General features: G+C 35.2%; 3 protein-coding genes and 1 non-coding gene across 5 annotated transcripts; 2 read left to right on the forward strand and 2 right to left on the reverse strand.

The window, feature by feature from the left end:
* The first annotated feature begins 669 nt into the window (after nt 1-669).
* CSTA (cystatin A) lies at nt 670-18,006 on the forward strand. Its single transcript, XM_051985393.1, has 3 exons — nt 670-802; nt 15,877-15,978; nt 17,714-18,006. Exons 1-3 carry the CDS (start codon nt 725-727, stop codon nt 17,840-17,842), a joined length of 309 nt encoding a protein of 102 aa, XP_051841353.1. The 5' UTR covers nt 670-724; the 3' UTR covers nt 17,843-18,006.
* A 12,623-nt stretch (nt 18,007-30,629) lies between these two features.
* On the reverse strand, nt 30,630-59,346 carry MIX23 (mitochondrial matrix import factor 23). Its single transcript, XM_051985394.1, has 5 exons — nt 59,240-59,346; nt 47,626-47,751; nt 42,924-43,070; nt 34,201-34,260; nt 30,630-30,915 (listed from the first exon to the last, which is right to left on the reverse strand). The coding sequence occupies exons 1-5, from the start codon at nt 59,288-59,290 to the stop codon at nt 30,865-30,867; spliced, it is 435 nt and encodes a 144-aa protein (XP_051841354.1). The 5' UTR covers nt 59,291-59,346; the 3' UTR covers nt 30,630-30,864.
* A 4,047-nt stretch (nt 59,347-63,393) lies between these two features.
* On the forward strand, nt 63,394-101,198 carry FAM162A (family with sequence similarity 162 member A). 2 transcript variants are annotated; one of them, XM_051985395.1, is made up of 5 exons: nt 63,394-63,525; nt 88,018-88,143; nt 90,871-90,979; nt 97,232-97,340; nt 100,036-101,198. In XM_051985395.1, exons 1-5 carry the CDS (start codon nt 63,492-63,494, stop codon nt 100,132-100,134), a joined length of 477 nt encoding a protein of 158 aa, XP_051841355.1. In that variant the 5' UTR covers nt 63,394-63,491; the 3' UTR covers nt 100,135-101,198. The 2 variants fall into 2 exon arrangements, with proteins under 2 accessions (XP_051841355.1, XP_051841356.1); XM_051985396.1 differs by lacking the exon at nt 63,394-63,525 and adding an exon at nt 68,601-68,640.
* On the reverse strand, nt 86,980-87,086 carry LOC127558436 (U6 spliceosomal RNA). Its single transcript, XR_007952827.1, has one exon. It is a non-coding gene; the product is annotated as a U6 spliceosomal RNA (small nuclear RNA).
* Nucleotides 101,199-132,914: the final 31,716 nt, after the last annotated feature.

Genomic DNA, 132,914 nt, shown 5'->3' on the forward strand with positions numbered 1-132,914 from the left:
GCTAGACACTATGTTGGATACTAGAGGAGAGATCCAAAAGTCTGAACCACAGCTCCTGCCCTAGAGAAGTTTCCACATACTTCGCGGTAGGTTGAAAGACCAGCTCTGCTTGATTTCAAGCAAATGAGAAATACTAGGTAATAAAACCTATCAAAAAAAAAAAAAAAAACCTGTAGAATAAAGGCTTTTCCTCTGTACAGTAATAGAATATCAGGGTTTTAGAAGAATATTCAAGACCCAATTATCATCTATTTCTTGGGGAAGTGAGTGAGGGAGAAGAACATTTATCATTACTAAAAATGAACAAGTATAATTTGGAAAAAAAAAAGTATTTGCAAATTTGGGGCTATTACTTTCAACATAAAGTAGACACTCCCCTTTTGTTTAATTAGTACTTTTGAGAAGTCCTCCCTGGACTGAACCATTCATTCAGAGAATAGAGGGTTACTTTTCCTTGACCATTTTAAAAAGGGGGTTGGTAGGTAATTAAATATTAAATAAATATTACATGACAAGACTTTATATGTGTTTTCACAAAGTAACAAATGATAACAGGTGAGTAATAAGTCATTTATTTCTACACCCAAGAAGGCGGTGTTTTACTACATACCCTTGCTCTTCTTATTGGCTGTGAGGAGAGCCTCTTTTCCTTTAAAAGTGGGAGTCAGAACGACTTACCTTATCATTTCATTGTTTCAGTTCCAGCATCTCTTTCAGCAAAGTGATGACCTCCAAAATGATGACCGGAGGCTTAAGCGAAGCTAGAAGTGCAACTCCAGAAATCCAGGAATTGGTTGATGAGGTAAGGTGATGCATTCTATGGAAGGAAGATCTAATTGAAAATAATTGATTCTGGTAACTTCATAGCTTGTCTCTGTCTCTCTGTGTCTTTTTTTTTTTTTTTTCAATTTAATGTTAGTTTTTTTTTCAAAGAATTAATTTTTAGGTTTAATGTTTTCATTTACTAGTTTATCCATTGCAACATTTTCTGTGTTCAGAATTCTTCAGAGTTCTTCAATAAAGAATTAGAAATAGATAGTCATTGACTTAGGGAATGGCTAAAAACATGTGAGAATGAATGAAATTAATGAATGAAATTAAACACTCATGCCTTAAGACATGATTATGAAGAATCTAGAAAAGCATGGGAAGATTTATATGAGATTATGCAAAGTAGGAAGAAACTGAAAAGAAAATGTATATATAATGTCAACAATAATGTAAATCTGATAGTGACAAAAGCACTAAATTAGAAGTCAGAGAAAATGGATTCAAATCCTATTCTCTGACTCTTACTACCAGTATGAACTTTAGTAATTTACTTAATTCCATTGGATCTCAGTTTATGTAAATTAGAGTTGGTATTCCCTGATGTCTTTTCAGCTCTAGATTTATGATTGATTCTATGAGGCAAAAAAAGAAAGGACCAAACAAAACCCTGAATACTGTGTGATTATAATGACTAAATTTGGCCCCATAGAAAAGATATGAGAAGGCACTTTTCTCTCTTTGCAGAGGTGAGAGACTATGGGTTTGGAATGTTTCCTATATCCCAGCTTCTTAAACTGTGGTTTGCGACCCCATATTGTATCTCATAACTGAATGTGGGGGTTACGAAATTATGATGCATTATCAGTAAGTGTATACCTATTTTACATACCTATATACTTGGGACCACATAAAAATTTCTCAGACAAAAAGGGATCATGAGCAGAAAAATTAAAGAAATCCTGCTCTAGACAGCCCTCTCCCCTCCCCCTCTCCCTTCTTCTGTCCCTCCCCCTCTCCTTTACCTTCTTTCTTTCTCTGTCTTTGGTAGGCAGAAATTGGGAAATTCCACTGTAAATAGAAAATGAATTTTCATAAAGTTTCCTGTGTCATATGAAATCAGAAGAAATAGATAAATTAGTTTAGTTAATGGACAAGAAGCTAACCGACAAACTGAGAACTTGTTTTTTTTTTTTTTTAACTCTTTATCAATCCTTTTTGTTGTCAATTAATTTAAATCATTTACAAGATCTAGGTGTACTTATGATAATACTAAACAATTATTGATTTATCAGACTAAAAATATACTGTCAAAGAACAAAAAAGAAAATAACAGTTTTATGATGGGGGAAGACAAATACTATAAAATGAAATAAATTGTTGCTTCTATTCATATCTTTTAAATTATATAATGTTTAATATTTTGGAGCCAGAATCTAATCCCAGTTCTGTTGTTTAATCTGTAAAATGGAGAGGTTAGAATAGGGATCTCTAAAGGCCCTTTCAATGCTAACATTCTTTGGCTCTATCATCCTTAACTAAGTATCTGAGGACACTTTTCTAATTTTATTGGGTGGAATCAATCTATAACTGAAGTGTAGGGTCATTAACAATTGGATGATTATTACTTCAAAACCACTAGAATAACCTTGTTTGTTTTGTTTTGTTTGTTTTTAAAGCCATATTGCAAAAGCAACCCTAATGGTCTCTGATTAATAATACAGACAATTTCCAAGCAATAAAACAAATTCTGGTGATGATAATTCTACCCTTTCTGACCAAAATGATAAACTATTTGTGTTTCTGTCTCACTTATCACCTACAGATAAAAGTTTAGCATAGATGTAGGCAGAAGGAAAGAATACACAAAGAGAGTATTTTCATTTCATTACATGTGGCTAAATAACTAAGCAGACGGTACAGTTATTCTATGTGTAAAGTCTACTTATTAATTTTCTCCACCTGTGACCACAAAGCAATGCACTTAAGTGCTCCGGGTCTCAAGTTTCCTCATTTTTAAAATGAGATGGTTGAATTACATGACTTAATGTCCTTTCTCCTTTCTAATGTTGAATTTTGACTGAAAGAGTGTGAGGAAATGTCTATCACAACAATTTGTATGAAGTGGGCTTGTGGCTTCCAGATGAGCATAGAAATGCCTTTGGTTCTTGTAACAGCCGACATATGTGGTATAAGAGAAAGAAGCTTTAAACTGAGTGTCAGATGACATGGGTTCTAGACTCAGTTTGGCCACCTAGTATTTTTGAGCTCAGTTGATCCTTACTTTTCTCATATGTCCACATGGGATATCTAGATCCATCTCCTGAACTAGCATAAATCCATAGGATCTGAGGCCTGGCTTCTTCTGTGGAGAGCCAAGTACCTATAGGCAAACTTGGAGAAAGAACTAAACAGGCCCTGAATACCACCATGTTGATCTCCCCAAGAGAGATACCAGCCTAGAATTATTTCTATCTGCCTGTGTCTGCTAAATATCTGTGGTTTACAGACAAGAATATGGGTTTAAAAGGTTTAGAAGGAGAGTCACTTCCCTGGTCACTCTTAAGGGCTTACACTCACCAACTTAGTGATGTTCCAACAAATCTTGGCTATACAAGACTATCACAATCAAACTATTTATCTAAGCAAGACAGCAAGTGAACATTTGAAAAGTTTGATAGATCAGCATATACTTAAAATACACATATAAATGAATTTTATCTGAGAGCAAAGATATTTCAGCTCAAACCAAGAAAGAGAGAGAATGTTTTCATCCAGGGGGAAGGCCTCTTCCCACTAGGAAGCCGGGCTAGACAGCAGGGATGAGTGGAGGACATGGCTTTCCTTATGTGTCTGCAGCTTCCAAAGTCATATCACACGGCCTTCTCTCCATCAATGAGGAGTCATCTTCCTCCACATAAAAAAAAAACACACACACACACACACACATACACACAAATTTCCCCAAGGTTGAATAGAAACCCAATTACAGGAAAATGAGAACAATAATACATATGCAACATACCTCAGGGAGTCAAATGAGATAATGCCTGAAAAGGGTTTTTTTTTTTTGGTGACTATAAATGATGGTTCAAATGTAATTCATCATTATTATCATTACAATTTACTGAACACAATGAATGAAATTTTCCAGGCAGCATACAACAAAACAATTTGCATGGAGACCTTGCATACAGACTATGTGCTTCAATATATGAACCAGTTCCATGCTGGAAGGATGTTTTTTTGAGAGGGAATAGATGTAATGGGTAGAATTCTGAATTTAGAAATAAGTCTTCTGTTTGAATCTTACCTCTGATACTTAGTAGTTTGTAAACTTTAGACAAGTAACTTCCCTTTCCCAAGTCTAACTTTATCTACATAATAGGGAAAATAACCTGTGCTTGGCCCCTTGCTATTTAATATTTTTATCATTGACCAGGATAAAAACACAGGGGACATGTTCATCAAATATTCAGATGTCCCAAAGCTGGGAAAGATAACTATATTACAATACACAGTATGGCAGAGTCAAGATATAAAAAAAGTCTCGACAGGCAAGAACACTGGGCTCAGTTCAAGATGTAAAATCATTTTTGCAGTTGTACCATCAGCACCTAGCATATGCTAAGAATTTACGAAATAGTTGTTTATTAGTTTGAGGTGCAACAATCTCACAGGTACAGGTTGTAAGGATTCTGCCTTCCAGGAGCATATATTCTGAATGAAGCAGCAAAAGATAATAGGAAATGTGACAAGGCAATGAAGGAAAAAGAACTGCTGTCATATGCTACCTTCTCAATTGTTAGAATTCTGACTGTCTTTGAGATGCACCTATTAAAAAAACAGCCTCCAGCTTTCAGGAGTTTCATTTACTAAGTTTCCATGGTGACTTACACTTATCTCCCACCTTCTCCTGACTGCCCATCCACTGCGAATCCAAATACACATGGAAACTTTATTATGATGAAAAGAAGGAAAGCCAAAAAAAAAAAAAAAAGCACAGACAGACCATATAGCTTTGAAAGTTCTATACTGAATTTATTACATATTTTAAGGAGAAATCAAGCTGTATGTAGTAGAGACTCCTGTTCTAATATACACATATGGAAGGTAGTTAGGTGTTCAGTACATAAAATGCCAGACATGGAGTTGGGAAGATCTAAATCCAAATTTAACCTCAGATACTTATTAGCAGTGTGACTCTGGGCAAATCACCCAACCTAATTTGTCTCAGTTTCCTCATCATCTGGAATAGGAAATAGCAAACTAGTCTTTGCAAAAAACCCCAAAAAACAAAAAATACCCCTCCAAACAGGATCATGAAGAATATGATACAGATATATATTTTTGTATGTATATATGTGTGTGTGTGTATATATATATATATATATATATATATATATATACACACACACACACACACACACAAAGATACATAGATACATATATATGTGTATGTGTATATGTATACATATATATATATATATAATTCATTTGATCCTCATGATAACCCTTTTAAGAAAGGCACTATTTTCCCCATTTTATAGAGGCAGAAAGAGGAACTTGAGTGACTAATTCAGATTCACAGTGCTAATAAGAGTCTGAAGCAGCATTTGAAGTCAGTTCTTCCTGAATTCAAATCCTGAGCACTGTCTACTGTACCAGCTTATTTTTCAAGGTCTTTGATAGGGACTGCTGAAGGTATTTCTCAATATTTTGAGTTTGAAATTATGATGAAATTCAAGCAGAAACGTCCCTAGATGCCACTGTCAGAAATGAATTCCTGGCCTAGAGGGCCTTGAGTCCAGTTCGCTGTAATAAATCTTACATTCTTTTCTTGGAATGGATCTGAATGTTTCTAATATCCACACAGTAATAGCCTAAGCAATTGCAGATTCACAACAGTAAAAGAGATTCTCAGTATTTAGTAAATGCTCCCCATAGGCAAAATGTTATACTAAATATTGAGAAAGATGAAAAAGTGAATAGCACATAGTACTTGCTCTCACAGAAAGTAAAAAGACAATTTTAGTTATTGGAAATTGGCCTGAAAAAAATTTTAAACGCTAACTATAAGTAGATGAAGTACTTGCCCAAAGGTCTCTATGATAGCTCCTAAATTTGTCTTCATGGCCACTTGAAACAGAGTTAAATTATGAAACATCAAAAGACCTTGCATGTTTTAATTCTCCAATGTGACTTTTATGCAAAAAAAGAGCTTTAATTGAGTTAATTAATAGTTGCTAACACAATATGCCAATATAATGGAAGATATCCAATTAGAAAGGGAATTCCCTAAAGATGACAAAGTCCTCCTGGTAATGTGGACACAATAACATTTTTATTTTATTTATTTTTTTAATAGCTTTTATTTACAAGTTATATGTATGGGTAATTTTACAGCATTGACAATTGCCAAACCTTTTGTTCCAATTTTTCCCCTCCTTTCGCCCACCCCCTCCCCCAGATGGCAGGATGACCAGTAGATATTAAATATATTAAACTATAAATTAGATACACAATAAGTATACATGACCAAACAGTTATTTTGCTGTACAAAAAGAATCAGACTCTGAAATAGTGTACAATTAGCCTGTGAAGGAAATCCAAAATGCAAGCAGGTAAAAATATAGGGATTGGGAATTCAATGTAATGGTTCTTAGTCATCTCCCAGAGTTCTTTTGCTGGGCGTAGCTGGTTCAGTTCATTACTGCTCTATTGGAAATGATTTGGTTCATCTCATTGCTGAGGATGGCCACGTCCATCAGAATTGATCATCATATAGTATTGTTGTTGAAGTATATAATGATCTCCTGGCCCTGCTCGTTTCACTCAGCATCAGTTTGTGTAAGTTTCTCCAGGCCTTTCTGAAATCATCCTGCTGGTCATTTCTTACTGAACAATAATATTCCATAACATTCATATACCACAATTTATTCAGCCATTCTCCAATTGATGGGCATCCACTCAGTTTCCAGTTTCTGGCCACTATAAACAGGGCTGCCACAAACATTCATGCACATCCAGATCCCTTTCCCTTCTTTATGATCACAGTAATATTTTTAAACCATCATAAGCATAGTGTCTACATGTCACCAAAGCAAGAAAAATAAAAAACCTGATTAACCAGTTGATTTTCATTTATAGATATAGTGAACAATCTAATTTCTACAGTCAGAGGCTCTGGGTTCAAATCTGCCTCTCACTTTTACTGCGTGTGTAACATTGGGCAAATCCCCTCTCTCTGGACTTTCAGTTTTCTCATCCCTAAAAAAAGCAGTTGGGATAGATGTCTCTAGATCTATGAACCTATACTCTATGACTTACTCTGTGCTAAATTCTCAGAAAGATAGATTTAGAAAAGAAACTAATTGCCCTCATGGAGCTTCCAATTTGATAAATTAGACAACATAGTTGCATTGCTTAGTTTTCTTTATACAATTCCCTTTGATCTATTTTGACTGACTTTTTTTCCCCAAAATTGATGGGCAGTTTGATATTTTTGTTGTTATTCTTTACTCAATTGACTGAATTAACTAATTAGCATTATATGGACGGTGTGGTGGTTCTCAATGGCTATAATAGTAGAGGACTGATTCGGGCAAATTCTACCCAGCTACAAAGGTTTGGGGGCAGAGGATAGAGCTCTGGGCCTAGAATCAGAAATACTCTTCTTCATGAGATCAAATCTGGTTTCAGACACTTATTAGCTGGGTGAGCCTGGGCAAATCATTTAACCCTGTTTAACTCAGTTCCCTCATCTGTACAGTGAGCTGGAAAAGGAAATAGCAAAGCATCCCAGAGTCTCTACCCAAGAAAACTTCAAATGGAGTCAAAAGAGCTGGACATGATTAAAGTGACTGAACAAAAAAGAAAAAAAAAGAAAGAAAAAAAGAAAGGTTTTGAATAGCAGTCTAGCACCAGAATATATCTATTCTCCCAGGACCAGATGATCAAAGTGCAGAGAAACTTATCATTAAAAATGTCAACCACAGTGTTAATTTCTTTAGCCATAGCAAACATCAAAATAGAAATGCATTGGTTCTTTTGGATTTTTTCTTGTGAATTACTTTATTTTTTTTAAATTTTTTTAAATATATGGAAATATATTTTTCAGCATTCATTCTTACAAAATCTTATGTTGCAGATTTTTCTCCCTTTGTCTTTCCTCCCCACAAACAGCAACTTTAAACATGTAATTCTTAATAGAAATGCACTGTGAAAGATACTTCAGAAACTATGTACAAGTTAGCCCATTTCTGTCAGTTGTTTCCAGTAAATGACAGTTTTTGTTTTTGTTCAGTTGTGTCCAAATCTTTAAGACCCCACAGATCTCAGCAAACCAGAGCCTTCTGTCCTCCACTATCTCTTAAAGCAGGGGTCCTCAAACTTTTAAAATAGGGGGCCAGTTCACTGTCCCTCAGACTGTTGGAGGGCTAGACTATAGTAAAAACAAAAACTTTGTTTGGTGGGCCTTTAAATAAAGGAACTTCATAGCCCTGGGTGAGGGGGATAAACATCCTCAGATGCTGCATCTGGCCCGTGAGCCGCAGTTTGAGGACCCCTGTTTTAAAGTCTGTCCAGGTTCATGTTCGTTGTTTCCATGACCTTATTTATCCCATCCTCTACCTTCCCCTTCTGCTTTTACCTTCAATCTCTCAACATCATAGTCTTTCTTAAAGAGTCCTATTTTCTCATTATGTGGCCAGAGTATATAAGCGTTAGTATTTGACCTTCCAGTGACTGCAGATATACTGTTTAAAATCAATGATAAGGGTTCCTGTTTTATTAATAATTACACTCACTGAATATAAATTTCCAAAAAAGGTTGCCACCAGATAAGATCCTGTGAAACTGTGTGAATTAACTAAAGATTACAAAATAATTTAGAAATGCAGAGTTGCTAAGTAGAGTAACACCCTGGTTTCAACACTAATGGCAATTTTTTCTGGTAGCCTGTCATTCTCTCATTATCATCTATAAATTTATTATTATCTATGGATGCCATTATCATCTATAGGTTTTTTTATTTTTTATGAAGTCAAGTCTATGAAGTCAGTGCTATGAAGCACTGAATGAAGTAGATAGTAGGTAGTTGTTAGATAAATATGTCTAAGACAAAGAGCCAGTATCAATCAATATCAGCTAGATAGTCTCTTCATTTTCTTTAACATCACAATTCTGAGGGAAAAATAATTCAACAAATTTCAAGTACTCAACTTGACCCCTTAGGAGATCTGGGTTAAAACCTGATCTTCGACACTTAGTACCTGTGACTTTAGTCATGTCCTTTAATCCCCTTGTGCTTTAGTTTTTCCATTTATAAAATGAAGGGGTTGGAATAGACGACCTTTCTCTGAGATTTCTTCTAGCTCTTAATCTATGAGCTTACCAATAATAAATTGTGTATGTATTTCAACATCATGCAAATAGTTGGTACATGCCAAGCAAGGGCCCACCCTAGCCTTCCTTATCCCTGGATACCGCTCCACCCTTGAGGTCTCCAACAAGGCCCTTCCCCTTTTGGATCTCAACTTCTTTACCTGTCATCTCATCCACTCCCTCATACCTGTTGAACCTGTTTTTTACCCACTCTGGGATCTCCAAGCACTCAACCTCTCCCACTTCATTAATTCACAATAGACTAGCTTTGGCTCCCTACCCACTCCAGATTCTGGGGTTAGTCCTTTTTGATGTTGCCTTCACTATCCTAAGCTGTCATGACCTTTTGCCATTCTAGTCCTTATTTCAGGATTTATTTCAATGTCCTCCTTCTCTTTGAACTCTATACATCATTAGACATAATAATCATCCCCTCTTTAAAAAAAGATATATTTTGTTTTTTCCATCATCTTTATTTCCCTTCCTCATGTAATGAGATATTCATTGTAACAAAGAATAAAAAATAAAAAAATTCAGATTCTGTATTATATGATTCTCCTATCTTTGTAAACAATCCTTCCCTTGTTTCTTTTTCCTCTGGCTTCCATTCCTTAATTTTCATTCTTCCCAAGACTCAGCCTTCAGCCTTCATTTCTATTCTCTTAGATCAGCTCATTCTCTGTTTCCTTATTTTCTATTGAATTAAGTCCAAATTTCTTTACCTGGCTTTCCAGGTCCTTCATAAGTAGGTAGCTCTCTGTCTACAACAGCAACAACAACAAAAGATATTAATCATTTGCTGCCTATAGACCACTATGCTAAGTAGTGAGGGAGAAGCTATTTGAGAGAAGATAAGAGTCCCTGCCCTCTCAGAGAATAAGCACATTGAAGTGGAAAGAACAATTAGAATTTATTACGGGAGCAACCTGCTAGTGACTAATGGGTGTTATGGGAGTCACCTGTTAGTGGCTGCTGGGGATCTAATTCTGACCAGGAGAATCAATCCCTTCATATAAGAAGATGATAATGATACAAGGAGTCTGAGGGATAGCTGCATTCTCTGGTCTCTTTCCTCTTCCCTCTTGCCTCCAATTTATTTCATTCCCAATTCACAAGCAACATCTGTTTCAGTAAAGGCTGATTTGCCATTCCTTCAAGTGTGTTATGATCATAGCTTTAGAATTGACCTGCCCCTTCACACTTAACCATGGTCTTTAACAATTCCCCATTTTTTGTTTTATGGAAACACGATTTTTCCCCTTCAACAGCATGGTCATCAAGTTTGTGCACTGGCTGTTATCTGAGTCCCCATGCCAAGGAATACAAACAGCACTAAAAGAGTCTTTTCTGTCCTGTTCCTCTGGATGGTTGTAAGGTGAGACGCTATAGCAGGTGTTGAATCTTGTGAGATGTCATGGAGGCAAACTTTCTGACAAACAGAAAAGTAGGATTCTAGTCAGAGTAGGCATTTTTCATAAGTCCCTCATCATTATGCGTTATGATTCACAGCTGTTGGGGCTTTCAGAGAATTGACCTGCCCTTTCACTCTTAGGCATGGTCCTTAACAAGAATTAAGGAACATAGATTCAAATCACATTTCTTCCATTTGCTAGATATGTGACAAGGCAAGTTTGTAGATTTTTTTGAGTTCTGGTTTTACAGCTCATGTGTAAAATGAAGGAATCAAGCTAGATAGTGTTTAGACTCTTTTCCAACTTTAGTACCTTCTGATCAAACACTAGAGTTAAAATTTTTTAAAGTACCTTCACTCAGCTCTTTTCAACAATGAGGTGATTCAGGCCAGTTCCAATAAACTTGTGATGGAGAGAGCCATTTGCATCCAGAGAAAGAATTGTGGGCACTAAGTGTAGATCACAATATAGTATTCTCTCCTTTTTTTTGTTGTTTGTTTGGATTTTGTTTCTTTCTCATTTTTTTTCCTTTTTGATCTGATTTTCCTTGTGCAGCACGGAAGTGCAGAGGAAGGGAGAAAAATTTGGACAAGGTTTTGCAAGGGTAAATGTTGAAAACTATTTGCGTGTATTTGGAAAATAAAAAGCTATTATTATATTTTTGAAAGTACCTTCTATTCTGTCTAGTCATAAGAAAGTCTGCCCATTCCTGCCTCCTTTCTTTTGCCTTTGTTCTTCTACCCTACTCTCTCCCCAGATTCCCCACTCCTGTACTGAACTTCCCTCTCTAATTTCTTCCTTTTTACCCAATGAAATCCTGGCCCATCCATTAAGATCTTACAGAATGATAATTGCAGGTTCCTAGATTACTGCAATGGCCTCCTAATTAATCTTCCTATCTCAGATCTCTTACCATTAGTCCTTCAAACTGCTGCCAAAGTAATTTTTGTTAAGTGCAAGCTTGACAGTGTTATTCCTCAGTTAACTTTAATGGTTTCTTATAACCTCTAGGATAAAATTTTAAAATGTAATATCTATTTAAGGTTTTAAAACTTTATAAGTGCTATCCACATCCAGAGGGAGAATTATAGAGACTGAATGTGGATCAAAGCATAGTATTTTCATCTTTTAGTTGCTGTTGTTTGTTTGCTTGTTTTTTTCTTTCATTTTTTTGTGCTTTTGATCTGATTTTTCTTGCACATCCTGATGAATATGGAAATTTAGAAGAATTACATGTTTAACCTGTATCAAATTGATTGTTGTTGTGGGGAGTCAGGGAGAAGAGAGGGAGGCAAAGTGATAGGGGGAGAATCAATCAATTCCTTCTTTATAAATAATGGAGTTAGAGTTGATGGTTTCTAAGTCTGCTTTCAGTTCCAACACTCCAGGAGTGCATTATTATCTCTAGTCTGAGAATGTTAACGGACTTTTAAGTTAACTAGTCTACCCCACTTCACAAATGTGGTAACTGAGGCCCAAAGAAGTGAATCAAGCAAACATTCACTAAATGCCAACCACTGTACTAGGTCTTCTGAATACGAAGAGAAAAGCAAAATAACTCCTGCTATTAAGGAGTTAACATTCTTTTTTAAATAACATTTTATTTTCCCTCAATTGTGGTAAAACAATTTAAAAGATTTTTTTAAGTTGAGCTCCAAATTCAGTACCTTCCTTCTCTTCCATCCCCTTCTCCATTTCTGAGATGACAGGTAATCTGATATAGGTTGTACATGTACAATCATATAAAGCATTTCCAGAAAAATTGAAAAAGAGGGAGAGAAAAGAAAATAAAAAAAGAAGGAAGAAAGTAAATAAGGAAAGAAGAAACAAAGGAGGGGGAGAAAGGCAGGAAGAAAGGAAGAAGGAAAGAGAAAAAATAGTATTCAAACACTATCGTTTTTTTTACTCTGGAGGCAGATAGCATGCTTCATCATAAGGATTTTGGGATTATCTTGGATCATCATATTGCTGAGAATAGCTAAATCACTCACAATTCTTCAATGCAGAATATTGCTGTTATTGTATGTAGTGTCTCCTGATCTTAGTCTTTTCACTTTGTACCAGTTCATGTAATTCTTTCTGAGGAAGAAATCCAAGCTTTCATTAGATGAAAAAAATGGTCAGAATTAATATTAATTAGAAAAAATAAAGCATTTCTGACTAATCACTTCACACCCATCAAGTAATTCCCATGTCACAATTTGTTCAGCCATTCCCCAATTACGGATATTACTTCGGTTTTCAATTCTTTGCCATCATAAAAGGAACTACTGTAAATATCTTTATACAAGTAGGTTCTTTCCCCTTTTTTGGAAGTCATAGCATTGTTATTGCTGACTCAAAGATGTGCACCGTTTCATAGCCCTTTGTAAATAGTTCCAAATTGCTCTCCAGAATGCTTGGATCAGTTCACAAAGGAGTCAACCTTTTCATTGAAAAAGACAGCACATATAGATATAGATATATAAGTACATACAAAATAACCTTTGCAGGAAAGTTACTAGTAACTGTGAGCATCAGAAAAAGGACTCACACAAAAGATAACATTTGAGCTAAGTCTTGAAGGAAACCAGGGAATCCAAAGGTAGGAGTAAAGAATAGTATTTCAGGATGGTAAATAATGCATACTGAGTCACAAGGCAAGTGTTTAGGCTAGCATTTATTAAGCACTGTGTGCCAGGATCATATTAAACTGTGGGAATAAAAAAACAAAAATGAAACATTCTCTATTCTCAGGGAGTTTACATTCTTTTATTAAAGACAAGTTGTACATAAATAAGTTTATATAAAGTAAACATATGATCAGTTGGGATACTGGGGGCTTCTTGTAGAAGCTGCCATTTAAACAGTTTTGAAAAGAAACTGATTTAAAAAAAAGGTCTTCCATTGTCTAGTCCAGTGATCTTTCCATTTTATGTCACCATATGTCTACTGCCATAATGAGAGATTGATTGATCAAAATGAAAATGAATAGTTCTGAAAAATATTCAACCTTAAAAATGTAAAGGGAATTTGTGAAACAGTGACTGTAAGGACTTGCTTTATTATGGGTTTGTGTGTAAATATTTCTCTGGGTATATCACTGTACATATATTTATTTTGGAACTAGGTGTATATATACACACCCAAGTATAGTCATATAAGCATGTGGTTGCCTTATGCAACTTTGTATTAGAGACTTATTTCTAGTGTGAATTCAGGAATTGGGTACATTTTGGATATTTCTTTGGTTTGTTAGTCTGTTGCCCTGCCCAGATGACTTGGGAATTTTAGGATGTGCTACTTACTCTTCAGAGAAAGTCCTTTACAGGTACCTCAAATTCAAAATATGAATAGATTTATCCACAAATGATTAGAAACAGAATTTTCAACATTCTAGAAAAAAAGAAATAATACACGCCACTACCCAATCTAATTCTGTCTCTGACTTAGAATACTGGGAGTTCACTTACACACACACACACACACACACACACACACACACACACACACACACAGCCTTTCCCTCTTATCTAAGCCATTTTTTGGCTTCCTTGTAGTCCTTCCTCTCCAAAGTTCTTCTATACACTTTTAAAATCTTTCATATACCACCATTGCCACTATTGATAGTCAAAAAATATCAACAGTATTTTTTTCTGAGGAAGAAATCCAAGTTTTCATTAGTCAGATGAAAAAATGGTCAGAATTAATATTAATTAGAAAAAATAAAGCATTTCTGAGTAATCATTTCATACCCATCAGGCAAAGTTGACCCAAATAAAAAAACATGGCAAATGCTAGAAAGGCTCTGGAAAACAGGTACATTAATATATTACATTTGGAGCTTAGAAGCAAGCTGTTTGGGGAGTCAGATTCTCAGCTTGTGTAATCCTCTTTCTCCCTTCTGTTTTGTATATAGAAATGTTCTTATTTGATGTTCATTAAGTTCAGAATAAAAAGGAAAAGGAAAAAAAAAGCAGGGGGAGAGAGAAAAGGGAAAGAATTACCTTTCTCAAGAGTAGTTGATTATCGAGTCATCATACTCTGTCTTTTTCCAGTTTGGGGAGTTTGTTACGCCCTTGCCCTTTGCTCTAGATTATTTTTCCTCCCTTTTCCTGCCCCAGATTTGCCTGCCATCTCCTCCCTAGGAACATCTGAGAGAGGGCATCAAGCATTCATTCTGAAGCTATTTCAGAGTTAGTGGGATGGATGCTCAGAGACTGTTCCAGAATCATTCAAACAGTAATATTTCCCTCCCATCTATATGGAATCTAAAATATTGTTTGCTGTACCTGTTTTCATTTTCCTTATGAAAAAAATTCCAAATGGGGTCATAGAGAGTGAGACCCAACTGAAATGACTCACCAACATTTTAAAGAACCATTAGATGTGTACTGCTTGGACCCATAAGTTGCAAATAAGTCAGTTACCTATTAGAGCTGTTCAGAAGCAGAATGGACTGACATGTGGAGTTGGTTGTTGTCAGGTATGCTATAATGAGGTTTCCTTTCAGGTATGGATTGGACTAGATAGCCACTGAGATCCACTCCATCTCTAAAATTCCTGTTTCTCTACAACTTTGTGAGGTCTTCAGGGGATCACAGGACCATAGAGTAGACTAGGAGTAATTTGCCTTTCTATGTGTCAGGGATCCCTTTGACAGTTTGGTAAAGCTTATGGACCCTTCCTCTGAACAAAGCTTTTAAATGCATAACAAAAAAAAATTCTACTTAAGATTACAAAGGAAACCAAAGTTTAATGAAAATAGAGATGGATTTTTTTTCCTATCTAAGTTTATGGGCCCCTAAAATCTATTCATAGGTTGCTTGGAGGTCTGTGTATCCCTATACTTAGAACCCCTATTAGCTTTATTAGGTTCCTTAGCAGATGTGCTTTGCAGCATCTGAGGGTTAATGACTATTAATCAATCAATCATTTATTCACCATTTAGAGGAAATAATTGCAGTTGTTATTGATTCCTTCCTTTTGAAATTATTTTTATGTATTTGCCATTTACTAATTTGGGAAATTATTGTATTCCTCCTCATAGAATATAAATCCCTTGAGGGTTGGACAGGTTTTTATGGTTGTTCTTTGCTTGTTTGTTTTTATCCTTGGAACCTAGCACAGTACCTTAAACACAGTAAGCAAAAACACAGCTTATTTTAAAAAATTGTTTAATTGTTTAAAAATTATTTAATGAATTAGGGGAAAAGAAGGGTTTGTTTAAAGTTTCCATTCTTGTCAGCATTGCATTGACCACTGAGTAGACCAAATCTGGTACTATTTTCAGATAACCACTAAATATTTTATCCTCCTCTATTTTCTTAAGATAAAACCAACATTTGAAGGAAAGAACAATACAAAATATGAAGAATTTAAAGCTGTAAGTTACAAAAGCCAAGTAGTTGCTGGAACCATGTATTATGTAAAGGTAAGTTTTCAACCAGTCATTTAACTCTAACATACTCTATTCAATTTTATTTCTATTTGGATGTATTTAAAAATATTAGGATAGTTTATCGTCTTCCTATTTGAGTAATTGGAGAAAATAAAGTGCCTGCCCCCAAGGAAATATAAAGTGATGGCATGGTAATTGAAAACAAAGAAGGCAGAAAGGAGGAAGGGACTTTGGGAGAGATTCATGTCAATCTGGGAAGAAGAGAAGGACTAACTTGGCAGGTTTTACTCTTATATTAAACCTGAAAGATGGCAATGAAAGAATGGATGATGAATTGAGAGGGAAGGAAAAAGGGAGAAGAAAAAGAGAATAATAAAGGCTCTCACTGATGGGATTCTAGTGGCAGTCAGAGAGTTGTGGAAATCCCCTTTTGGTTGATCCTTGTGTCCTTTGTGAAAGAATTCATGAACCAGAAGAATTTTAGGTGGCAAAAATGGAAGTTTATTGTTGGATGAGAAGTCAGCTTTGCTAGAAAAACTGACTTCTTCAGTGGCAAAGTCTTATTAGGGAAATGGAGGCTGGCACTGAGAAGAGAATATCTTCTCAGGGACAGTAGTGTTGACAGGCAGCTATGCCCTATTCCAGTCTTCTGCAAAGAAATGAGTAAACAGGAACTTATTTTATGAGCAGATCTTGGCAGGGTGCTGGGGGCAGTTTGAACTGATCAGACCAGGGTCTCCCAATTGAAAGCACAAGATGTATAAAGGCCACAATTTTCAAAAAGGTTTCAGTAAACGTAAAAAAAAAAAAAAAAAAAAAAAAAAAAAGGAACCCATATTTTTGCATGACATATGAGCTTTTTGTACACATTTCAGAACATAAAATCCTTAAAAATAAATGAAACTCTGGGACAGAGGCACAATTCAAATTCAAAATAGTCGTTGACTCTGTTATTAAAAGTTAGTTGTTTAGGTATTCAAAAATTCAGGTGTTTTTAACAACTGGAGTCAGTTGTAGTATAATGAAAACAGCCCTGGTTTTGAGGTTAAATTCTAGCTCAGCTGCTAATTACCATGTGACCTTGGACAAAGGAAGGAAAGGAAATGGAAGAGGAGGGAGAGGTAAGAACAAGTATTTATTAAGGACCTATTATGTGCCAGGCACTATGCTAAGCTCTTTATAAATGTTATCTTATTTGATCCTCACAACAACCCTATGAAGTAGATGTTATTATCATCCCCATTCTGGAGGGCTGAAGAAATCTATGGAGGAAGCTGAAGATGATTAAAAATATCTAAAAGTCTTGTTAACTCCAGACCCATTATTTTACCCACTGTGTCCCCTCCCTGTCTTTCAAGTAGCTTCTGGACAAGTGACTATCCTCCCTGAGCCTTAGTTTCTTCAACTACAAAATGAACAGATTGGAATTAAGACCCTTTCACCTTTAAATCTAAGGTCTTAGGAACTAATAATAGTAGCATATCAGTGCCTATTTGAATATTATTATTCATTGAACCTTTGAGGGACTCAGTTCTATTAGCTTTAAAAACAAAACCAAATGATCTCTCAGGCAACTTCCTGATATATATATTTCTCCAAAGCATGAATAAACTCATTCATTGATTGGAATAAAAATATAAAATTCATATCAGAGATCATCTAGTCAAAACTCCTATCTAAAATAGAAATGCCCATATAATGACTTTGAAAGGTGAGAGGTGCTGGTTGGAATCCATGTGACTAATTCTCCACTTCTCTATATTTGCAGGTATGTCTTGGGAAGGATGAATATGCGCATCTGAAAATATACAGACCTCTCCCTCACACAGAGGAGCCAGTAGAGCTGGTGGACTTCCAGATGGGAAAAACCGAAGATGATGAAGTGACTTACTTTTAGAAGCATAGTCTATACGTTTGTTTAGTTTCATGAACATCCTGTATCAATACAAACAATTGAAACAAAATATGGATTTTGTTAGAGGAAGGGGAAAGGAAATATTCAGAAGTAAAGTGATATGAAATAAAAAGATATCAATTAAAGATTTTAAATCAAATCTGAAATTATTTGCTTTAAATCATTTCACATCTCATCTCATCCCATAGCAGATACTGGTTTTCCAATAGTCAAAGAGCATTAGGTTACACTATAAAACTACTGAGCAAATTTGTGTTGTACCCTCTATGGGATCTTTCCCCAACTTATACTTGTAGTTATGGATTGGGTTCCCAGAAGAGGGGATTTCTTCACTTAAGCATGTACTCACCTAATCTAAGACAGAGCTGGAAGTATCTTACTTTAATGCCCTGTAGTTCTAGGTCTAATGATTCAAGAGGAAAATGGAAAAGATAGTCATTTAAAAATTTCCTTCTGTCTTCTTTTCATGAAGAGAAGATTTGAACGCTTAAAATATTCTTTATAACACTACCACCTCCACACTGCCCTCTCTGTAACCATAAATTTTCAAATGACCCTTCAGTATTCTGGATCTTCTCTGAACTGTCTCCTGGGGTTCACAAATTCTTTTCTTAGCTCTTTTTCTCCTGCTGTTCCCTATGGACTTTTATCAGGGGTGGGTTTCGGTGTTTCATTATCCTTAATATATCAGGTCTACAAAGAACATGAAGCTTTCTTTTACTCTGGTAACAGTTCTCTCCTATGTTCTATACTAAATTGCCTCCTTCTTGGCTGCATTGTCTGAACTAAGGAAAGGTTTAGTTGCTTTGGCATCATGTTCAGAAAATCAACTTTTGAAGGATTGCCTGGAAGGAAGGAAAGGTTACCCACTTCAGCTTTAATGTATCTGTGGGTCTATACCTTTAAAATTATAGCTTATGAGTCTCCACCAGTGGTTTTGCCTTTAATAGTCACTTAGTAGGATTAATTCAAAGCAAAATTTTCACTGAAATGCCATTTTAAGAATGATAGCTATAAAATATCCCCCCTGCCCCGTAAACCAGAAGCATACTCTCCCACAAAACCTCACATCACTAGAGTGAGCACACAATTAGAGAATATACAAAGTCAAGTAGACTCATATTTCTATTGTCTCAGGACCTGATCTTTCTCTTCTCTTGATGTCCTCACAAAGGACACAATATTTCTCCTGGGCATGTGTTATTCCCTTTCAGAGTCTGCTCCCTGATTGTATGAAGTGGGAAAAAAGCTACATTCCCAGATACCATGCTCGATGACGAAGGGAGAAGAGAGGGAAAAAAAAAAAGTCTTCCATCTCTCAAAAAAAAAAAAAAAAAAAAAAAAAAAGGAGAACTAAATGGTTCTTCCATATTTCCTCCAGAGATCAAATTCTTCAGGGACATCTCCTGCATTAACTTTTGCCTGGAGAGTGTCTTTCTTTTTCAAAAACCATTAAGGATATGGGGATCCTTCTGCTGCCAAAAGCCCCATATCATCAAGCTTGACTCAAGAATTTCTTCATAGCTGATAAAGTGAAAACAAAAAAACAGTCATTTCTTTGTCCTTTGTTTAAGATCTTATCACCTCATTGCCAACTATCTGGCCCTTGAGCTCCTGTGATTTCCTCATTTAAGCTTGAAGGAAATTAAATGATCAGGGGTCTCTAGATCAACTTTCTCTCACTATACTAGCATTTTCTCCATTCTTATGTACCTTGAATATACACTATGTTCTATCAGTAGAATATAATCTATTTAAGATGAGGGATTGATTCATTTCTTGTGTTGGTTGGTATACACCCAGTACATTAATAAGAATTTATTAAAATGAACTATCAGTTGTTCTCCCCTTGAATTTCAGGATCTAACATCAGGGAATCAATTTCCTTTTATATCCTTTCATAAGTGTTTATCCTCTTGACCATATAACTTGCACCCTTTCTCCACATCTTCCAAATTTATTTTTATATATCCTTAAACACCTTGAAAATGTCAATAGTAATTACCAAAGTAAAATTATTTTCAAATCTGTTTAAAAAGTTAAGATTATGTGTAGAGATCTGAATTATCAGGAGTGCAAAAAATAGTGTGATCTAGGACATTAATTTTCAAACTTTTTGGCTTCAGAATCCTTTTATACTCTTAAAAATTATTGAAGACCTCAAAAAAGATTTTGTTTCTGGGGGTTATATGTATCAATACATTATGACCCCAGAGCTAGCCAACAATCCACTATACCTACTTCTTAGCATGATGAAGGCATAATGCTATCTACCAAAACACCTAGTTGCCTATTATGAATAAACTATTTTCAAAAAAAAGAAGTAAGCAATCAACAACCATATGGGAAAATGCTCCACATTATACTATTCATAATCATAAGTCATACTAATCAATGCTACTCTGAGATCCACTTCTTATCCATTAGTTTGACAAAGATAACAAAAAGGAAATTAACAATTGTTGGAGGAACTGTAGAAGGACAAGCCTTGTACACATACTTTTAGAAAAGATGTGAATTGGTCTAAACATTCTGAAAGGCAGAAAATTGAAATGAAGTGTGTGGAGGGAGCAGGGAAAAGTACTCATGTGGGAACATGGAGGTGGTCTGGAGAGTAAAGGACGGTTGATCTTGCCTTTTTTTTTTTCAAAATAGAAGATCCAGGAATGGGAAAAGGGGACTACAAGGGTGGAGAGAAGTTGAAGCATGACGACTTAAGATGAAACAGAGATCGCCTGGGACTCTGATTTAATTCCTAGAATAAGGATTCTAGTGCTTCAGTTCTGCAGGAACCAACCAGCAGATGGCATCTGCTTCCCCAGCTTTCCCACACCCCATTGAGATATCTCTCAGTCAGTTTGAAATCTTTTTGAGAGTCTGGAAAGCTTCCTGAGAATGATGTCACTCCACTGGTTAACCCCAGAAGAATCCTCAGCCTTTTGACAGAGAGAAACCTTTCTCTGTCAGGGTCCTGGCCCGGTATTGCTGAGAAGATACTACAGTTTGTCTGTCTGAGCAAGAGAAATACTTCTCTCTTCATCACATTTCTAGGGCAGGCTGGAAAAAGGACAATCTCTACATGAATTCTACGTTAAACCTAAGTTCCCTCTGATCACATAATTCAAAGAAATTTTCCCAGATAGATTCCCACCTTACAACTCCTACTTCATCACCAAACAGGTTTAAAATACTCCTATCTGACTAAAGCATCATGATTTCAAAGCCAGAGATGTTTTTCTTTCAGGCACCATGTCAGAGTGTCTCCCATCCAAATGACTACTTTCTACCAGTCCCAAAGCTTAATAAAACATATTCTTTCCAGTTATTTCTCAAATCCCTGAGACAGCAGAGGGAGATTTATTCAAGTTAGCCAGCATGCTTTGATATAACGGATGGGGAAGCATGGAACCAAGCACTCTCCTCTCTACAAATTTTAGCAAACCTTTGTTATAATAGACATTAATAAATGTTGCTTACTAAGGTAATAGTAAGTGGTAATAAGCAGTGACAGGTACTGTGTTATGTACTGAGGCACGTCCCCTCCTTTCCCCCACAAAAGAACAAGACAAAAAAAAAAAAAAAAAAAAAGAAGCTAAAACGATGGGAAGGGAGGAAGGCATCCAGCATGGGGTCATGGCAGAGAAGTCCCAAGAGCAGCTTGCTGAGAAATGAGGACATGGCTAGCCTTAGCTCTCTAAAACGGAGGTTCTAGGAAAGCCCTCCAATCAGAGGGTAAGGACACAATGGCAAAGGGCTCTTCCAAAGTTTGAATTTCAGGGCTGGAGTGATCCTGTAGGAAGAAGAAGTTTCTGGGGCATTGTAGAGAAATCCCAATGGCAGTCTGTTAAGTGAAATATTGGGGAGAATTAGAATAGGAGAAGGGGAAATAGTCCTGCTATATTTATTCTACAAAAATGGACCTACACTCATATTTCCAGGGACATCTCTGCAATGTTGGATGGGACTAGAATACAGGCAACCTGACATTTCCTCTAATATCTTTTCTCTACACTGTCAGTATGATTTAGGAGAAAGAACAACAGTATAAAGACATTTGTCCTTTGAAAGAAGTAAGAAGTCTCATCAATACAAGGACCAATCATGATTTCAGAGGTTTGATGATTAAGCATGCTATCTACCTCCTTGAGAGAGGGATGATAGACTTAGGGAACAGAATGATACAGATTTTAAGAAACAGACAAAATAGGAATTTGTTTTGCTTGACTAATCCCCCAAAAAGCAAAAAACCAAGGAAAAAAGAACTTTTCAGAAAAAAACTGGAAAGATTTGCATGAACTGATGCTTACTGAAGTAAGCAGAACCAGGAGAACATTGTATGTAATAATAGCAACATTGTGTGATGACCAACTATGATAGACTTGGCTCTTCTCAGCAATGCAAAGATTTGAGACAATTCCAATAGACTTGTGATGGAAAATGCTGAACGCATCCAGAAAAAGAACTATGAAGTCTGAATGTAGATTGAAGCATGTTATTTTTACTTTTTTTCCTTGGTTTTTTGCTTTTTGGGGGATTTTTTGCTGAGGCACTTGGGGTTCACACAGCCAGGAAGTGTTAAGTGTTTGAGGTCAGAATTTTTATTGATAGAACCCATGCCAGGGTAATTTTTTATAGCATTATCCCTTGCACTCTCTTCTGTTCCAATTTTCCCCCTCCCTTCTTCTACCCCCTCCCCCAGATGGCAAGCAATCCTTTACATATTGAATAGGTTACAGTATATCCTGGATACAATATATGTGTGTAGAACCGAACAGTTTTCTTGTTGCACAGGGAGAATTGAATTCAGAAGGTATAAATAGTCCGGGAAGAAAAACAAAAATGCAAGCAGTTTATATTCATTTCCCAGTGTTCTTTCTTTGGGTGTAGCTGCTTCTGCCCATCTTTGATCAATTGAAACTGAGTTAGCTCTCTTTATCGAAGAGATCCACTTCCACCAGAATACATCCTCAAACAGTATCATTGTTGAGGTGTATAATGATCTCCTGGTTCTGCTCATTTCACTTAGCATCAGTTCATGTAAGTCTCACCAGTCCTCTCTGTATTCATCCTGCTGGTCATTCCTTACAGAACAATAATATTCCATAACGTTAATATACCAGAATTTACTCAACCTTTCTCCAGTTGATGGGCATCCATTCATTTTCCAGCTTCTAGCCATTACAAACAGGGCTGCCACAAACATTTTGGCACATACAGGTCCCTTTCTCTTCTTTATTATCTCTTTGGGGTATAAGCCCAGTAGAAACACTGCTGGATCAAAGGGTATGCACCGTTTGATAACTTTTTGAGCATAGTTCCAAATTGCTCTCCAGAATGGCTGGATGTGTTCACAATTCCACCAACAATGTATCAGTGTCCCTGTTTTCCCACATCCCCTCCAACATTCCACATTATCTTTCCCTGTCACTCCAGCCAATCTGACAGGTGTGTAGTGGTATCTCAGAGTTGTCTTAATTTGTACTTCTCTGATTAATAACGATTTGGAGCATATTTTCATATGTCTATAAATAGTTTCAATTTCTTCATCTGAGAATTGTCTGTTCATATCCTTTGACCATTTATCAATTGGAGAATGGTTTGATTTCTTATAAATTAAAGTCAATTCTCTATATATTTTGGAAATGAGGCCTTTATCAGAACCTTTGATTGTAAAAAATGTTTTCCCAGTTTATTGTTTCCCTTCTAATCTTGTCTGCATTTGATTTGTTTGTAGAAAAACTTTTCAATTTGATATAATCAAAATTTTCTATTTTGTCGTCAATAGTGATCTCTAGTTCTTCTTTGGTCATAAATTCCTCTCTTCCACAGGTCTGAGAGGCAAACTATCCTATGCTCTTCCAATTTATTTATAATCTCATTCTTTATGCCTAGGTCATGAACCCATTTTGACCTTATCTTGGTGTACGGTGTTAAGTGTGGGTTGATGCCTAGTTTCTGCCATACTAATTTCCAATTTTCCCACCAATTTTTGTCAAATAGTGCATTCTTATCCCAGAAACTGGGGTCTTTGGGTTTGTCAAACAGTATATTATTAAAGTTATTGGCTGTTTTGTCCTTTGAACCTAACCTATTGCATTGATCAACTAGTCTATTTCTTAGCCAATACCAGATGGTTTTAGTAACTGCTGCTTTATAATATAATTTTAGATCTGGTACAGCTAGGCCACCTTCATTTGATTTTTTTTTTTCATTAATTCCCTTGAAATTCTTGACCTTTTGTTTTTCCATATGAACTTTGTTGTTATTTTTTCTAGTTCATCAAAGTAGTTTTTTGGGAGTCTGATTGGTATAGCACTAAATAAATAAATTAATTTAGATAGTATTGTCATCTTTATTATACTTGCTCGCCCAATCCAAGAGCATTTAATATTTTTTCAGTTGGTTAGATCAGACTTAATTTGTGTGCAAAGTGTTTTGTAGTTTTGCTCATAAAGTTTCTGATTTTCCCTTGACAAATAGATTCCTAAATATTTTACACAATCAGTAGTTACTTTAAATGGAATTTCTTTTTGTATCTCTAACTGTTGGGTTTTGTTAGTGATATATAAGAATGCTGATGACTTATGTGGCTTTATTTTATACCCTGCAACTTTGCTGAAGATGTGGATTGTTTCTAATAACTTTTTAGTAGAGTCTCTGAGGTTCTCTAAGTATACTATCATATCATCAGCAAAGAGTGATAATTTGGTTTCCTCATTGCCTATTCTTATTCCTTTAATCTCTTTCTCAACTCTTATTGCCAAAGCTAGCATTTCTAATACAATATTAAATAGTAACGGTGATAGTGGGCAACCTTGTTTCACTCCTGATCTTATTGGGAATGGTTGTAGTTTGTCCCTGTTACATATGATGCTTACTGTTGGTTTTAAATAGATGCTACTGATTATTTTAAGAAAGAGTCCATTTATTCCTATACTCTCAAGAGTTTTTAATAGGAATGGATGTTGAATTTTATCAAATGCTTTTTCTGCATCTATTGAGATGATCGTATGGTTTTTGTTAATTTGATTATTAATATGGCCAATTATACTGATAGTTTTTCTAATATTGAACCAGCCCTGCATTCCTGGTATAAATCCTACTTGATCGTGGTGTATTATCCTGGGGATGATTTTCTGTAGTCTTTTTGCTAATATCTTATTTAAGATTTTAGCATCAATATTCATTAGGGAGATTGGTCTATAATTTTCTTTGTCTGTTTTCAACCTACCTGGTTTAGGTATCAGTACCATGTCTGTATCATAAAAGGAATTTGGTAGGACTCCTTCATTCCCTATTTTTTCAAATAGTTTATAAAGCATTGGGGCTAATTGTTCTTTGAATGTTTGGTAGAATTCACATGTAAATCCATCTGGTCCCAGGGATTTTTTCTTTTAGGGAGTTGATTAATAGCTTGTTCTATTTTTTTTTCTGAAATGGGACTATTTAAGCAATTTACTTCCTCCTCTGATAATCTGGGGAGCCTATATTTTTGGAGGTAGTCATCCATTTCGCTTAGGTTATCAAATTTATTGGCATAAAGTTGGGCAAAGTAACCCCTTATTATTTCTTTAATTTCCTCTTCATCAGTGGAAAGTTCTCCTTTTTCATTTTTAAGACTGCTAATTTGATTTCCCTCTCTCCTTTTTCTAATCAGATTTTATCAGGTTTATCGATTTTATTGGTTTTTTCATAAAACCAACTCTTAGTTTTATTTATTAGTTCAATAGTATTTTTATTTTCTATATTATTAATTTCTCCTTTTAATTTTAGAATTTCAAGTTTAGTAATTGATTGGGGGTTTTTAATTTGGTCTTTTTCTAACTTTTTAAATTGCAGGCCCAATTCATTGATCTTCTCTTTTTCTCTTTTATTCAAGTAAGCCTCTAAGGATATAAAATTTCCCCTTATTACTGCTTTGGCTGCATCCCATAAATTGTGATATGATGTCTCACCGTTGTCATTATCTTGATTGAAATTATTAATTGTGTCTATAATTTGCTGTTTCACCCAATCATTCTTTAAGATGAGATTATTTAGTTTGCAATTACTTTTTGGTCTATTTACACCTAACTTTTTTGTTGAATGTAGTTTTTATTGCATTGTGATCTGAAAAGAAAGCATTTACTGTTTCTGCCTTCCTGCATTTAATTTTGAGGTCTTTATGTCCTAATATATGGCCAATTTTTGTGTAGGTTCCATGAACTGCTGAGAAGAAAGTATACTCCTTTCTGTCACCATTCAGTTTTCTCCAGAGATCTATCATACCTAATTTTTCTAATATTCTATTTACCTCTTTAATTTCTTTATTTGTTTTGTGATTTATCTAAATCTGAGAGTGCAAGGTTGAGATCTCCCACTATTATAGTTTTGCTGTCTATTTCTTCTCGCAACTCTCTTAACTTCTCTTTAAGGAAGTTAGATGCTATACCACTTGGTGCATATATGTTTAATACTGATATTGCTTCATTGTCTATAGTACCCTTAAGCAAGATATAGTTTCCTTCCTTATCTCTTTTAATTAGATCAATCTTTGCTTTTGCTTGATCTGAGATAAGGATCCCTGCTTTTTTGACTTCACCTGAAGCATAATAGATTCTACTCCAGCCTTTTACCTTTACTCTGTATGTATCTTCCTGTTTTAAATGTGTTTCGGGCACTTCTCAACACAGAGAAGGGCAATACAGAGGCCAGTGCTTCTAGCAATGCTAGCCACTTAACCATGAGGTGGTAGCAGGATAGGAGAGTTCATAGTTATTTATCAAGTAGACAAATGCGAAATGTGTTCTGTTTGTAAGTCTAATCTGCCAAGATCGCTGTTGGAACAGGACTGCAGAGTTCTCATGTACGATTATTCCATCCAAATATAACCTCTTTCATTTTAGAACTGCACAAAAAGTTAGCCAGTAGCCCATGGGCTGTGGGCTACTCCAGCAAAATAAAAAATAGTGAGATCAGATCTCGGGCACATTTAGCCTACAAGAGTTTGTGTCCTGAAACAGGAAGAGCAAAGATTTCCGGTGAGAAATCCCTAGGGTAGGAACCCAGAAAACCACAGGAAGTTGCAATGGTCAGTTCAGATCAACCAGAAATCATCATATGATACTCAACAAGTAGAGGTCTCTTCTATCGGTCCCTGAGGATCCAGGGCTCTGAACTTCAAAGTTTCAAAGGAGCCCTACTCTTGGGTGGGAGTTCTGTTCTGAGGGCTTAGAGAAGGCAGAAAAGTGAAAATACATAGTAGTGAAGGGATTCCTGTACGGGAAAGAAGAAGCTATCACTTGTAATTTCTGTAACTGGAGTAAGCAAAAGAACATACAAAAATGGAAGAAGGGATGGATGAGCAGAGTCCTCAGATTCTTATCTTTAACTGAAATGAATAGAGTTATCTTTCCTTAAAATAGGAGGAATTAGAGGATATAAACCCTTTTTAAGAGAGTTTATTTTTTTCTTTGATCTTTATCTGAAATGAACAAAGGAGTGAAAAAAAAAGGATTAGAAGATAAGGTCTGAAAAAGGCTTTATCTTTTTTCTCAGATTTTAACTTTATCTGAAATGAACAAAGATGAGTTAAATACAAACAAATTTTGGTGTAGAAATACAAAAATACAACACAGGAAAACCAGTGGGGATAGAGAAATAAAGAGAGAAAGGATAATACAGGAGAGGGTATAGCTGCTAGCAAAACCTTCTAATCCTGGAAAGGGTAATAAAATCAGGGAGGACCAAGAAGCACTAGAATGTAAAGTAGTGCATAAATCATCAGCACTCTTATACATCACAAACAAAATCCAACAGCTAGAGATACAAAGAGAAATTCCATTTTAAATAACCATATGGTATATAGTATAAAATATTTGGGAAACTATCTGCCAAGGGAAAGCCAGGAACTATATGAGCAAAACTACAAAACACTTTCTACACAAATAAAGTCAGATCTAAGCAACTGGAAAAATATCAAGTGCTCTTGGACAGGTCAAGTGAATATAATAAAGATGACAACACTACCTAAACTAATCTATTTATTTAGTGCTATACCAATCAAACTCCCAAGAAACCATTTTACTGAACTAGAAAAAATAACAACAAAATTCATCTGGAAAAACAAAAGGTGAAGAATTTCAAAAGAATTAATGGGAAAAAAAAAGCAAATGAATGTGGCCTAAATGTGCCAGACCTAAAACTATATTATAAAGCAGCAGTCATGAAAACCATCTGTACTAGTTAAGAAACAGAATAATCAATCAGTGGAATAAGTTAGGTTCACAGGACGAAATAGTCAAAAACTATAGCAATCTAGTATTTGACAAACCCAAAGACCCCAGATTTTGGGATAAGAATTCACTGACAAAAACTGCTGGGAAAACTAGAAATTAGTATGGCAGAAAGTAGGCATAGACCCACACTGTATACCAAGATTAGGTCGAAATGGGTTCATGATCTAGACATAGACAATGATATAAACAAATTAGAAGAACACAGGATACTTTACCTCTGATTTGTGGAGGAGGATGGAATTTGTGACCAAAGAAATAGAGACCATTACTGATCACAAAATATATAATTTTGATTATATTATGTTAAAATGTTTTTGGACAAAAAATGCAGACAAGATTAGAAGGGAAGTAAATAAACTTGGAAAATATTTTTACAGTCAAAGATTCTAATAAAGGCCTCATTTCCAAAATATAGAGAGAATTGACTCAAGTTTATAGAAAATCAAACCATTCTTCAATTGATAAATGGTCAAAGGATATGAATAATTTTCAGATGAAGAAATTGAAATTTGTAGTCACATGAAAAGGTGCTCCAAATCACTATTGATCAGAGAAATGCAAATTAAGACAACTGAGATACCACTACACACCTGTCAGATTGACTAAGATGACATGAAGATTATGATGAATGTTGGAAGGGATGTGGGAAAACTGGAACACTGATGCATTGTTGGTGGAGTTGTGAACAAATCCAACCATTCTGGATTGCAGTTTGGAACCATGCTCAAAAAGTTATCAAACTGTGCAAACCCTTTGATCCAGCAGTGCTACTACTGGGCTTACATCCCAAAGAGAATTTAAAGGAGGGAAAGGGACCTGTATATGCAAGAATGTTTATGGCAGCCCTTTTCATAGTGGTAAGAAACTGGAAACTGAATGGATGCCCATCGATTAGAGAATAGCTGAATAAATTATGGCATATGAATGCTATGGAATATTATTGTTCTGTAAATGACCAGCAGGATGATTTCAGAGAGGCCTGGAGAGACTTACATGAACTGATGCCGAGTAAAATGAACAGAACTAGGAGATCATTATACACGACAAGATTATACGATGATTAATTCTAATGGACGTGGCTCTCTTCAACAATGAGATGATTTAAACCAATTCTAAATTGTTCAGTGATGAAGAGTCATCTACATCCAGAGAGAGAACCGTGGGAACAAGAGTGTGGACCATAACATAGCATTCTCATTCTGTTATTTGCCTGCATTTTTTTTTCCTTCCTTCTTGATCGGATTTTTCTTGTGCAGCAAGATTACTATATAAATAGGTATATATATTAGATTTAACATGTATTTTAACATAATTAACATGTATTGGACTACCTGCCAGCTAGGGGAGGAGATGGAGGTAAGGAGGGGAAAATTTGGAACAAAAGATTTTCCAAAGGTCAATATTGGAAAAATCACACATGCATAAATAAAAAGCTTTAATTAAAAAAAAGAAAGAAAAGGGGGGAAAAATGGTGTCTTAAATTTCCTCTTAAGACAATTGGGTAATAAATAGCTAAACAAATTTTGAAAAAATATTCCAAAGAATATTGGATAATATGATCTGTCACAGAATAAAGTGAGCAGGAGCTGGAGAACAATTTATACAAGGATAACATCACTGTAAAAAACAACCAACCAACCAAACCTTTGAAAAACTTAAAGAGCTTTTGAACAGTACAATTAACAACCATGTCTCTAAGGGGACCTAGGGGAAACAAGTTACCCAGCTCTGGACAAAGGTAATGGACTCTCAGGACAAGTAACCTTTTACCTAACTTCCAGCTCACATCTCTAGCTGTATCGTAGAGCAAGTGTCAATTTTAGTTTAAAATGTAATGTTTAACAAAATAAATAAAAAATATAATGCAATACAATGTTAATTTGTTTTCTAAATCAATAATGAAGCAGGCAGGGATATGTTCCTTTTTGAGCTTGATACCCCATTCTGTAGAGTAGAAAGAACCTGAATTTGAAATAAAATCCTACCATTCACTAGTGTTGTCCTATAGAAGTCACTTGTAGTCTCTCAAGACTGCACTTTTCTTATCTATAAAATGAAGGGAATCGGTCCCTATAAAATAAGCAATATAATCAATTGCCTTTTACACAACATGCTGAAGTGAAGAATTGGACAAAGAATTTAAATACTCTGACCAAAGATCACAACAAGTAAGGAACAAGGGCACTCTAATTGGATTTGATGATTTTGAAAGACTACCAGCTTGGACATTCTGTACTTTGAGTTTTACAGGACTACTTTAATTATTGGCTGGTCTATCACTGACCAGCAAATTCTTGTAAAAATAAAAGGATAAATTCAAATATCAGGTTCAAACTCTCAATATCTCAAACGATGTTCAACATTCCATCCTATTGTTTCCCCACACAAAATAAGTATAACACAAAAGTGAATAAGTTTCATCTATTGAAATCGTATTAATACTTCTTTAAAGGGAATTCACTACTTCAATATGGAAAATAAAAGATGTACACTCAGTCTGAAAATTATTTTAATAGTTACAAAACATTTTTTCCACAGATTCAGTATAAAATAGCAGTTGATTTCTCCATAATTATTAGAATTATTTATATTTGAGGTCTTGGCGTAGTGGGCCTGAAATCAACAAAAGGTCTGTTGGCTCAGAAATCATCCTTCTAAGCACCCTGCCCTTCCTTTGTCTGTCTTGCTCAGCTCTTAGGATATGACTGTCTCCTTTAGTATTCTTCTTTATTCCTTCTTTGGAGGCTTGAAGTGAACTCTGCAGCGTTCATTAAATACCTAGTTATTTGAAACAAAAACAAAAGTCATTGAGTTGTCTTCTGTAAAACTAGTGACTCAAATGAAAAGAAATATTGATTGTATAAGAAAAATATTCTGTAGCATGTTTAACCTAAATTGGATTGCTATGAGGGGAAAGTGGGGAAGAGAGGGAGAAAAATTTGGAACACAAAGTTTTACAAAGGCAAATTGTTGAAACTATCTTTGCATGTATTTGGAAAAATAAAATACTATTTTAAAAAATATCTTTGTTCCAGTTTCATAGACTTAGAAAATGTTTCCTTAGTAAAAAAGTTTCTTTATTAATTAATTCCAACTGATTCATGAAGTATGTGTGTGTGTGTGTGTGTGTGTGTGTGTGTGTGTGTGTGTGTTTAAATGTTTTGGGGGGAGGAGCAAACAAACAGGAATCAATAATATCCAAGTAAATACTGTAATCTATGTAAGAAATCTCAAAGAAAAAAAAACTATATAGACAATTTACTCAGTAACATATCCTAGAGATTTTATACAATTAAATAGAATATAATTTTAATTAAAATTAATACAAATGTAGAATTTGAGACTGAGCAGTTTTATTTTCCTGATGTAATTATTTTCTTTTAAGAATGGTACCTGTTGATAGACACTAATAGCTATTATAGCTCAATTTGATAAAAGTCTACTTCCATACTGATAATATACCATATTTGTAGTATTTGGTTGACAAAGCTACAGTGCTTTCTCATGAACATGAAATCCTTTAAGCATATTGTTCAGTCTGTCATTTGCAAATGAACTCGGAAAAGATGTTATTCATATATAGTAACTGCATGATACTTGTACAATGCTTAATTTTTTTTAAAGGAAAAAAATGACTTAAGGAATGTCATTAACAATAAAGCATTTTTATTATTAGAAATAATTTCCCCCCTTTCCTAACCACAGAAAAAACAATTCATATACAAATGGGTTAAGGGCAATTATAAACGAAAATTTGGGAAGGTCATCTTTGATGATAAAGGTAATCAAGAGGTACAAATGTCAGTAGTACAGAATAAGCTAAGTCTTGAATAAGGCAAAAAAAGGAGAGAGGTATTCAGAAAAGAGGACTCAATAGTAAAAGCAGAGATTCAGGAAAGTACAAGGGAAGCAGTTAGATAGTGGGTGGCCTATATCTAAGACTGATGTCAAAATGCTCTTCCTAAAGCTCAAATGATCATGCTATTTCCCTATGTGAAAAAAAAATCCCGATCGCTTCCAAGATCCAATATAAAATCCTCTATTTGGAAAAACAACAAATTAGAGTTCAAAGTCCTTCTTAACCTGGTCCCCTCTGATCCTGAGATACAGCAGCACTGGCTTCTTTGTTGCTTCTCAGATAAGTTCCTTCGTCTCCTACCTCTGGACATTTTTACCAGCTGTCCTCTGTGCCCACTGGAATTGTTTCTCTCAACTCGGCCTCCTAGCTTTCCTGGCTTCCCTTCAAGCCTCAGCTAAAAATTCTACTTTCTACAGGAAATCTTTTTTGAGCCAACCTTCCCTGCCCTTTTCATTCCAGAGTCCTCTCTCAGTTGATTATCTGTAATCTGTCCTATACAAACTTATGTGTACATAGTTATTGGTACATTATTGCCCTCAGCAGACTGTGAACACCTTGAGAAGGATATGTTTTTTGCTTTTTATTATTATCTAGCACTTAGGACAGAGCAGGCACTTGATAAAAGTTTATTCACTAACTGACTAGAGCATAGGGTAGTCTGCAGGGAAGTGAGAGAAGAATGCAACATAAGCATGAGGTAAGAATTATATTGCTCTTATATTTCCTTATTATCTTCAATTTAAGGAATTAATATGTCATACTGTAATTCATTTTAAATGAAGATATTTTTGCCCCCAATCTTTAGCTCTTTAATCACAGAATATTAGAACTCTAAGGAAGGAGAGTCAAATTACTTACTATAGTGTTTCTTCCTGAAGGTCTATCAACTTATTTTTTAAATATTACAATAACTATTTCAATGTATATAATTTAATCCTTGGTAATTCTGTTTGTTTTACATAATTAAAAACATTGTTTTCTATATCAGATTGCTTGCTGTCTTGGGAAGGGGAAAGGCAAGGGAAGGAGGGAAAAAAATTAGGAACAGAGTCTTACAAAAAATGAAGTGAAAATTATGTCTGTTTTTGGAAAAACAAAATACTATTGGGAAATCCATTCTCCAAAAAAAGAATAAATAAAATAAAAATATATACATTACTTTGAAGAAGTCCCATGAAACTGAAGCAAAAAGAGGCTAAGTGTTTTGTCCGAGGTTCATACAGTGAATAAGAGACAAGACAGGACTAGAAGCTGGTCTTCTCATTCCAAGTCCATAACTAGAGCCCTTTTCTGGTAATAGTGGTAAATATGAGCTGCTATGATACTGGAGAAAAATTTGGCTTAGAAATTAAGCAATGCTAACCTGGTTAAAGAAGAATGTTAGCCTATGTCTATATGCCAAGCCTCAAAAAAAAAAAAATATTTCAAGGTAGCCTTTGAATAAGTAATGAATATTTTCAATAAAAACAAACCAAAAAAAAAACAAAAAACAAACCCTTCGGAGCTTTAGTAAGGATAGGTTTGTATTGGTATTAATTTGAACCTACGTTTTATAATCATATATACTGGAGAATAAGGAGCCATGATAGAGTGATTATTTATGAAGTAAGTTTCAGAAAGGTCATTCATCTCTGATGAAAAAGGCTAATCAATAAAGTTTTCTATGACATCAAGCTGTTCACATTTGTAATAAAATAGATATTCTTATTAGCTAAAATTTAAATTAGTGCCAAGAATGTTACAAAAATTGCACCACAACAAAGTGTGAGGATACATCCTGCTGAGGGGGCTAAGGCTAGTGGATCACTTGAGCTCAGAAATTATGAGCTAAAAGGGAACTAAAGTCCATCATGTTCACATTCTGTATAGAACTAATATGGGGAAACCATGGGAACTGCCTAAAGGGGAAAGAACCCAGATCTGAAATAGCAAGGGTAAAACTTCCATGCCAATCAGCTGTGAGGTTGGGCTTAGAAGTATTTATTGTTTTTCCACCCTAAGTGAGAGAAAAATCCAGTCTCACATATCTTCTTCCCTCTTCAAAGCAACAAGGCTCTTATTCTTTAATGTTTCTCTCTCTGACTTTGCTGTTTCAGGATAGTCAGTTCATTCCCTGTTTTGCGATCATGCCAGACTAAAATAGAGAACTGTCAACTAACAAAAAACAACAGAGCAAGTAGAACAAAGATCACAGTGTGTAGTACCTTCCAGCTCCGATCATTTACTACTTCTTCAACATTCAGTTCTGACTGCATCCATTTCAACTGTAGGGGGAAAAAAAAACAGGTAATGACAAATGAAGTTATAAAAGCTAAAATTAAAATATCTAGATCAAAGAACATTTACATGAAACTAAACTTTTAATTTATAAAACATGAAATATTTGTTTCTTAAATGTTTATATTTTCTAGTTTATTTTACCATATTTACTAATACAATTTCCTTCCTTTTAGCAGATTCCATTGAAACAAATAGGAGAAATCATGCAAGTAAATTGCTGCTGTGGCCAGGATGAAGTTGATGGACTGTAAGATTATTGCCATGAATGCAAGGTCTAGATTCTGGAGTCAAATGCATCTCACCTGAAAAATGTAGCAATTTTTAAAAACTACCTGGGTAGCTTTATTGCCAATACCAACATGACCCAGTGTCGGCTAGCAAGCTTGAATTATGAATCATTTTAATAATTTAATTATAATCACCATACCAATATATAATTATATAAATCATATAAAATTATAATAATCATAATCATTTAATTAAATTAATGATTCTATTCACAAATTTCTGATTATATAACATTGATATATTTTGATTTTAAATGACAGACATCCAAACAGACCAACCTCCCAAACAAGTAAACAAAATTGCCTAAAAGAGGTTGCAATAACTTACATACTAAGTCACATCCCATATTTGTAGTTTACTATTTAACAGAAAGGATGATACCAATGCTGTTCATTGCATTTGTTCTGAGTTTTGTTGCCATTTAGGATTGTCTTCACTTAAATTATTTTTTTTTGTTTGTTTTTGTTTCTGCTTTCCTCATTCCCGGATCACCTAAGTCTTTCCACAATTCTGTGAATAATTCATATTTGTCTTATATATCTCTTAATATGTTCATATTAATATATGCATAGACCATAACCATCCATTTTTCAATTTACAGATATATTACTTTGTTCAAGTGGTTTTGGTTTTTGTTATTACAAATACATATAAATGGGATATTCTTTGCATCTCTTGAGATTACTCATATTAATGAGATCATGGGTTTATATACATAAATCTAATGCATATGAATGTTTTTGCATATTTGGACGTTTTTTGTTGCCAACAATCTTCCTATTGCAAAAATCCAATAATGAGACCAATGGATCAAAAAGTATGAATACTTAGTAGCTTTTTAACCCATAATACAAAACTGTTTCCCAGAATGGTTGAATCAATATTGACATCTCAATACCGTACACAGTAACAAGATTATGTGTTGATCAACTGTGATGAACTTGACTTTTCTCAACAATGCAATGAATCAAGGCAATTCCAATAGACTTGCATTGGAAAATGTCATCCACATCCAGAGAGAACATAGTATCTTCATCTTTTTGTTTATTTTTTTCTCATGTTTTTTTTTTTTCCCTTTTGGTCTACATTTTCTTGCACAATATGACAAGTATGGAAATATGTTTAAAAGAATTACGTATATTTAACCTGCATCAGATTAGCTGCTGTCCTTGGGAGGGAAAAGATAAGGAGGAAAATTTGGAATGCAAAGTCTCACAAAAATGAATGCTGAAAACTATCTGTGCATGTGTTTGGAAAAATAAAATACCATTGAAAAAGCAAACATGTTTTCAACCAGTGCCACAGCATATGGCCCATTATTGAAAACCTTAGAAGCCCCTGATGTAGGGAAATGTAACTGAAAATTATGAAGGAGTGCTTTAATCCTTCTTTTCCCTGCAACTTTCAACAAAAAAGTTCCTTTGAACCCACTTTCTACCCCTCTTTCCTTCAGTGACTTTTATAGAACTCTCAGAGTTACTGCTTCTGGAGGTAGAGGGAGGTATTTGGGAAAAGAGATCAGGAGAAAAAAAAATAAAAGCAAATATACTTCCTCATCACAACTGGAGGTAGAAAATTATTCAGGGGGTGGAAGGAGAGACATAAACATGAACCTTTGTTTAGTTTTTTAACTGGTTCAAGGCATGAACAAGAGTTGATTAAGAGCAATAACATTTTAAAGGAATACATTACTTTGCTGAAGTAATCATTGACCAGAATGTGTAAATGTGTATAATGTGTAAACTTGAATTGTGCCATCTATCACTACATACAATGAATTTCCCAGCAAACAGCAGTCTGGGACAAGAGGAATTTGAACCGTGGCTCATAGAGTAATCCTAGACAATTACGATTCTCTCAGAATTTTTTCATCCTTATTTCTTTCCACTAGGAAGTCCCAGAAAATATCAGGATTTGATATTTATGTCAAATATCAAATAAAGATACAAAATATCTTTATAGATTATTGCTGAGGAGATGCTACTGTACCTGCATATCTATCTTTGGCCAAGGGTCTTTATCTAACTGATCAATAAAATTTTGTAATCCTGTGTGCATGTAACTCCCGATTTCATGGACTTCTATCCTTCTCCAGTCCTGGAAACATTCCTGATTCAATCCAATTAACATTTATTATACGGTCCAGACACAGTAATATGCATGACTACAATTAATAAAAAGGCAGCCCCTGCCCTCAAGGAGCTTACAATGTAAATGAGGAGACATTATGAAAGGGAGGAGGAAAATGGAGTGAGAGATACTAGTTAGTACAAAGCAGAGTAGGGTGGAAAAGGGAAATCTTGTTTGTGGAACTGAAATCAAGCAGGGTGGCAGATAGTTAGTAAAAGAATATGAATAGATGGATTTTCAGAAGTAGAAATCACAGCTAACTGTAGTCATATGAAAAAATACTGTAAATCACTATTGATTAGAGAACTGCAGATCAAAACAACTCTGAGATACCAACTCTCATCTCAGATTGGCTAAAATGACAGAAAAGAAAATGACAAATGATGGAAGAGAGGTGGAAAAATTAAGACACCAAAGCATTGTTGGTAGAGTTATGAACTGATCCAATCATTCTGGAAAGCAATGGAACTATGCCCAAAGAGCTATAAAATGGCATATCCTTTGATCCAACAATACCATTGCAAATTTTGTTTTCTTTCTCATTTTATTCCTTTTTGATCATTCCTGTGCATCATGATAATTGTGGAAATATGTATAGAAGAAATGCACATGTTTAACATATATTGAAGTAATGTCATCTAGGAAGGAGATGGGGGAAGGGAGGGAAAAAATTTGAATGCTGAAAATTATCTATGCATATGTTTTAAAAAGTAAAAGCTTTAATAGAAAATGATAAGAGAAGCAAACAAAAAAAAATACCATTGACTACCTATCATCTAGGGGAGAGGGTGAAGGGAAGGAGGGGAAAAGTTGAAACAGAAGTTTTTGCAAGGGTCAATGTTGAAAAATTACCCATGCTTATGTTTTGTCAATAAAAATACCATTGCTAGATCTGTATTCCAAAGATATCTTTAAAAGGGAAAAATATCCTATTTGCACAAAAAAAATATTTATAGCAGCTCTTTTTGTAATGGCAAAGACTTAGGAAATAGAGGGAATGTCCAACAATTGGGGAATGAATAAACAAGGTGTGGCATATTATTGTACTATAAGAAATGACAAAAAAGATAGTTTCAGAAAAGCCCAGGAAGGCTAATATAAGTTGATGCAAAATGAAATGAGCACAGAGAAGAACCAAAACACTGTACACAGTAACAGCAATATTGTACAATAATCAATTGTGACTTAGCTATTCTCAACAATACAATGATCTAAGATAATTCCAAAGGACTTATGATGTTAGATGCTATCCACCTCTAGAGAAAGAAATGACAGAATCTAAATGTAGATTGATGTACACTTTATTAACTTTATTATTCTTTGGGGAGTTTTTAATCGGTTTTCTTTTGCAACACAACACATGAGAAAAAAGAGGACATAATGCACACAAGTTTGCACAGAGAAGAACCAAACCACTGTACACAGTAACAGCAATATTGTACAATAACCAATTGTGACTTAGCTATTCTGAACAATACAATGATCTAAGATAATTCCAAAGGACTTATGATGTTAGATGCTATCCACCTCTAGAGAAAGAAATGATAGAATCTAAATGAAAATTGATGTATACTTTATTAACTTTATTATTCTTTGGGGAGTTTTTAATTGGTTTTCTTTTGCAACACGACACATGAGAAAAAAGAGGGACATAATGCACACAAATTTGGGGAGTGGCTAGTATCATACTAGATGTTTTACAACTATGCTCCAGTATTCTTGAGACTTTTAAGATCTTCAAATGATGCCATGAAGTAGACATTTGCTGATGGATTATTATCAAGCTGGTGTGTCCTTCATGATGTCCCAATGCTATCCACCAAGATATAATACTGGCAATAATATCAAGACCTTGTGAGTCTTGGCATCTTATAATAGCAATGACTAAAGCCCCATAAATTTCTCCTTGGTTTTCAGAGGGTAGCGTAGATAGAGAGGTTTGAAGCAATATAGCATACAGTATAACAGCCTCATACTGCCACTTGACACAGTAGAAAGTAAGATTTAAGTTAAAAAAAAGTTTAAAGAATTTTATTAACTGTATTGTACCCACGGTACACATGTTATGGAAAGTGAATGTGTGAAATTGATGATCCTTTTACTGAAATGTTAACACAAAATTCTAGGGAATTACTAGTGAGAAAAAATGTTACCAATTTTATTTTGTATATTTTGTCTTAGGAAAACTCCATATTATCAGAATTAAATTAAACTAAAATTTATTTAACATACATAGTCAATTTTCATTTTGTACCTTGAGTTCATTACCTCTCTGTCAAGAGTTAGGTAAGATGTTTCACCATTAGTCCTATAGAATTGTGGTTGGTCACTGCACTGAAAAGATTTCTTAATTTTTTTCTTGGTGGTTGTTCTTTTTTTTTAAACAATGTTGTTATCGTATAAATTATTTTTTGTTCTGCTCACTTTACTCTATCAGTTCACACAAATCTTAGATTTATCTGAAACTATTCCTTTTTTTCATTTTATATGACACAATACTATCTGTATATTTGCAAATCATAATTTGTTCAGCCATTCCACAACTGATAAGTACCTCTTATTTTCATGATTAAATATAGGATTTATCTTTTCCTATGAAAAGATCAGTAAAGTGACAAGAACACAGAGACCTGTATTTTAATTCTAGCTGTGCTAATAACCAACTATATTTACTATTATTAATTTTACCTCTTTAGACTTCAGTATTCTCCCAACGCCCTTTCACTCCCAAAGTGCTCAAGATTCTATAATGTCTCCACTATAACAACCTTACCACAGTTATTATCACAACATGGACATAATAGTTTCTTGAAAGTTAGGTCTTCAAACTATAAATTCTGGTAAGGTCTACAAGATTGAAAAGTCAATTCTGGCCACAAGTTATGCCTGCTGCTGAAGAACATCCTGGATAAACAGAGAGGCTCATTGTCAGAAGGCTGACCAATAGCCAATGAATTCTTTGGTCAAGATGAACACAGATAAAAATATAAAATGGTGTTCTGTCTTGTACTGGTTCATTTTTACCTCTATAGGAGGTAAGCAAAATGGCAGAAATGACAACATTACAGTTTTAGACAACATCCGAAATTCCAGTTCAAATGTGAGAGTCTTGGCCAACAACCAATAAATTGATTGATACACTTTTGGAGAAACTGAACTACATCGCTATGCTCAAAAAAGAAGGTCATTATAGCTCTGTCTCCATAAGGCAAAGACAAAGGCAAAAAAAAAAAAATCTTCTCCATACAGATGATACAATGTAGAGAACCTGCCAATTCTAACAACTTGGGTGTCATTCTTTTTGAAAAGGTTATTCTATTCCTGTCACTGCCAAGAAGAGTGGTAAACATCCAGAACTTAGAGACATCTTTAATCAAGAAGGGCAAATATCACGTAATGACTATACATGTTAAGGTGAAAAAATGACTCAAGATTTAGAATTTTTCATGATCATTTCGACTACTAAGAAAAAAATCTAACTGGAGCAACTCCCAGGAAGTCTTTCTATACTATACCACTAAAAACCTTGTTCCAAATTTTTATGTAGCAATTAATGAATCTATACATTACCAGAACATTCCTAGAATGACATTGTGTCTAGAAAGAAATGGCAAAAAGTTGCGCATTAAAAGTTGAGAATTCCTAAGAGGCAGAATGGCATGGTGGTGGGAAGGCCAGCCTTGGAGGGAAGAAATCTGGGTTCATGTACTATTTCAGACAAATACTAGCTCTAGGATCTAGGGCAGGTCATTTAATCTCAGTGCAATTTTCTAAATCTCAGCTGCAGAGTAATTATATTGATTTGTAATGGTCAAGGGAGTTTTCTCACTAACAATTCCCTATACTAATGAAATTTTTGTTCCTTAAATGAAAACAAAGCAAAATTGTACAGAGCATTAAGACAATGCAAAAGCATTTAAAATTATTAATATATATAGATTGTACATCTTTGAAATAAGACTAGCTACACTCAATTAACAAATGAAATAGTGTTATATCTAACTTTTTCAGCATGAATAGGCTAACTGACTCACCATCACTATCAACAACAGTTGATAACAGTAAAGCAAGCTTATGTGATATACGTTAGTATTTTTTTTTTAATGCTGGAAAACTTGCAAATACAATGGGGAACCTATTCTTATGAGCAATTTCATTTTTTTCTTAAAGTAATATGGAATTGTATCACAACTTACAAAAATATTCTCATTCTTTGGCTGATTAACCTCATTGCTAATTTTATCTCTTAAGGATAAAAGAGACAGGAGTAAAAAGATTTATCTGTATAAAGATGTTATGTAAAGGCAAAAAAATTGGAAATGAATTATGCACTCCTAACTGGGGGGGAAAGAGTTGTACAAATTATAGCATATGATGCAATTTACTCTATAAGAAATAATGAATATGAAGAACTTAAAGAAATACAGTCCTTAAGGCATCACTCAAAAGAGATCTCTTTTTTGAATGTAATGTATGATTCTTTCTTTCCATCTGTCCCGAGGACTTTTAGATAATGCATATTCCAACAACAAGTAAATAACTCAAATACTGGTATGAAAGTTACATCATGCTTGCTTTGTCACTGTCACTAAATGTGTTTCAGAATCTATGAAGCAAATATACTTAATTAAAGTGAATGAAAAGTCAGGAACAGTAAGAAACATTGAACAGGCAAAGGGTTTTTGCAAAGGGAGGCTCATGTTTTAAAATTCAGAATACACCCTCCTTCCACCCTGGAAACTATTTTAATTGACACGAACCCTGAAATTCTACTGCTACTAGAAAGACAGACTAGTTAATCGATTTGCATCTTAATAAAACTAATGCTTTACCCCCCTCAAAAACTACAGACTTGCAAAAAACCATTCAAAGCAAAGAACCAAAAGAACAAAATACATAGTGACAACCAACTATGCAACAGTAAACAACAACAAAATTCTTGTTAAATATACATAGCTACTTTGTTACCACTTTATTAAAATTAATATATATAGCTCTTATTTCTTGAGATCAGCACTTCTGAAACTATGAGTCTCAGAACCCCTTCATATTCTTAAACATTATTATGAACTTTCTCAAAAGCTCTTCTTTATATGTGTTACATTTATCAGTACTTACCATGTTAAAAATGAGAATGTCCCAGCATTATTATGAAGACATTCCCTTAAAGTCTGCTGGGGATCCCAAGGAATCACCAAACCACATTGTGAAAACTGCTTTAAATGATCTATGAATTGATATCAGAAACATAACTCTACATACACAATCACTTATAAACACTTTTTAGTTGTTTTCAAGGTCTGTGGGTTTAATGTATGATTCTTTCTTTCCATCTGTCCCGAGGACTTTTAGATAATGCATATTCCAACAACAAGTAAATAACTCAAATACTGGTATGAAAGTTACATCATGCTTGCTTTGTCACTGTCACTAAATGTGTTTCAGAATCTATGAAGCAAATATACTTAATTAAAGTGAATGAAAAGTCAGGAACAGTAAGAAACATTGAACAGGCAAAGGGTTTTTGCAAAGGGAGGCTCATGTTTTAAAATTCAGAATACACCCTCCTTCCACCCTGGAAACTATTTTAATTGACACGAACCCTGAAATTCTACTGCTACTAGAAAGACAGACTAGTTAATCGATTTGCATCTTAATAAAACTAATGCTTTACCCCCCTCAAAAACTACAGACTTGCAAAAAACCATTCAAAGCAAAGAACCAAAAGAACAAAATACATAGTGACAACCAACTATGCAACAGTAAACAACAACAAAATTCTTGTTAAATATACATAGCTACTTTGTTACCACTTTATTAAAATTAATATATATAGCTCTTATTTCTTGAGATCAGCACTTCTGAAACTATGAGTCTCAGAACCCCTTCATATTCTTAAACATTATTATGAACTTTCTCAAAAGCTCTTCTTTATATGTGTTACATTTATCAGTACTTACCATGTTAAAAATGAGAATGTCCCAGCATTATTATGAAGACATTCCCTTAAAGTCTGCTGGGGATCCCAAGGAATCACCAAACCACATTGTGAAAACTGCTTTAAATGATCTATGAATTGATATCAGAAACATAACTCTACATACACAATCACTTATAAACACTTTTTAGTTGTTTTCAAGGTCTGTGGGTTTAAAGTCTTATTCTTTCTTTCCATTTACTGGAATGCTGACACCTGTTGATGAAAAAAAAAAAGTATGCCTCTACTTACCTTTGTTTGCTCTTTTCTAATTTGCTTTAATAATGTTAAATTGTTCAAATCCTTCTCTCTTTGTTCTCGAAGAGTCTTTACTACTGCTGACGTCTGAGCTATGCAATTTTTTATTACTTTCTCCCTGCTGGCATGAGCTTCCATCAACTAAAAGAAAAAAGCAGAAAAAAAAGAACCCACAAAAAGTTTTTTAAAAATATTTTTAAATTTCAAGACGAATTTTTAAATAACCTTTTAGTATAGAAGATTTTGCTGAATCTATTATGTTTATTTATAGAAGAAGAAAAAAGCCAAGAAAAATCAAGTTGTTAAAAATGTGGAAGTTTTGGTGATCTGTAATAATCAAAGCCTGGGGTGGAAAAACCAATTCTGCTTCTATAAAATTTGCTTCTGTCATTCTTCTTTTCTTCCATTATCTTCCTTTCCCCCTTCTTCACTTTGCTTTTATAGTTCTTATTTCTTAATCTGGCTACTCTGCATTCATTTCTTTCCCTTCTTTCTATCCAATTCTTCCCATATCATTTTTTCTTATTTTGGGTGGAGAAAGGGGGAAAAGAAAGAGCAAGAGACATTTGAAGGGTACTGTTGGGTATACTTCCCAATGTTATTTTTTCCCTTCCCTCATCTTTCATTTTTTCTTCCCTTGCTGGCACCTAGTGGTAGCACTGAATAATCAAAATGTGTTGTGGTGATCAGATCTTTGAGTCCAAGTGTCTACATCTATTATTACTATCAGAATTAGTATTATTGCTATCCAGACCTATAATTTAATTGCTGTGAGGAATTACTGGTAAGGAAACTCTGCCAATACAGATCTGCAACTCTTCTATAATTTACACTCTTAGAGAGCTGCCTGGGACTATTAGGTTAGTGCCTTGCACAGAGTCACACATTTAATATGTTTCATATGGGACCTGAATTCAGATTTTCTGGACTCCTCAGCACAGTGCTCTATCCACTAGACAACACTGGTTCTCAAATTGTGTCCATATACATATAAAATCAAGATATGAATGGCACATTTTTCACAGCTTTCAAAACCCAAGAGTATTGTGTTGGTGTGAAACATCTGTGAGAGTACCTCAGGGGTCCCCAAGGAGGTAGGAACAAATGAGTAGCATATAAAAGATGAGAAGAAATGCCCACAAAGCAAAAATTTTCAAGGCCAACAGATTTGCCACAACAAAAAATTCAACCTCTGAGAATCCTGTGATTGAAAGTGCTATATAAAATAAAAAATAATTAATTATAAAAAGTCTGAACAACTAGATGTGATGTTTAAAAGAAAACCTAAGCAGAATTAAAAGATCTCAATGACTGGTAGAATGAAGTTCCGAATCCAGAATTCTAAAATCACAATGAAGACATTTTTGAGAAAATATAGCAATAGTATTCAAAATCAGACAAAAGGAATTATTCCATATCTAACCATCAAATTTGAATTGGGTTATTCACTCCCTCATATACCACTTTGGAGCTCAATTTTTCAGTAAAATAGCAGTGATTTTCTCTAGCCTTAGGTGGGAGAGAAACAGCAAAGAATTATAGCATCTTATTTTTTTGGAAAGAATCAGCCTTCTTCTACCTCCCAAACATTTACCATCCTGGAACTTTTGTTCAGTCAGTCTTTAAGAAAAAAAAAAAAGCTAACATGTTTCTGTTATGATATCTTCTGGTATTTAAAATCTATTTGAAATAATTTTTCACAATAAGCAGCAATAAAGGAAGATGTGCATATTGAAGTAATGCATATTTCAAAAGCAAAATTAGTAATATTTTTTTCTAACGTATGCATTGTATTAAAGAAAAAAATTTAGGAATACAATCCTGAGTGATAAGGATGATGATGTCAACAGTAATTATTTTGCATTTTACGGTGTTTTAAAAATTCATGGGCATTTATGATCATCCTAGGGGGAAAGAATGTAAAACACATGAAGAATCATGCATTGAGAGTAGGATAAGTTCCTCCAAGCAATCAATATTTCATTAAGCCTCAAAATACCTTCTCCAATGATCTCCAATAAAGAAGTATCACTAAGACCTTAAAAAAAAAATCCAAAACAGGTACAGTGAAAAACCAGACTATATCTTCAAGGAAATTTGTCCTCAGAGAACAAGGTTTAGGACTTCTAAGCAGAAAGAAAAGGTTAAAGGAATAAATCAATTTAAAAACCAACAAAAACTCAACCATACCTACATATAGTCCCAGAGTCCCTCTTGCTCTGACCTATACTAGTGGTCTCCTGTCACCTTCTTAAGGACATGGGATTACAAGACATTTTCAATTCGTATGGATAGATGTTTATCACACAGATGTATAACTATGCATAAGAGTTCCCAAATATAACACATATGCTATTTATACAAATCTTACTCAAATTCAAAACACAATAATCATATGCATTCATATACACATAGTTAGCTTATCTTAAGTTATATCCTTTTATGTAGCCAGACATGCATGGATTGATCAATTAGTAAATGTCACATATAAAGAGAGCTATGAATTTTCCCTCTAGCATGGAGGACTTTTTAAAAAAACTTTTTTGGGCATCACAGGTCTTTTTGACAGTCTGATGAAAACCTCAAGACTTCTCAGAATAATGTTTTTAAATGCATAAAAAAAAATAAATAGGATTATAAGGGGAACAAATTACATTGAAATAAAGATGTAGTATTTTCCCCTAAGTTCCTGAACAACCTGAAACCTTCTCACAGACCCCTGCTTTAAAATATAGACAGAGTTACAGTTACAGATTTCCTGAGCATCCATCTCCTAGACCCCATGCCAAGGTCAGCCCTGGCCCAACACTTTTGGATGCCTTTTCCAATACACTGGAACTATGGGATAGCTGAATGAGGCATCAGATAGTTCTAAAACAGTATCATTCTCAGATTCAAGAATATTGAAGAAGTGTCAAGGACAAGTCTGAAGTTAAGGATACAAAAGAATATTGGGGAAGTTGCAAGTCCTACAAGCTTCTATTTCTTGCCCAAGTCCAAGTGAATAGTCATATGGAAATACTGGTATAGATACTTTGATTAGGAACTTTTCTCTAGCCCAATGCTACTAAGTGCACAGGTTGCGTGATGAAAAGAACAACTCAAAAGTCAGAAGACACGTTTTAGTGCTGGATGTGCCACTAACACTGTGTGACTTTGGACAAGTAAGTTTACCTAACCCTAAATGTTAGAAAAGGAAGGGGTGGGTTGAATGAATTCTAAGCAACTTCTCAGCTCTTCATTCTACGATAATGATACAATCAATGATACTTATCCTCATAAAAGTAATAGACATTGCAGGAATTTGCCCACGACAAAGATATACATCATACTCAGAACATAGTTACAACAAAAATTAGATAGGCAACTGAGAAGCTCAGGTTGGACCAAGAAAACTAAATGGAAAAAGAAAGTAAGCTTGTGGATAGATGATTCATGTAGATTTAGCCTGCAAAATAATAAGCAATAATTTTTCTTTCCTTTTTTGATACGACCTGTGATTTTGTACATGTAAGGAGCTCCTCAGAAAGAAATTTCCTCTACTGATGTAGATGAGCAATTTTTTCACAAATTATTGTCCTAGAGAACTATTAGAGTACTGAAAGATTAGATGATACATCCAGGACCACACAGCCAGTCTCTGTCAGGAATGGGACTGAAATCTAAGTCTTCCTGACAAGGAAGCAGGCCACTTTGTTGAGATACCTAGCAGCAATATGCAATAATTTACACACCCACATACCCAGTTTTTTAAAAGAACTAAAACTATTGCAGCTAATGAAAACTAAATTCAAAATTTGGATTGTTCTTAGTGACAATTATCCAATACTGAAAACTTTCATAATTTTTAAAATGATTTTGGTTTGTAAGGAAATGATATCTTCAATAAAGTACTTCAAAGCCAAAGAAAGAGCTCAAAATAAAACGTAATTAAAAAACAAGCAATTGATCTTGCTAAAATCAAATTCAGCATATAGACTAATAAAAGAGCTGGGGAGGAATACTTTAAAGTATCATTTTTTTTCCTCTTGCTGATGCAAATATAGAAGTTTTTATTTAAGTTTAATTTTGGTAGGGGCCCTTTAAACATAAACAATCTGATGTCCCAGAAATAGATTTTCCCTTTTTTACTGTCTTGAGAGAGGGACTCATATTTCTCTGCTTTCCCTCGATTGCTGCAATTTCTTGTAATGGGTAAGGAAAGAAAATATAAGAAAAGTTAAGAAACTTCAATCTAACTTTTATACTTCTCTGGGTTCTCATTATTCTTTCAAATACCTTTCCATGCCTGTTAAGTATTACTAAACTTAATAGAAAATGTATTGAACTAAACACTTTCTATTGTCACTATCCAACTTTTAAAATATGTGTATGATTTGACTAAATATAACTATGATAAGGCCTGCATATAGAGGACATACAACAAATACTATTCCAGCATCTGTTTTTCCCGAAAACCACCACTGGTTTTCTCTTGTGGCTCTTGTGTAGGAATTTATTTCTTCTTCACATCCCCAGTTTTCTTTGATTCATAAAAGGTGGACCAGAATTTACTCAGGTATGGAAAAGGAAGTATGGGGACAGTTAATTAGCATTCCCCACCCCCAGATGAATTAAATAATTAATTTGATTCTTATTTTGCCTATAAGGGAAAGTTAAAAGAAATTGGAAAGGGAGATCCAAAAGATACACTTACAGACTCATAAAGTTGTTTACAGGTTTTGCTGGCATCAATTTTTCCTGCAAAGGAAGCTGTTGGAACCGTAGTGTTTAATTCATGTACTATTCTGTCATCAATCGTCCTCATCACCTTGAGTAATTCCTATATGTATTTGAAAAATAAAAGAATAATAGTCTGAATGAAAAATCAGAGAGCAAATGAGCAATAAAGCAACAATAATGCAAAGGGACACTGTGAGTCCCTTTATATCAGGGCTGGAAAAATTATTTCAAGCAGAGGAAATAATTGTTATTGAGGGTGGGGTGGGTGCTATTTAAAATTAAAAGTTATACTTGATGCTAAAAATTAGCTGACTGTGGCAAGGAGTAACTTTCAATTTGCAAAAGCTATAGCAGTAGAATATAAGCTCTGGTACATCCTAGAACAAACTGGAAAGGCTTCAAGCCCAGGTCCAATGATGAACTATGGCTCTATTGTGCAAAGACCAAACCTACTGGCTGACTTTTGGAGAGATTTCTCACTAAACTGAATTCCCCATGGTGATTTTGGTTAGGCCACAACACTCTTGAAGACCATTTACTAAGTTAGAGGGGTGCTTCAAGCTTTGTCAGTAGAGGGGTATGAAGTATATTTAATACTAAAATATGATTATCCTTGAAAAAATTTTAATCCCAAACTCCCCTTTCTTAAATGTTTTCTTTTCTTTTCTTTTTTAAGGCTTCTATACCATATTTTTGTCTGTAGGGGGAAAACTTACCCACCTGCTTAAAGCAATCAAAAGATAAGCTTGATCCAAACACAAGTAAAACATCAGTACAACAACCACCACAATAAAAAAAAGGCCTACTTGAAATTTTAAGATATCAGACACAGCATTTTGATTGAGTAGGATTAACTCAAATTAAAAAAAAAAAATTTTGGCACCTAGTGCAAATAACTTTCTAGAGATCTAAGCCATCAAGATATGATGGAGGTGAAAAAAGGCATAGCTCTCCCTTTATCCTGTGGTGTTTAAATAATTTCACTTGCTGACCAGCTATATTCCACCATCCCACTCTCTACTCCATTTCTTAGTTTCTAGAAACTGGGAATGATATTTAGAATTCACTTAATAATTTATCAATCATCCAACTTAATATAACTCAAAAAATACTTCCCTGATTTTAATAAACTTTTTTGTGTCTTTCCCTTCACTGCTAATTTCTCAAGTGTCATTTATGTATTACCTATTGTACTAAATAAAATCTTTTATACTCTGGAATCAGGACTTCATTCCTCAACACTTGCCAAGTCCAATGCCTTTTCTTAGTCTTCGTCATCACCCTTGAAATAAACAGCCTTAGAAGGGCCAACACTAATCACTAAATAAAAGCTAGCTTACAATGTCTAAAAAATAAACTCCTAAATGAAGCCCATTTTGGCTTTAGGAAACTGTCTTACTCAATGCACAATCTGTTCGTTTCTAACTTTTAAACTTTGCTCAAACTATTTTCTCGGCTTGGAATGACTTCCTCTAAACTTTGTCTATCTTCAATGGTAAACTTTAATCTCCTCTATGAAGAACACCCTCATCAATTCAGCATAGCATTAATATGGACTTTTAATTTCACTAAATTCATCTGAACACACACATTCCCTGTATTTCTCATTTTTAATGAATTTTTTCATCCCTTCTTTTTTTACATGTAAAACAATAATAATACTTAACATTTATATAGGATTTTAAGCTTTACAAAACAGTTTACATATGTTATCTCATTTAATCAAGGATGATTCACAACAAGGATGTGAAGTAGGTGTCACTATTATTCCCATTTCACAGATGAGGAAACTGAGACTAAAAAAGGTTACTTATCCAGTACCCACAATGTCAGTAAGTATCAGAGACAGGATTGCCAATTCAGGTCTTCTTGACTCCAAACCCAGCCTTCTATAAACTAATCTACCTAACTTCCTATAAAGTAAGAGAGTTGGACTAGAAGATCTTTAAGGCCTCTTCTAGGTCTAAATTCTATAAAATACTTAAGGAAAACTATTATTTTCTCTATTTCCCACTGAGAAAACTAAAAGGATTAAAAACTCTCATTCTTCTCAATTACTACACTTTGATCATGCTTTTCCTGAGCCACTTATGGGAGTACTGTGAGGAAAGAAATTATTCCACAATGATTATAGAAAAAAAGAAAGGAAAAGGGCTATTTGGTAATTCTGTTACAAACTAACAAAATACTTCTGCTTGTTGATCTGACATTAACATTAGAGAGGGCTGCTGACCAACAAGCTGATGCTTGAAAAATGCTTTGCCTTGAATGAGATGAGGTGAGATCTCTCAAGACAGTTTTGAAAATCGAGTAAGGCTTCATCTACTTCAGAGTTGGAGTAAGCCTGAAGGTCCTTGAGCACTGACTCAAGGACATACCTAAGTCCCCTTTTTGCTATCCTCCCATGACATCATTTTCTCCTTACTTTGCTCAAATATGGGCAACTATGTACTTATTGGTCAAGTTCAAGTTCTTGGGTAGTTCCTTCTTTAGAATGTAAGACCCTCAGCCAATGAGGATGATGGTCAGTGGTGGCAGGGGTATATGTGGTAGGGACTATTTAAAGTATAAAACCTGTCCCAAAAGGTGCCTCCTCCCTTCGACTGCTTGCCTGACTGGAGGGACACTGGCTTCTTGGAAGAACATATAATAATTAACTTTTGCTTTGCTCCTAGAGATATCTCCAGCTTTTTATTAAATTGTGACCCCTCAACAATTTGAGCTACACGGCCTGATTATATCTTATTATTATTACCAAATTATGGCAATTTTGGAGAGAAGTAAAACAGACAGAAGGAAGCTAGAAAGGACTTCTATGAACTAGATGGAATTTATACTCAATTTCACTGAATTCATCTGTACACAAAAAAATAAGGTAGGAGCTTGGAAATAAAGTGCATATTTAATAGGTGGTTTAATGGATGATTTCTTATCATTTATCTTTGTATTTTCAGAATTCAATCCAGTGACTGGCACCAGAACTCAATAAATGTACAGCTAGACCCAAAGAACAGACATCAACATTTTCATTTTATTCTGGCATCTCTCTGATAAAATTTCCCAGGGACCTGTGCTTGATGAAGTCTTGTATAATATTTTACACAATTATTTAACTAAAGGAATATATGATATGCTTCATAAAACTGCAAAAGTCTCAAAGTTGGGAGGAATAGCTAAACCAATGAATTAAAGAATCAAGATACAAAAATGTCTTGATATGTCAGAATATTAGACTATATTGAGTAACATATATATGTATACACACACACACACACAGAAATCTCTGTGTGTATATTATACAAAGATAACACATGGTCAAAAAATCAATTTCATAAGATGGGGAAATGCATAGTACACCCACCTATGTTCAACATAAGTAAAACACATGACATAGCAGGCAAGAAAACAAACACCTCCCTAGACTATATTAAGAGTCAAAAACCCTGGTCAGCCATTTGGAATATTGTATTCAGTTCTGAGAGTATTTTTTTTAGGACACTGATAAGTTGGAAAACAAAGAGGACAATCACAATGACAAAGAGCCTCTAGTTCTTGTCATGTGAGGTTTAAAGGGCCTCAAGATTGTTATATTCAAGTATCTGAAGAGCTATCACATGGAAGAGGGATTTCTCTGGTCCTCAAGAGCAAACTGTAGAGGGCCAGAACTCTAGAGAATTATACTTGAAACAAGGTGTTAACTCAGTGGAATTGATGAGATAATGGTTCTCTAGTTCACGTATATCCAGTATGATATAATGATATAATCACTCTAGTTTGATATAATGATATAATCACTCTAGATTGGCTTATACTCAGTATACTGTAATGATGTAATTGTAATAGAGTATTTAAGAATTGGGGACAAAGTCAGACTCAGACTGAGACTGGATCAGACTATGACAGACACAGACTGTGAAGGAAACAATAAAGACTTTGGACTCTATTTCTGTCCATCCTTGTGGTGACTATCCTGATAAGATCAAGGCCCTTCTGCAGGACCTCCAGAAAGCTAGCCCAAATATTACAGCTAAGATTAGAAGTTGCAAAAGACAAATTTAAGCTTAAGGTAAAGAAAAATTTCCGAAGTGGAATGAGCAAATCACTACGGTGATGATAAGAGGAGTGGTTTCCCTCTCTCTGGAGATCTGTAGATATAGGGTTCCCACTTGTCAGATATATTGAAGAAAGAATTCTTGTTTGGGTAAGGGATGGGTTGAACCAAATAGCCACCAAATTCCCTTCTAACTTTGAAATTGCATGAGTTTCTATTTGGATTTCGGAAAAACTGCTTAAAATATACACATAAAGATCTTTTCACCAAGCATAGGGCATATCTAAAGAATCTAGTAAAAATCTGATCTAAAAGACTTTAAATTGAAAAGTAAGAAAAACAAGAAAATAGCCACTGATAACTTTATATAACAAACCAGGTAATATAGAAAGGAGAAGGACATCTCAGTAGGAAAGACCACATAGGTCCACATAAACTATGCAACAGATGACTACTATTTGAAGGTTTTGGATTATTGTAGGCCTTAACACATTTTATGTCCCTAGAATTGTTCAAACAATAGAGGTATAAAAAGTACTAGACGGGCATGTTACAACTATTTAATTCTAGGTAGTATAATTTTGCTAGATGTGGAGTCATTCAAGATGGGTCTGTCTACCAGTTGCTAGTTGTGGAAATGTTACTTACCCTATCTCTGCCATAGCGTCTACACAAGTAAAATAAGGAACTTGCTATAAATTGAAAATATTAACATGCTCCTATTTTAAGGAAAATCATTATAAGGAAATCTTAATTTGCAAAAATAACCTATGATAAAAAGCCAGCAGATATGCTAAAAGATTATGAAGAACTGAAGAAAAACTAAAATAGCTCCTAAAATTGGACTTTTTTTTAAAAAAAGAAACTTCTAAAACTTAGAGGGATGGTCTAAAAGCATAAGGAACGCCAATCTTGAAATAGAGGAACCAAAGACAGAATTTTAATGCATATGTATTCATGGTTTGCCACTTTCTTCCATAGCTTTAGATCCAAACGCTAAGGCAAATTCAGATCTGTTTCTCTAGTTGCATTCATCACACCCTTTCTACCTTGACTCCCTATCTTATTACCTCAAACAGAGCTTATTATATTCCCCCTAAATTCCTTAGTCTTTCTGAGTCTCCAGTTTTTACTATGGGTACACAACCATTCATCCAGTCACCCTGATTTGAAACTTTGGTCTTATTACTGATTCACTCCTCTCCACCTCTGCTTATCCTGTTGGTTCCAAACCTATATTAGTTTTATCTCTGTGGTATCTCTCTCTTTCTCTGCCCCTTCAGCTTAATAGTTGTCACTCAAATACAGGCCTTTATTACCACCATACTGAACTACAGCAATAGTTTCCTAATAATGCTTCTTGTTTCTATCTTCTTCCTCCTCCAACTCTTCCTTTCTGCTTATTTTTCTTTTAGCTCTAGGAAACATATTTCAAGATACTTATCTTCCCTAAATGATATCTGATTATGTTACTCTTCACAAAATCCTCTAATTTCCTATTGTCTAAATTAGTAAATCTCAAATTTGTCTGACATTTAAACCTGATACAATCTGCCACTACCCTACTTTTTATAAATTAAAAAACTCTTACTTTTACCCTCCATATATACTAAATAGAAAAGAAAAAAAATAGAAAAATATCAATTGCTCATGGGTGAGCCAACATAATGAATAATTCTGTCTTTTAAAAAATTACCTTTGTTTATGTTGTTCTAAATGTTTAGAATGTTTTCCTTTCCTCCCTCTTTGTAATATTTTCAACCATCTTTAAAAGATCAACCTAAGGCCTACCTCTGCCATTAAGTTTTCCTCTCAAGTCAGTAATTATACTTTTCTCATCAGGCATAATTTTATTTACAACTTTTCGTTGAAAAGGGCAATCGTAATAAATAACGGCTAGGCTCTGGAAGGGAGGTAATAGTTAAATAATATGGTCCTTTTCCTCAAAGAGCTTTCAGTATAAAGGGAAAATTTAAGAATAAGCACTTTACGGAGTTTCAAGATACTGTTTTATAAGAACTGAAGGAGGAAGGTCATTAGTGAGAAATTTTTTTTAACTTTCCTAGAAATAAAAGGTAGCAGTTGAGTTAGGCTTTAAAAAAATTGTACCAAAATGTAAATAATTGATATTCTCTCCATATTTGATAACAAAGAAATTAAAGCCCACTGGTTAAAGCAGTAGTTAAGGGGTCATTAAAAGGTAAAGTTAGAAACCCCAATTCCCCTACCTTCTAGATTTGCTTTAAGTTTGGTCTTACACTTTCAACTCTCTTAATGTAAATTACATGGATTTGGTTTTTTTACTTCCTTTCCAGCAGCAGTATATATATGGAACGAAGAAAGAACATAAATTAGTACACAGATAGTGCTTCCTTATGAATTTGTTATCTAGCTAATTATTGTGTGATATCTTTAAGGATATATGTGTGAAAAATGTAGTGAAAAGGAAAGTCAGAATATAGCACTCTCACAAACTAACTTTATGAGATTAGGCCTCAGTCTCATCTAGAAAATGAGACAGTTGGATTAAATGATCCAAGATTCTTGTTAAAATAAAAGTGTCTGTGTATCGGTGAATTTGTATTTGTCTGAGAGTGGATGAGGCTTTACCATTAATTCTATCACAGAAAGAACTCAAACTGAACCTTAGAGTTAATTTAATTCTTTTCTCACTTTCCTCTCAGTTTCCATAATAAGGAAGGCTTTAACTAGATAGTTTAGTCCTTGCCTTTTTTTTTTTTTTTTAACCTTGCTTTTCTTATCTACAAAACACCAACCTTGGTCATGATCCTTCCAAATGATGTTTTATGGGAATGATATTTTTACAGATAACCAAAACATCGGAGAAATAATTTTTGAAAAATTATTAGCAAGAATACTATGGCAATGAGTAAGCCATTGCCTGTTCAAAAGACTGAACAGGCAATGGCTTATTCATCAACAAAATATGCCATTATTTTATTTTAATGGAAATTAGTTACTCTTATAGAAAAGATTCACTTCAATTCAAAAATTGTTTATCAGTATCTATTACATATCAAACACAGTGTTTGGGGTTGGGAATACAAAGACAAAAATAAAGAGTTCCTGTTCTCAAAGAGTTTACCTTCTCTAAAGGCAAGCAACATATTCACAGATGAGCAAATACAAAGTAAACACAAAGTAATTGTGAGACAATCACTAATAGCTGGTAATCAAGAAAGGAGTCAGAGTTTGAGGGATTAAGAGAGAGAATATTACAAAAATAGGAAAGACTTAGGCAAGGGCATGGGAATGGGAGATAGAATGTTATCTAAGGGGATTGGGGAAGAGACTGAACATTAAGGACAGGCTTCTCCATAATAAAAAATAAAAATCGAGAGCACAAGTAAGGAAGAAGTCAGTCTTATCTAAAAAGACCATTTTATCTTCTTCTGAGAGTGGATCAAAGGAGAGAACTGAATAACATTGAGGGGGTCTGAGCTTTAGAGGTCTAGTTTAGAACTATTACATAACAGATGAGAAAACAGACCCCCAAGAAATGAAAGTGACTTGCCCAAAGTCATTCTAGGAGCCAGGATTCAAACCCATGTCTTTTGACTCCAAATTCAATTATTTCTGCTCTACCAAATACTGGAATACAGGACAAAGACATGTAAGTGAATTGTGGTAACCCTTAACCTTTTTTTAAAAGCAAATTCCAAAATTTAACACTGGAAGGGAACTTGGAGATTATCTAATCCAATACTCTTTAATGAATGAGGAAATAGAGGCTGAGGGAAGTAAGGCCTAATTGCTCAAGTTCATAAGAAGAATTATTTCCTTCCCTTCTACTGTTTTTTTCGTGTCTTGAAAGAATAAGAAAATTTGACGAAAAACTATGTTGGGACACACCTGTTACTTATAAAGTAGAACAATTTCATAAATTAAAAAAAATATATTAAGTATTTTAAAAAACTGTAATAAAAGGACAATCCCAAACCATAGGTTTCTTAAACAGTAACAAAATCATTCTACTAATAGTAGAATGAAAGCTTTTGGAACGAAGAAACTAATTCATTTTTTAATTGCCACATCCATAGTACTTAACACAAAACTTTATGCACAGTAGATAGTTTTAGACCTTCCTATTGAGAATACTATGACAGGGGTTCTTCTCATAAAGCCCCAGGAATGTTGTAATGGTATAAATTGGATTAAACACTCGAGTCCCTTCCAGACCTCAAATTCTGGGTTCTTACAGAAAAATCATCGTATATTTCAAGAACCTGAACTTTTGAGAAAGCAGGACAAAACCTCTGGTTTAAGATTAATGATACCTGAACTAGAGAAACCTGGTTGATTTAGATATGGCATGAGAAGCTACAAATTTGCTTGGAATGTGTGGGTTAACTTTAGAATTTTTTAAAAGGGCAGTACTCCCAGTTTAGTGACAACTCAATTCTAAATGTGTATTACAAGAAATCAGATGAAAGGGTAAAAAAACCTATTACTCATGCGGCAACAAGGTAAGTTAGTAACATTATTTTCTTATACAAAGAGCAGCATATCGAACTGGTTCATCCATTCTGGAAAGCAACTTGAAACTATGTCCAAAATACTTTCAAACTGTGCCTATCATTTGACCCAGCAATACTGGGTCAATACAAATTGAGTAGATCAATCTCCCAAAGAGAGCAAAAAAAGGAGAAAAGGACCATGTGTGCAAAATATTTATAACTCTTTTTATGTTGGCAAGTAATTGGAAAACTGAGGTGTCCATCAACTGCAGAGTGGCTCAACAAGTTACGGTATATGATTATGAAAGAATACTAATACTATTGTGCTATTAAAAAAAATGACAAAAGTATCAGTAAGCTTTGGGAAAACTTGAATGAACTGATGTAGAATTGAGGTTAGAACTAGGAAAACAATTTATAACAATACTGTAAAGACAAAAACTCTGAAAGACTTGAGAACTCTGATCAAGCATGATTCTAAAGGATTCATGATCAAACATGCTGCCAGAGAAGTATCCTCAGACTGTAGACTGAAACATTGCTATGGTCAGAAGGTTGTTCTGATAACATAGTAGAAATGTCACCGGCCTGGCAGTCGAATGATCTGGGTGTAGAATTAGTTCTGCCAAACAGTAGTGTGACCTTGATCAAAGTATTTCACCTCTCAGGGCCTTCCTTTCCTCACCTCAACATGAATCAGATGAAGACATCTTCCAACTCTGCCACACTATGTTCACATGACAATTTAAGAAGAAATACTTTTAAGAAAATGACCATGGTTAAGAAACCATTTAAGACACTGGTGATAGAGTGAAATAGGTAAAATTTGGATGATTTATGAAAACAAATAGTGGCATGTAATCTATGAAAAATGAGCTGCAAAGATCATTTTCACCTGTATTCTAAATGTACACATTGTGAATAGTTTGACTCAATTAAAGAAAACCTGGGTTTCAAGTTCTACCTCCAACACATCCGGCTGTATAACTGTCATGTTCCCATGATAACTTCCTAAGGCTACAATTTGCAGAACAAATTATCTATGTGTGTGGTCTGATGGAACTTTCTTATCTGAAAGCTCCCTACGCCAATGAAATCACATACAAAAATATAGTAACTCTTGTGATTGGTAGAATACTGCAACTACATGTTCTATGAAATTGGATCAATGATATATTAAGATGTTTGGTTGGAATAAGCAATTTATTCAGTAGCTACAATATGCTAAGCACTTTACAAAAATTCTCTCATTAGATCCTCACAACCCTGGGAGGTAGGTGCTTGTGTTATCATCTGTTTTACAGGTGAGGACAATAGTAAGTATGAATTTAAACTCGGGTCCTTCCTGACTTCAGGCTGAGTTCTATCTACTCTGCTACCCAGCCGCCTTTCCCTGTAGTGAAGTGCTGCAGGAGACTAATCTGCAAAATACAAGGGTGGCCCCAAAGGCCTCAAAAATCAACTACTGGTTTTTGTAGTATTACCTAAGATATGTGATACTAATATTTAGTGTAATGGGTACTTAAACCTAGGTTCAATACTCAATTTTCTTTAGCAAGTCCAGATTGCTCTTAAAACTCAAAATACTTAAATAAATATTTATTTTAAGAATAGGTTTATAGGGGCAGCTAGGTAGCACTGCCATTAGAATACCAGCCCTGAAGTCAGGAGGACCCAAGTTCAAATCTGATCTCAGACACTTAACACTTTCTAGCTGTGTGACCCTGGGCAAGTCACTTAAACGCAATTGCCTCAAGGGAAAAAAAAAAAAAGAATAGGTTTACATACACATGAAACATGATTAATTTCATTGTGTATGGAGTAAAACATTTTAAAACACATCCCATCCCCCCCAAAGTCCACATAATTATGAAAACTGCAATTAGCTCAAATGCTGAGTTTGAAACAAAAACAACATTTTCCTTCCATAACTGAAGAGGCTTTGCAGTGTACTCCAAAATTCCTTTACAATGCTTGAGTTATCTGGACCACACTCTGGGATTTAATCTTGCAGGTGGCTATTTTTCTTTTCCCCTTTCAGTCCATTTCAACTTTTTCCTCTAGTGAGACAAAAGGCATTGGTGGGGTCCCAGTGTAGGTTGCTGAAGGAGGTTTTCCCTTCTAAGCATTCATGCCTTTGTTTTGTAATGGCAAATTTCACAAAAATTTCCGAGGGCATCCTCAGCTTTTTATTCCACCTGAATTGCACATTTTAAGGGTGTTGCCAGTGAGCAGCAGAAGACGTACCTACCTACCCCCTAAGTGGTACCACCCCCACGGAGAGGGTGTTAAGAGAGGGGGAATCGAGGGAGGGAAAGAGAAATAGATCTAAGTGGTACCAAACTCAGCAAAGTCAGATCCCCCACCTCCCAAAGGGCAACACACACACACACACACACACACACTACACCCCACCCCCCAAAACCAAAACTGGTACGGCAGGAGGGAGCCAACGGGAGAGAGAGGAAGAGAAACGGGAAGACTGAAAGCGACAGACACTAGACAACTCAGCCCCTGAAAACACGTGTCTATACTCGCGCGTGCACACACTCCTTTCTGTCTCTCATTCTCCCTTCTCTCTCTCCCCGCTCTCTTCCCAGCTGCACAGCACGGAACCTCTCTCACTAGCCAGGAAGGGTGAATGAGGAGGGTGAGGGAAACAAGACCAAATAACCCCCATTCATTCCACCTCAGGTCCGGGACTACCACGTCTGGGGGATGGGACCTAACGATGCCCTGTTTCCTCAAGAGTCCAGGACCACCAGCTGCCTCGGTTTCCCCGTATCCCCTTTCCCAAGCCAACAGGAGTTTGCTACAGACGGGGACCGAAGCCAAGCTGACCGGGACCCCGGCCCTCCTTCACCCCGGGGGCGGCCCTCCAGCTTCCCGCAGACGGCGTCCTCGCCCCTCTGTGACCTCCAAGGGCCCTAGGGAAGGGGCCCCTCTCGCTCCGCTCTTCCGCCCGAGCAGAACTCGGCTCACTCCTCTGGCCCAAGCGGGAATACGGGCCCCGCGGGCTTGGGAAGTTGGGGTGCGCCCGGCGCAAAGAGGCTCCTCACCTGGAACTCAGCGAACTCCTCACAATTCACACCTCCAGTGGGCGCCGACATATTGGACAGGCGCGAGGACCCCGGCGGAGGCCAATCACAGAGGAGCGAGGCTGTCCGAAGCAAAGCCTGATCAGAAAATCTGGATTGGGTCCAGAAGAAAGGCTCAAACTCGGAAGGCGTCTTTGCTTATTATTACCCTCTTATATCCTCTCGTCTCTGGGTCTTCCATTCTCTCTTTTCCCGACACTCTTAATCTTGTCTATCTTCACCTTTGTCCTACTTAATTGTTGAGCTTCTGATCTCCTTGATTTTGTGTCGAGGACCGCTGGCAATTTTGCTGAGTGATTTATTTAAAGTCACAAACAAAAAGTTAGTTGAATTCCTAGCACTCTAGACAAACACACGCAGGCGTGAGGGAAGAGTAAATGTCAATGTATATTATACATAACATGAAAAGTATGCTGTTGGATCTTCTCCACTTTCATATATAACAATGCTAAAGGAAGACTATTTTGGGACTTAGTGCAAAAAAAGTCCCTTAATAAAGAGATACAATATGCCATCTATAAGACTCAAAAATTATGTTATAGTTGGAAAGAACATGAGCATCTAGTCCGGATGAAACAACTTCCCTCTTCTCTGATACTTTCCATCTCAATAAATCCTTTATTCAACTTCTTTTCCTATAGTCCTAGATGCATTGTCCTTCTTCCTTGTTTTTTCTAACTCATGCCTTTCTATTTCAGGATTTCTTTCTCTCAATTATTCTTTCTATATCTTCAGTCTTTCCATTTCAATTTGATTCTTCGTTTTGCCTCCATGCTCACACTGTCAATAATTTAAAAAAAACAAAACTGTATTGATCATTTAAAAAGTGTTAGCTTCTCCAATTCCTTAGATCCCATTTGTAAAATGAGGATAACAATTTTTTAAGCCATTTATGTTATTATTATGACTGTATTGAAGAACTTGAAGAGAGATACTTTTTTCTTGTTATAATTTTGGGGTTGAAACGAACCTTTGATGAGGATCTATGCAGGGCAGGGAGTTGTGGGAACCCCTTCTGGCCATACAGGTCCTTCCTAAATGAATTTATAACCCAAAAAGTTAAACTGGCAAAAGCGGCTTATTATTGGCATTGGGAAGTCAGCCTTTGCTAGAAAGACTGAATTCCTTGATGGCAAAGTCCCGACAGAGGGATATAAAGTTTTTAGCAGAAAAATCCTATCCTAGCAGAAAAAGTGAATAAGGTCTTGTTAGGGAAATAAGAGAGAGATAAAAAGAGAGTAACACTGAAAGAAAATGTCTTTCAGCGGGCAAGGAGTCCCTCACAGGTAGCTATGCTAAGGGAGGTTCCTTGGCCTGGCATGATTCCTGCTTTGAGGTCCTCTGCTGCAAAGGATTGAACCCAGCTGCCCCCCTTTATAATTGAAACCTTGGCTAGAAGCTGAGGGCAGCTCTTGATGTGGGTTGGGAGCAATTTGAGCTGGAATCAGACCTAAATCTTTCAATAGAAGTTTCAATTGAATGAGATTACTGCCCCAGCCTAGGTTTCCAGTAGATTGGGACAGTTTACTGAGAGTGGTCCTGAGCTAATTTTTAATTCAATCTCCATTTCCTGCTAGGGCTAAGTAGGAGTGGTCCTGGACTTAACTAGTCCCACCCAGATAACAGAATGAAACAACTTTATCTTGATTCCCTGGGGCGAGTCTCCAGGGGAGAGCTTAGTGTTCCCCCTAGAGTCAGAGAGAGGGAAAGGGAGAGTTTTGGGGCTCCCCTCATCATCTTGAAAAGTCATATTTAAATGCTTATTAAAAGACTATTGTATAAAGCATTGGTGAAAGGTAAAAGCCAGTATCTCTTCTCAAAGGAGTTCAAAGTTTAATTGGAGGAAACAAAATATAAGCAAGTTATCTATCAGATAAATTAGAAATAATTAACAAAGGGAAAGTATTAAAGTTAAGGGGACTCAGGAAAAGTTTTCTGTGCAAGGTTAGTTAATATAGCTAATACTTGAAGGAAGTAAGAAGGCAGAGAGATGATTGGAGAGCATATTCCAAGGATGGATGAGAACTAGTGAAAATGCCCAGAATTGGGGGATGGAGCATCTTCATAGGACCCAAAAGGAAGCCAGTATTATTGGTTCATAAAGTACATGGTGGGACTTATGGTGAAAGAATATTGAAAAGATGGAAGGGGGATGTTATAAAGGACTTTGAACAACAAACGATTTTATATCTGGTCCCAGCAGTGGGCCATATGGAGCCATTGGGATTTATTCAGCTAGGTAGTGACTTACTAAGCCCTGTGCTTTTGGTAGCTGAGAATTGATTTTAACAGGGAAAGGCAGAGAGAACAAACAGCAACCAAATATAAGGTATTGAGAGAGAGCCAGAATAGACTTTGGCAGCAGTAGAGGAGAAAAGGGGGTTTATTTCGAAATTCAAAGTCAACAAACTTTGGCAACAGATTAGATAAAGGGAAGGATATAAGAGAGTGAGAGGTTCAGGATGAAACCTAAGCTGTAAACAGCCTGGGTGATTGAGAGAATATACTCAACATGGATTGGCAATTTAGGAAAAGGGATGGGTTTAAAAAGAAAGATAATGAATTCAGTTTTGGACATGCTGAGTTCAAGATGTCAAAAAGGCAGCACCTAAGATTAGAAGATATGTACATAAGGTCCACAAATATTAAGTCAATTTGGAGAGTATTAAGATTATGAAGAAGTCAGACATTTATCTATATTCTCTGGTGCCTAATTGGGCTCCTCAGTAGATGAATAGATCTATGTGTCCTTCATGAATTAAGGCTCAAACTGTCTCTAAATTGAGTAAAGCGTTCATTGGAATAAGGCATTCAACAGGCCCTTTTCCAGGAAGGCATCACATCCATTATGAGTCACATCAACTGGGGGTAGGGTGTGATTGATGCTAATAGGGTGTAAGGTTACAATCTGCTGGAAGCTGGAGTGTGATTGATTAGTTCTGCTCAGTGGTTTTATCTGAGAGGTCTTGAGTATTGTCCTACCAAGGACAATCCTGGTCAATCTTACTTGTGAACACACTTATTAAAAGAATTAAAAGAAAAAAAAATTCTTATTAAGAAGAACCCACTCTGCAAGGGAGGGACTCTTCTGAAGTTCAGAGAAGTTGTGACTTGCCCATGATTACACAGATGCTGAGTGGCAAACCCGATTCCAAGTATAGCACTTTATCCCTTATGCCAATCATCTCCTGAGATCTCCTCATTTGGCAGATGAGGAAACTGAGGACACTCAGAGAAGATGATTTGTCGGCTTTGTCTTGATACTGATAAAAAGTAGCCGATTTTAAATAGTTTTGCCTCTCTTTGTATCGTTATCAGAGCAATACCTTGTACATAGTATTTCATATATGAAAGGTCGTGGTAAAAAGTGAAGCTTCTTTTAAAAGAATTGTTCACTTTAGCAGCATTGATATAAATAAGTTCAAAGAATGATGAATGGAGATCCCTAACTGAGCGTAATATTTGCTGATAGTCCAGCCGTGCAAACTAGTGCCAGAGCTGTCAAATCCTACTGTGTGCCAGGCACTGTGCTAAGGGCACAAAGGTAAAGGGCAGGCCTTGCCCTCGAGGAACTAGTCATCTAAAGGAGGAAACAATACGCAAAAAGCTGCTTACCAACAAGATAATAGAGTTAAGTGGAGTTAAAAGACGGAACCAAGGTATTCTGAGTCTCAGGCCAGTGCTTTTTCCAGGATGCCATACTGAAATGTCAGGAAATTTAACATGTATATGCTTGCCATCTGGGGAAGGGGAAAAGTCGGAACAGAAGCGAGTGCAAGGGATAATGCTATAAAAAATTACCCTGGCATGGGTTCTGTCAATAAAAAGTTATTTTAAAAATATACCTAAAAAAAAAAAACAAAGAAATGTCAGGAAATCTTTTCTATGATCCATTTCTATAAAGGTAGGCAGTCTGTGGAGAAAAAAGAAACTTAACAGTAGCAGCATAATAACACCTAAGGACAAGTCAGAACCCACGGCATCTGCTACGTGCCATGGCGGAGCAGCCCAGCCAACCCACTTGCAGAGAGCTCCTCCCCTCCCGCCTTCTAGGAGACCACGTGAGGGGAGCCGGGCAGCGCAGGCGGTGGCGCGGCCAGCTCGGGCTCTACGTCACTGGGTCCTAGGTGACTTTGAGGCTGATCCGAGCTGGCCCTCTCCCTGCAAACTCGGCTAGTCTGCGAAGTGGCAGGACGTTCCCTCTCTGGCGATTATGGGGAGCTTGCGTGGCCTGTGCCTGGCGGCGGGTGAGATCCGGGGCGGTGGCGGGGAAGGAGGGCGGACACGCAAACCCCGACACCCCGGAGCCGGCCCTCCGCCGCTCCTCCCCTCAGGGAAGGGGACAGGAACTCCGGAGCAGAGAGCCCCGAAGACCACCCATCTTACCCGCCGTCCCCTCCGCCTGGCCCCTGCATCCCCCCCACAGGCGTGCTGGGTCCCCAGCTGCTGCTGCTGCCGTGGGCCCGTGGCTTACCCTCTGCCTCTGTTAAGCAAAGAGGGGCTACGGGGGCGGAGCGGCGCATACCCTCTGCCGAGGTCGCCCCAAAGAGAACTGTTTCTCTCTGCTTAGCTGCTTATCCGGGGTACCCGGGAAGGGTCTTTTAAGTGCGGGATTGGAGGGAGGGGCCACCTGAGCAGAACTGACGGATACGGAAACAAAAAAGACTCAGTAGCGGGGCGGACGGGTGGTGCTGAAACCTTAGTCATCTGAAATGGGATAAAGGTGGGAGGAAATAGATCTAGAAGGGTATAAAAGTCTTCTCAATTCAGAAGTAAGAGGGCAAAGGGATAGCGTGGGGGACGAGGGTAATAAGGGAGAGGGATTCTTGCAAGGGCGGATAGGTTACGTATCCTTAGCAGAGTAAGAGCAGGTAGAAAAAGTAGAGGCGTGAGGAAGAATAGGAATGGGGTGAGAAGGAAGGTGAGGGGAAAAGAGAAGGAAAATAAGCAACAAATAATTACAACGAAGTCCGGATTGGATAGATTCACCCATAAACCGGAAACAATAGATTAAAATTTTGATTTTTCTTTTTTTTTAAATAACGAAGGACTTGAATTCAGGAATCCAGGGTTTGTGTTTAGTTGTTAGTTCCTGGCAGTGGGATCCTAGGCTGGTCACCTCGACTGTGCGATTGGGTTGTGAAATGGGCACACATGTTTGGAGGGGTAAGGGGGGGAGCAATTAGAGTTAAGTGACTTGCATAGGATCACACAGTTGGGATGTGTTTAGTATCTGAGTCGATATTTGAACTCAGGTTCGCCTGCCTTTAGGGCCGGTGCTCTATCCAATGCTCTATCTAACTGCCCCAGTTTTGTTTTGCCTAAATTAAGTCTGTATTGTGGGGGTTTATAAGAAAAGGTCCTACATGAACTATTCTCTTCAGCAATATTTTTACAAATAAATCCAAGGAATAAGTGTTGTGATGTCCTCAAGATAAAGAACTGCATGTATACTCGAGTGTGTATGTTCAGTCTTAAGCAAAAGTTTTGTAATTCAGCAAAGAGATAAGACCCAACTGATCTGATCAAACCATTTCTGGTCTTGTATCCTTGTCTCCAGGGGAACCTTTTTAGAAAGGCCTTGACAAGCTCTCCAGTATAGACGAGCACAGCCAGGAAAATGATTATAGGGAATAAACCATTTGATAAGGGAATTGCTTGTTGATGCAGGGCTAGAATACAATAAGGAGAACATCAGAATAAGTAGAACTGTTACAAAATCACAGAGGGAATTCCATTTATTAGAGAAACTAGGTTAGGGAGTAGACAAAGCTCTGGGCCTAGAGTCAGGAAAACTTGGAAGTCAAATTCAGCATCAGACAATGAACTAAGCTGTGGGACCCTGGACAGCTCATTTAATCCCCATTTGGCCCAGTTTTTCTCATCTGTAAAATGGGGATAATAATGGCATTTACTTCTAGGGTTGTTGTGAATATGAAATGAATAATATTTATAAAGTGTTCTTGTTATATTACATAAATTCTATTATTATTATTATTTGTGATTTGTAGAACTCAAATTAATGAGTAGAAGCCTTGGTTATGAAATTTTCCATTCATTTTAAATTAAAAGTCTTTGCCAGAATTGCTCATTATGGCTGCCTTTTGAATTTGTGAGTTATCACTAACACTGATCCATCAGAGGCTCACTTGTCAAGAATGTTGTAGAGAGGGGGTTGATCTCTGCATTTGGTTGAGGATTTTCATAGAAAAGATACTGGAGTGGGTTGCTATTTCTTTCAGCCCATTTTACAAATGAGGAACTGAGGCAAACTGGTTGAAGTGACTTCTTCATACAGTTAGTAAGAATGTGAGGCCAGATTTGAACTCAGGAAGAGGAGTCTCCCTCACTCCAGACTCTGCCCTCTATCTACTGGGTCACCTAGTTGCCCTGAGATTTTATGAGAATGACGAAGAGAAAATATCTGAATCCCCCAAATTGTGCCTCATGAAAAGGCTCTGAAAAGCTAAGTCAATGGGGTCTACTTTTAGGTGACAAATGTGGTAAGTGGCTTTAGAAATATGACTGTTTTTGTCCTAATGATTGTTCCTTAGGTAATTTGCCTTTTGGGTGTGTCTGTAAACAGAGAGAGTGGGAAATATATTTTAAAGTTGTTAGCTAGGAAAGAAATGATATATTTAGAAATAAAAACCCTGGTAAATGGCATAATTTGGTCAGTGCTTTCTTGGTGGGGGGAGCAGTTTGTTGCTGCATTGTATTAAAACTAATTAAGAATAGAGTGAAAAGGAACTCTGATTTCTTAGATAGAAAATATAGACTAAAACTATTAAATGAATCACTTTCTTGTCTGAAGGAACTACTGAGTTCTAGAAGAAATTCCAGAATCTCCCTTAAATCTCATTCCATTTAGCAAAACTGTTAAAAGTGAGAGTACTACCACTTATTATACAGTTTAGCATCACTTCCTTTTGTCCACTGGAAATAAGACATAAACAATTATGACTTACATAAGAGCTTTATGGCCTATCCTGATGGCTTTATAAACAATCCAAATTATCTTTTTTTGATATCTTCCTTGCAACCCCAGCTAATCCTAAAGTAATAAGATTGACATTTATATAACCCCCAGAAAATTTGCTAAGTGATATTCATACATTCTTATTTGAGCCTAATCATGAGATAATGAATTTAGCCTAGTATTATTCCCATTTTAAAGATAATTAGACTTATAGCTAAATACTGCACCAGGCCACCAGTCTTGATCACTCACAATTCTTTATCCCTAATTTTTTTAGATGAGCCTGACTCTGGTCATGTAATGCAAGCACATCTGCAAAATTAATTTTAATGTACTAATAACCTTAATCATTTACATAGAGGACAGAATAAATCCAGGAGTATATGGTTTTCAGTATTATGACTATTAACACTTTGTGACTTCAGGGCAAATCCTGAATCTCCTTGTATCTACCTCATACAACTTCAATGCCCTTGAATATATCTGCCAGCTAGAGAGTGGAGGAAACTTTCATTCCAGGAGTTCTAATGTTGACTGCCAGATCTTTCCTGTATTCATGTCATCTCATCAAGGAAGAAATACCTATTACTCAGTACCAGATTTTCTAAGACCCTAAGATTTTGGTCACCTGGTAAATATCAGAAAACATCATTGGTTTAGCCACAAGCATAAATCTTGCCTATTTTACGACCTTGTTCAGAGTACCTAAAACTGACTTCTCTCTGCCAAAAAGCACTTGAACATGTAAGGACTTCCAGAAGTAGCTAGGTGTCTTAGTGGATTAAGAAAGTTAGGAAGACCCAAATTCAAATTCTTCCTCAATGTATTGCCTGTATGTCCAAGGTCAAGATGCTTATTTAATCTCTCAGCCTAAGTTTTCTTTTTCCTTTAAAAAAAAATAGCTTTTTATTTTCAAAATACATGCAAAGATAATTTCCAACATTTACCCTTGCAAAACCTTGTGTTCTAAGTTTTTCTCCCTCCCTTTCCCTTCCCACTCCCTAAGCAGCAAGTAATCCAATATATGTTAAACATGTGCAATTATTCTAAATATATTTCCACATTTATCATGCCGCACAAGAATAATCAGATCAAAAAAAGAAAAAACAGAGAAGTACAAAAACAACAGAAAAAGGGAAAATACTATGCTATGGTCCACACTGAATCTCCACAGTCCACGTTCTGAATGTACATGTTCTCTCACAAGTCTATTGAAATTGGCCTAAATTACCTCATTATTGAAAAGTCAGTTGATCATAACATAATTTTGCCACTGTTCACAAAGTTACCTTGTTTTTACTCACTTTACTTAGCATCAGTTCATGTAAATCTCTCCAGGCCTTTCTAAAATTATCCTGCTGATAGTTTCTTATAGAACAATCATATTCTATTCCATTCATATTTCATAACTTACTCAGCCATTCCCCACCTGATGGGCATCCCCTTAGTTTCCAGTTCCTTGCCTCTACAAAAAGGTCAGCCTAGACTTTCTCATTTGTAAAAATAAGTTATAACAACCGCACAGAATTGTCATGGTTATCAAATGAGATAATATTTGTGAGATGCTTTGCAAACCTTAAAGTGCTGTGTTTGCTTATTATTTCAGAATAATTAAGGTCCAAAGAAAGATCTTACTGTGGATGCAGGAAGAGGCCTGTATATTTTGGAGGAGAAGCTTTCTCCTTATCATCTGAATAATGAGCATTTTCTCCATACAGTGACAATACTTCCTCTCCCATCTGGAATATTCTATTCTTTTTTTTTTTTAATAGCTTTTTATTTTTCCAAATACATGCAAAGATTGTTTTCAATATTCGCTTTTGCAAAACCTTGTGTTCCAAATTTTTCTTATTCCCTCTCTGTTCTCCCCCTCCCCAGGACAACTAAGCAATTTGATAAACACCTGCAGTTCTTCTAAACGTATTTCCATATTCATCAGGCTGTGCAAGAAAAATCAGATTAAAGGGGGGAAAACACAAAAAAGAAAAAGAACAAGCAAACAACTAAAAGAAAAATGATGAAAATATTATCTTTGATTCACATTCAGTCTCTACAGTTGCTCTCTGCATGCAGATAGCATTTTCCATCCCAAATCTATTGGAATTGCCTTGAATCACCCCTTGTTGAAAAGAGCCATCACAATTGATCATCATATAATCTTATTACTATGTACTATGTTCTCTTGTTTCTATTACTTTACTCAGCATCAGTTCATATAAGTCTTTCCAGGTTTTTCTGAAATCAGTCTGTTCGTCATTTCTCAGAACAATAATGGAATATTCTGTTCTTACCTTTGTCTCCTAGAATCCCTAACTTACTTCAGAGCTAACCTCTAGTGTCATCTATTTGAGATCTTTTATGATTCCTCCTCTTCCTCCATCAGGTAACTGTTGACTGCTAGAGCCCTTACAAGAAATTATTTTGAGTATATTTGTATGTTAACTAGCATTTATACAGCCCGTGCTATATGCCACGCATTGTGCTGAAAACTTTACAAATATATCACATATGATCATTTGTTGTTGTTCACTTGGATCTGACTTTGATCCCAATGGGCCAAAGCACACCAAGTTCTTCCACCCTCTCAAATCTCTCAAGGTCTGTCCAAGGTCATGTGTGTTGTTTCCAGGATAGTGTGTCATGTTCATTGTTTCCATGATACTGTATATTTATCTCATCTTCTGGCATCCTTTTTTTCTTTTGCTTTTCCCAACTTCAGGGTCTTCTCCAGTGAGTTCTGAATTAAATAGAATTAGAGCCACTAAACTGTTCATAAGACTCCTCCCCTACTGGCTGCATATCAATGTAGTTTTAAAATGTAATATCTGTTTTTTATTGTACTTTTATTTGTAAAACTATTTCCTTATCACTTGTTAATGTAATATGGGCCATGTTTGGTCCTCAAGGGAGTGTTATTGTACTCATTGTTGGTGTGTTTTAATATCTCTGGACTAAAGGTATCTCTTAACCAGAATGCTGTAAGTAAAGAGATTATCTATATCAGAGAAATCTTAGCATAGTCCTTATTTTCCAGTCAGAGGTCCTAGTCCAAATCCTGCTCCTGAAGCTTGTTGGCTATGTGAAGTTGAGTAATGTCACTTGTTTCTCTAGGTCTCAGTTTCTTCATCTGTAAAATGAGAAAGTATATGACCTTTGAGATTCCTTTCTACTTTAGTTTTATGACCCTAATACTATAGATAATATAAAGTTGAAATATGTATTGCTCTCCAGGAGATATACTTTCATTTAATATTTTCAAAAGGGCTCTGATGTTCACTTGAATTTCAGGATATGATCCTTTTAAAGTAGAAGTGGAGGATATGCAGCTGTCTGACCTCAGGGGCATATGACTTGGCTATCTTTCTATAAAATTAATCATCAAAAGATTAAACAGCTTTCTTCAAGGATTCTCTTATTCAGCATTCAACAAATATTTAGCTTATTGGATATGTGCAACAGTCTGCTCTGGGAGAGATATAAAGGTAAATAAGATGAGATTCTTTGCCTTTAAGATACCAGAAACATTACCTCACTGATTATCATTGTTCAGTTTGTTTGCACTATCTGAGACATTATGGGTAATTTCTGTATCACTGACAATATAGATGGGACCTTACAAATGATCAATTATTAAGCCCTTTTATTTATGGATTAAGAAACTGAGGCCCAGAGAGGTAATGATTGCTCAAGTTCACGAAACTTCTTAGTGGCAAGGCAAAGCTAGAACTAAATCTGGGTCTCCAGGATTTCATTTCAGTTATCTCTCTATTATGATATGCTGTCCTCATTTCTTTTGATCCTGTTAAAACTTCCCTATTTATGCCTCCCAGCTTCCTTGGCTTTTTTCAAGTCCCAGTGAAAATCCCACCATCTACAGGAAGGCTTTTCCTCATTCCTCCCTAATTTGAGTGCCTTTCCTCTATTGATTATTTCCAGTTTACCCTCAAGCAGAGTTTGTTTACACATAGTTGTTTGCAGTTGTCTTCCCCATTAGATTGTGAATTCCTTGAGAGTTCAAAGATGGAATTCTTTGTATTTAGCTCTTAATATAGGCCTGCTACATGGCAGATTCTTAATTAATGTTTTTTGATTGACCTCAGGACTAACCTCAGGTTTACTTCTCTGCCTCTGGCCTTTCCTCATCATCCAGCTTCAGGCCATTGTTGCTGAAATGGCCTCTCAAGGTCCTTGGTGTTTGAGGAACAAAATCAGTACATGAAACTGCCAAAGAACCTGTATTAAAAAAAAATATATATTTCTCAACATCATTTAGAGCTAGAAAGGACCTCAGAGTTCTAGACCAGCTATCTCATTTTATACATAAAGAAACTGAAGTTCAGGAAGAGTAAGTGACCAGCCAAGCCCATAGAAATATAATTATCAGAGAGAGGATTTGAACTTTGGGTTCTCTGGCTTCAGTGCCTGTTTACTTTCCGTTGTACCGAATGATAGATAATGGTACAAATTATTAAAAAATTAATATTTGACATTCAAGGTTGGAGAAGATCTTTATAAACTGGGATTAATATAGAACAGCTTCTAGGGAAAAGATTAGGATTTGATTTGGGTCTTAAAATAATGAGATAGTAATAGTATAGAAGTTTTCAAAAACTATTCCTCCATTGCACAACCTGGCAGATTCTTCCAAATTATATATAAAACCCTGGTAATAAACTAAGTAGTTGAAGGATTACTTTCCAACTGCCCTATGCCATGTAGAGGGAGTTGTGTGGCATAATAAATATAGCACTAGACTTAAAGAGTCAGGAAAATGGTCAAGTCTAAGTATACTTGGCTCATCATCCTATAATAGGCCAATTAAAAACAGAAACTATCACTTTATTGTGATGTGATTTTCCTTTCTTTGTCCATAGCACTTAGTATAATCCTTGGCTCATAGATCTTAATAAATGCCTAGTTGACTAACTACTAGAGGACCTACCAATGATACCCACTTCGATGAAATGACAGCTCCTTGAAGAAAATGTCAGATTGGAGAGCAGTTCTAGGCAGACGAATGAAGAAGATGAACAAATGCAGATTTGAAGACAATGTGTGAGGAGAATGGAAAAGACTTAAGGAGTTAAAACAGAAATCTTGGATTAAATTAGGCAGTAGGGTTGGATAGTTAATGTGAGGTCAATTGATAGAGATCCCTGAATGCCGACAGAATTTTCACTTAGTGTGTTTGGTAGTATGGGTGTGTGGACTTTTTTGTTTGTTCTTGACCAAGGAGAACAGAAAAAAATGGCCTGGTGGTTTTGTACAAGGTATGAAACTAGAGACAGATAGCTAAAATATTAGAATAATTCAGACATGAGATTACAAGGGCTCAGATCAGGGCAGTAGGTCCATTGAAATATTGAAAGGAGAAAATATTAAAGATATTATGAAGGAAGAATCTTAAAAGATTTTAAAAATTTTATTAGATTTTCCCAAGAAGGAAAAAAGATGATTCATATTTATAATCCTAAAAAGTTAGGAAGAAATAAGGAGATTGGAGAAGAAAGGAGTTTTTAGTAAGAGGCAATTTCTAAATGAAATTGGCTTCTAGTATGGTGGTTAAAAGAGATGAGTCCAGAGAGATGTTTCTTGCACTAAGCTTACAGAGCGAAGAATGAAAGAACAGATGAAAAGAGGGCTATGTTTAGGTGAAAAATATGAATGGGAATCTCATGATAGGCTCAGATTTCTTTATGTTTTGATGAAGAGTTATAGTAATCATTTTATAAGTAATGAGAGTAAATGCTTAAAAGAGAAGTTTTTGGAATAGTCACTGTGGGAATTAAACTTGGGCATTAGTGAGAAAGCCAAAAAGGATTTTCAGTGGTCTGGCCTTGTATTTTGACTGTGTAGATCAAATCTGTTTAATTAACAGACTGCCTCTAGTACAAGGAGTCCCTAGCTTTTAGAAATGGGCTGTGTTCCAAATATTCACATAAGTAATTTTAGAATTCTGGAAGCATTTTCCCATGAAAAGATTATAAATAATAATTAGATTCCCAGGCTATCCCACAAAATTAATCCACAGTCTAACTTTGTCCATTTTTTGGTTCGCAATTTCACTAACTTTTATCCCTTTTTATTCCCACAACTACTGCCTAGTTTTGGCCCTTATTTCCTATCTGGGATGGAATTAATCTCTCCTTTCAATCCTGTATCCTATAACTAGAATCTTATGAATCTGTTTTAATTATGTCATTCCCCTCTGTGGTGATTCAGATTTATAGTCATAAGCAAGGTGAGAGGATGTTAGCATAAGTCTTGGTAATGACTCACAAGTAGACAAAATCTTGAGTTAGGCCAGCTAAAAGTCCAGCACAGTTATCAGAACTCAAGAGAGTGCAGATCCTGATAATAGGAATATGTTAAACAAGACATAGGCAGTAGTGGTCATGTTGTGGATAATAGGTATAATCAGATCCCAATAGTAGTAAAGTTAGATTTCTAAAGTTAAAGGGATTGATGTTAGATAAGTGGTAATCTCATCAGTGTGGGTCTTAACAGTAGCACATAGCTAGGCAAAACTCAGGATAATCCAATGTTAAGGTTTCAGGCCTTCAAGGAAGACACAATCAGATTAAATTATGTACATCAAGAATTTATAAGGAGAAGTTGCTGAAAAAAAATTATTTATCATTTTTTAAAATCAGCTTAGCTATTGGTCTTGATTCCCTTTTCTCTCCCTCCCTCCTAAAAAAAACAAAAACCTTGTCCTTTATGGCCATAAACATCCTTGATTAGTTAGGACAATCCCAGATCTCCAAGGTTGTCATTAGCCATTCTCTTTATCAGCTTGGGAAACTTAGCATATTTGTGTCTGGTGGAAAGAACAAAACAAAACAAAAAACACAGATATTAACAGAGAAACTCTATTGAGAGTAAGAAGAAAAGAACCTCAGGAGCTCTATAGGGTCATACCCTGAAATGGATGGATAAAAAATTAGTCTTTCGAGGAAAATTGTTAACTGTTACTCAGAATCCTTGTCTTCAGGTGGTCCATTCTACTTCTGGGACCCAGAGCAAGAATTATGATAGTAGAGATTATATCACATAAAAAGACTGATGGCTTCCCTTTGCCTAGACAAGAAGATAAAATTGAATCTGCTTAGCCTGCAACAATATTTATCATAGTCACGGAACATTAGTGTTACTAGGATTCTTAGAGACCAACTCATCTAATCCTTCATTTTATAAATAAAGAAACTGAGAGCTAGACAGATTGTTTTGTCCATGATCAAGGTTTTTTTGGCAGGCCTGGGAATTTAATGCTGACCTAAATCCCAGGCAGTTTTCTTCCCATTATGTATTATGGTAATTCTTGTGCCCTTTCAACTTTTTCAAAAATCTGCCTATAAGTATACACAAACTACAACTATATAAAAGGAAAATGAATGAAAATGATCATAGACTCCTCATGAGGATGTAAAAGGGAATGACTGGGAAAGAGTATATTTGCTTTTAATGAAGCTTTATGCTTTTTAAAATGAATTTGGCTATGTTGTATATATGATTTATGTAAGCTTTTTAATGAATGAAATTAAATATTAATTGCTACTAAGCAATTTTAATTGTATTGATTTTCACTATTTATAATGTAATAAGATATTTTTTATGTCTCCCTACCTGGAAGAAATAGCTGATGACTAGCAATGAATTTCTCTCAGATTTCACAGATTTCCTTTCACCTCCCTCTCCCCAGCAAGTGAAGCAAAATCTGAAAATAACCCCATCTCACCCAGTTATACATAATCTTCTAAAAGATCTCAGAGATCTTTTACTCAGCTTTATGGAAGAATTTTCATTGCTAACATATAGTGGGGAGGAAAGGCTAATTTAATATTTCCTTGGTATGAAAGAGCGACTGACTTCTCCACCAAAACTCTTATTACCCGGACCTTTATCATTCATACCCTATCCCATTTTTCATCTCTACTGTTGTGTCTATAATTATTTCCATCTCTCTGTTCTCTTTCTCCCCCCTTAAAGCCTTCAATTTTTGCACCTCTAAATTCAATACAGGCCATGTTAGAAAAAAATTTTTATAGTTCTAAGGCAAGTTGAATAGGTTGCGGTAATTTTTTTTTTTAAATTAAAGCTTTTAATTTACCAAACATATGCATGGGTAATTTTTCAACATTGACCCTTGCAAAACTTTGTGTTCCAAATTTTCTCCTTCTTCCTCCACCCCCTCCCTAGAGGGCAGATAATCCAAAATATATTAAATATGTGAAAATACATGTTAAATCCAATATATGTATACATATTTATACAATTATTTTGCTGGGTTGCAGTAATTCTTACTAGTTGTTCAAGCCTTCCAGGCATGCATTGGCTTATAATGGAAAAAGTACTGATCTACTACTAGTATACTATATAAATTCCTGAAAACAACTAAATGGTATGGTGCCTGGCTTCTTAAAATGTGGTTCCTGAATTCCCTGTGGGGTCTTGCAATTGAATGTAGGGGATCACAAAACGATGATTTCTTATCGGTAAATGTTTGATTTATGTACCTATTTTATACATACCTGGGGTCACGTAAAAATTTCTTTCTTTTTTTTTTTTTTAAATTTTTATTTAATAATTTCTTTATATTGACACTCGTTTCTGTTCCAATTTTTTTTTCCCTCCCTCCCTCCACCCCCTCCTCTAGATGGCAAGCAGTCCTTTATATGTTGGATATGTTGCAGTATATCCTAGATACAATATATGTTTGCAGAACCGAACAGTTCTCTTGTTGCATAGGGAGAATTGGATTCAGAAGGTATAAATAACCCGGGAAGAAAAACAAAAATGCAGATAGTTCACATTCGTTTCCCAGTGTTCTTTCTTTGGGTGTAGCTGCTTTTGTCCGTCATTTATCAATTGAAACTCAGGTCTCTTTGTCAAAGAAATCCACTTCCATCAAAGTATGTCCTCATACAATATTGTTGTCGAAGTGTATAATGATCTCCTGGTTCTGCTCATTTCACTTAGCATCAGTTCATGTAAGTCTCGCCAGTCCTCTCTGTATTCATCCTGCTGGTCATTTCTTACAGAACAATAATATTCCATAACATTCATATACCACAATTTACCCAGCCATTCTCCAATTGATGGGCATCCATTCATTTTCCAGTTTCTAGCCACTACAAACAGGGCTGCTACAAACATTTTGGCACATACAGGTCCCTTTCCCTTCTTTAGTATCTCTTTGGGATATAAGCCCAATAGAAACACTGCTGGATCAAAGGGTATGTACAATTTGATAATTTTTTGGGCATAATTCCAGATTGCTCTCCAGAATGGTTGGATTCGTTCACAACTCCACCAACAATGCATTAGTGTCCCAGTTTTCCCGCATCCCCTCCAACATTCATCATTATTTTTTCCTGTCATCTTAGCCAATCTGACAGGTGTGTAGTGGTATCTCAGAGTTGTCTTAATTTGCATTTCTCTGATCAATAATGATTTGGAACACTCTTTCATATGAGTGGTAATAGTTTCAATTTCATCCTCTGAAAATTGTCTGTTCATATCCTTTGACCATTTATCAATTGGAGAATGGCTTGATTTCTTATAAATTTGAGTCAGTTCTCTATATATTTTGGAAATGAGGCCTTTATCAGAACCTTTAACTGTGAAAATGTTTTCCCAGTTTGTTGCTTCCCTTCTAATCACGTAAAAATTTTCTTGGGCAAAATGGGGTCACAAGTAGAAAAAGTTTGAAAACCTTTGGTATGATGGACTGAGGTCAGGAACACGAGTTTGAATCCTTTTCATTCTACCAGCAGTGTGAACTAACCACTTCTCGGTTTCTTAGTTTTCTAATCTGTGAAAGGTTCCTTCCAACTTTTATCTATGTAATCTTGTAATATTGGGGATGCTAGTTGGCTTCCTCAGTTTCCTCATCTGTAAAATGAAGATGTTGGACTAAATGATCTTTTAAGTACCCTTTAAATTATATGTTTTCCCAGAAATTGCCTACCTTGTAGTTTAAAGTACAGTTAGAAAGGTCAACTCTGCAAATGGGTTTGGGCATATAAAAGAAAAAAGTCTTATTTTCCACATCTGGGGAAGATAACAAACAATCCATATCCCTACTGAATTCGAGTGATGGGAAAAGTTAGTGAGCCTTGGTTCAGTAGGGGAAAAAGTGACATTAATTAAAACCTGGGAGTTCAAAATTCAAATTCCCTTGACCTCTTAATTTTTTCAGGATCCTGAAGAAAAAAAAAAGCTATTAATAAAATGACTTTGAAATTGGGCTTAAAATTTTAATACTCAATGTTCTGCCTATTAGTAAAATCTGTTGGTAGAACAGTTAATGTTCTTGTTGTTATTCGACTGCAATTGCTAAGGAAGGAATATGGATGGTATCATAATTTATTTCTAAAAAAGAAGTACAGTGGCTAGAAATAGTAAGATGAGGTTAACCCTGGGAATTCATTTTAAGTAATAATAGCTAGTATTTATTTAGTGCTTTACAAATGGTCCATTTGATCGTCAATGAATGGGGCCCCCCTTTTTTTATTTTGCCCTTTTTACACTTGAAGAACTGAGACAGGTTAAGTGACTTGCCTAGGATTTCATGTAAACATATATTAGTGTGTAAAGCTGGTCTTTGGATTTGGTCTGGTCCCAAGGCCAATATTATTCACTATTACACTTCACTGCCTCATTTTATAGAAGAACATTTTGTAGTAGAACAACTATTTGATGTTGTTCCTTACATGTGACAATCCTTCCCTCCCCACATTTAAAATTCACTCTTTTTTTCTTATAAAATTTCTAAATTTCTCCAAAGCCCAATCTAAGGGGCCATCTTCTACATTTAGCACTTTCTTGTTTTCTTCCCCCACCCTCTTTAAATCTCCTTTGTAGGTTTAAGCTCCTTGAAGGGCTGTTTCATTTTTAGTTTCTCTGATATTTAAAATCTAGGCAAAGAATAAAGACAGAAATTGGACATCTAGATTGAGCTGAGCTAGTCTCTGAATTGGTTGAATAGCATTTCATTGTCATGATCTTCATCATGCTTCATGACTTTGACCTTGACAGTTTTATATAACTTATACCAACTTGGCTCACAGAGGGGTTTGAGGGTATAAGAGCTAGCTGGTCTACAAGTTAGAAGACATGAGTTCAAGTTTTGCTTCTTACATATAGGCTTAGGGATAACATTACTTACCCTCTCAAAAATTCTGCCAAATGAAATCCTTCAGAGATGTTTTCATTTACTAGTCTTTATCCAGCTAAGGTTAATGTCATTTGGATAGAGTTTAGTTGAATTTTTTATTAATCCAAACAAGAGAGAGAGCCTTATACTATATTATCTTATGGGGTGTTGAAAAACCTCTATAAAAATAGGATTCTGGAAAGGTACAGTTATTAAAATCTCAAAATGAATGTGGTAAAGACCATTGCACTAAAGAGGTATAAAATAACCACCAACTTCACAAGTTCTCTGTCCTCTAGTCTCTGTTATCTATTGGCATTTTGCTGTAAGCTAATCTATCTAGTGAAGTATCTTTTTTTTTAACCTTTAAAATATAGTATGTACATTGGTAGGTGTATACGTGTTTATTTGTGAATTAGAAAAGCTTTCTGTATTGATGCATGAGAGTTTTATGAACAGTTCTCTCCTAGGACTCTGATAGTTTCACCATTAAAATTGCCTGGAAGTTTTTTCCAGTAGTTTATCACCTTTTTTTTTTTCCTTTTGGGAGCAATGATTCCCACGCTCCAATTCCTTTTTTCTCTAGACTCTCACAATTTATGCTGGCTTCTTTCCAGCCATGGAGCAATCATTAATTTGCAAAAAAAATATGAGCAGTGAAATGTTAATCCAAAATTGTCATAACCTAGCATGAAGATTATATGTTACAGAGAAATAAGCTACTACATAGAAACATTGAATTGAATATGATTTTTTAAAGGACGATTGTATCTGATACGTTGTCAGTTGCTACACCATCTTCCCGCTCATATCTGTTATCTAATTAATTTCCATTTTTACTTTTTTCTATTTAGCTACCTAACTTCCCATATTTTCTATTTTCCTTTTTTCCTCTCCAAGGAAACCGTATACTTATCTAATCTCAACAAATATTTGTTTGCTTATCATATGCTTAATTAGCATTGTTAGGCACTGTAGAAGATATCCAAAATATAAACACATCCTTATTCTTTCAAGAGTATATTTCTGGAGCACCAGCCCAGGAGAACCTGAATTCAAAAATGGTCTCAGATAATACTTCCTAGCTGTGTGACCCTGGGCAAGTCACTTAACCCCAATTGCCTCAGCAAAAAAAAAAAAAAAATAATATTAATAAATAAATCTGAATGTTTTTATATATCCATGAGTACTCTATGTGAAATCTTAGTTTTCAATCAGCCAACCGCCACATACATCTTACATGCTGAGCACTGTTGGCACCAGGGACACAAATACAAAACCTTTCAAGATAGTTACATTCTACAGTAATAGGCAGCATGGGAAATTTAACTTTTGCTGTCCTGTTTCCAGTTCATAGAAGCTAGTCTTTTGTCAGTGAATTCAAAAGCTAAAATGTAATTTGAACACAAAAGGAGAATTTGTCAACATGCATTTATTAAGAAAAAAGAACATGCAAAGTGTCCATGACCCCATAATCCCATAGCTGTGGTGTAGTACTTTAGTCTAAATCAGTATGAGAGAAAGTCCAAATATATGATAATTCAGGTGACTTTTCAGGAAGCTTTCAGTCCAATTGTTCTGTTAAGGTAGGTCCCAAGGCCAACAACTTTGAAATTCAAATCCTTTCTTACTCATCCCTTTTTCTTAAAGGAAATGTTTTTGCCTTTAGTCCAGGTAGCTGAGAGAAGGAAGATGTTATGGCTCTATGTTGCACCTTTTTGCTTCTATTTCTACCCCACGTTTATTGGTCATTTAAGGACGAACAAGAGACAAATTGGAAAATAGGAATTTTATTTACTCAGGTGTATAATAAGGGAGAAATGACCTCTTGTTCTATCTTGATTATTCTAGAGTGTGTTTCTTCATTGTCCTTTTGGGGGATCTTTTGGATGACAGGAGAGACTACAGTGTACCTGGTTGGAGAGGAAACAAGTTTAGATTGTTTTGCCGGTGCCCTTGAGAAAGGGAACAGATCATCTTCAAGGAACGTTTTAGTTAAAATTTCACTAAGCACCCAATGAGGTAATCAAAATGTCTGTGTACAGTTTTAAAGACATCCTTGGTCAGTCAGTTTCCCTTTTTCAATTCATTCAACAATAAACATGAAAGACTCTGTACTAGGCAAGGAAGACACAAAGGCAAAAAGTAAATAATCTCAGATAATTTTGCTGGATTTTCATCACAGAAAATCAGATTACTAAATCAGCAAAGCAGAACTGAAATAGTTAGTCCTTGGCAAAGGATAGAAAACAAAGGAAATAGCCTTCAAGGAAGAGATGTCCTAGCTCTGGTTCACTGAGCTTCCAATCTATAGATGATAATCTCAGTTATCTCTGGCCACTGTACCCAGATGGTTCTGGAGTGGAAAGTGAGGCAGGAGACCTTGCACAGCCCTCCCTCACTTAAATCCAATTCTCTTGCATGCCGTGGCATCTCCTCCCTTATGTCATGGTATTCTTTGAGAAGGACAAATAGCAACAACAATAATAGCTTCTATTCATACAGGTTTTTGCTGTTTTCTAAGACCCTGGCATTATTTTTTATTCCTTTCAACTCAGAGGTCCTTCTACCAGTCCTATGAAGTAAATAGGGAAGTAATATTCCAGTTTTCCAAGTGACAAAACAGAGAAGGGAATTGACTCAAATAAAGTCAATCTCAGTCAGTGACAGAGTTGATTTGGGAATCTAGGTCTTCTGATTCAAAAATCAGTGCTGTGTCTACTACACACTACCTCCATATGAAATCAGTGCATCTTTGGGATAGTGCAGAGGTTGAAATAAAAAAATGGCATGAGGGGTGTATTTGCTCTTTGCTCTTCTTTTAATCGCTGCTTTGAAATAACTCATTATTTGCTGTTATCTGCAAGAGTTGGACATAGTCTTTTCGGTAGAATTTCCACCTGTTGATATTTCATAAACCAGATTCCATAGGTATAACAGTTTCTGCTTAGCCGAAACTAGAGATGGAGAATGGCTGTCCCTGATCATGAGGAATTGACAGTCTACCAAGGGAGATAGAGTATATACATAGAAAAGTCTAATAATAGTAAGGTAGGCCTGCATTAACTGGTGACAAGGTCAAAAAGCATTTGAGTAGGAATCCCCCTTTCCCAACCCAGTTTCTTTACCATTGTGTCCTCAAATGTTCTCTGAAAATCTCTTGGACTGAAAACATCTGCTTGCAAGGCAGAACCCCCAAAAAGTTGATTTCAAGTCAATCCCATAACCATTATGACTTTCTCAAAAAAGATATTAGTAACAATCATTACATAACTTTGCCATAGTTAAATTATAGGTTTAAGCCCTGTATATCTATCTTATCATGCCTTATCCTATACAACTGGGCTTTCAAGTGTTAACTTTGTTGATCCTTCTGCTTTTGTGTTACATTCAAGCAGTTATTCCTTTTGGCTAGTTGTATTTTATTAGGAAAAGGGTTCCCTAATTATGAAATCAGATATGGGGCCATTAGGTTTATTAGTTCCTGTCTAACTCTCTTGAATTCTAAAGTGGGTACTATGATTCATGTGCCATTTCTTTTTTTTTTTTAATTGATTTGTTGTTAAATAATCCAGATTTTCCTTTGTATCCTTCCTCTTCCCTGAAAGCCATCCTTTAAAACAATGAATTTTTTAAGAAAAAGAAAATAAGGAAGAAGAAAAAGGGAAAAAAATCAGCAAAACAGATCAATAGCTTTACTTTCTTAAAAAATGACCAAGAGGCAGCTAAGTGGCTCTGTGGATAGAGCACCAGCCCTGAAGTCAGGAGGATCTGAGTTCAAATCTGGTCTCAGACACTTAACACTTCCTACCTGTGTGATCCTAAGCAAGTCACTTAACCGCAATTGCCTCAGCAAAAAACAAAACAAAACAAAAAACCAAACCTATGACCAAAATGTAGTTAGACCTTATTTATGCTTTTTTATGAGGTAAACATGTCATAATTAGTGACCTATTATTGCTTTATATGTTTCTTTGTGATCTAGATATCTAATAATAACAATTAGTTGTTCAGTTGTGTTCTACTCTTCACGACCCATATGGTTGTTTTTTGTTTTGTTTTGTTTTTGTTTTTTAGCAAAGATATTGAAGTAGTTTGCCATATTCTTCTCTACCTAATTTTACAAATAAGAAACTGAAGCAAACAGGGCTAAGTGACTTGCGGGGGGAGAGGGGAAAGGAAGGGAGTGTCATACAACTAGTAAATCTCTGAATTTGACCTCAGGAAGAGACTTCTGAATCCAGGTTGGGTCTTCCATCCACTGCATTATCTAGTTACTTTATGTGTTACTTTTTAATGTATTACTCTTATGGCTTTATGTACTTCTAAGGCTTTGCAAATATCCTGAAGTTCACAGAGGAAAGTTCCCAAGTTCCCTATGAAAACTTCAGGAGGAAAAGGAAACTTTGGAACTGAGGAAGTGGGGCACCTAGGGTTTTCCTTAAAAGAAAAATTTCAAAAGGAGGAGATCATAGTTTGGTCCAGACACCTGTTGGAAACCAGAGATAGCCTGTTGATCTAATAATCTAGTTTAGAAGGTACATGAAAAGGAGTTGGAGTGGAGAGGAGGGGAACTTAAGGTAAAATAAGTCTGGAAATTTAGAAATGGAAAAGTAATTCCTTATGTCCAAATGTGATGACAGAAGTCACTGGTTGTTTTCAGTTTGTGGAGTGACAAATCAAACTTTACCTTAGATTATTTTGACAACTATGAAAAATATGGTTTGTTTATATTCATTTAACCAAATTCAGATTTATCTGTAAATTAAATATTTCTGAAAAGGCAAGTGAAGATTTAAAATAACACCACTTCACAGTCCAGTAGATATTATTTCTTCATGATAAAACTATCTTTGTGACTGAGTTACAGTGCTGATAGTTTCTCTACTTTGGCTCATTTGTCCATACTTGGCGGAGAGGAGAAGTCATATTTTTGCACAGGTATGCTCACTGATAGTTAATTACTGTAACCACTGAATTTCCATTTAACAAATAACCAACATTCACACAGTCTTAGAAAGTTTATACTTCATTCATCCAGGATTAACTTAGTTTAAAACCCCTGACAGTATGTAGCAGTGAACTGAATGCTGAATCAGGAATCCGAGACTTGATTTCCACTATTGATTCTGTCAACAAGGGTTACCTTTGAGCTTCAGTTTTTCCTCACTAGTAAAACAGGGATAACTCTCACTTCTTAAGCCACTGTGGAAGTTTTTCTTCTTACTTTGTTGCTTTTTTTTCTTTTTTCTTTAAGAAAGCATAAAAACTTCCTTGTAATCTTAGTATCCTTGCCCTTGTTTTTTCCAGAATGTAACTGGGAACCTTTAACCCTTCTTCACCTGCTGATTCAGGGCTTTTCAAACTCAGTAGTTGGAAATGCTGATTGTATACATTTCTGAGTCTTTATTACTAAAGTTGAAATAACATTTAATCTTCTTGATTCTTGCCCTAGTTCTGCACATCCAGGTGAAGTACCTTTTTTAAGGTTTCAAGAATTATTTTGTTTATGTACTTCTAAGGCTTTGCAAATATCATGAAGTTCACAGAGGAAAATTCCCAAGTTCCCTATGAAAACTTCAGGAGGAAAAGGAAACTTTGGAACTGAGGAAGTGGGACACCTAGGGCACCTAAAGGTTGCCCTTTAGAAATTATTTTTCTTTTTGTAGTTGCAGAACCAAATAAAAAGACATTGAACAGAACTCAGTTTATCACTGTTACACTGAATGAGTATAGTGTGACCTTTTCTAAGTTTATTTAGGAACATTGAAGTTGGAATCTGAGTTTATATCGTAGTCCAGCTATTTAGCTGGCTACCTTAGGCAAGTCATAACTTCTCAGAGTCTCAGTCTCTTCATCTATAAAATAAACATGTTGTACTAAATATCTCTAAAATTCCTTCCAAAATCTAATATCATATGACTAGGTGCTGAGAGGAAAGGTTTTAATGGTGATGAAAACAATTATAGAATTTATCTGTCAAAAATATTCTCAAGTATAATGCTTCTAAAAGTGCTCCAATGTGTGGTTTTTTTTTAATCCACTCAAAGGATAGAATGGTAATTTTAAAATCTGAAATGCTAAGAAAGCATTTGCACTTTTATTGTTACTTTATACTTCTTCAGGAGAGTACTAAAATAGTTCTATTGCCTTTCCTAAGGAATTGGGTGGGAAAGATGACCTTTTAGGATTTGAATCTCACCTTTCTACTTTTTGATTATCCCATCTCCACTTTACCAAAAAGACAAAATTTTGATATTAATTCCTTTAAAAAACATTTTCTCAGGGATAAAGAACTAAAGTCAATTAGAGCAAATCTAAAGTTAGGTTATAGGTGACTATTAATTTAATACAATTTGAAAAGTGGTTGGTATTGAAGAAATCATTATATATTTCTGAAAATTTTTCAAAAATTTATTAGATGGAGTTTGGAAAAAATAAAACCCAAACATTAAAAAAAAAAAAAAAAGACAAAAAGCTGCAAAACAGAGTACATTAAAGAATGTAATTCATTTTTAGATGGTTGGTTGGTTATTGTCCTTTGTTCTTTAAGAGGACCAAAATGACATCACTGTATTAGTCAAGGTAGTGTGTCTGACTGTGGCTGATCAGACCAATATGAGCTCAGAATGCTGTGCCACAAGTCAGACACAAATAGTCCCTATGAACATTTGGTCTGGTTTCTCTAACTTGCACATCTCAAGTTTCTTCTGAGTTAATTTAGTTATGCTTAACTCACAGAGCACAATACCTTTCCTGATAAGGGCATGCCATGCTAGGTGGTCCTGTGCTAATGTCCCCCATATCATACAATCAGTTGTAGGTTTTTTGTTTTTTGTTTTTCTTTGCTGAGGCAGTTGGGGTTGAGTGACTTGCCCAGGGTCACACAGGTAAGAGGTAACAAGTGTTAAGTGTCTGAGGCCAGATTTGAACTCAGGTCCTCCTGACTTCAGGGCTGCTGCTCTATCCACTGCACCACCTAGCTGCCCTCAATTCTAGGTTCTTAAGAGAGAACTTAAAAGTGTCCTTGTATTGCTCTTTCTGACCACCTTGTTGGTGCTTACTCTGGGTGAGTTCTCCATAAAATAATCTTTTTGGCAAGCATACATTTGGCATTCGAACACTGTGTTCAGCCCAATGGAGTTGTGCTCTCTGCAAGAGAGTTGGAATGCTTGGCAGTTTAGTTTGAGAAAGGATCTCAGTGTCTGGCATTTTATCCTTCCAGGTGATCTTCAGAATCTTCCTAAGACATTTCAAATGGAAGCTATTCAATTTTCTGGCATGGCGCTGATAGACTGTCCAAGTTTCACAAGTATGCAATGATGAGGTCAGCATAACAGATTTGTAGATCTTCAGTTTGGTAGTCAGTCTAATAACTCTTCTCTTCCACACTTCCCTTTGGAGCTTTCCAAACACTGAGCTAGTTCTGTCAGTGCATGTGGACATTCCTAGAAAGTATACTGCCAAGGTAAGAGAACTTCTCTACAGCATTTAACTTGTTCATTTGCTGTAAATGATAGTTCCACATATGGATAGTGTGGTATTGGCTGATGGAGTACCTGTGTTTTCTTGATGTTAGTTGTTGGACCAAAATTAGTATAAGCAGCAGAAAATTAGTTCATACTTTGTTGCATCTCAGCTTTGGAGGACATTGAGTCCACGATCATCTGCAAACCAAAAAATCATGCACCAACACTGCCTCCTTCTTAATTTGATTTGTAGCCTTTTCAAATTGAAGAATGTACCATCAATGTGGTAGCTGACTTTGATGCCATGTTTGTCTTCAATGAAGGCATTTGAAAAAATGGCTGAAAACAATGCTAAATAGCATGGGAGTAGGCACAGAGCAAGCATGACATCATGAAGTTGATGTACTATACCGATGAACTTCTCTGGGCAACCAAATTTTAACGTAATTTTCCATAAGCCCTTGTGACTGACAGTATCAAGCCCTTGTGATTGGTCAGCTCTGTCTAATGGCAGGACATGAGTCAAGATGAATGATGATGATTAACTCAAGATGCGGTGGATGACCTTGGTGTCTTCTATGTCTAACCAAGCACTAAGTGATCCACAGCAGCTGCTTCACCTGCCTTCCTGGCCATTGGAGCAAATTGTTTTCATCTGCCCATTCCACCAGGCAAAGTTTGCTTGTGCTTGGAGTAGATAACCCCCTAACTCACTGTAGGATTTGAGACCCCTTGGTTACACTCAGTCTGTTGTATCCTGTATGCTGAAATGGTTTTACCAGGATGTGACCACTGCATGCTACAGCTTCTAGAAGTCACAGGTGAAAGTTAGGTAGATCAGGGCTGCTTTTCACTATTGGTATCTACCTGATCCACCTAACTTTCACCTTTTTATCTTTGTTCTTGGCAAGGGGAAGAAGGAACATGGAGTAAGACTTAGAGCTTGGTGTTGGGCTGTAAATAAGTAAACTTAATTGAGTCTGGCAGAAAATCCTAATTAAATCAAAAGCTTAACTTAAAAAGGATGTTAGTAGGGGTTATCAAGGATCTAAGTGGTACAATGGATACAGTACTGTGCCTGAAGACTTCAAATCCAGCCTCAGACTGAACTATGTCCTTGGATAAATCAACAAGACAACAAGTGATAAGAGAGTTGAAGAGGAGTTTTGTAAAGCTGGGTGCTTTGCAAGAGTAGGTAGTCCCCTCAAATGTAACTATTATCAGCTAGATGGTAATTGATTCAAACAAAATCATTTGTAGTAAGAGATTGAGCATATGGTCTTCGTCATACAGTATGTTTAGAGCTGAGTTTCATAGAATAAATATACATTTTTCAAGAAAGAGCAGTTTATGTGCATACCCTTTGATCCAGCAGTGTTACTACTGGACTTATATCCCAAAGAAATCTTAAAGAAGGGAAAGGGACCATATGTGCCAAAATGTTTGTGGCAGCCCTGTTTGTAGTGGCCAGAAACAAAACTGAGTGGATACCCATCAATTGGAGAATGGCTGAATAAATTGTGGTAGATGCACATTATGGAATATTATTGTTCTGTAAAAAATGACTAATAGGGTGATTTCAGAAAGGCTTGGAGAGACTTACATAAATTGATTCTGAGTGAAATGAGTAAGACCAGGAGATCATTATATACTTCAACAACAATACTATATGATGATCAATTCTGATGGACCTGGCCATCCTTAGCAATGAAGTGAACCAAACCAGTTCCAATTGTTCAGTAATTAATTGAACTAGCTACACACAGAGAAAGGACTATGAGAACTGAGTGTGGACCACAACATAGCATTTCCATTCTTTCTGTTATTGTTTGCTTGCATTTTTGTTTTCCTTCACAGGTTAATTGTACACTATTTCAAAATCCGATTCTCCTTGTGCAGCAAAATAACTTATAGATATGTATACATATATTGTATTTAACATATACTTTAACATATTTAACATATATTGGTCTACCTGCCATCTGGGGGAGGAGGGAGGGAGGAGGTGAAAAAAGTAGATCAAAAGGTTTTGCAGTGTCAATGCTGAAAAATAACCCATGCATATATCTTATAAATAAAAAGCTATTAAAAGAGCAGTTTAGTGGAATGCTTCATGAATTTGTGTGTCATCCCTATGCATGGACCATTCTAATCTTCTCTGTATCTTTCCAGTTTTAATGTATATGCTGCCAATGCAAGCACGAGTTTAATGGGAAATAATAACAGCATATTGGCAATAAGAGAAATAGCACAACAGTAAATATGAATATAGTAGAGAATGAACTGCCAGGCATATTGATTATGAGAACTATTCAATCAATACCATACAAGTAAATATATCAGTGACAATAGGTTACAATTCTTGTTTTAGGCCTAGTTGTGATTATGCAGATTACAAGACCATGTGAATTTAGGGAAGGAGAAAAAGAGTGTTGCAAAGCAAGGTTTTTACTTAACAGTATAAATAAGGATTATTATCCAGGTTAAAGTTGAGCCAAGACAGCCCTACTGTTTACTCCTTCATGGCTACAAGAAGGAAAAGACCCAGAGCATACCTTGGAGGCCACTCCTGTTGCTAGCTAGAAAAGGGATATGCCAAAGGGAAGAGACCTCAGTAGACACTTATCCTGAAGTCTTTGCATGCTTATTATTTCTAATCAAACTAAGTCACTTGCTTCTAGTCATGTGTTCTCCTTCTGGGACTCAAGAGACTATCTCTAAGAGTAATGCAGCCTATTAAAATTTCTGTCAATGAAACTAGTCATTTTGGAATGAGGAATGTCTGTCAATATCATATGCCCAATTTCTCCAGTTGTAAATTTTGAGAAAAGTGAACTAGTTTGAGGGAAGATGGTCATTTTTCTACTCCCTTATCCAAGAATGTAAATTGTTAGCTTATGACATTGTCAGGGATAACAAAGAACTATGGATATCTTGTGTAAAATATGATGGAAGTATTAATTGGGAAACAAACATGATATAAAAAAATTTGATTGTATTTTGTGTTCTTCATATGTTTTTTAAACTGAGCAAAACTTAAGTGTCATTGTAAATGGGATATGTGATCTTTAGGCATTTTTCCTCTAAAGAAAGTTCCAAACTCAGTTCTTGGAAATATTTCTTCTTTTTTCAGGAAACTGCCTGAGATTGTGTGAAAGAGAAGTTTTCCCCTCTCTTCAGCTAGCCAGAAAAGGAGATTTGAAGATGATGAAAGGATTTTGTACAAAACCACAGGAAAATTCAAAACCCTCATCTAAAGGTAAAGTTGGATTAGGCTATATATAATATAAATTTTGCTCTACTGAGAACAATTAACTCAGTACCAAACAAATCTAGACTCTGAAGTAGTCTCCTGGCTAATTTTTTTTATTATTCAGACTCATCCTGCACACTGCTACAAGATTAAATCTAAAACACCACTTTACTCCTATCAGTTCTCTCATACCAACATACCAAAGACTTTCTGACCACTGGAGGAATTAGACCTCCTCAGCCTGACTGGCATTCACAGTTTTTTTCTTTCTTTCTTTCTTTTTTGGTTGAGTCATTTAGGGTTAAGTGACTTGCCCAGGGTCACACAGCTAGGAAGTGTTAAGTATATTAGGTCAGATTTGAATTCAGGTCTTCCTGACTTCAAGGGCTGGTGCTCTGTTCACTGCACCATCTAGCTGCCCCATTCACAGTCTTTTCTAATTTAGCTATTCATCAGTTCAGTTTCATTGCTGTCCTATATACATTCATTCTTTGTTCTTCATTACTTCTGTTCCTGCTTTTCTTGTTACCTCTTTACCAGTCTAAATCTTTACAACTCAATTCAAAATTTATTTTTTGTGTGAAAATTTATCCTTAGGTTAAGTATTTAAATTGAAGACTTCTCAGACTAAGTATTTAAACTTGCTATCGGTATCCATTTCTCCCCATATAGACTCATTCACTCTAATTTATTGAAATCTCTTTCCTTTTACTCATTGTTTTCCCAATACCTTTTCTTATTTCTTACTTTGACCTCTGTAGCATTTGATATAATTTACTACTCCTTTTTTCTTGAAACTTGACTTTTTATGGCATCAAATTAATCTAGCCCTCCTTCTGTCTCCAACACTACTCTTCTTTGCAGTCTTCTTTTTCTGTCCCTTAATTTGAGGTATTTCCTAAAACTCAATACTTAGTTCTCTTTAAAAAAAAAAAAAATTCTTTTGAAGAATTCTTTTTTGACTTTACTTATTCCTCCTGATGATTTTCAAAACTTTGCCTTTAATTTCTGACTTCTTCTCAGAGCTCAGATTTTAAGATTCAACCTCTTATTTAACTTTCATTTTTATATACTTCATTTCACACAAATACAATCCCGTTTTTTTTTTTTTTTTTTGAATTTCATCCTCTGGTTTGCTATTGCATTTATAGTAAGAACTATATAATAACAATGATTGCTAACATAGCATTCTGATGTTGGGTGGAGAAGAAGTATATCATGGAAATAGTGCTGATGGTAGGTTCAGGTCCTACTTTGAGCACATTACTAGCTATGAAATGTTGGGCAAGTTAAGTAATTTCTCAGACCCCTCTGGTAACTAAGACTTGGCAAATATGGCTGATCTGTATTAGTAGAAGGAATCCTTCCATAGATACTTCCCAGTCACAGTGAAATCATAGAATTCTTATTCACTGACTGTGGAACTACTATGCCACAGAGTGAAGCCTATCTGTTCCCAAAGCTACACCACAGATTTCATCTTGAATACCTCCCTCATTTTTTTTTGTCAGTCAAATCATTATCCATACTTGAAATTGTACCCCAGGTCCTACCATTTCCATGAAGTGGCAGCATTCTAGCCTATCTCACTCATCTAACTTGCTCCTTTGATTTTGAGTCCCATGTAATTTTGTAACATTTGTATTGTTTAACTTTTTATATGTGTGTGTGTGTATATATGTTATATATATATATACCTTGCCTTTCTAACTAAATTATGAGCTCCTTACAGAGAGTGGGGACTCTGCCTTGTTTTTCCCTGAATAGGTTTCACATATAGTTATGCATATAGAATAGTAGTTCCATAGTCAGTGGATCTGATCTAATTAGCCATTCTTACTGAATCAGCAGTATTGTCATTTCAGATTAAAGACTGCCATTTTTGTAGTAGGTTACTTTTAAAATTCTCCATATGATAAGCTTATTTTTGCATGAATCTGGAAAAAGAGTTTCTTTGTTGTGTTTACTTCTCAATTTTGGAAGGTTTTGCCCTAATTCATCCTCATTAAGATAGTACTTTGGTGAGTACTTAATGTACTTATACGATTATATATGTTACCTGTTTGGTCCCCCTACTAGAACAGGAATCTGAAGAATGTCTTATCTAAATTTTGTATCCCTCTAGCACCAAACACCATGCTGTGAACCCAGTAGGTGCTTAATAAATGTTTGTTGAATTAATTTTTTTGTTGAAGAAGTGATACATTTTATATTTCATTTTTTTGGATAGAATACATGGATAAAGAAATCAGTGAATTTATTAAATGCTTTCCAAACATAAAGCATTACATCCATTTGAGGTGGATATCTTTGAAGAGTTTGCCCTCTATTTAGAATGATAACACAAAAATATACAAAAGTTAAATAGCACTTCAATTTTATATAATCCCTAACTGGGTTTATTTGCCATGATCTTGAGCTTCTTTATTGCTCCTTTTCTGATAGTGTCTCCTTCATGTATTATATAAACATTTTGTTGCATAAATAGCTCTTTTGTTTTAGAGGGAATTAAGAAAGGAATTATTTCTTAGAATGTTCTTCCCAACCAAAGGTTAGCTCAGGGTAGCTCAGTATCCTTTCTAATTAACATTTGGTTTATATGTTTTAAAATATATAAGCACAGCTAATATTACTGTTTGAGCATTTATCTGTTACCTTCTTTACTAAATTAGAGATGCTTGATAAATCCCTTATAGTTGAATAATGTGAGATTTATCACTTGTTTTTCCACAGATTTTTATAAACCTAGAGTGCCATTACATAAGCCCACTCCCTGGGAAAAGAAGTTAATCGTCTGGTCAGGCCGTTTCAAAAAAGAAGAAGAAATCCCAGAGACAATCTCGTGAGTGCAAAACCCAGACCTGTAAGAAAATGGTAGATAGAATTCAGCCCCAGCTTGTGTCAAGTACTCCTTCCGATGTAGTACACATGATATTCTCTGTCAAATATTTGAATACCTGCTTATGTTAATACAAGAGGACTAAAACAGAAGTGCAGAACCTTTGACCTTGAAACTGAGGCACTGACGTCTATAACCAAATGCCTGACAAGTCCTTCAAAGGCAATCTTATGGTTGAATTCGAGTTTGGGATTTTTACTTCTCTTTCTTCTGTCAACCTTCTCTATTCTTTTCCTCCCTAATCTCTTAGACTCATTCCTATAGTGAATCCTAATTGTGATTATCACAATTCTCATTTATTTAGTGCTTTACAGTTTACAAGGAACATTTCTCATAGCAACCTTGTGAGGCAAATAGTGCAAATATTATTTTTCCATTCACATGAGAAAATATAGGCTGAAACTGTGAAATTATAATACACCATCAAGCCAATTTCTTTAATTTGTCAAAGTCACTGAATTCTAGTCAGTGAAAACATGTGAATTATTTGATTTGGCAGAAAGGACCACTGGGAGTGAGGAGATCTGAGTTCTAGCCTCTTTTATGGTACTAATTTGATGGCTGATGTTATGTAAGTCTCCTTCAGGCCCAGAAAGGTGGTTTCTTTGTTTTTAAAACAAGTGGACTTTTCATGTATATGGTATTTTACATTTTTTCAATATATTCTTATGTTATCTGATATGATTCTCACAACTCTGAAGTAGGTAAAGGAAATGCTATTTTCATATTATAGACAATAAAACATATTCATAGAGCTGTCAGAAAAGTCACCTTTCTAGTCAGATGGAGATTTTTGGTGGAGTTAATGTTAGAACCTAGGATTTTAGACTCAGGCTTTTTCTGTGATGACTGCCTTTCATTAGAATCATAGAAAAGGAGGGGAACTTTGAAATCACCTAATTCATTTCATTTTAAAAATGAAGAAACCAGCCCTCTGAAGATATGATTGATTGTTGCTTTGTTCAGAGTTCTTAATTCATTCAGAGTTGGGGTGCTGTGTTCACTTGACTCCACATCATTACATACTGTTAAAGATTATTTTAATTTTTTGGTTGATTCTTATGGTAATATTCCATTATATTCACATACAATAATTTGTCTTTTTAGTTTTAATAGAAGTAATGATTTCTTTATATTTGAACCGCTTCTCTTTGATGCTTTTTTTTTTTTTCCTTTGATGTGGGAGTTCTAGATTTTGGTCATGGCTTTCTTAGGACTTTTTGGAATTCTTTTTAGGTGGTGATCACAGGCTTCTTTCTGTCTTTGCTTTCTGTTTATAATGAATTTTGGCAGTTTTAATATATGATTTTTTGAAATGTAGTGACCAGATTTGGAAAAAAAATTTATGGTTTTAAGGGAATCCATTGATTCTTAAATGATCTTTTCTTGACCTGTTTTCCAGTTCAATTGTTTTTTATATCATGTTACTTACATTTTCTAATATTTTCAATCTTTTATTATTGTTATTTTTTTCTGTCTCATGGAGACATTGATTTTTTTTTTTTTTTTTTTTAGTGTATTCTGGTTTTCAGGGAATCCATTCTTAAGTAAAGTTTACAATTTTCCTGAGTTCATTTTATTTTAATTTCTTTCCTCCAGAATTTTTATTTTATTTTTTATTTCTTGCTTCATTCCTTCTTAGGGATTCATATAGTCTTTGTGAAAAAAATCCTTATTTTTTTGAGTGTCTATTTGCAATCATAGTGCTACTCTTCTTTTGGAGATTCTATGAATCTATTTATAGATTTGTACTGATTATTAATTTTACTGATGGCATGTTTTCTTTAATTTACTCATCTCTCCTTTAGTTCCTTAATTATGGCTTTATGCCAGATCTCTTTTCCTAGCTATACTTTTGTCATCTTTACTGGGCTCTCACCTTGGGTCACCTGAGTTCTTTTGCCTTCCTCTGCTTCCTGGGTTTCAGCTACCACTATAAAAAAAGTCTTTAAGTATCTCTGTTTGAATTTCCTAGTCTTTTTTTTTCCCAAATGTCCAAGTTCACCTGCCAGAACTTATTCCCCTAAATGTGTGCTTTGTATGATAAATAATGTGCTGCTTTTTGCCAGATTAGTGCATCCATCTCTTAATTTTATTTATTTCTCAAATGTGATGGAAGAAAAATCAAATATTTTCCCCTCCGGTTGGAATACATTTTCTGACTAACATACAGGTACTAGCAAACTGATCCATTCTCACAGCTAATTCTTATTTCTGAAAGAAAGAGCCATGAGCATTGCCAAAAATATCTTGACAGTGTCTGAAATTTTCACTTTGATAACTAGCACTTTTCAAACTTGGAAACATTATCTGCTCTTACTCCAGGCTGTCTCCCTTGATTGCTTGGAAAAAAGAAAAGTTAATATAATAACTGTCAGGAACCATATGTCTTTCTCCTTAAAAAAATTGAGAGCTTTTTTTTTTTTTTTAAATAATGTTTTATTTGATAGAACCCATGCCAGGGTAATTTTTTACAGCATTATCCCTTGCACTCACTTCTGTTCCGATTTTTCCCCTTCCCTCCCTCCACCCCCTCCCCCAGATGGCAAGCAGTCCTTTACATATTGAATAGGTTGCAGTATATCCTAGATACAATATATGTGTGCAGAACGGAACAGTTTTCTTGTTGCACAGGGAGAATTAGATTCAGAAGGTATAAATAACCTGGGAAGAAAAACAAAAATGCAAGCAGTTTATATTCATTTCCCAGTGTTCTTTCTTTGGGTGTAGCTGCTTCTGTCCATCCTTGATCAATTGAAACTGAATTAGCTCTTTTTGAGAGCTTTTAAAAAAAATTTGCATTACAAATTCTCTTGCCCTTCTAAACCTTTTCCCACCTGCTAAGAAGACAAAAAAATATGATACCCATAATATATATGAAATCATGTAACATATTTCCATGTTAGCCATATCAAAAAAAAAAAAAAAGCAAGAAAAATAACCTGAGAAAATTACACTTCAGTTTGCACTCAAGAGTTCATCAGTTCTCTTTTTGGAAGGGGATAGCAATTTTCATTATGAATCTTTTCAATTTGTCTCATATCACTATATTAATCAGAATAGCTAAGTCTTTCACTATTGACAACCATTACAATATTGTATCCAATGATCTCTTGGTTCTGTTTTATTTCATTTTGCTTCTGTTCATATAGGTCTTTTCAGGTTTTTCTGAAACCATCCTCTTTGTCATTTCTTATAGCACAATAGTATTCCATATCAATGATATACCAGTTTGTTCAGCCATTCTCTAATTAATGCATATCTCCTCAATTTCCAATACTTTGCCACCAAAAAAGAGCTGCCATATTTTTTGTACATATAGGTTCTTTTACTTTGAGCTCTTTGAGATATAGGCTTAGTAGATATTGCTGGGTCAAAAGGTCTGCACAGTTTTATAGCCTTTTGGGCATAGTTCTAAATTGCTCTCCACAGTGGTTGGACTAGTTCATACCTCCATAGAAATTCATTACTGTACCTATTTTCTCATATCTCCTCTAGCATTGATCATTTCTCCTCTAGCATTGATCATGAGACAGAAAAAAATAACAATAATAAAAGATTGAAAATATTAGAAAATGTAAGTAACATGATATAAAAAACAATTGAACTGGAAAACAGGTCAAGAAAAGATCATTTAAGAATCAATGGATTCCCTTAAAACCATAAATTTTTTTTCCAAATCTGGTCACTACATTTCAAAAAATCATATATTAAAACTGCCAAAATTCATTATAAACAGAAAGCAAAGTAAAGACAGAAAGAAGCCTGTGATCACCACCTAAAAAGAATTCCAAAAAGTCCTAAGAAAGCCATGACCAAAATCTAGAATTCCCACATCAAAGGAAAAAAAAAAAGCATTTTATATGAGGATATAAAGATGGCACCTCAGAATTATTTTAATTTACATTTTTCTAATTAATAGTGATTTTGAACATTTTTTTCATTTGACTTTAGTTTTAATTTCTTCTTTTGAAAACTGCCTGTTTATATCCCTTGATCATTTATCAATTGTGAAATGGCTTTTTTTTTTTTTATAAATTTGACCAAGTTCCCTAATATTTGAGAAATAAGGCTTTTATCAGAGAAACTTGGTGTAAAAATTTTTGATGTTCTTTCATTGTCTATTGTATCCAAAATCTAGTTTGTGTGATTATCTTTTTTAATTAGGTTAATTTTGCTTTTGCTTTGTCTGAGATGCTTGCCTTTTTTACTTCAGCTGAAGCATAATAGATTTTGCTCCAGTCTCTTATTTTACTCTCTGTTATGCATGTCTTTCTATTTCAGGTATATTTATTGTAAACAGCATATTCTTGTGCTCGTGTTTCTAATCTAATTTGCTATCTACTTTCATTTTATGAATAAGTTCATCCCATTTACATTTATAGTTGTGATTACTGTGTATTTTTCCCCCATCTTAGTTTCTTTCTTTCTTTCTTTCTTTTTTTTTTTTGCTGAGGCAATTGGGGTTAAGTGACTTGCCTAGGTTCACACAGCTAGGAAGTGTTAAGTGTCTGAGATCAGATTTGAACTCAGGTCCTCCTGACTTCAGGGATATCCACTGAGCCACCTAGCTGCCTCCTCCCTCTTTCCCTCAATCTTAGTTTCTTTTATTTATCCTTCTCTTTCTTTACCACGAAGGAGAATACTTTTATAAACATTTCTTATTTTGGACTAATTGAGCAGATCATTCTAGATAATAGCCAGATCTCACTGGTCTCTAAACCAGCTATCAAGGCAGTTGCTGATCTAGTGGAAAGAATAATGGACTCCAGAAGATTTGGGCTTCAATCTTGTCTCAGACACTTAAACCAGCCTAGGGACAATAGTCACTTAGCCTTTTTGAAGCTCACCTTCCTCTTCTATAAAATGAGAAACTACCACTTATCTTATAAAGAGGTTGTAGAATCAAATGAGATGATATATCTAAAGAGCTTTGTAAGCATGTGTTTCCTTTTAGATTTTGGGATGATTCTGTATGGGCATTTTTTATGGCTGTGGTGTTTTATTGAAATTTCCTATTTTCTCTAAATGTTCTATAAATTGCTGCTATGTTGGCAGTTGAATCTCTTGGAAAGAGAGTAGAACAAGGCAGATCTAGATAATTGCCCAAACCCACTACTGATTAATCAAGATTGTGTATGTAAGTTTTTCACCTTTACTAATCTTAATTTTTTTACCTACCAAATGAGAATATGCCTGCCCTGTTTCTGTAATATTATTTTGATGTTTCTCCTATGACACAAAGCATCTTATAAATGTAACTTGCCCTTTCATGCTCCCCACATGTGGGAGATGTCACTTTTAGAAGAGAAGAGCCAGGGAAAACATGAGAACAACCTTCAGATGCTTGAAAGCATCCATATGATGAGATGGGTGATGAGATGAAAAAAGATTAAGAAGTCTTGGCCTAAGATGAGATGAGAAAATAGTTATTTGTCCAAAAGTATTCCACCACTAATGGAAATGACAAGAGGGGAAGGAAGATTTCAGTTTAATAGAGGGAAGAACTTTCTCTAAGAGCAGTTCAAAAATGGAATGGGCTACTTTGTAAGGTAATGAACTCCTTGCCATTGGAAATATTCAAATAGAGACTGAGAAATGCATACCAGAAATGTGGTACAGGTGATTTATTTCTTGGAAAGGAGGATAGAGTATATGTTCCTATCATCTTTTCTACCTCTAGATGCCTTTTATTCTACTTCAGTCAAAATGGTCTTTTATGTTGAAATAAATTATATGGAAGTAGACTTTAAAAGGAAAAAGTGGTATGGTATGATAGCCCAAATATTGGACTTGGGAGTAGAAGACTTGACTTCAGTTCCCTCTTATTTTACTGTGTGTGACTTTTGGCCTATCTATTCATCTCTGGACATATTAACTTCATTTGTAAAATGAGAGGGTTTATTTCTTCTACCTTTGAATCTCTATTCTTCTGTGACTTGAATTTTTTAAAATAGCTATCCAAAAATAGAATAGAATGCTTTATGAGGCAGAGTTCTTCCTTTATTGGAATTGTTCAGGGGGAGTCTGCATAGTCCCCTGTTGGGTATGCTATAGAAAGTATTTGTACTTGAGTTAGAGTTGGGGTTTGAATTCCCTTTTAACTTTGGGGTTTCTAAGATTCTGCGATATAAAATGGCCTGACATGTTGCCTGGTGCTTGCTCACATTTAATTATCTGGTCTTGTTTTGTTAGATTTGAGTTGCTTGATGCTGCCAAGAACAGGGTCCGGGTCAAGGTCAGCTACATCATGATTGCCCTAACTATAGTAGGATGCATAGTTATGATTTTTCAGGGAAAACAGGTAAGTGTAAATTTTCCTTCTGCATCTTATTTTCTGTGATGACCTGTGAAACAAACATTAGTCTATATTCTGATAGCCACAGGTAAAGATTACTCCATTTTCCATCAGCCCAAATTCTGACCTCTCCGAAAGGATTAAGACATTAAGGGGCTCAGAGGCTACAGTTAATGATATTCTTGTTTCTCATTTCTGAATATACTTAATGACATCTGATGATTTAAACTTACCAAGGGTACCGAGGCATATGCATCTTCCTTCATCTAACATAACTTTTTTTTTCTTTTCTTTTCGCTGAGGCAATTGGGATTAAGTTACTTGCCCAGGGTCACACAGCTAGGAAGTGTTAAGTGTCCAAGACCAGACACTTGGTCTCAGACCAAGTTGAACTTAGGTCCTCTTGACTTCAGGACTGGTGGTCTATCCACTGTGCCAACTAGCTGCTCCCATCTAACTTTTCTTAGCTTTAGAGATGATGGAGGAATGAATATGCAGAGAAGTAGGGGGTACTAGAGTTAACAAAATAAAAACTGATTCATTTTGCTGTTCTTATTATTCATTTCTACTCACCATGGGAGAGAATTGCAGTGCTGTTCTGGATCTTTGGGAGGGGGTGAAGTGAGATTAGTTTCACAGTTGGACTCAATTCTTGTATAATGTTGTCTAACCAAATTCCAAGTCCAAAGCCCTCCTGGGCTTGCACCCCAGCATCCTGGCTCCTCAGAGTTTCCTTTTTAAACAGAAATCAACATTTGACCTGAAATTCTGGGCTCCAAGATTGTCATGGCTCAGACTAAGACTCCAGGCATTTTTTCTTGGGGGCCCCAAGGCCTAAACACTGGAAGGTGGGGTTAGGGAGATGGCCTTTCCCTGCATCCAGCTTTGTGCATGATGCCTATGCTTGTAGGTGAACAAGAGCTTCATCCATGGACACCACTGGAAAGAGAGAAAATGGCTACCTCCTTGTTTAGGCCAAGACTTCTTAATCTTTTTTCATTCATGGCCCTTTTTTGCCCGAGAAATTTTTATGCAATCCTGGGTGTTAGGTATATAAAATAGGTATACAAATCAAACATTTACTGATAGTAGATCATAATTTCATGACTGCACATTCAGTTTTGTGACCCCCTGTAAGGTGGCACCCCACACTGTAAGAAGCTTTAGTCTACACTACATGGCTGATGAAATGAGGCTATTCCTGCCCACAAAATAGGATGTCTTTTCCCAGAAGCAGGTCCCTGGCATCTCCCACACTGGTGCTACCTTTTTATATAACACCAAAGTTGAATTATATACACAAAAGAAGTTTGACTAGAGCACAGAAAGAACAAGAAATACACTATTTCTCTTTGAAAAACAAGGAGAGTATATTTTAAGAGACAATGTCTTTAAAAGAAAAGATTTAAAAATGATGGGTTTAAAGGGGACTCAACAAAAAATTCATCCAGTCAATTTGATGAACTGATGGGTCTTCAAGCATATGTTTGAGGTATCTGATCTGTGTTTCCTCAATACCTACTGATGACTTGTTAAGAGCTCAGTTTAAGAGGTCAGTAACCTCAGACTGAGTTTGGATGACTGAAGCAGTCCACAAGGTAATTGGTTGGCTGGGACTCAATTTTCTGCAGAAAATGAAAAGTTTGTTTGCCTTTTAGAAGAACTCCAATTCATAGGGAACACTGAGTTTGGGTAGGATTATGTAGGAATCTCTAGGACAGATAGGGCTTCATTAAGATGTCAGGGTGTTGTCTTGTTAGTTCCTTCCAAAGGAAACTATCTTAAATGCTTCACATGTTTTTTATATTTGTGTATAAGTTTCTGTGAGTTCTATGCATCTTGGGTGGGGAGAGAGTGTGTGAAATAAAGAGAAGCACCCACTCTGTGCTGTCTGTGAAAGAAAGCAGCAGACTGGGATAGATTGGTGTTGCTGTTGTCAACAGTCCCACACAGTGACATGTGAGGGTTGGTGAGTGGCAGGTCTCCATTTTTCTTGTCTTTGATGCTGAAGAATATATACATTTAGTCATGTACATACTCCCTCGATTTTAGAGGTGTAAGCATCCTACTTCCATTTAAGTCAGATTAGCTTTTACAAAGAAATATTGACTTCACAGGCATAGCAAGGGCAAACATCTCCCTTTCATTGTCAGGGGCTCTATGTCCCTGGGCTTGGGGAGTAAGGTAGGGGAGGAAGCAGGATTCACTTCACAGCTTACTTCAGTTCCTGTATAGTGCTATTCAAGCAAGTTCCATGTCTAAAGCCCTCCTTGGCTTCAACTCCAGCACCTGAAGAATATATGTGATGTCAAAAACCATCACCAACATCATTTTGGTGAATAAGTTTGATGGCAGGATGCAGGCCGAGATCTAGGTAACAAGAAGAGGAAAATGGGAAGATTATGGAGATGGGGCAGAGGGAACCTGGGGATTGTCCATTGACTTGTTAGAGAAACTGATGTCTGTAACAAAAATGAAGTTGAGGAGAAAGGGGAAAAAAAAGCAGAAGAAATTTTTTTGGAAAAGGAAAGAAATGATTACACCTGGGTGGATTAGCCCCTAGCTTTAGGACCCATTTGGAGAAAATAGAAAAAATTATGAAGAAGAATGGAATGAAATAGCCTGGGTGAAGTCTTTAGGTGAAACTGGTCAGTGGTGTGGAGTGAATAGTCATGAGGCCTTCTGTTTTGTTTCCCTGTAGGCTGCCAAAAGACATGAGACCTTGACAAGCCTGAACTTAGAAAGGAAAGCTCGTTTGAGAAGGGAAGCGGAAGAAGCCCTGGAGTCCAAAACTGATTAGAATTACAGATATGAAGTGGTTAGATGGGTATTTAAAACTCAGCAAGAACAGTGTGGTAGGCCAATGCCTAGTGTGGGAAAACTATTTGCATAAAAGAATGACTTTTACCAGTGCCCCTTTGCTGTGTTTTGTAGCATTATCAATAAATTATCTCAACAGAACAGCTTGTCATTTTTCACAGGTGATCAGAGTTTGAACCAAACCCTAGCTCTTGGTCATTTGAAAAACAAAGACAATAAAAGTGATGTGATTTAGGTCAAATACCCATTGTTCATAATGCTAAACTGATTTATTTCTACATTGCTAAAGGTTTTGTTTGAGAGCACAGGTACTATTTTTCTTTCACATACCATAAAAATACTTTATTACAGTTTTTAATGAAAAATCTAGGTGGCCCACTCTGTGTTTATGTACCAATTTTCTAAGTACTCAGCAACACAGACCAGAAAGAGCTAGATGAGAACCAGCTAAGGGTTCTGTCATAAAAGTAATGATGAAAATATTTCACCACTCGCTTGGCTTTTCTGGACAGTCAAAAAAGTAGTAGTTAGGCATGCAACCTAAGCACAGGGAGTGCTATCTGCCTTGTACCCAAGCTGCTTGAGGATTCTAGAAGTTACAGAGTGGTAGGGAATAGGTCTTCAGGAAAGGCAGGATCATACCTATGTGGTGATGTGATACTAGAATTTGCAAAGACCTGGTTGTCAGTGACCAATTCTGAATTAACATCATCCTTCAGAGAGTCTGCCACAGAGGCAGCTATGTGTACCTTCATTTTCCTATGATTATCACTAGGTAAGAGCTCTGTTACTTCCTGAGTATAGAAGGATATAGCTAGTGAATAAACCCCAAGGAAAGAATGGCTGAAACCAAGTCTTCTCTCCATGCATGAGTAGCAGCTTATTTCCCACTACTCTGTAACTTGTAGGACCATCAAACAACTGAGGAACAGTCATGTACCACTTCTAGGACTTACGTTATGTACCTGACATTTATCTGTTTCCTTGTGCAAAAAATCATTTGTGATTTGTGACTTTATGATTTAAATAAATGGTTTAACATAAGTTTTTGCAACCCTCTTTTTCACATAGAATTTGACTTAGGTACAGTTTAGTTATCTGTTAAAAACATAGGTACATATGATTTCTATTTTGAACATTTGCTATTTATTCTCACATGCTTCCTGAATATAAATGGGTAGGTATCCTTTAATTGTCACTCTAAAACTCAGTTTTTTTCTTACAGAGATTAAATCAACACCAGAAATTATTTTATATTAATGTTTTAAAACTGATATTTAGTTAAGATAATATTTGACACATCAATAACATCACAGAATTTTCCATTCAGGCCTATTTTTTTTTTAATTTAAATGTAATTTAACTGATTTCTTGATATACTAAATATTAATTATTTTACCTTTGGTACTCATATTTCACTGGCATTACTGATACATATATTTACCTATTGGAATGTTGCTGTCTAAAAAAAATATTTCTCAATAGAAGGCTACCATTTAAAATTTTTGAATAACATACTTTTACAATATATTTCTTGAAATAAATTTGTTTTTTAAATCAAAGATGGTTTTGTCTCTGCTATACATCACTTCCTCTCTAAGAATAAAGTAGAATAATTTAGAATTAAAGAATATAAAGATTCTGACAGCATTATTCTGCAGTTTGGTGCAACAAGACTGAGGAAGACTGCCTCATAAATCCAAGAAACCAACCATTCTCCTTATAGGTATAGTTCCCTTTTTATTCCTCTTGTCTTCATCCCCAGGGCCACCTGTGTTCCAGAATTCCCTACATGTTGTAGGAGGTTCTTCTGACCAATTACTTCTGTATCCCATAACATTTCACTGAGTACCAACATCATTCCCAGGCTCAAAAACTTGTCATGTCCACATGGTCAACTTAAGTCTAAAAGTGACCTAACATTCATATTACTTTGCTTCACCTACCTCCACTCCCACTGATTCAAATACATCATTGCTGGTTTTAGTAAACTACTTTCTATACATCTGTTTATCCATTTACTGTGTTTGTCTCTGTCTTTGTATTTCAGAGTTTGCTAGACTTTTAAGCTTTTATGTTTTTGAGACTTAAGTACTCATTACTATTCCAATCATACATTCTAACAAGAGAGAAGTTCAAAAAAAACTAGTGATGTTCTAGATGTATTACAGAATGTATAAAAGATAATCTCACAGAAGACAGTAATGGCCAGGACAGAGGGAGCAGGGCCAGAAAGTCTCCTGCAGAAGATTTGAGTTGAGCCATGTCTTGAAGGTGGCCGAGGTAATGGAACAGTTGGAAGTGAGGAGCCACAGCATTCAAGGCCATGGGGATGGGGGCAGAGGGGTGGGGGTGGATAGCCAACTCAAAAGCAGGAGATACATTTTGCTTGAGCTACAAGATCAGTGTAGCAGAAATGTAGATTGTGTGTAAGACAGTAAAATGTGAAAAAGCTGGAAAGATCAAGGTTATGATGAATGTTAAGTACCTTATAGAAAACTTGTGGGATGTGTGACCAGCCAAATGGAGGACTAGTCATTGTCTCAGATAACAAACCCTTAAATTTCCAAAATAGGAATTTGCTGAAAAAGGTAAAAAAAATCTCACTTGTTTCTAGGGACAGACAGTGGTCTGACAGATAGAAATGAGGGCCACTGAGCCATCTATAAGGATCCCTAAAGGCCCCATATTGACTTTAAAAACTACATAGTAATGTAAATGTTTTGTTTGCTTTATTTTGTTAAATATTAGCTAATTCCATTTTAATTTAGTCTGAGTGTACTTGGGGAGTGTTGTTGAAGGCGTATAGCTTCTAAGAAAATAGAGCAGTGTTTTGGGGGGCTTCTGTTCTGGCAATCTGATTCCAAAGTCCTCTGGCTTTCCCTCTCACCACCCCCCCCCCCCAACCTAGGAAAGGATGTGTCCCACAGATCAAACTCCTGAGACAGTAGTGAATAGACCTCTCCTCAGTTCATTGCTGAGGGATAATCTGGTCAACTGAGAAGCAAATTCACTCCTGCATCCTACCTATTGGCTATAGAATTAGTATGTTAGTGAGAGAAAGCTGGATAAAAAGGTCTCCTCTCTATTAGGACTTTCTAATCTCTTGGAATTTAACCTGCTTGTAATAGTGTTACAGTTACAATAAACTTTGCCCCTTGGTTAGGAAATAGGTTCAAGTCTGCGCATTCTTTTGAGACACCCCTCGGGCACTGGTCTATGACCCCAAATTTTTTGGGTCCCCTTTCCAATCTCAACATTGTGGCCATATGTTTGATGCCTCTGGTCTAAGACACTAAGAAACTTAATGAGGTAACAATCCTATAAACCAACAGCAGACAGCTAATATCTAACATGGTCCAACCCTTCAGTCTACTGCCAAAATACTGCCAGGGCTGAACAAGTAGTAGATTGATGAACTTGCAACAGAAATCAACTTGAATCCACAGTGGCAAACATTGCCAGAGAAACAAAACAAGTGATTGGGAATGCAAATACTCAGAAGTCAAGAACAATCATGAGGAGGAAAAGCAAAGAGCAATGTTAAAAAATTTTTTGAATCATTAGACCAGTAAGACATTGATTTCAAAAAGCAAACTGCTTAGCAATAACTTAAGGATTACCTGTGTCCTAGAACACAGTATGACAAAAATCAGAGCACCATAATACAAGAAATTTCTGAACAGAGAAAACAAAACACATAACAACTCCGGGAAAAAAAAAGAAAAAAAACTTATGCTGCAAACTCCGTGACATGATACTTAAATTTAACAATTCATGATAAATTCTATAAATGAACTTGGTTTTTGCTGACCAACAGATTACATTGAGGGGTGATCTTCTTTACTATTGTCTCAGGAATTTGGTCATTACTGACCAACAGATTATCTGACAGTAATGTTTGTAGAACTATTCTAAGTTCAGAAGACTTTGAAATCATTAACAGATTATTAGAACAAGAGCATTCTTAGGTCAAAGGGCTTCAGGATTATGAATATATCTAAGGGAAGAAATATTATTAACATTCCTAAGCCAGAAGAGTTTTACAGTCATTGACAGATAGGTTGTCAGAACAATAATACATTTAGGTCAGAGGGCCTTAAGATTACTAATACATCTAAGGGAAGAAATATTACATTCCCAGGCCAGAAGAGTTTTACAATCATTGACAGATAGGTTGTCAGAACAATAATACACTTAGGTCAGAGGGCCTTAGGATTACTAATATATCTTCCCTTAGACTTTAGGGAAATCCTAAAATCCAAGGGAAGATATGTTATATTCCTCTACAATTATTGACAGACAGGATTCTTAGAACTCTTAGGTCAGATTACATCACTATCTATACTGAGGAAGAGGAAAAGATGTACTAATTTTTTGGGGGGATATAAAAAAGGAATGGATTAAACATTCCAATAAAAGGAGAAAATGATGCAGTGAATAAGAAAACAAGCCCACAATAAACTGCTTATAAGAAACATAGAATAAAAATGAGGGGTTGGAATAAAATTTATTATTTATCAGGTAGATCCAAAAAAGCAGGAATTGCAATCATGCTATGAGACATAGCAGAATAAAAACTATAACTATAAAAAAGAGGCAAAGGAAATTACCTTATGCTGAAAGGAACCATAAACAACAAATGAATATTAATACTAAACTTATACGCTCCAAATAGCATTCCATTTCATAAAGTAAGCATGAACTAAACTAAAAGAATACATAGTACCAACACACACACACATATATTTTTGCTGAGGTAATTGGGATTAAGTGACTTATCCAGAGTCACACAGCTAGGAAGTGTTAAGTGTCTGAGACTAGATTTGAATTCAGGTCCTCCTGACTTCAGGGCTATCCCCTGCGCCACCTAGCTGTCCCTAAGAATACATACTAACATAATAGTGGAAGAATATTTTAATTTCCCTTTCTCACTTTTAGATAAATACAACACAAAGAGAAATAAAAAGGAGATAGTAACTTGAACAAATCACAGAGCAAATCAGAGCTAAAAGACTTACAGCTTCTACTGAATGGATTATACATTTCTTGGCATCACATAGGACCTTTACAAAAATTGAGTTTTAGGCACAATGATGTTCCAAAGAAATATGTGGAAAAATATCATCCACAAAAACTATCAGACTCTCAAAGTAAGAAAAGGGAAAACGGGTTTTTTATAATATCCTGAGAAAGGGCATATTCCCATATGACAAGGTGTTTGTCAGCAGAAGGAGTGCAAAGCATAACTTGGAAACAAAAGATTAAATAGCCTAAATGCAGAGGTCCTCACCCCCTCAGGCTAACCTTTTCTCTCTTTGTTTGGGGGAGTCCTGGCTTATATTGCAATTACAGAAATCTAACCCAGAAACAAAAGAATACAAGTCAATAATAATAAACTCTTAATTTAAATTTCCCTAGAGAATTGATATACAAGCAAATATAATTCAAAGCCATCATCACCTTTAAAAGAAGTATTTAAATGCTAATTAAAAGGTGGTGGGAAATAGGAGGGGACACCACCAGCAACTTTTTAGCTATTGCTCTATTTGTTATTATAAAGTCTCAAATCACATTAAAAATATAGTTTAAGGCTATATTCCTATGAGAGCATCTTCACCCAATTAATTCCACACAGAAATGTAAAAAGGAAGAAATTTTAAAGCATTTCCTTTACAGATCATAAGATAATAAAAACTGTAATCAGGAAGTTATAAACAAAAGACACAAATGGAGATAATTAAATCCTAAATAATGAAAGGGTCAAAGAATAAATCATAGAATAACTAGAACAAATCATATGAAAGAAAATGGTAATAATGAAACAGCATACTAAAAATTTCTGAGATTATGTTAAAATAGTCCTCAGGGGGAAAATTATATTCCTATGAACATAAGTTAACCAAATAGAAAGAAAAGGATTAATAAACTGAGTATGCATTTTTAACATTAGATGAGTAAATTAAACTAAAAGCTCATTTCTTGAAAAGACTAATAAAATTGATTAGCCTTTAGCCAATTTAATTTTTAAAAGAAGGCAGAAAATAAATGTCTAAAAACGGCAAAATGAAATTACAGCACACCTAGAAGAATTAAAAAGAATTATTAGAAGCAAAAGACATTCCTCAAAGTAAAAACTGTCAAAGGTTATGAAGTTTTTTTTAGCATGGAAATTAGCTTTCATCTTTAATAAGTGGTAAAATTATTTATGTACCAAACAATAATTTAAAAATAATTTTCTTTATGATTAAATATTTGATTTATATACCCATATGCTGGAGTCATATAAAAATTTCTCCTCAGAAAGGGTTCTCAAGTGGAAAAAGTTTAAGAAGTTTTGCTCAGTATCATCCCCAACAAATCAGAAATTGGCTTGAAGATTTATAACAATTTGTAACTTCATTACTGATGTAAATTGTGTCTCCCTGATCTTTGAGTGGGGTAGACCTGGGTTAGAGAAACTCTAAAATTATAATGCCAGAGAAACTGAGCAAGATAGAGATTAGAGAACAATTTAATAATTTATAAAATGGGAGAGATATACTGGGACCAAATGGAGCCATGGTTTGGTCCCAGGGCTGAATGAGACTATCGTCTCAAAGAATCCAGCCTTGAATGTCAGATACAAGAATCTTTTATAGGATAAAAAGAACAATGACATAAGGGAGGAGGGGAGGTACCTGGATGGGGCTGACCTAATGCAGGGAGGCACCTAGGTTCCTGATATTCTAATGATGTCTAAAATGGATAAAGACCTTTCTCCCATCAAACATTAAGAGGGAATGATTATAGCCTAAGGTCTAAGACATAAGACCTTTATCCTAACATTAAGTGGGGGGATGGTTATAATCTGAGGTGGAGTAACTGAATAGGACAATTAGGGAGCAATTAGAGAAACAATTAGGGTCAGGACATTAAAAAAGAACTATGGCACAACAAAATCTCAACTCCTTCTGACCTTTGGGAAGGACCCCACCCTCCTGTTCCTGATCTCCACCTACAATTCAATTGGAGATCTTGGCCTGGAGCATAATCACCACCCTTTATTGAATTGAAAATTAGTCCCTCAAATTCATCTGGAGATCATTCCCTAGCCTTAGGCCACAAAAACCCAATGTAATCAAAGGCTGAACCCTGAACCTTTGCTAAAATTCCTTTCTGGATTTGGCCTGCTGGGAAGTTATTTCTCAGTGTAATAAACTCATTTTTGCCACACACCTTGCCTGCATTCAGAACTAAGAATTCTTTAGCAAGAATCTGTAACACTTGCCAGGGGATCTCTCACCCTCATTTCTCACACCTCAACATTACCTCCTGAAGAAGCCCATTCCACTTTTATAATAATTATAATTGTCAGATTATTTTTCGTTAGTGAACTGCAGAATGCCTCTAGCAACATTCATCCACTGATTCTAGTTATTTCCTCTAAGATCAAACAGAATAAAAATAAATACCCTTCCATAAGACAAATCTTCAAATTTTGAAGATCCTAAAAATCATTATCTTTCAAACTACAATTTCCAGGTAATGGTACCATTTTTCCCTTCTTTTAAAATTGTATTTATTTTTATTAAAGCTTTTTATTTTCAAAACATATGCATGGATAAGTTTTCTACATTAGTCCTTGAAAAATCTTGCTGAACAAACAGTTCTTAAAATAATAACAAGATGTTAACCCTATGAATGTTCCAAATTACTAATAACAAGAGAAATGCAAAATTTTAAAACTCTGGAATTTCAACTCAACCTTTAATATTGACAAATATGAAAAGAGTCAATATTGGAGAGATTGTAGGAGGAGGTTTACTGGTTTATTGCTGGTGGAGCTATGAATTTGTACAACCATTTTGGAAATATATAAATAAAGTGACTATACTGTCCATATTCTTTGACCAGAGATTTGATTATTGTGGACTTATCCCACAAGTAGGCCCTTCATAAAAAGAAAGTCCCCACCTATAAGATATTTATAGAAGTACATTTCGTAATAGCAAAGAATTGGGGGAAAAACAGATAACCATTAATTGGGGAATGGATAAACACATTGTGATATATGGATGCACAGTAATATTCTGAAGTGTAAGAAATGATAAATGTGATGAATATAGAGAAGCATTGGAAGAGCTACATGTACTGATACAGAATAAAATAAGTAAACAACACACACAATAACAATGTAATCAGAAAGAACCACACGTGCACACATACACAAAAGTCAAAGTTATAAAAATTACAAATAGCAAGCAGATCGCCAAAAAAAGATATGAGAAGAAACCCACACCTCACCTGCAGTGGAGTAACTAAGAATGGTTTCACAAAACTATAGCCTACTTAATGACTTTTTAATGGATTCATCAGTTTTACTTTTTCTTTGAAAACTTTTGTTATAAGGGATGACTCTTTGGGAGGCATATGGATAAATGTTACTGATATAAATGCTTGACAATGGATTGGCTATATGGAATGGGTGCAAGATGACACTAAACCTGCAAACCTGGGTGACTGATACAGTAAGAGTTAATTTGGAAATCTGGAAGAGAGGAACATTTGTGGAGGAAGATTATTTTGAGGAAGAAGTTTTGTTTTGGACATAGCTTGAGATCCTCTTAGGACGTCTACTTTGAGACACACAAAGAGCAATTGGTGGTACAAGACTGGATTTCAGGACAGAGACTAGAACTGTTTATGGAAGCCTAGGAATCATTTGCATAGAGAAAATAACTGAACATCTGGGAATTAATGAGATCACTAAGTGAGACATTCTAGAGAGAAAAAAGGGCTGAGATTAGAATCTTAAGGGAAATACAGAGTCATGTATCATTCGCAATTACTTTACACAAACTGTTACATCATTTATCAAAGTTTTATTCCCATCCCATTCTGATTATAGTGATGTCTATTCTTCTTTTTCTTCATTGCGAAGCACTTCATAATTGTGCAGTCTGTTTCTTGAAGCTTAGATAAATAAGGAAAGGAAAGTCCCTCCTGGTGCAGGCTATGACTCTGCATAGTGTATGAACTGTGCTCTTCACCTTTTGGATGCCACAGGAAGAGAGATTTTCTTAATCTGGCTAGTTTTAAAGATGCAGCCTATTTCTAGGAAGCCATGCTAATGAAGCGAGGGAAAACACAAGATGCAGGGAGCCTCCATGTCCGACTCTTCATGACTCACCTGGGGCTTTCTGGGCAAAGATACTGAAGTGGTTTGCCATTTCTATCTCCGGCTCATTTAACAGAGGAGGAAACTAAGGCAAACTTGCCCAGGTTCCTACAGCTAGTTAAGTGCCGTGGGACAGATTTGAACTCAAGATGACTTCCTGACTTTAGGTCTAGCACTCTTTCCACTGTGCCATCTAGCTGCCCCTCCCCTATTCTTTATAATGTGGTAATATTTGTTTGACCACATCCCAATTAGTGGGATTAGATTTTTTTTTATTACAGTAGTACCTTTATGAATATTTTTGTACACATTGAATCTAGTTCTAAAAGTAATACATCTGGTCAAAGAAGAAAAATACAGTAATACACATTTCTCCTAAGTCATATATATTTGTATGGATTCCCCATAAATTGCACCATTTTTGTTAGACATTTAATGCCATGTTTTCACCTACATTTATGTGTATGTATATGTGTCTACGTGCATGTATATATATATGATTCTAGCTATATTGATTTTATTTGTACAAAATATTTTTGATTTTACATAATTGTCTTTTTGTGTAAAATCTATTTAAGTTCTAGTCTAGCCTTGAATTTTTCTCATTTGAAATTGTAAATATATAAATTCCTATTTTCTGATTTTTTGTGGTTTAATTTTTTAACTTGGCTCAATTTTGTTCAACAGCTTTATTTGAGGATGATATCTAAAAGGGATAGCCAACACATTAAATGACAGTATTGAAATATTAAAAAAAAAATCAAGGCAGAAGAAAAGAGTCAAATCTGAGGGGAAAAAATAAAATCCTGCTTAAGATTAAAAAATTAAAAATAGCTAATATTTATTTGAGACTTTGAGGTTGGCAAAATGTTTTATATGTATTGTCTCAATTGTTCAAGTAGAGAATTGGATGGGAGAAAAAGGTGGTTGGCTAGACTTATGAAAAAGATTGAAAAATCTTGGTGGATGCAAAGTCATTGTGAGTCAGCAGCATGTTATAACAGTAAAAATATCAATGCAATATTGGACTAAAATTGAGAGTGACAAATAGCTAGGATATTATTGGTGATGTCACCAATGGACTCTATCATAAGATAAGCTAAGACATGCCTAAAGGAGGTTGAAGAGGATGTCTAGGCAACTTAAAACCATGCCATCTTTGGGTTGAAGGAACTGAAATGTTTTTAACTTGAGGATGGGAAGAAGAGCATGTATAATGTTTTAAAATATTTGATAAAATGTCATATAGAAGAGTGGTTAAATTTTACTTGGACCCTGAGAGCAAGCAAAGACTGATGGGTAAAAATAATGGCTTGGGGGTGGGTAGCTAGTGGTACAATAGAGTGGCAGGTCTGGAATCAGGAAAACTCATCTTCCCTAGTTCAAATCTGGCCACAGACACTTTCTAGCTGTGGGACCCTAGGCAAGTCACTTAACCTTGTTTGTCTCAGTTTCCTCATCTGTAAAATGAGCTGAGAAGGAAATGGCGAACCACTCCAAAAATGTCTTTGCTAAGAAAAGCTCAAATAAGGCCATGAAGAGAATCAGATACAATTAGAAAGACTGACAACAAATAACTTAAAACACTAATTCCCCACACTGAAGCGAGGGGAATACTTGGGGATGCGGTTGAGAGGGTTTTTACATCAAGTAGGAGCTGGACTAGATCTAACTTTGAAATCTTGATTCTGTTGCAAATATTATTCCCATTCTACCGATGAAACAAAAACACTGGCTTAGGAGGCTGTGTTATCCAACACCCTAAGGTTATAGTTCAGGAGCCTGGGACCCAGAGAAGCTTGTTCTCTGGCTGATGTGCTAACAGAGCACAAGGTATTTAGGGCTGCCCCTTAGAGTTGTGGTAACAGCCCATTTACCCACTTAATAAGTTTCTAAGTATATGAGGGAAGGGACAGGTTATACTTGGAGTTGTGGAAAGAATTATAGATTTTGGAATAAAAGGATCTGTGTTTGAATCTATATTCAGACACAAACTTACTAGATGATAACAAAACTTACCTCACAGAGTTGCTGTGATGATCAAATGAGAACTTAGTAAAGCACTTTGCCAGCCTTAAAGTACTGTATAAATATTAGCTATTATTTTGCTTACTCTCTGAAACTGACCAAGTGATAACCTTTGTGGACCTTATTTTCTCTCTTTTTTTTTTTTTTAAACTTTCTAACTATCTCTAAGTGAACTCTAAGGTCCCTTCCAGTTGTACAACCTACAGACAATGGAGAAAAGGGCAATCAGGATAAATAGTCTATTTCACAATGAGCTGAGTTGTTATGTCTCTTTTTGAGATTTTCTTCATGGGAACTAGGATCTCTATGACAGTGATGGAGTAGGAAGAATTAAAAATAACCTATTGCATTTAAGCATGCCAGCATCTCATGCTAGAAAGGAAAAAAAAATCTAGCTAAAAATTGTATCTGGTAGTGCTTTAAATCTTCACCTAAACTAATCTGATTATTCTTACATGGAAGGTAACCACTCTTAAAAATAACTAGCAGCATTTTCAAATTTGCTATCATTGAATAAATTTGGTACTATAAGGCCATCCTGTAGAGGTTATTATTTCTTCTTAGGAAATGTGCTTGCAATTCTATTAGCGTATACCAAGTAAATAATGATAGTTCTCTCTCTATTTAAACTTAAGTGGGGAAAGCCCTCCAAATGAGGGCTCTCCTCAGTCTTTCTCTGAGGAGTCAAGAAGACTCAAGTTCAAATTTGACTTATTTTAACTTGAGGATGAGAAGTACATTATAAATGTCTTAAAATAGAAATAATGATAGTGCCTGCCTAGAATCATTGTGAGGATAAAAGAAGATATAATATTTATAATAATATATAAATTTATATGTTCACTTATAATATGTAAATCTATAAGAATATATAAATATAAGAATATAATAAAAGTGCTTAGCATAGTCCACTTCTCCAAGGAGAAAAACTGCTCACTTGGGCCAAGTATTTCTTTAATCTTTTATTGTCTTTTCAATAGAATCCTCTCTTGTCCCCAAGAAAAAGTTACAAACTAGATATGGGCAAAGGCAGCCTTATACTTCCATAGTCTAGCATGTCTAAATGAGAAGAAAAATACATTTTATCAATCCTCTAGAGTCAAGATTGATCAGTAGAAAGACTAGATTTTTGTGTTGGCCACAATGTGGCACAAAAAAATGCAGGAACCAGGACAAAGCTCCGGGGCACATTCAGACATTAGGCAAGTACAAGTTGACCAGTTACGGTTTATCCAAATAGAAATAGAGTCTGGAAAAAGGTCATAAAATCCAGGAAGGAGAGGGTGTCTAAGAGGAAGGGATGCTCAGATGCTGCAGGGAGTCAATAAGCATAAGGAATGGGAAAAGACCATCCAACTTGGAGATTAAGAAAGTATTGGTAGTATCTTGGGATTGGTAGTATCAGTTATATAAAAAGATCAGCAGTTCCAAAGAGTTGAAAAGTGAATATAAGATATGAAAATGAGAGAGAAGACAAATGGTGTAGAAATTAATGACTATCCTGGAATGTTAACTCTAAACTGTTTCAATATACAATAATATTTTCCTTGTTTGAGTTTCCCATACATGTTATCTCACATCATCTTGGAATGTAATTTTCCTTTGTTTTTGAAGATAATCAATGATATCATGGGTGCTATCTTGACTCGTGTGTATTGAATTTGAGAAACAGAATTGTATAGTTATCAGCTTCGTGCCCCCAGAATTATCAAAGTTCAGCAGCAAGACAAAAATCAAGAAGTCTGGTGATGTCCTGGGTTGCATTTGGGATGACCAAACTCTAAATGCTCCACATAGCCCACTTCAGGTGCCTTCATAGCCATTGGAACAAAATGTTCTCATCTGCCCATTCCACTGGGGGAAGTCTTCACTTGCTTGGGGGAGACACCCTTCTAGTTCCTCAAATGATTTGAGGCCCATTTGTTATCCTCAACTTGGTTTAGCCCACCTGGTTTACCAGGATGTGGCTACTGGGCATGCTACAGTTGTTTGGAGCCACTGGTAACAGTTAAATGCCAGGTAGTCACCAGAAGTCTCAGAAAAGGACTTGGTAAGCCCTCACACCAGAGGTTCCCAGTCCACTGAACTGGAATAGAGTCATTGAAAAATATGCAGCAAGGGGAGGGCCATGCCATTTTGGACATTTCTCTAGACTAGAAATTTTTGTTTATAGATTGTTAAATTAAAATTATTTCTGGCAGATTTGTGGCTGAAACAAAGTATGGTATTAATATTTTCCTCATTTTCCTATTTTTAAATATTTTATTATTTTTTTTTAACCAGGGTGGGATAGTCCTACTATCTATCATTTACACTCCCCTAGTCCTCTACAATGAATCATTTCTACCTTCTCTACTTGTTCTGAACACTTACAGAGGAAGTCAACTATCTCCCAAGTGAGTTCACAACAGTTATCTCAGCTGGGTCTTCAGTGCTTTATGATGAAAACATTTATTCTTAATTGCTTAAAAGCCAGTTTAGTTTAAATATTTTAAAATAATCCTTGTCTTATCTTATTGATACAAGTAAGCCACACCTCAGTATTCTACCACTTGCCCTTTTCCATAGATTATATATTCTCTAGTCCAAGAAAATGATAGCTAGCTATTAAAGTCTGCTTAATATAAATGACCCTTACTTCATTTTTAAATTTAAATTTAAATTGTTTCAGTGTGTTTTACGCTAGATCTGAAATATTTGATATCTCTGGTCACTTTAGCTATGATTTCAGACAACTGATAATGAAGAATGTTATCTACCTATTGACAGAGAATGATATACTCAATTTGCAGACATATTGAATATCAGCAATGTGGGAATATACTTGATAATGCATATTTTTTACAAAGATAGGGAGAGGCAAAGAAAGAACACTGGGAAATGAATGTAAACTGTTTGCATTTTCGTCTTTCTTCCCGGGTTATTTCTACCTTCTGAATCCAGTTCTCCTTTTGCAACAAGAAAACTGCACACATATATTGTATCTAGGATATACTATAACCTATTTAACATGTAAAGGACTGCTTGCCACCTGGGGGAGGGGATGGAGGGAGGGAGGGGAAAAGTCGGAACAGAAGTGAGTGAAGGGATAAAAAATCACCCTGGCATGGGTTCTGTCAATAAAAAGTTATAATTAAAAACAAAAAACAAAGATGGGGAGGGGTAGGAGGTAGAAGGGGTAGAAAATACTTATTAATTAAAAAAATTTAAAATGTAGATAGGATGAAAAAGTTTGAATCTAATAGATCTCCAGACCCCTTCCCATTTTTATTTCCTTTTTGCTGATTTTCTGAAGTGATGGAGAATGGGAGGCAGGAAGAGAAGAAGCATTTCTATGGCACCAATTCTGTGCCAGATGCTGTGTTAACAAACACTTTTTAGATATTATCTTATTTGGACTTCAGAACAATCTTACCAGGTGGATTCCAAGGCTCATAGCCAGTGTCAGGTTTGAATTCAAGTCTTCCTAACTCTAGACCCAGCATTCTATCCACTGTGCTATATAGTGCCTATAACATCTTTTTATGGCAGTGATTCTCAAACTTTTGTTCTCAGTATCTTTATACTAATAAAACAATTGTTAAAGATCTATTCAAAGAGTTTTTATGTGGGTTATATTTACAGATATTTAAAACTAATTAGAAATAGAAACAAAAACTTATTTTAAATTTGTAGAACCTCTGAAAAGGTTTTAGAAACTCACAGGATTCTTTGGACCACACTTTGAGAATCACTTCTGAAAAGAAGTTGTACCCCCCCCCACACACACACACCTTAACTAGCCATGTCTTTTAAATTTTTTAAGCTATTAAGTATTTTTCTACCCCTTCTACTTTCTACTTCTCTCCTTCTTTGTAAAAAAAAAAATGCATTATCAAGTATATTCCCACATTGCCAATATTCAAAGATGTATGTCTGCAAATTGAGTATATCAGCTCTTGTCAATAGGTAGGTAACGTTCTTCATTATCAGTTGTCTAGAATCATAGCTGAATTGACCAGAAATCTCAAATATTTCAAAACTGCTTCTTTTTATAGTGTTTTTATTATTGTATAAGTAGTTCTCTGGTTCTGCTTACTTTAATCTGCAACAGTTTATATGAGTCTTCTCAGTTCTTATAGTACAATAGTATTTCATTACATTCCTTTAATAAAGTCATTCCTTAATTGATGTCTTAATCCTCTTAGTTTCCAGTACTTTGCCATCACAAAAAAAGAGCTGGCATATTTTTTTTAATCCACATGCGTCCTTTTCTTCTTTCTTTGATCTCTTTGGGGTTACAGGAATATCATGAGGTTAAAGAGTGTGTACAGTTTGCTAACTTTTTAGGTAGAGTTTACTCTCTCAATGATTATACCAATCAATAGCTCCACCAACAGTTTGTTTTTCCTCAACCTCACCAACCTTTGTCATTTTGCTTTTTTTTTTTTTTTTAATTTTACTTCTCTGATGGATCTGAGATATAACTTCAGATTTATTTTAATTTTTTTCATTTGGCTTTTGATGGATTGGATATTTTATCTTGAGAATTGTCTCTTCAACTCGGAAAGGAATGTGAACTATTTGCATTTTTGTTTTTCTTCCCGGGTTATTTATACCTTCTGAATCCAATTCTCCCTTTGCAACAAGAGAACTGTTCAATTCTGCACCCATATATTGTATCTAGGATATATTGTAACCTATTTAACATGTACAGGACTGCTTACCCTCTAGGGGAGGGGGTGAAGGGAGGGAGGGGAAAAATCGGAACAGAAGGGATAATGCTGTAAAAAATTACCCTGGCATGGGTTCTGTCAATAAAAAGTTATTAAAAAAAAAGAAAATTGCCTGTTCATATCCTTTGACCATTTATTAACTGGAAAATGGCTCTGACGAGTATAAATTTGGATTAGTTCTTTCTTTATCTTGGAAATGAGGTTTTATCAAAGAAATTTACAGTAAAGATTTTTTCTTCAGTTAACTGTTTCCCTTCTAATCTTAACTGTATTGTTTTTGTGCAAAAATTGTAATTTTATATAATTTAATTTTTCATTTTATCTTCTGTTATCCTCTATCATTTTTTCATGAATTCTTTCCCAGTTATAGATCTGAAAGGCAATTTCTTCCTTGTTTCATTAATTTTTTTTATTCTATCAGACTTTATGGCTAAGATACATATTAGAGCTTTTCTTGATAAATGATTCAATTTGTCACACTGCTTTCCAGTGTTCCTAGCAATTTTTAATTAAATAAATCCAAAGACCTCAGTAGATAGTCTTTAGGTTTATCAAACATTATACTACAAGCTTCATTTGCTTCTATATGCTGTGTACTTAATTTTTTTCATTGATTGACCAACTTTTAAACCAGTACCCAAATTGTCTTGATGACTACTGCTTTGTAGTATAGTTTGAGATCTGATACTGCTAGGCCTTCTTCCTACTTTTTTTCCCCTTTCCATTATTTCACTTGAGATTTTTGACCTTTTTCCCCCCTCCAGATGAATTTCGTGATCATTTTCCCCTAGCTCTATAATTTGAAAGGTGTTTGATTGACCTCCCCTTTACTCTTTCCCCCTTTTCCTTTTTACTTCCCCCTTCCTTCTTATCTTCTTTCCCTTCTCTTTCCTTCCTTCAATATCTTGGTTGAATTGTTTATTTTCCATCGCTAAAAAAATTACTTATCATCCCCTCAAGCTGTTATATCTTTCCTCTCTTTTCCAGCTTAACCCTTAAGGAAAAACAATTCATTCACTGCCTCCTAGATCCCTTGCTTGTTCTTCAGTTATTTCAGTCATGTCCAACACTTCTTGATCCCACTTGGAGTTTTCTTATCTGGTAATGGCATGGTTTGCCATTTCCTTTTCCAGCTCATTTTACAGATGAGGAAGCTGAGGTCAACAGGGTTAAATGGCTTGCCCAGGCTCACACAGCTAGGAAGTTCTGAGGTTGGATTTGAATTCATGAAGAATTTTCCTGACTTTAGGCCTGGTGCTCTCTCCACACCACCATCTACTTGCAGTCTGATCATTTATCCAACTCCACCCCACTGCTGAAACTATAGGTTACCTACAATTTCTTTCCTGCTAAATTTAATGGGCTTTTCTCCATTCTTATTTTTCTTTACCTTTTTGCAGCTTTGATGCCATTAGTCACCCCTTCTATGACAGTTTTCTTGTGATTTGTCTAATCTCTGCCTGAAAACACTTTACAGCAAAGGTATTTCACATTTGAGTCCCATATTATCCAGAATAAAAATACAACATAATGTTAATTTCTGTTTGTATGTCATCAGCAGAGATCCATTTTCTATTTGAATTTGACATCATTGTCTACCACCCACCTCCTTTGCTAGATATCATTACCCTCCTACTATCCCATGGGTTTGGATATTAAAGCTTTATCTTGGATCCTCTTCTCTCTCTACTTTCTCTTGGTAATCTCTTTAGCAACATGTATTAAAAGAGTATCTTTTCATAGATGATTACCAAGTCTTTTGTGAAAGACCTGAGGTATGGTTCCTAGATCTTCCATTAGTATCTCAAACTCAGCATACGCAACACAGAATCCCTAATTTCCTCTAAAATGATCTATTTCTGTTGAGGGCAACTGCTGATCTCCAATTGGCCAAAATTTATAACTTTGTAGTTATCCTTGATTTTTTTCTCTTTCTCATCTCTCCATTACAACTTCTATAATCTAGTCTATTATTGCTAAGTCTTGATTTTATCTACATAAAATGTCTTGTATCTACCCTACTTCTCTCCACTCACAATTGATAATTTCAGATTTTTCATTCCCTTTTCATTTCCTCCTCTTTCTAGTATTTTTATTTTCCTTAAGATTTTGCCATTTCCTCCATGAACACTCTCCTTTATACCATTCCATTCCTATTTTGTTCTTTCTCCTGCCACAAGATTTATGTATATGTTCTGTTCTTCCAATAGAATATAAGCTTCTTGAGAGCAAGGAATGATTTTTGTTTTTTGTATTTCCCTGGCACTTGCACATATTTTGTGCTTAGTAAATGTCTGCTGAATCACCACTAACAAAAGGAAAAAATTCTTCAAATAGAAGGAAGATGCCACTTATCAAAAAAATTCATTAGATTTTTCTATAGGACTTATAAATTATGGGAAAATTGGAGCATGGAACATGTTATGTATCTTGAATTTCAAAATATGACCCTAAAACCCAAAATTAGTTTTCTAACAAATCTAATCATTCTATGTCAAAATAAAGTATTGAAATTTGTTGGTTATCCCCTTAGTACATGGATAAAAATAAAACATTTCAGAAGAAGCTTTGGTAATAAAATGAAGAAGTAACTAAATATCTGAGGATTCAGAATGATATCTATATTTCAAATATGTCTAACAAAAAGCAATTTATTAAATTACTGAATGATTAAAAATGGGCTTGGGGAAAAAAATGACAAATAGATATAAAGTATTGTATATTACATATGTCTATTCATATTCATAATTGCTAAGGCAGATAGTTGGAACAGTGATTAAAGGGCCAGACCTGGAGTCAAGAATTCTTGAATTCCTGTCTTGAATTCAAATCTGGCTTCAGACATTTACTGTAACCCTGGGTGAGTCACTTAATCCTGTTTGCCTCAGTTTCCTCATCTGTAAAATGAACTGGAGGAAGAAATGACAAATCACTCCAGTATGCCAAGATAGGATCATGAAGAGGTGGACACGACTATAAACAAATATTTAAATTAGAATAGATTATTAAACAAGAATGACAAAAAATAAAAGACAAGTAAATTAAGGTGCTGGTGATGGCAAAACTTTTACTATTAGAGAGGGTGAAGAATTGAGTCTTAAAGATATTTATAGTGCTAATAGCATAAATTTTGGAATTCTATATAATGATCTTTCATCAAATTTAATAATAGAAACAAAATAAATGTGCTATTACTTTATGACCAACCAAATAACAAAAATAAATTGGAACTGATAATAACTTGCATTTACCTTATACTTTAAGGATTTGTAAAGCAAATTATGTTTTTTTAATCTCATTTGATTCTTACAACAACACTGATAGGTAGGTACTATCATTAACCACATTTTGTAGGTGAGGAAACTGAGGCAGACAGAGGTTTAGTGACATACTCAGGGTCATACAACTAGTAAGTGTTTGAGATAGGATTTGAACTCAGGTCTTCCTGACTCCAGGTGCAACGAGTTATCTACTCCAATGAGTTATCCACTGTATCACTTTAGTGTCTATTAGTATCCCATGAAAAGAAAAAACATCATATGATAGCCTAAAAAATATAATCAATATGTTATCTATGGGAACTAATACAAAAGTATATATAAAAATTTAAAGTGAAAAATGGATTAAAATTTACAAGATATTGGCTAACTAAGAAAAATTGGGAATGGTTTTGATATTCACGTTAGAAAGTATTAATAGAAAAAAAAGGAAATTGTACTATTTTAAAGGTACTTTTGAAAATGAAGTCGCAATGACTTAGATTACATGGAAACCAAGTAGCATAGAAATTATATCTATAAAGAAGAAGTTCAATTGTTGATAAGAAGAAATTAATTCAAGCTATCAATTTATCAATAATAAATTTTGAACAAGAGGATAAATAAGAAAAGTTTTAGACTTGAAAAGGATGTTGAACAAACTGGATTTAATATATATACATATATGTATTATATATATATGGAAATAACTTAATAGAATACACAAGGAATATGCATTTTTTTTCCATGGAATGTTCACAAAAATTGATCATGCCCTTAGATCACTCCTAAATACATTTAGAAGACAGAGGTTTTTAAATACTACATTTATAGACCCACAGACAATAAAACTAGAAGTAAACAACAGTAGCATCAAAATTTATAAGGTTACATGGGAATCAGAAAAATAATTTATTAAACAACACGTAGGTCAAAGAATAAATTTTAAAATAGTAATAAGTTACTTCACTAATGACAACACAAATAAAATACTATATCACAAAATGTATGGGCTGCAGGCCATGAATTATTGAAGCAAATATATAGCAATGGATTCTTATAACTAAGCAAACAGAGAAACAATAATCAAGCTTGTATTTAAGGGATAAAAAGAAATTTAAATGTACTAAATGAAAACAAAAAGGAAACTATTATGACAAGGCAAAAATGATTAAAATGGAAAAACAAAGGACATTTGAAATAAGTAAAACCACATAGTTAAATATTTTAAAAGAATAATAAAATGGATAATTGGCAAATTTAACTTAAAAAAAACCCAATTTTTAAAATAAAAAATGAAAAATATTATATAAAATACAGAATTAGAAATATTATATTATTATGAACAACATAATGCTAATACATTCAAAAATTTAAAGATTGAATATTTTTAGAAACATAAAATATACAAAATTTTAAATGGGAAATGAGTAACCTAAACAGATCAATTTCAGAAAGAGGAAATTAGACAGGCCATTAATAAACAGCCCTGTAAAAAAAAAAAAAAAGCACCACAATCAATTGGCTTTATAAGCAAACTATTCTAAACCTTCAGAAAACATGTAATCCCTTTATTACATAAATTATTTCTAAATAGAGAGAAATATGTTATGTTACACAATTTTTTCCATTTGGAAAATATAATTTGATTCCCCAATCAATTAAAGGTAAGCTTGATAAAGAAGTACAGACCAATCACCTTAATAACAATTGATGTAAAAATATTTAAAATTATGCTGACAAATAGGATACAGTAATATATGTGCATTATTTATATACGTATAAATTCATTATGGCGATGTAGGATTTATGCCAGGAATGCAAGAATGGCTGCAAATATAATAAAGCATTTCAACAAAAATCATTAAAATTTTATCAATGGATGCAGAAAAAGGTTTTAATATGAGAGAATATATTTATATTAAAATGTGATAGAAGAATAAAAAGATTTTCTTTTATGTAATTATTATATGATAATGTAATTCAAAAAGTATTTGAAATTAAGAGCTAAGATTAAATGCAATGGAGAAAAGACTCATTTCCATTGTAAGAGACATAGAGTAGTTTTGTTCATAGCTATCATTACTATTTAACATATACTTTCAGACATTAAGACTAATAAGATATAAAAAATGAACAATAATAAGAAACAGTAATCATGAATCTAAAACATGTCTATTTTCAGTTGACATGACTGTATATCTAGATGATAATGATAAAAAAATTTATGTAGCACTTTAAGGTTTGCAAAGCACTTTATGATATCTTATTTAATCCTCACAACCACCAGAGGAGGTAAACATTATGATCCCCATTTTACAGAGGAGGAAACTGAAGCACACAGAGGTTAAATGACTGAATTACACAGTTAAGTGGCTAAGGAGGGATTTGAATTCATGTCATCCTGATTCTAAGTCAACTGCTCTATGTTGTCGCCAAGAGACTTAAACAAAAGGACTAAAGAAAAATTGACTTTAGTCAAGTTCTTATATCATTAACAAAAATCAAGAAAAATTATGAAATGGAAAAAAATGAAAATAAAACAATTTAATCAGTTAAAAATTAAAAAAAAATTGGACACTGAAGAACATTATATCCAAAAGGAAACAGACTAGATGGAAAAACATTTGAAATAAATACATTTGATAAAAATCTGACATACAAAAAAAATTCTGACATTTGTACAAGTAATATCCATTTCCCAGTTGATCCAAAGATATGAACAATTTTCAGAAGAAACATTAAATTATTCAAATTCTCTAAAGCTGAAAAATTTACATATAAAATAGATAAAAATGGTGAAAATCATAAAACAATGTTGATGGAACTATGGGGAAAGAAATCTTATTCTATAGGATTTAGAACCTTAGAGTTCATTTAGTCTCTCTTCATTTTACAGATGGGGAAACTAAGGCCTCAAGACTTGAGGTTAATTGATTTGGCTAAGCTCACACAGCAATGTAATAAATACTAGAGCTAGAATGTAAGTCTATATCTTTTAATAAATGAATTACAAAAAATAACCGTAGCAAACATAACTTGAGAGGCAAGGTGATGGTAGGAATCAGAAAGATCTGAATTCAAGCCACTTTCTTTCTCAGTGTAATAGGTAACTCTTAAGATAATTAATTGAAAAGCAAATATTGACTTGCATTGGTAAAGGGAATGTTCTCATCAGAAGTGAGTTGGTCAATTGTCATCCAGTTACTAAAGATTTATTATATGGCAGGCAATTGTGTTAATCAATAGTCCCTGTCCTTAAGAAGCTCACAATCTAAATGGGGAAAGATAACATAAGAAAGAAACTAAAAGTGAGGTGGGGAAGGGAAAGAAGGTACTTGGTTCAGAGCATGACAGCCCTCCAAAAGCAATGAAGTCTGTGGAAAATGAGATGATGACTGTCCTGGGAGTCCTCTCCTTCAAGGAAGGCTTGGAGCCCATGGTTCCTCACTCCAATGAGAGGATCCTCTCTGAAGGTCAGAGGATAAAGATGAGATGCAAAGGTTCATTGGGTCTTGCAGGATGATGAGCTTTTCCACTGATGAGTTTTCTGGTACATGATAGTATGTGGTATGATGTCATGTATGATGGGTTAGTCCAAAGACATACAAAAGCAGAAAATGTCAGAGGTGAGATTTTAACCAGTTCTTGGCTTGGAGGCTGGCACTCTTATCCATTATAACATGTTATATCTCATAACTATTTTACAAATGCATGGGCAATTAACTTTTCAGGAGGTTAAATTCTCTCAAAGGGAACAAAATTAATTTTCTGTCTTTTATGGGTATGAGAAGAATAAATATGGGGAATAATGATATTGGAAAACAGCATTATTTAGGGCTAATGATTTGTGGACTAAAATAGAATGGCAGTGCCAAAATTAGTGGCTAAAATACATAATGGAATTTATTAAATTTACTTAGTATGGAAGTTTCCTCTCAGGATTTAATTTTCTGATCTCTGTGACTATAAAAATTGGTTGGTAGGAAATAAGTATTTGAATTACCTACACCAGTGAAATCAAAGGTCTAGCCCAAAGTAGAACAATGTAAAATTTGCTTTGCCACTACTAACATTTAGATAAAATGAATTTCTAGCCATCAAATGTAACTTGGCATCACGCCAAGACTTTATCAAGATTATCTATTCATTTCCATTTATTTTCCTTCCCTTTTTGTCATTAGCACAATATTAGTTTTGCTCTTCTGGCTCAGCTTTTTTCATTTTGCATTACTTCAAAAAGATCTTTCCAGATTTATATTCCTTATATTAATTGCATTAGTATTTTATGTTGATAATCACTATTTAATCATTCCTTTATTGGATATTTAGAATGCTTCTACTTTTATACAATTACAAATATTTCCATGAAAATCTTTTGAGTAGGAACTTTGTTGATATTGATTATACATTTAGAATTTATTCTCAACTATTGGTCCAAAGTGTATGATTATTTTTGTTCTTTTAGCTGCCATATTATTTTTCAGAATTCTAGGCATTTGAAGAAATTCACAAGCATTGGTTTATTCATTTTTTTCCCAATTAGATGGACATGAGCTAGTAGTATAAAATTGTTTTAATTTGAATCTGTTAATGACTTTTCCCCAAATGGTTAACATTTTTTCCTTTGAAAATTATTTCTATGCCTTGAATATTTATTGGGATGTGGGGTTATCTTTATATATTTTAACAGTACCCTCATACATTTTAGATGTCACTTTTTGTCATTTATTGTTTACCCCAAACTGCTATTTTTCTTATTATAAACTTTTTTTAATGTAATCAAATATTTCTCTCAATCATTCCTTCCATTTTTTGAATAGAAAATCATCTACCTTCCAGGACTCAGATAAATACATTAGTCCATTTTATGAATAATTTTGTAGTTTATTGGGTTTTTTTTAGGCATTTAAATTGATCATTCAACTTGAACTCAGGCTTCCTTATTCCAAATTTTAAACTTTCTATTACAACAAAATGTCCTTTTGGAGAACTATAAATTGTGTGCAATCTATTTGGAGTACAATTTAATAATGTGGAAGATTACAAAATTAACCATATACTTTATCTCATTATCTCTTTCCTAGGCCTTCAGCATAAATAAATCATTATAAAGGGTCAATCTAGTCAAAATATTTTAGCTGTTTTATTTGTAATAGTGAAAAAAACTGGAACAACCTATGAAACAAAGATTAGAGGAGGGAAAAAAACCTTAACAGATCTGTATCATCTATAATGGAACATTATTGAGCTACAAAAATATGAAATATGGAATAACACAAAGTAACCGAGTGAAAACAAAAGAATATAGAGAATGACAACTACAAATTTTATGAATAGACAAGAGACCACAAATGTCCCATTTCTCCCTTATTAATTTTTCCCTTTTCTCTAAGGCTGGCAATTATGCCCAGGTCTCTGCCATCTGAAGATCCTGTCATTTTATACTTCTCATTAATTTTTCAAACTCTTAATAAAAGGAGTTTCTTTTTAAAAATTTGTGGTTTCTACAACGAGTAACTCTAATACCTAGCACAGTGGATCATACCAAAAATGACTGATTCTCCTGTAACCTTTCTTATAACCTTAATTCTTTGTAATCTGGCTTCTGATTATATCATTCAATTAAAATTGGTAATTACCAACCAATAATTTATGTTCATTTCTCAATAATCTTCCTCCTTTACTTCTCTGCAGCATTTGACATTAAAGCACTCTGTCCTCCACTATGCTCTCCAGCCTTTTGGAGACTGTTCTATCATTTCCTCTCCCTATCTGCTTCTCAGGATCTTCTTCTGGCCCACCATCTATATTCTATCCCATACATGCACGTGCCCCACATTCAGCCCCAAATGAGAAAATACCCCTTTTCTACCTCCAGATGCTCTTTGGTGATGCCACCAAATCACCATCTCCAGTTCTAGTGTTTCTCCCCTTTATATTAGACTTTTGAATATTTCAAACTGCATACCTCACAGGCATCTCAAATTCAACAAGTTGACAGAACAGTTATTTCTCCCGACATAGCCGGGTGGTAAAGTAACTAGAGTGCTGGACCTGGAGTCAGAAGATTTGAGTTCAAACCCACTTCTTACTAGCTGTGTGAGCCTGGGCAAGTCACTTTTGTCTGCCTCGGTTTCCTCATGTGTAAACTGGAACTATCATCTACTTTTCCTGTGGTGAGGATCAAATAAGATAATTTATTTGTAAAGTGCTTTATAAATCTTAAAGAACTATATAAATATTAGCTATCATCATTACTACTCCTCTGTCTAGAATTCTGCTATACTTCCACTCAGATTTGCATCCTTGATTTTTTACTCACCTAGTGTTTATCAGTTGCAAAATTTTTCTTTCTTCATAACATCTCTGGGATGTATTTTTTTCTCATGTAACCAGTACCCCAGTTTCATGTCTACTTCTCATTTGGATCATTTCCAATGCCTTCTAATGGGTTCTCCTGTGTCAAGTTTCTCCCTACTCCTCTAATCTATTCTTCACACAGCTGCAAAGCTGATTTTCTTAGAGGACAAGTATAATTGACTTTACCACTCTCCCCAATAAATTCCAGTGGTTCCTGTTGGTTCAAAACCCTTAGATATTTGCTTGTATTCAACTTTTTTGGTTTCATTACATATTATTCTACTTCATGTTCACTACTGTCAAATCATCCTTGCTATTAATTTATATACCCCATCTCCTATCTAATGCTTTTGCACTGGCTGTCCCTCATGCCTGGAATATAGTTCTACGATAAGAATCTCTAGTTTTCCGCAAGGTTCAACATAAATACAACTTTTTGATATCAGCTACTAGTCTCTTTCCCCTTATCTCAATCATCACATATTTAAATATGTACATGTATATACAAACAAATTTGTCTCCCCTTAGATTAAGCTCAAGAGCAGAACTTTCGTTTTTGTCTTAGTGTCCTTTTTATATGTGTCCAAGTAATATATGGATGTTGACTGAAGGGAAAATAGTCAAGAAATTACTATTTTTAAAGGTATATTTTCTTTCATCAAAATGCAAAAAGTTCAGATTTTATGGTTTATTTGAAATGTTAATCTTCATTTTGACTACTGGACTGTATTTGTGACTATCACAAAAAGTAGTGATCTATCTGGCAAGTTAAGTTCTAAGGATTGTTGCTATGTCCAGGATACACATATCCTGGTAAATACCAGATTCTTGAGGTATTGAATTAATTTTCTTGGCACCCTTGTCCAGAAATAGTTCAGTGAAAAACCATGAATTTTTAAGTCTCTAAAGATTTTTCTGCCTCTGAATAACTAAATGTATCACTATGGGTAAATCATTGAACCTAATAGTACACCTCAGGCAACTCCCTAAGACTGAAGTACTAACTTATGAATGAGGTTAATAATTTCATTGCTGAGGAAATCACAGGTCTTCCATTAAATATGGCTGGCAATTTATCCAAGGCTACATATGACAATGGATTTTATACTCATAATGATATTGTTTATCAAGGAACAAGATTCTGGCAAGATCCCCAACTTCTAGGCGAGTTACCTTACAATGTGCTAATGGCATCATTGCAAAAGAAAAATTAATAGTGGTTCTTGTCCAGTTTGTTATATAACTATCTACGCATTAGGTTTAGAGGAAGGGAAGAGAGGCCCAATTGAATGGAGATGCTGAGCAATTAGCCCACATGAGTACACTAGAAGAGCATTAAAATAGCAAGGGAACCTAATGTGCAGATGGAGGTGGAAAACCTAGTGGCCAGAACTAAGAGAAAGCTATTTATATATTTTGGACAATCCCCGGGCAACAGTGACCAAGTGAAAATCATGTGGTTATAAGGAGTCCCAAACTGATGTTGAAGGAGGCAGATCTAAATGAGACCTAGATTGAGGCTTCTACTTCAAGAACTTAGGGAACTGATAAGATAACTTAGCCTAAACTTAGGATGGAAAGAGGGTAAACTAAAAAGGGCAGTGAGCTAGACATTCAAGCTAGAGTTTTCTGTAGAAAAGTAAAGTGGCAGGGACTTTTACTCAAATTATGGCAGTGAATGGCATGTCAGAAAAGGGATCTTATTAGAGGACCTTTCTGTTTGCTCCATTTTATTTGAATGCTGCTTCTTTGCACATCAATCTGCTAATACAGGCCTTGGTCCTTGATCAAACATGGCAAGCTGGGTTGTCAGTGGGCTGTGGATGACAATGGAACATGGCATGCTGTGGCACAGAGATTGAGAGCTGGAATGATTTCAGAAGTTAACTAAATCCAACTCTGTCCCTCTACAGATGAAGAAACTATAGCCTAGAAAGTTTGTCAGCATTTAAATGTAGATCTTCAGATTTCAAATCCAGTTTTCTTTCCATTGCTCCGTGTTATGTCAGTAGCAGAAAGCTGTACCCAGAACTTATCTTCCCTGCCCCCATTCTCTTTCCACTACTGAAGAGAATATGTCACTGAGGCCAACAGTATTCCATGGCCACCCTGATCTATTACTGACTTTGCAACTGAATCAATTACTGTTCCTCTTCATGAAAAAAGTCCTTTTTCCATTCCACTAACCCCAATTTTATCATTTCCCAAAGTTCTCTAACAAATTTTCAATTTTACATTTTAAATTGTTAATCATTGGAAAACCACCCTAGATGAATAGTTTTTTGGGAACTCACATAGAGGCTATAGGAATGATCGTTTAATACACTTTTATAAAACTTTTTAGAGTAACAATATCACCTGATAGAATATTAAAAATTCACATGAATCCTCCAAGAAAATAAAAATAACTGAATACCAATGCTTTCAGTTATGACTTACTGGGATTGTTTTGATTTGGAGCTGTGATTCCATGGTGTACATAACTCACCCTTTTATATCAGAAATCTGTGGTTTAATCAGAATGGCCTACATCCTAGGGAAGTGACAAATAATTTACTCATGGTCACAATGTAGTATGTATTGTCATGACCAGAAATGATGGCTTTTTGATTCCCAAAGTCAGCCTTCCATCCCTTCCACCATGCTGCCTCCAATGAATGACTGTTGGCAGTTCTGCTATTGGAGTTCCATAGTTTTCTGACAAATTTGTACTGGCATTCTCATTACTGGTATATCCAAACATAAGGGGTCAGAGAAGATGGACATTCAACAGTGTTTATTAATTGAACTTGGGGAATTCTCAAAATTGAATCTAGAAAATGCTCATAATTTGTTCCAGCAATTGGAATTATCTATCTAGAATAAATAAGCAATATACTGGATTGAAAATAATCAACTCCCCCCCATATGTACTTTCCTATAAAGGCAAAACTAGAGGCCCTTGGCCCTAATGAGACTTTCAGAGGGTCATCCCCCTGCCTCCAGTTGGAAAAGTTGTTCTGATATTCCTTCAATATGTATTTAAATATTGCAAATACGATACAGCTGTACTGACTGCAATAAAGCATTGTTGTGGCCCATTTATTCCTAGATGTATCAAATTTAACATGTAATAAGCATTTCAAGTATTCCCTGATTATGCCTGTCATATCTAAACAATCTCTTATTTCTACAATGTAGTTTGCAAACCTCAGATCAAGCACAACACACCACAGACTACATAGGCTCAGAAACAATTCAAATACAGTTGATGAGGACTGCTTTGAGTAAAACTTCACACGAGAATCAAGTACAAGATCCAATGAAAGGAAATGCAATCTAATGCAATACACTGACTGGGTGGAGATGTCTGAAAAAATAGAAAATGACTCATTTCTCTACCCAATTTACTGAATAAAAGGGAAATGGGAAAAATGTTAAGGGCTTACTTTTGCTATTGTGAGGCTAACGATTCATAAAGGATAAACAATCACTTGCCACCCATCCCAGAGGATCTTTGTGTAGCATCCAACAGAAAAGGCAAACCATCACCAGGCCTGCAATTTACCAGTGATTCTGGGAAACTTCCAGGCTGGAGGAGGACAGTTAAAAGGTCGGTACTACTTTTGGATACCCAAGTTATAACTAAAGACTCTCTCAATTTATATGGCCTCACAGGGGAAAATCTACTCTTGGAAGGATTTATTGCATTGCTATTATTAGTACAATGACCTTTCTTGGGGAGCATCAGTTTTTCCTATTAACATAAATTTCTTCACTTTGGGAAGCAATTGCTTATGTTGTAGTCCCTGGCTATAATTAGATTCCTTCTAAAAAATTCAATTTCTAATTTCAAATAGACCAGCTACTATTTGAGTCCACTCCCCTACCCAACTGTATAAAAGATCCTGAGAAACTTCTTCCCCATTTCTATTTTCTTCTAACTTCCAAGAGGGTTTCTTTAATAACCAGGTATTATCTGCTCCTCCCCTAAATGGTCCTTCATTAAGAACTAGGTGGCATAGAAGAACAAACATTGGAGGATCTGGAGTCAGGAAATCCAGCGTTCAAATCCAGCATCAGATTTTGATAGTGTCCTTGATAGGGCAAATCACTTAACTAACTTTACCTCAGTTTCAACTATAAAAGGGAGAGCACAATAGCATCAAACTTCTCATAGTTAAGATATCAAATGAGATATTTGTGAAGCACTTAGCATAGAGCCTGGCACATGTTAGTAAAGGCTTGACAAATACACATTTCCTTCCCTCTGCTTGTGGCTCTTCCCCCGCCCTTTTCACAATTTGACTAGTTTCCTATCCTAAATTCCATATAAACGTGAAACAGCATTTTTTCTGTCCCACTGCCTTCTCATCTTTCTCCCCCCTCTTCCCCAGGCTTTCAAATCTGCTATGCTTTTACCTTTCTATCGCAGTTAAAGTCTCCCACTGGCTTTCATAATTTGTGAAAACCACAACTGATGCTTCAAGATTTACTGGTGATCTTGAACTTTTGACAATCAGATATATCTGTTGCTTCTAGCTTTGTGTCATATAGTTAATGCTAAACTCTTTTAGGAAGAAATAAAGCAACAAGAGTACTGCAGCTACATATCAAGAAACCATTTTTCTGGCTGATCTTAAATTGTAGCAACAAGACAAACACATTAAAGTATTAATGCTTTGTGAAACACCAGGACCAAGAGCTAAAAAGTAGCATTTTGTTGCAGCAGTGTGCTATCACCAATAGGATTCTGGTTTCAAAACATGCCTCCAAAACTTGTTAAATTATATGATCAGGGCAAATTACTTCATTTCTCTGAAACTAGTTACTCCACCTATAAGATGGGGATGAGTGCCTGTAATGCTTACAGAATTATGGTAAGGTTCAAATTAAATCCTGTATGAAGCACTTAGCAAACCTTAAAGCTATACAAATGCCAGGCTTTATTAACTATTGAAAAAAAAATTGTTCTATTGATAGTATTCAATGCACATTCAACTGACTCTCGTTCACATAATTATATAACTATAGATTATTATCATATATTCTAAGAAGCAACTGAGACAAGCTGCATTAGGCAAATCACCTAACCTGAACCTCATTTTCTTTCTGTAAAATGGATAGTTATAGTACTCATTTATCAAAATTGTTAAGTTAAAGAAAATATGTAAAACTTAAAAGCACTACACACATAGGACAGATATTATACAGGCTATTAAATAACATTTAGTATACTGAATGTCTCTTCAAAAACATTGCACAAATACATTAAAAACTTTTTAATTGAGAACTCTGTAGGTAATAGTTGTATAAGTCTTGCCTTTGGTTTCATAAGAGAACCCATAGCAATTCCCTTTTAAGCATTTTGGGGTGATTTGGCCTCCAAACTCTAAGGCTGAACAATCCAGAGGGGTTTGGCCATGGCCACTGTCTTTAATTGCTGGCACATCTCTACTGGCTTCTTCTAGATCTCCCTATCCTCTGGGATTCTTGTCTCTTAATCCCCTCAATCCATATTTTTGCTCAAAAAAACTTATCACATATTTTGTGAATATATTTGATGTAACATTTTGTATTTGCAATAATTTGCCCTTTTTCAGACATCTTAGAAATTTATCTGTCTCTTGTTTCTTTTACATCTATCATGAATTTTTTCACTAGAACAGATGCACTTCATTTAGAGGTTTTAACACTCAACATTAAGAATCTAAATTTTGATCTAATGACTCAAAAGCAAAAAGAAGAAATCTTATTAATTTCTATTTGGGTAGGGGCTTATTTTGGATAACTCATAATAAAGCAAAATGTTTTTAATAGCATCATAGGATTTTAGAGTTGGAAGAAACATGCTTTATGAGGATCAGGTGAAGGATGTTTAGCTTGAAGCAGACACAAAGACTTAGGGAAAGGGGGCTGTTGAGAAGAGATACAACAGCTGTTCTCCAGTGTTTGAAAGGCTGTCAAAGGGATCTGGTCCCACCAGGGCAGAATCAGGAGCAAAAAGCAAAGAGACTCAAGTGAAGAAATCTCCAATGATTAAAGCTGTCCAAAAATGGCCTGATTCCAAAGACGAGAAAGATACTTCCCTCTTTGGCAGCTTTTAAGCATAAGCTAGATGACTACAATTTATCAGGTGTAATATAATGGTAATTTCTTTGATTACCTGGATTAGATACTTGTATTGAGGTCCCTTCCAACTCTTCAAATTCCCTGACTCTGTGTGACCTTTTCAAGTCATCTATTTCAATCCATCATTTTACAGATGTACAAACTGAGGCAATCTCTGAATAGTTCTCCAAATTTAAGCAGAACCTATTTGGTCATTTTTAGAAATAAACTATAATCTATAAACATGAAATAGTAACAAGGCTCCTTGCAAAGTCTGGACAATGTTCTTTACTGAATCACACTGCTCTGTCAATGTTACAATTACTGTAAAAGTCCCAGATTAGTCAGATCCATATGAGTGAATGCACATTTATATTAAAATTATTACTTACCATACTACATGAAAAATATTTTTCATGTTGAAACCACTCTGCAGAAAAAGTATTTTATACTACCCAAGGCTCGGCTCAAGATAAACAAAATTTATCTTCTCCACTGCATCCAAAGAAGAAAAAGAACATGGCATACTTCTGACCTTACAAAGTCCTTAACATCACCCCAAACAGTGTTTAAATTTTGGCAATAATTTTGCTCTAGGTGAGCGAACAAACTTGCCTAAAATGACAATAGAAGGCTTTAAAACAATATTAAAGTTTGGAGGAGCTCTGATTTTGGCATATCGATTGTTTAGGCAAATGAACATTACCATGAGTTACTAATAACTCAAAACTATGCCTATAAAAGATTTATAGTTGGTTCAGGTTCAGATCAGCTGGTTTGTGAAGAAACTTAGTAAATATCACCCAAAGGGTGACTTTTCCACAGCAGGCAACTAAGAGTAAATGAAAACAAGGATGAGAGAATTCAAAAGACCCACAGAGAAGTCTGTGTTCTAGTTTTATCTTTCTTTTCCTGTCTACATGCACCATATCTTCCCTGTTCCCTATCACAACAATCTTACCCTAGAGTTAGTTTCTCCAGATGATTACTGATTTCTTTCCACCGATCTGATCCTCACAATAAAACCTAACTGGAGTTATTCAGACCTGAAAGTTTTGAAAAAAATAAACAACTAAGAAAAGGGATAACTTGTGCCCAGGAGGATATAATGTGAAATTGAAGTGTCTTTACACATAGTTGAAGTGAA

This window comes from Antechinus flavipes, chromosome 3, assembly GCF_016432865.1.
Source record: "Antechinus flavipes isolate AdamAnt ecotype Samford, QLD, Australia chromosome 3, AdamAnt_v2, whole genome shotgun sequence".
NCBI classification, from domain to species: Eukaryota; Metazoa; Chordata; class Mammalia; order Dasyuromorphia; family Dasyuridae; genus Antechinus; species Antechinus flavipes.

Excerpts from the sequence above, each read along its gene's own strand:
- CSTA (XM_051985393.1), top strand. The coding sequence starts at position 725 with ATGACCTCCAAAATGATGACCGGAGGCTTAAGCGAAGCTAGAAGTGCA. Across the intron at positions 803-15,876 it reads TCCAGGAATTGGTTGATGAG|ATAAAACCAACATTTGAAGG; the intron begins GTAAGGTGATGC and ends TATTTTCTTAAG. Across the intron at positions 15,979-17,713 it reads GAACCATGTATTATGTAAAG|GTATGTCTTGGGAAGGATGA; the intron begins GTAAGTTTTCAA and ends CTATATTTGCAG.
- FAM162A (XM_051985395.1), top strand. The coding sequence starts at position 63,492 with ATGGGGAGCTTGCGTGGCCTGTGCCTGGCGGCGG. Across the intron at positions 63,526-88,017 it reads TGGCCTGTGCCTGGCGGCGG|GAAACTGCCTGAGATTGTGT; the intron begins GTGAGATCCGGG and ends TTCTTTTTTCAG. Across the intron at positions 97,341-100,035 it reads TGATTTTTCAGGGAAAACAG|GCTGCCAAAAGACATGAGAC; the intron begins GTAAGTGTAAAT and ends GTTTCCCTGTAG.
- MIX23 (XM_051985394.1), bottom strand. The coding sequence starts at position 59,290 with ATGTCGGCGCCCACTGGAGGTGTGAATTGTGAGGAGTTCGCTGAGTTC. Across the intron at positions 43,071-47,625 it reads GTAAACAACTTTATGAGTCT|TTGATGGAAGCTCATGCCAG; the intron begins GTAAGTGTATCT and ends TTTTTCTTTTAG. Across the intron at positions 34,261-42,923 it reads TTAGAAAAGAGCAAACAAAG|TTGAAATGGATGCAGTCAGA; the intron begins GTAAGTAGAGGC and ends TTCCCCCTACAG.